Source organism: Ornithodoros turicata, unplaced genomic scaffold (genome assembly GCF_037126465.1).
Source record: "Ornithodoros turicata isolate Travis unplaced genomic scaffold, ASM3712646v1 Chromosome113, whole genome shotgun sequence".
Classification (NCBI taxonomy): Eukaryota; Metazoa; Arthropoda; class Arachnida; order Ixodida; family Argasidae; genus Ornithodoros; species Ornithodoros turicata.
In genome coordinates, this window is record NW_026999298.1 from 39,764 (window position 1) to 182,319 (window position 142,556).

A 142,556-nucleotide genomic window follows, 5' to 3' on the forward strand; every position below is an offset into this window, starting at 1 on the left:
GGAATACACTTTCTAAGCAAACGAGAAAGATTATCGGCGCAAACAATACCAAACGAGAAACGATGCATTTTAGCATGAAAGGTCTTTGTCTAGTGCGGACACGCGTCATTTGCCTATGCATGTTACCAAATGTAAGTGTACTCGGCTATTCAGTCAGATAGTCGTGCTATCTAGGAGCAGAGATAAGGGTGCGCAGGAGTTATCTGAAGCGTTTTTTATCGGGGATAGAGGCGGTAGGTGTGTGAGCCAAACTTCTGTGTCTTTGTTATCGGGGGAGAGGAGGATGTTGTCGAGGCGGTAGTGATTGTGTCTGTCTGAGCGTCTGCGCTTTTGGACCAAGGTGGGGTGACTGGGTTGGCGGCTGTGCGCCTGCGTACTGGTTTTTGTGTTATTAAACTGTTCGTTGGAGTCAGCGCCTGTCCTGTCCTCTCTTCTTCCGTCGTGTCTTCTCGCGCTGTGTTTTGGATCTTCATGGATGCATTTTAATGTATTTCAAATCTGACACGACTATTATATGGATACATTATTCTCAACTCACAAAATATCAATCGAGTGAAAGTCAAATTTATTCAATGACAGAAACAATACTGAATACTCACTCGAAAACGAAAATCAAATTTAATTACGTCGTTTTATGTTAACTTTGCAATACATGCAGAAGCCACAAACAACTCATCTGAAGTGCAAATTATGGTGTTTGCTATAGCGGAAATCAACGCACACAACATTCCCAAATAGTAGAATATTTTTTATTAATATCAATCGGGTGATCACCTGAAACAAAGTCAAAGCAGTAATTAATTAGGCAAACATTTTCCTAGCCACGCGCCCAAATACAACACAGAAACACGTATTTTTCATTCAGGACCCACTGGTGGATTCGAAGTGGTAGGGGGAAACGGCGGGGTTACTCTCTCCATCTATACAGCCCAAACTGAACGTCCTTTGTCAATCTGTGGGGTGGGGAAACCCTCTCTCTTTTTCAAATTCTTTCCTTCAAAAGGAAATATTCTTAGGACCGGTGTACAGAGGCGAAATTTTTTATTGATTGCAAATAGACATTGGAATTATTCGATTCTCAAGAACACAATAAGAATTCTATCAAAAAAACAATAGCACGCAAAAAAAAATCTAAGAATAGACTTTTATGTCAGTGCAAACTGGTTTTAGAGATGCATTATCTAAGCAAACGAGAAATATTATCGGCGCAAACAATACCAAAGCGAGAAACGTTGCATTTAATGTATTTCAGATCAGACACAACTATTATGCATTCATTATTCTCAACTCACAAAATATCAATCGAGTGAAAGTCAAGTTTATTCAGTGATAGAAACAATACTAATTCGAAAACGAGAAACAAATTTAATTACGTCATTTTATGTTAACTTTGCAATACAAACAGAAGCCACAAACAACTCATCTGAAATGTAAATTATTGTGTTTGCTACAGCGAAAATCAACGCACACAGCTGAAAAATACATTCCCAACTAGTAGAATATTTTTTATTAATATCAATCGAGTGATCATCTGAAACAAAGTCAAAAGCAGTAATTAATTTAGGCAAACATTTTTTCGTAATCACGCAGCGCAAATATACATCACAGAAACACATCTTTTTCATTCAGGGCCCACCAGTGGAAACGAGGTGAGAGAGGGAAGCTGAGTTCCCGTACACTTTCGTTAAGGTTACACCCACAGGGAGTAGGGGAATCCAACAACAGTCTTGGTATACAAAGCCATAAACTCCCTCCTACAAGTCAAGTTAGGGAAGGAGGGGCTCTAGCGCTGTCTTGTACGTAGAATTACTGAAAGCACACATTTTTTTTCATTACGCATCACATCTTTTTTTTTTGTAAATTGACTTCCATAATTCTAACGTCAGGTAGAAGATTATGAACCTGATAATAAAATTTTAATAAATAAAATTAGCACCAATATGATTTAATTAAATGTCGAGGCGCACTACAAAACAGAACAGACAACTGATATACATTGAAGAGATGGACAGATTTTGTACTCGTTACCATTCGTCATGGGAGGACCTGATAAAAAGTTGCTTCGAAAAGGAGGAGCCACGAAACGATTCATTTATCGCTGCATTTCAATACGTCCTAGACATGGTCGTATTCAGAGATATGGTGCAAATTATGGAATTCAACATGCGAGAACTTGTATGCCGAATCTACAATAGTTATAAAAATATTTGCACGTCAACATCGGAAGGACCATTTGGATTGATGGTGGAGTTTGTGAGATTTGCTAACGAAGAATTGAAATACACTAGACCAAACGTAATTGTAATCATTGCAATGGGCATCGCATTAATCAAGAAAGCAATCAGATCAAATTATCATATACAAGCAGTCTATATCGCACGATTCATTACGGATTTGTTGAAATTACACCTAACGGTTGAAATGGGAAGTACATAAAAAATCTTATCACGTGGTATATTCCACCCTAGAACCTCTACACATTTATTTTATTCTACAAGTCAAGGATGTCGAATGAACAGAAGTTAAATATTGTCGTGCAAGGTCTGATGTATCATCACTTATTGAAACTCAACGAACATATCAATTGCGGAGGGCCACCGGACGATTTTCATCTAATACTCTCTTGTACGCCATTCAAGAATCTTCATACAAAGAAAGGAAGCATCAATAAGAGACTGTGCAAGTTCGTCGCAACAAAGTGCAAGTTGTTGAAGCAATACAAACACTTCTCAGAATTCATACATTCTTCAGAATTCATCAATCAAGACAACAAACGAAAACTTCGGAGTTTGGAATAGAATTGTAATTTATCGAAATAAACAAGTGTATAATTGAAATAATAATTGTATTATTTGTCATCATTGTAATGTATTCTACACAGTGCAACGAAAACAGCTTATGAACAGGTTGAAGATTGCTAAGGAGACACTACATACAAGGATCTTCGTATGGAATCAGCGCTGGCAATCAAAAAGATTTTTTACACGACCACACTCTATACAGCACCAACACCCGAAGGAAAGAATTGTAGAAGAATCGATAATAGAAATTTAGAGGCATGTTACATCAATCTTTGTTTATAAAGAGGATCACTAATATTTTGCGAAAGCTTATTTTACGAATTAAATTGCACAGTGTATATATTTTCTCAAACTATTGGACAGTTGACAATACTATATTGAAAGGAATCTATTGTCAAACGACGCGAAGGTGGTGTCTACAATTCTAATCATCATAACATGCGGCACACAATTCCAATAAGATTTTGGGAGAATCAAATCACCCAACTGTCATCAGAAATGTTTAATTGCTATACAATCAAGATGAGCACTACGCATAAGATATGTAATTATAATAAGTAAATATTCCTTTTGTAAACTTAACCAAAGCAGCACACATAAACGTAGCTTCAATTCACAGAATGTACCCGAGGTTTTTAATTAGCCATACTGAAAAACTATGAGTCTATTCAGTATGTCACGGCATATAAGGCACTACAAATGGAAGGACATACATTAATTCTAGAAGATTTTAGCTCATAATGAATCAAAACGCAATCTCCAACACCAAAGGTTCGTGTTTAAATTACTTGATAAGAAATCGATTAATTGTGTAATGTTGGAATAATCTTCCCTATTGCGCTCGAAAATGTTCATAACTGTCAGGTGTACGCATCCCGTCTTCAACAAATCATGGCAGATATTATTAGATCTGATTGTTGGCTAGGAGCGTGCTATGTGTTGATGTTCATTTTTTAATATATTTTCTGTGTTGAATTCATAAAACAAAGTAAGGTTTGTAGTGTCTCTTAGAATGAAAAATGTATGGGGAAGTCACGAGGATGATTTTATGATAGTTAAAATGATAAATCATTCTCCTCCTCTGTTGTTTTGATTAACCAATGTATTGTTATAGATTTTATTTCCTCTCGTGTTCGTGTCTCATGGTCTTCCAGGTTCTCTGCTGTCCACATACATCTATCGGCACTTGTAATTAAAGCTTTACTATGGTGGTCATGTTAGACTTTTTATAATAAAACTTTTAATTTTGATTGTAATCATATTGATTAAAAATATATTCTTTGATTAAATGTATCATAATGGAATATTAGCTGTTGCACATGAACAACAACAACAACAATAAATGAAGAGGTGATGATGACATGGGATGTTTCCCCTTGGTAGCCACAGGACACTACCCCACTTCACAGTGGTTAATATGAGAGGATGAATTATGGTGAGATTGAAGCGACGACAGGTCGGAGTTCTGTTTAGAGCTCTTCGAGGAGTCCAGTGGCCTGCAGGAAAGCAAAAAGGGAGCGAAGAGCCCGGCACTGATGTGCAGGGGAGCTCCATGGGCCAAGTACTTTGGACAGGCTGAATGGTCTATGGTCGAGGAGTTCAAGTTGGCGTCGAAGTACCTGGCGTTCACACGTGTACCGCTCACAGTCCTCGATGATATGGGGGGTCGTAGCTGGGGTGCGGCAAGCTGCGCATGAAGTTACATATTAGAACTATGTAATTAAAACTCCGATATGGTGGTCATGTTAGACTTTTTATAATAAAACTTTAAATTTTGATTGTAATCGTATTGATTAAAAATATCTTCTTTTATTAAAAGTGTGCTACTCCTTGTGCTTAATTGAAAGCTTGCGTGATTGTCACTAAAATACCACATCAATGCTATTGCATCAGATTTTTGGCTGAGTCGGCTGAAAGTCGGCCCAGGCTGAAAAATGTGAGCAAGTAAGCCCTCAAGCAACCCTCCGGCCGCGCTCCGCCGCGTTTTTCTCCTTCACATGGAGTCATAATTCCTGACACTAATGACTTTAATGTATATATTTTCACTTGTATTTTTGTGTATGGCTATCCTTTGCATGTAAATCGCCTACTGCACACCTGCTGTAGCGGGGAAAAAGTCGCAAAAAAATTCGGCGCAGATTGAAAAATGACGAAAGAAGTTGGCCCAGGCTGAAAAATGTGAGGTAGTAAGCGCGCACGCAGCCCTCCCCCCGCCGATAAGCGCGCTGACAACCCTCTGCACACATGCCGTGCAGGGAATAATACGCGCAGGGCTCAGGGGGTCCATGTTTCTAACTGGACACCGGTCTCCCTCCCAACCCCTACTTACTACTGATGACCACTGCCTCAACTCAGTCCACACTCTGATGCTCCTGTGTCTGCACCAGCACTGTCAGCCACAGGCACATTTTGGAGTTCTGTGAGGCGCCTTGCAACTCCTGCCTGACATGCTGCTCTATTCTTACGCCTACTGTGTCTGCATGAAATCGCAATGACACAGTATGAGATATGCTTGAAGGCAAACACAATGAACAAGTATCAGGTTTCTGTCTAAGTTTAATTGTAAGAATACCACTACCTACCTAAACTGAGTCCACACTCTGATGCTCCTGTGTCTGTACCAGCACTGTCAGCCACAGGCGCATTTTGGAGTTCTGTGAGGCGCCTTGCAACTCCTGCCTGGCATGCTGCCCTATTCTTGCGCCTACTGTATCTACATGAAATTGCAATGACACAGTATGAGATATGCTTGAAGGCAGACACAATGAACAAGTATCAGGTTTCTGTCTAAATTGCAGTGCAGTCGCCTGTTGTGACCAAGCTGGACGCTTGGTGCCCAGTCCGGGATGTTAACATCGTACAGAAGTGATGGTTCACCTGAAATAACACTGGCCTTTTCAGTTATGTTCTTCTAAACTCTAGCTGTCGCTGCCGCTCATATCAGGTAAAGACTGAATATTTTTGCATGCAATGTCAAGCATACCAGATCAAAACATCAGCTCACCAGATATGAAGTGTTTGCTGCAAATTCTGTGATGGGTGGCACTTGCTTGCATGTCTTTTCGGTTAATCCGTGAGAGCCACTCGTCCATCCTCCTCTTCTGCAAAATGATCGTTTCTACGCAGTCCCTTTTGTTGATTGCCGGCAGCCGAAAGAATTGGACTTTCTCACTTTCATTTTCGTCGTCGACCACATGTGCATGACGTCATTATTGACGTACGTGAAAGCTCCCTATTGTCACAGTGCAGGCACCGTCCTTCCTCTGGCTGCAATGCGCATTCCTTACGCATTGGGCAGTGCACCAAAGAGTACAGCGATTCAGTGATTTCTTTCTCTTTGTTTGCAGCGGCTTCGGTTCACATTCACAACACACCGGCTTTCGTTGGGTAGCTTTGTGTCGTATCACGTTAGTACAGTGAGGTTTAGTTTTCCGAAGTAGTCATGAACAGAAGGCACACAAGAGGTAAACCAACATGTATATCGTGCAATACACATTTACAAAATATATGATAAGATAACACGCCACGACGCGGTGATTTAGTGAACGACGCGTTCACCATAGATGACGATGGGAAGTACCCCCTTGATATTACAATCTTGTTCTCGTTTCTTGGTTTCAATGTATTCCAAAATGTTGCTGGTTGCGCTGCTGTTTCACGCCACGGGTTTATGCGCGTCCTTCGAGGTCCGCATAAACCCGCCGTGGCCGAGATATTCGGTCGAACAGCCGACTCAACCTCTAGAATACAGGATGCTCCTTCTGGTGTTCCTAGCGGCAATCATTTTCTTGTGTAAGATCTGCTGCCTCTGTAAATGGCAGCGGGTCTTACGACCGGCACCAATGATTTGCGTGTAACTACCATCACACACGAAATTATTGGTGCCGTTGGTGGCGGTGGTGGGGGGTTGGGAGGGAGGGTAGAGGGGGTTCGCCCACCATCGCATGCACTATAGATTCTCTGTCTTCCTGTCACCAAATTCCAAGTGCGTTCAACTTCTACGGTGCCAACGACTGAGTAAAACTATGCTAAACTGCTTGGTGGACTTAAAGCACCCGCCTGTCTCACTGGAACATCTGCTCTGCCATTTGGGTCGTCATTTACCGACGTATATGATATTGATTTCCCACCAGTAGGCCGGTACCCCAGCATATCGTCCGCGCAGCTCAGTTGCATCGTCAGTGAGTTCATGTCTATGATCTTCCTCTGCGAGTTGTTGACTCCACTTCGTTCAAGCTCTTGGAACTGCTGTTCGTGAAAGACTTTCTATGCACTACCTCGAATACAAGCGCTTCACTATCCAACTACGTCGGGCATCCAGCACATGAAAGGCACCGAGAAGTTTCCAGAAGGCACACTCTGCAGAATCTCTACACTTTCTGAGTTCCTCCCAAAGACTCCCATAACATTGCGATCGGCAGTTGTGACGTGCAACGCTGTTGGACGTCTGCATCTGCTCTACGCCTTCAAGATGTCATCTCGCCAAAGAGCGAAGGAAGAGGAGTGTGAACTAGAGGCGCGCTCCATCTAGAAAATGCCCTCTCCTGCGACAGTTTCAGCTGAAGCCCACGACGGCACCACCTGCTCAGACAATAAACCTTTGCCACACGGCCACCACAAGGTCTGTCACGTCCTTTTATCTTCCTGTTTACCCCCTGCACTATCTTCGCCCGATACTCCAACACACGCAACGGTCTTCGATTGTACCGTTGGTGCTGCTTTCCATCGACAGTGTCTTGACGTCCATGGCCTTCCTCTACAAGTCGTTTACACCAGTTCGTTAAAGCGCTTGGAAATGCTACTACATGTTCGTAAATGAGTTTTCATGCACTGCCTCCAAAGCAAGAATTTTACTGTCCTTTCCTCCTCGGCCACCTCCTTATGGAAACCACGTCAGTCACCCAGCACATGGAAGTCACCGAGAAGTTTCCAGTAGGCAGCCTTTGCAGAATCTCTACGCTGTTCTGAGTCCCTCCCAAACATCCCCATACCATTTCCGATCGGCAGTTGTGACGTGCAACGCTGTATGACGTCTGCATCTGCTCTACGCCTTCAAGATGGCATCGTTCCGCTAGAGAGCGAAAGAAGACGAGTGTGGACTGGAGGCGCGCTCCATCATGAAGATGCCCTTTCCTGCGACAGTTTGAGTTGAAGTCCACGGCGGCACCACCTGGTCACACAATAAACCTCTGCCACATGGGCATCACAACCTTTGTAACGTGTGACACATTTTATCTTCCCAATATCCTCGTGCCAAACCAAGCCAACCTTCGCGAGCAAAGCAAGGGATCTTGCCATCAAGGAGAGAATGCACAAGCGTCTAGTATTTTGATTTCACACCAGCAGCCCCACTCTCCAACATATGCTAATGTCTTCAACCCCACCGTTGGTGACTAGACGATGCATCAGACGAGACAGCGCATTTGTCGCGAGTGCAGTAAGCATTTTATTGCGAAGGTACACGGTTTGTATATTCCAAAACACAGGAACGCCATCCACAGATTCGTTGAAATCACTCGGATGCGAGATTTTGCAAACAGCAGCGAGCACACGACACAGAGACGCGGAGAGAGAGAAAGGCCAACAGATGGCGCAGATCACTTCGCAGGCACGGAACTCGGACGTTACAAACTTTGACGGTTTAAACCGAATTTCTCAAGCACTGCTGTTGTTCTTAAATAAAAACAAAATAAAAAGTCCACTGGTAATTATTATGGCCTGGATTTTTCGCTCTTGCCTATAAATGCCTATAAACGCCTAAATGCAGCACCATCGCTGTTACCTGCATTATTGTCGACTCTGTTGGATTGTAGCCTTTTTTAAAGTTGTTAGATGCCATAACAGCCTTTTGAGAGGTGCGAGTGCACATTTCAGGCTGATGCTCAGTGCTGCGTTTTGCTCTTCGTTTTCGTGTGTTTGTGTCTTTCGTTTCGTTTCCTTCAGTGCAGTTTGGTTTCTTAGAAGGGGTTCATGCATATTTCACCAAAATATTCGACTTTTCAGTCGGAGTCAGCATTTCAATCGGAGTCAGTTTTTCGGAGTCAGCATTCGTGTTCCAGAAGTCAAAGCGTGTACCTTACCGTAGCCTTTAAACGAGCAAGCTTTCCCGGAAGGAGAATTCTGAAGCACCCAAAGCAAAAGAGAGTAAGAGATTAACACGCGTATTTTTGCGTTCTATTGCCTGTTAAGGGGTTTGGGGGCCTAAACGCCTGCCTATTACCGATTTTTCTAGTGCCAAATTTGGTAGGCCCGAGTAATTAGTAATTTCTCTCAAATGCGTTACGCAGTACTTCAATACCACGTGATGTCCGTCGCCAATCCGGGACCGACTCGAAGCTTGTTCTTTGCGAAAGTTAAAGGAGCAGTCTAGAGGCATACAAGTTTGTTTCTCTTTTTGGTCGGTATGGAATGTTTGGTGGCCGAACACAGTTTTTCCATAATTAGTGCAACCTTAGCGAAATTGGGACGCCTGCAATAGCCCCGTGATTCTCCCGTGCGTGAAACACCCTCTTTCGCCTTCAAGATAGACACGTGATGAGCGCCGCCACGCGCGTCACTATGTGACACAAGTGGTACGGACGCTCCCCAATGGACCTGAGATCACACGATCGAGGTGAGCAACATCGCTTCGGAGACGCCAGGCGTTCTCCGGCTGCGTGATGTCCGAAACGGAGGGTTTGAAGGCTGTCAACGACACGGCAATGATTTTTGGGACCGCTGATACCACGAGAGGAACGAGTGGTGCAGCTGGAAATTAACTGTCTTGTACAGCGAAACCCCAGCGCTTCCCGCAGTGTACAGCCGTGCAGCCTCTCCGACACTTGGCCTTCGGGAGAGGAAAATCAGTTGCGCTGCGCATGCGCTAGAAGTGATGTCACGTGTCTCTCTTTGCCGCCGCAGTGCCGTCTGCTCGCTTCGCGTGCGCACGCGCTAGCAGACAGCGGTTTGTTTGCCTGAGGATGGGATTTGTGGTTTGTGGTAGCGGTGAAGCAACTTTGCCAAGTATTCCGTTCAAGTTCCTCGCTGGATGTCCCGCTCGTCCGTCGATGTTCAGCAGGTGAGGGGACGTTTCAGCAACGCCTGCGAGTTTCATGGTCGGTTGAAAAGGTAAGGGCGTCTGTACAAAATTGTTCAATGGGCCGCTCTGTTACTACAGATGCAACAAGTGCCAGTCCACTTTTTCTCAGCTGCACCTTCTCAGTCCAGCAGCAGCACCAGGTGAATGTAGGTACACAACTTCCAAGTGAATTAAGACGCACGAGTGCAATTCTGGTAAGTACGTCTCATGCTCTGTTACACTATAGTACACACATACCATTCGCATTCAACGCCCTTATTTTGCATGTGTTGTAGCAAATGATTCAGTGGCATAAACCGGCAGGCTGGTGCGTAATGTACGCCCATAGTGTCGAGTTGGACTAATTCGGGTGGCGTGTTCGTACAGTCTGTGCAATCGGACTGTCTAATTACTACCTGTTCTATCTTAACACCGAAGTCGGTATATGGGTAAGAAATATCGTGGTTTCGACAATTATCAGTAATCTTTCGTTGTGCTTAGTGATTCCTATTATTTTATACTTGTGTTTTTACTCAGAATTCTAATATTGTATTCTTAACTGGAGCAACAAAATTAGGAAACACATGAGGATTGTGTTGAAACTGAGGACATTGCTTATTTTTACTGAGTTCAGATTTTCAGGCATGGGGAGAAGAAATGCAGGATGCAGCCAAGAGTCATTTTACTAAAGGCACAGGTGTAAAAAGATTGAAAGATGGAAGTTTAAAGTGTTCTTATATTTGTTACTGATCGGGTGCTTTTACAGAGAAGAACATCAAAGGAAAAAGGTCCAAATAAAATCATAAGGTTCCATTAGGCGTGGGGTAACCTGCATTGATGATTCGTCTGCAACGTTCCAGACTGGCAAAGTTCCAGGACATAACGGGACGGGGCCCCATCTCGCGCATGATCAGAGCCGACAGTTAAGGCATAATGGTTTCAAATTTCCAAAGACTGCAGTTGCTGACTGCCCCCTGACTGATTGTATTGTTTTCTTCAGCTGCAACAGATGCTTTTTACCATGAAAATACTAACATCAGTTGGCATTGCACGCATAAGGCCTTTGTGAGCTCAAAGCCGCTGTGTGTATTCTTGTGAATGATTTATCTAAGGAAATGTACACCCTTCCAACAACCACGAGCAAACTCTTCATGACTATATAACGCATAATTATTTAATTAGATTAAAGGACAAATATATAGCCATCACACCAGCTCAGTTGCAGTCTTTCGTTGTCATCAAAAGTATGGTGGCCGGGGTACATGACTCTCATCAACATTCTGATAATGTAATCCACATACAATGCTCAGTCATTTTAAAATTTTTCATGCACATCAGTACGCCTTGTATATTCAAGTTTGCTTCTATCTTGTCTCATGCTAGCGTTTGCTATCCGTGCGGTAGCCAGAAAATATTATGGGAGGTTCTATGGGGACCTCCCAGATGCACTACCAAAGGTACGATCTTGGGGGTTTGAACCCGCCTGGCTATGCCCCTGTTGGCTATGCTATGCTAAACATGCTGTGACACCACTGAACAAAAATTGCCAAACAACTCCGCTTTGTCTCAACAAAGATGCAAGGAGTTAAAACGGGTGCAGCTATATGAAAGCCAACCACTGCAGAAATGCAAATAAGAACAACAGTTCTGGAACCTGATGTTCGAACAGCTACTGGGAATTCAGAAGATCATACTATATGCGTGAAAATAACTAGCACAATCACATATGTTTGTATGTTCATGCATTTTGACTCAGCAGCTGAGTTCCAATGTATGCTTGATTGCATTTATTTAGCCAATCCCAAAATTCGCGGTCACCCCCCCGCCGGCGCACTCCGTCACTATACTCAGCCGCTATGCGGGAAGCTGCCTTACAGGATGTTAATTCAATGGAGGACAGCGTTTATGCCAATTAACAGCAAAACAGAATAAAATTTTTAAGATGTCATCGCCTAATAGAGAAGAACACCATGTAAAGAACCCCTGGAGACATGAAAGGCACCAGCAGAATATAAGCCTAGTGCACCCTGGCCAAATGAATTTTAATGCATTGCGCCTATGGGGATTCCGTCGATTTTTGCACATCGCCCATGTTTAGATACGATTTTTCGACAAAGCGCAGTCAAATTCTGCAAATGTCATCGCCTATTTTCGTTCAGTACGTCCTCCAGGCCACATACCAACCACGGCACGATGTGTGAGTGTTAATCCTGATGCACCCAGGGCCTTCAAAGTTGCGACTCAGACAGGGTTCCCCTCCTAGGCGCTCGACGGACTAAGTCCCAGTATTATCGTAATACGCATGCGCTGAGACTGTACGGCCGGTCTGAAGGAGTTCGAAACGAGAACTGTCATTTTTTCCAGAACTCGAAGTGGCTGACAGAACAGACAACATTTTCAGTGAGTAATATACAAATGATACCGTCTTGTATTTTATATCGCTTTTATATTAAACTATACAACTTGATAAAACTGTCCATTTCGAGTGCCGTTTTCGAAGTGATTTTGTCAAACGCGACCTTTCAGGGTGCAACAGGAGAACAAGGTACGGGGCTCAAACCCCGTGATCGTACTTTCACATATACATACACATATCCATTACGTTATATAATCAGCTTAGGATGATGAAATTCGCCATTTGGCCGTTTTGGAAGCGATTTTGTCAAACGCGACCTCTCAGGGAGCAACAGGGGAACATACGGGGTTCTAGCCCCGTGATCTTACTTTCACGTATACATATTATAATATCAGCTTAGGACATCTTTAATATTAATTTTATATCAAATGATAATAAGTCCCGACGTTTACGAAATTGGCCACTTGGCCATTTCGAGTGCCGCTTTGGAAACGATTTTGTCAAACGCGACCTCTCAGGGTGCAACAGGAGAACAACGTACGGGTTTAAGCACCGTGATCATACTTTCACGTATACATATTACAAAATTAGTTTAGGACATTTTTAATATTTTTATATCGAATGATATTGAGCCCCGAAGTTGACGAAATTAGCCATTTGGCCATTCCGAGTGCCGTTTTGGAAGCCATTTTGTCAAACCCGACCTCTCAGGGTGCAACAGGGGAACAAGATACGGGGTTCAAACCCCATGATCTTACTTTCACATATACATATTACAAAATTAGCTTAGGACATCTTTAATATTATTTCTATATCAAATGATATTAAGCCCCGAAGTTGACGAAATTCGCCACTTTGCCATTTCGAGTGCCGTTTTGGAAGCGATTTTGTCAAACCCGACCTCTCAGGGTGCAACAGGGGAACAAGATACGGGGTTCAAACCTCGTGATCTTACTTTCACATATACATATTACAAAATTAGCTTAGGACATCTTTAATATTATTGTTATATCGAATGATATTAAGCCCTGAAGTTGACGAAATTCGCCACTTTGCCATTTCGAGTGCCGTTTTGGAAGCGATTTTGTCAAACCCGACCTCTCAGGGTGCAACAGGGGAACAAGATACGGGGTTCAAACCTCGTGATCTTACTTTCACATATACATACTACAGAATCAGCTTAGGACATCTTTAATATTATTTTTATATCCAATGATATTAAGCCCTGAAGTTGACGAAATTCGCCACTTTGCCATTTCGAGTGCCGTTCTGGAAGCGATTTTGTCAAACGCGACCTCTCAGGGTGCAACAGGGGAACAAGATACGGGGTTCAAACCCCATGATCTTACTTTCACATATACATATTACAAAATTAGCTTAGGACATCTTTAATATTATTTCTATATCAAATGATATTAAGCCCCGAAGTTGACGAAATTCGCCACTTTGCCATTTCGAGTGCCGTTTTGGAAGCGATTTTGTCAAACCCGACCTCTCAGGGTGCAACAGGGGAACAAGATACGGGGTTCAAACCCCATGATCTTACTTTCACATATACATATTACAAAATTAGCTTAGGACATCTTTAATATTATTTCTATATCAAATGATATTAAGCCCCGAAGTTGACGAAATTCGCCACTTTGCCATTTCGAGTGCCGTTTTGGAAGCGATTTTGTCAAACCCGACCTCTCAGGGTGCAACAGGGGAACAAGATACGGGGTTCAAACCTCGTGATCTTACTTTCACATATACATATTACAAAATTAGCTTAGGACATCTTTAATATTATTTTTATATCCAATGATATTAAGCCCCGAAGTTGACGAAATTCGCCACTTTGCCATTTCGAGTGCCGTTCTGGAAGCGATTTTGTCAAACCCGACCTCTCAGGGTGCAACAGGGGAACAAGATACGGGGTTCAAACCTCGTGATCTTACTTTCACATATACATATTACAAAATTAGCTTAGGACATCTTTAATATTATTTCTATATCAAATGATATTAAGCCCCGAAGTTGACGAAATTCGCCACTTTGCCATTTCGAGTGCCGTTTTGGAAGCGATTTTGTCAAACCCGACCTCTCAGGGTGCAACAGGGGAACAAGATACGGGGTTCAAACCTCGTGATCTTACTTTCACATATACATACTACAGAATCAGCTTAGGACATCTTTAATATTATTTTTATATCCAATGATATTAAGCCCTGAAGTTGACGAAATTCGCCACTTTGCCATTTCGAGTGCCGTTCTGGAAGCGATTTTGTCAAACGCGACCTCTCAGGGTGCAACAGGGGAACAAGATACGGGGTTCAAACCCCATGATCTTACTTTCACATATACATATTACAAAATTAGCTTAGGACATCTTTAATATTATTTCTATATCAAATGATATTAAGCCCCGAAGTTGACGAAATTCGCCACTTTGCCATTTCGAGTGCCGTTTTGGAAGCCATTTTGTGAAACCCGACCTCTCAGGGTGCAACAGGGGAACAAGATACGGGGTTCAAACCCCGTGATCTTAATCTCACATACACATACTACAAAATCAGCTTAGGACATCTTTAATATTATTTTTATATCAAATAATATTAAGCCTCGAAGTTGACGAAATTTGCCACTTGGCCATTTCGAGTGCCGTTTTGGAAGCGATTTTGTCAAACGCGACCTCTCAGGGTGCAACAGGGGAACAAGGTACGGGGTTCAAACCCCGTGATCTTCCTTTCACATATACATATTACAAAATTAGCTTAGGACATCTTTAATATTATTGTTATATCGAATGATATTAAGTCCCGAAGTTGATGAAATATGCCAATGGCCATTTCGAGCGCCGGTTTGGAAGCGATTTTGTCAAACTCGACCTGTCATGGTGCAACAGGGGAACAAGGTACGTGGTTCAAACTCCATGATCTTAGTTTCAGATATACACATTAGAAAATCAGCTTTGGACATCTTTAATATTATTGTTATATAAAAATATATTAAGCCCCGAAGTTGATGAAATAGGCCATTTGGCCATTTCGAGTGCCATTTTGGAAGCGATTTTTAAAACGCGCCCTCTCAGGGTGCAACAGGGGAACAAGATACGGGGTTCAAACCCCGTGATCTTACTTTCTCATATACATACTACAAAATCAGCTTAGGACGCTTTTTGCTTAGGGAGTGTCGTTTCGGAAGCAGTTTCTTCAAACGCGACCTCTCCATGTACGGCCTGGCACCAGGATTAAAGGGGCTTCGCACGTTTTAAAGGGCTCGATCTGCTGCCGAGCGTTGCGGTATCCTCTGTTACAATCCCAGTACAAGCCGTTCGTAGTATCTTTTTGGCACAATGATACAAGTCATTTGAGTCATTGTAAAGGGCCCTGCTGCTGCCTTTTCCAAATTTTGCGGTGGTTTCCGATGCAATCACAGGAGAGGGGCATAACATAAGCCGTCGCGTCTTTATAGGTGTGTAAAATGTCGGCCACCATGATTAAAGGGGTTTTTGTCCGTTTTGCTGTAGCCTTTTATGGAGTTTGCGGCGTTATAATTCCAGTAGAACGGCAATAGCATGCATAACCCGTTGCGTATACTTATATGACTTTGGAACTATGATACAAGGGGTATCGACCGTTTTAAAGGGCTCTGCTGCCGTATTTTCTGTATTTTGCGGTTGTCTCTGTTACAATCCCAGTAGAACGGCATTGCACAAGCCATTGATGACATGTCATCGGCAGCATGATACAAGAAGTCTCGCCCGTTCTGAAGGGCTATGCTGCATCCTTTTCCCGATATTTGCGGTCGCCTGTGTTATGATCTCGGTAGAATGACATAGTATAAGTTGTTGATAATATGACTGTGATAGCATGACACAAGGGGTTTTGCTCGTTTAAGAGGGCTCTGCTGCCACGTTTGCCGAATTTGGCGATCGCCTGTGTTATAACTCCAGCAGAATAGGATTGCACAAGACACTGGTAACTTTCTTTCTTTCGCTCCATGATACAGGGAGTTTCGCCCGTTTTATAAGGCCTTGCTGCTGCCGTATCCAAATTATGCGGTCTCCTCTTGCGCAATTCCGGTAGAAAGGCACAGCGTAAGCCGTCATTAATATGCCTTTGGTACCATGATACAAGGGGTTTCGTACGTTTTAATGGACTCTGTTGCTGCCTTTTCCGCATTTGGTGGTCGCTTCTGTTGCGATCCCTGTAGAAGAGCATCATAAGCCGTTGATAGTATCTGTTTGGAACCATGATTAAAGAGGTTTTGCCCGTTCTAAAGGGCTCTGCTGCGATCTTTTACGGATTTTGCGGTCTCCTCCGTTACAATCCCAGTGGGAAGGGCAATAGCATAAGCCGTCTCGAATATACCTTTGACACCATGATACAAAGGGTTTTGCCCGTTTTAGAGGGCTCTGCCGGCGCCTCTTCCAAATTTTGCGGTCACCACTGTCAAAATCCCAGTACAAGGGCCTAGTATAAGTCGTTGATAATGGCTTCGCTATGCAGAATACACCAGTGACTCTTTGTGGTGTATTCCATGGGTGCCCCTGCCATCATCGGGGTTGCAGAAAGGTTACTTTTTACTTTTCTCAAAGAAGTTGGCAAGTGATGCAATGTTTCAGAAGGATACTGTGGTGGTGATGGTGAAAGGGCTTGCCGTTGTCGGCCTCGCGTATATGGGCAACGTCACGACTGGCGCCCTGGTGAAATGTGCGTCCTGGGCAGACTTCTAGGGTCACAGTGGGTCATTTCTTGCAGGTCGAGGTGTAAGCATACCATGGACTTGTTTATGCGTGCTGCACTTCGAGAAAAATTGGTTGATTACCATGAACAGTGAAATTCAAAGGGCTTCGTAACGGATATGTTCTCAAGCGGTGAACCACCCCAGGCCATAGTCATGAACTATTTGTTGTTGTTGTTGTAACGGATATGTATTTTCATCTATGATGTCTTTTCCTCAGACTTTAGCACCAGTGCTCGTAGGTGTCTGTTGCCGTGTAAATGTTCGGAATGCCGGCGATTTGCTGTGCAAGTTCACTTTTGTGCCCCGTATCTTGGCAAGTTTTTTTCCTTGCCGTCGCGGCTCTCTCATGCTGAATTCAAACGGAAGGTATCAGCCTTTGGTCCGTTGCGCAACTCGTATCAGCAGCGAAGAGGAACGACAATTTCTTCTTTGTCATTGTTGTTGCGGCTGGCACTATCATCAATGCGCATAGAAGCCAAGATGCGGTACCCGGCGTGATAAGATGTCTGCGTGATTTCGAGTGGAGAGAACCATAGGGTGGTATATCTATATGGATACATATCTATGCGTATGCATTGGTGGCCAAGGTGTATCGGGAAATCTCATGAATTACAGGGGAGTGGTTGGAAAAATTCAGGGGGAGCGTACACCTCCCTGGGGGGTGGGGGTAATCACCCTGGAAAGGACCGCAATTATCGCAAAGTACCTTAGCGTAAACAGCTGAGCGGTATAGTTATTAGGCATTCGCATATACAATTCGTCAATGAGAAACTTCACTTGACACACCAGCAGAGACAAATGAGCTTCTTTTCCAAATTAGACATTGAAAATTTGAAAGGCGTTGCAAGTTATTCGTACATAGTTCTTCGCGAACGATTATCCCAACGTCCAGGAGCACTGAAATTGTCGGTTTACACACTGTATTGCTGATTTTGCTTGCATTTTCAACGTGAAAAAGAAAAAGGAAATCAGGGAAAGAGAAATAATTAAGAATATTCACACAATGACCCTCGAACATAACTACTCCATCTATTTTTTTTTCTTTTTTCTCACTGCGCCTCTCTGTGCTCAGTATACAGTTTTTCGCGGATGATATCCGGAGAGGCTGCTGCTATGCTGTAAGCCCATAAACTTAGTGTAATAATTAAGATGATGTCATTCTCTGCACTTGTCTCCACTATAACTTCTCAATTATCATATTACTTACAGTGTAGCTTATCAAAATGCACGTTCAGACCAGATCGCTAATCGCTATAACTACTAGCTGAGGTTCATGAGTCACAAGAACTGCTCGAATGTGAATGTCCTTCCTAACGTCGACAGGAGCAACACTACATCGAGCAAGGGTAAAAACAATGACTGAAAACCTGGTTTCATTCCCACTTCTTCATTATTGGTGTGCGTGCGTGTGTGGGGGGCAGCTTTATTCTATTTAGTGGTCAAGAGCCCTCGGGACACAGAATAGCTGACTGCAAGCCATGCACATGCGGCCCGCGTGTGTGAGAGCCCTGATTGCCCTGATCTAAGCATTACTTCATCTTAAGCGAGAAATAAATAATGTACTCGAGGGCGCGTAGCACTTGTTTAGCGTTATCTCCAAATCTGGTATTTAGTTCTGCTCCAAAATATCTGGTCCAAAGAAGTCGCGTTTGATCAAACTATTGCCACTCGCATCGCCACAGCACTCGCAGACGCCAAACTGTCCGTATCTTCCATTTCATTTAGTAATAATTCTGGATATAAACGTGATATCGAAGATGTCATCACTTAATTACGTAGTCTGTGTATCCATGCTTAATAGCTATGAGTCCGCGGCCCATACCTGATTCCCTTGCCAGAGCCCGCGAAGTAGCGTTTGGTCAAATCATTCATTTTCAAGCGACCAAGCGACCAAGATCAGACACAAGTCGCTCTGTTGTTGTTTCGTGTTTGTTCTTTGGTCGCTTGTGGATTTACACCAACCAGCCCAATCTATATACTTCAGACATTTTGCCAAATCGTCGCCGAAGAGGCACTCACTGGCACCAATTTGTCAGTTTCCTCTATTTTAGCTCGTAATAACTCTTGATACCAATTTGATACTGATGGTATCATCATAAAATTACGTAGTCTGTGTATCGTCTGTGGATCATAGCTGCTGTCCTTGCTGCACTCTTAGAACTCGCATTTAGTGAATTTGTCGTCCAGAAGGCTATCACAGGCGCCAACCTGCCAATTTCATCCGGCAATCTCCCGATATCTGGAAAGTCTCATGCTCGTTCCCACAGTTATACATCAAGTCTTATTCTTTATCTTACGCGAATGCTCCCGGGCGTGTTATCGGTGTTGTTATCAGGTCGGGGCGCGGAAAGGGAATTGTTCGCCTCAGATATGTCCTCCTCTCCCTGCCCAGATCTGTTCCTCCTCACGTACTCACGCACCACCCTGTAAACTTAGCTTCCTTGCGTAGTCCTCTGCTATCAGGTCAAGCCGGGTTTCAGAGGGGGTGTCCCTGAATGCTGCTCTTGATTTGTTTCAAGAGAGGCAAAAGTCCTCAAGATATTGCAAATCTATATTGTAAATCTACTCAGTATTGGCAAGTTAGATCACACAACTTGGTTGATTCATTTTATCAAGCTTTGTTTCACACCTCAAGGAAACGCTCTTCGGTAACCTCAGTGAGCCAAACACGCAGTCCAGGTCCAGTTTTGGATATTTTTACTGGTCTCGTTAGCAATACATTGTTCCAAAATACCACAAACTCCAGCTGGACACCATATCAATGAGCCTGTTGCCTTGCACTTCATCGGCGCGGCCCCCTGCTGGCTAGCAGGAAGGTATCGAATAAGAAACAGGTGACTGGCTGTTCTGTGCACCTCTCAGTGTGTGTGGCCGCTTCTGTTTGCTGCTAGGGTGTCACTCCCATAAAGAAATGCAACACCCCGGTGCTCCATAAACTTTTGTCCCAATCTGTTCGAATATTGATGCACAGATGGCGTGAAGAAAGCCATAGCAGCAGGGCAGTTTTCAGAAGCAGCTTTTCAACCAGATTCCAAGAGTGTGCCAAGCAGCAGGAAATACACCCAGCCAGAGGATTTCTGTTGAATTCATGCTTAAGGACCTTCACATCTACATCATTTACTCATGAATGCAGCACTGTCATGTGACAACACATGACAGTCCATTAATGCTTTGAACATGAATTGAGCTTTACCCTCTGGTTGGGCGTGAAACAATGAATCTTTCAACAGCTCATGACCCATTTGGGGGTCATGACCCACAGTTTGAGAAACACTGCCCTACGCATTCATTCCAACAATAATCTGGCATCCTTCAAAAACACCATCAAACAGGACTTTTCTGCTGATACGTAGGGTGACATGCAATTACTTTTTGATTATGTGCATTTCTCTGCTGTGCAATATCTTTGCTATTTGTTTCTTATACTTGTCATGTGTTCTTGGTATTTCTGTTCCCCTCAAATTGTGTAGACATTTGCATTGACTGTGTCTTGGACTGTTCAACAGGGCTTCCCAGTATCAGTATCACAGTATACTGTCATGAAATAACAATAAAAACCTCAAAACTGAAAAAAAAATCATCTGAAACACATCTGTCTGACTGATTCCTCTAACGATCTCCTCACAAATGCTCGATGAATGATAGTTCATGTAACCACTCCTCTGGTTGCATGGCACAGAATATGCACCTTGAAGATGTGGACAGAAACAAGCTGTAACAGGCCGAGGAAGTTTAGATGATGTGGTGAACCTATGAGTTTGTTGTTGCCTTGAATGGGCCATCATCGCTCAGAGCTAAAACTTATTTATGTTGACTACTGCCTTCAAAATCTAACTATACTAAGGCATACTATAAATTACTATATAGTCTAACTATACTACTATAAATTTTTTGTTCTGCACTTTTCTTGGTACACCAGAGTTCACCCAAATGACTTTCTTAAGCATTTTTGCAAGAGCAGCCTTTTGGGAAGAAATAGGCAGCAAAATCTCAAATTGGAACACTGACCTTACCGAGCAGTGTTTGTTAGTTGTCGAGGTTGTACAATGTACAGTTTGGTACAAATGTTTACAGACCACCATGGTGTCACATTTCTCCATTGGAGTGACACCCTAGCATCAAACAAGAGCGGACGCACATACTGAGAGATAGACCCGTTTCTTATTCGATCTTTTGCTGGTAGCTGGCAGGGGACCACTCCGATGAAGAAAAGCGCAGTGCCGTGAACTTTTGTCTCGGGCTGTACACGCTGTTGTGTTGTACTCATACAAATTCTGAACTGCAATCTTTGGAAATTTGAAACCATTATGCCTTAACTGTCGGCTCTGATCATGAGCGAGATGGGGCCCCGTCCCGTTATGTCCTGGAACTTTGCCAGTCTGGAACGTTGCAGACGAATCATCAATGCAGGTTACCCCACGCCTAATGGAACCTTATGATTTTATTTGGACCTTTTTCCTTTGATGTTCTTCTCTGTAAAAGCACCCGATCAGTTACAAATATAACAACACTTTAAACTTCCATCTTTCAATCTTTTTACCCCTGTGCTTTTTAGTAAAATGACTCTTGGCTGCATCCTGCATTTCTTCTCCCCATGCCTGAAAATCTGAAATCAGTAAAAATAAGCAATGTCCTAGTTTCAACACAATCCTCATGTGTTTCCTAATTTTGTTGCTCCAGTTAAGAATACAGTATTTGAATTCTGAGTAAAAACACAAGTATAAAATAATAGGAATCACTAAGCACAACGAAAGATTACTGATAATTATCGAAACCACGATATTTCTTACTCATATACCGACTTCGGTGTTAAGATAGAACAGGTAGTAATTAGACAGTCCGATTGCACAGACTGTACGAACACGCCACCCGAATTAGTCCAACTCGACACTATGGGCGTACATTACGCACCAGTCTGCCGGTTTATGCCACTGAATCATTTGCTACAACACATGCAAAATAAGGGCGTTGAATGCGAGTGGTATGTGTGTACTAGTGTAACAGAGCATGAGACGTACTTACCAGAATTGCACTCGTGCGTCTTAATTCACTTGGAAGTTGCGTACCTACATTCACCTGGTGCTGCTGCTGGACCGAGAAGGTGCAGCTGAGAAAAAGTGGACTGGCACTTGTTGCATCTGTAGTAACAGAGCGGCCCATTTTACAATTTTGTACAGACGCCTTCACCTTTTGAACAGCGATCACGAAACAGCGTTGCTGAAACGTTCCCTCACCTGTTGAACATCGACGGACGAGCCGGACATCTACCCAGTAAACCATATATATCCCAGGTACATCCTGGAGATATCGCAAATTGGATGTTAGGATATCCATGGGAGCTTCACAGAGAGCCCGTTTACATAGAAAGTACATCCATGCGACTGCCAGATTCCTACTGTTTTCACATCCCAGAACCGTCGCATAGACTCTATTTTGGATATTTGGATGTTCCGGGGATATTTTAAAATTTATGCAATTTTTCGTTGAATCAATTTGAAATTGATAGTTATTGACTGCTGTAGCAAATAAATGCTGCACACAGTAATTAAACAAAAAGGCGTCTACTTTTGGCAGCACGCCCCGCTTGTGGAGGGGTGCACAGCGATCTTTCGGCCCTAATCCAAGACCAATGTGCTCCCTTTTTGGCCCCTGCACCGCGTACGCGGATTTCAAGAGATACGAGAGCGAGCATATACTGAAATACAAATTGTTGGAGTACGTTCGTCAAGTGTAGCGTGGCGTATCACATTTGCAACGGTGACAACGTCTTTACAGTTAATTTGTGAGTCTGCAACCTACGTCAGCTTATACCTGCGAACGTTCCTGACACCCCATCCTAGCAGCTATCGTGTTTTTAACTCAAGCTACCGCCTATAGTGTGATTACTTGGTAAATAACGTCCCAGGGAACACATGGTAGTCAACTAGACGTCCAGACCTGTTCTAGCCCTAGACTTTAGGGATAGTGCCCAAACTAGACGTTGACTAGACGTCTAAAAGTCTTACCATTATTTAGATGTCTAAAATTAGTGATTTACTAGACATCTTGTAGACATTTAGTAATTGACGTCTAATTGTAGACGTCTTGTAGCTGGCCTTGTATATAGCAGATATTAGAAATCATCAAGATTTTGTTTTATTAGCTTTTTAAGAGGTGTGAACACATTCACACATCAAATACAGTCACTATATTTTAAGAGGTGGTTCTAAGCTTAGCTTTCAGGCTTACAAAACTGAAGTTCAATTGCTACGAAACATATGCAGGAAACTGAATTACTTGATGGCAGAGTTAACATAATTGTGGTGTTCAAGTTGTCCGTGAACCGGCCCTGGTGACTGAGTCTGTTCGCCTTCTGATCCCGAGATCGCTGGTTCGAACCCGGCCAAAAACACCAGCAACTTAGTGCCAGGATACAGGTTGCTTGGACATGCCATCTTCCACAAGGGACATTAAATACGGTGTGTTGTGTGGTGAGCTTTCATTGCGTGGGCAATCCACAGACCGACTGCTGTGGCGTCGCTCATGATCTCAGTTGTCTCGCAATGTAAACCCCAATTGTTATTAAGTCTTCCATGCTGGTATCTGTCCACAAGAGTCGTCACAAGAAGTCTAAAAAATGTAGCCAAATGCAGAAAGGGAACTGGAATTAGGAGGGTCATCCAAAAATAAGTTTCCCCGATATTTGTTATTCAAAGGAAACACCACTAGGACAAACTGAATGGTGTAGTAGTTGGGTGTGACATCCCGGCACTGCAGATGTTGGTTAATGGAGTGCCGTTCACCTATGTGTCAGGCATTCAAGCATGGATGTAATATTTCCGAGTACGTCTGACTATCCTAGTAAGGAAGAGTTATCCTATTTTTCGTTAAAGAAAAAAAGAGTGCTTTAGAGAATATCCACTGACAGTTAACACCTGTTTATACAAAACACTTTACAGGCATTGAAATGGTGTGTCCTCTATATAGAGTCGTGAAAATCTGCACAATGAACAGTTCAGTGGGAGATCAGCTATAACACCACGAAACGACGTTTCTTTTCTGAAATTCCGAGAATTGTTAACGGAGACTGGCGGGTCACTGGTACTGCACTCTGATACTAATGGGAACAAATTTCCTTCAGCTTGGTCAACGAAAATTATGCGAGATGGGGGCCACATTTGCTCGGTAACGTTCGTAAAGAGCAACGAATGAATGCAGCTTGCATTTTCCTTCAATGGTATCAAGACGGTCAAGATGAATTTCTTGGAACAATTATTATTAATGAAATGTGGGTGCATTATGCAAGTGCTGAGACAAAATACCATAGGAAGCCATGATGGGTGCCCGGTGAAAGCATTCTGAAGGAGGTCAAACTCACGTTTTCGTCTGGAAAGGCTATGCCGACAGTGTTTTAGGACTATCATTGTCTGCAACTTGTAGATTACCTCACATGCAAAACCACAGTAAATGCAAAGATGTACTGCGAGATCCTGGGAAAGCGTCAAACTACAATGAAAGAAAAACGCACAGGACTTGGAAGGGTGTAGTACAACCACGTCAACGCTGTCTGCACTCGTCTTGAAAGACTCGGGATTTGTTCCAGAAATTCATCTGGAAATTTGCCAAAGAGAGAAAAAGTACACAAGCGAGCTGGTACAACGTTGAAGTAGGAAGCATCACCTTGAGCATGAGGAGAATGAAGTATACAGGAGACACACAAACGTGAGTTTCCTTTTCGTGAGCTTCCTGTATACTTCGTTCTCCTCGTGCTCAAGGTGATGATTCCTACTTAAATGAAAATTTGCCCAATCTACTGTTCCATCTTCCTCTCAAAGCACCCCTCGGCAGTCACCAATTCGCAAGTGATCATGAAACACAAATTGATCAGGTGAAATGCAAAGTGAATGCCTCACTTTGTAAACAGGGCATAGCATGGCACAGACAACGTATTGAATACTTGGTACCACAGTATCAAAAATGTTCAGCTAAATAAGGTGACTATATTAGGGAGTAACGTTGAGCTCTAATCTGTACATAAATTTTTTCAATGTTGTGCTATAGGTTTATTATTTTGTTCACGGCAGAGGAACTTTTGTTGGATGATCCTCATACATGAAGGAAGTTCCTTATTTTCTTACTTTCCATCACACGTGTGTGGAGCAGCAAGTACAATCTGTTTGCAAATGATCATACTGAGGTAATAAAACTGGACTCTGCAACAACCTTCAGAAACTATGCATGAATGGACCACATTAACTTTGTCCAATTATATTATGACCAAATGGATAGTATGTATGCTATGTGAGTTGTATGCCCATATATTGTAACAAAAGATCAGTCAGATGAAGGCAGTCTGACTGAGGTACGTAGATAATTTAAATAATGTCCATGCATATGATGATCCGAGTGTTTTTGGCTCACTGACATGCATATACACTGACAGCATCCACAACTAGAAGACATTACCAGAATCTAAGTGCTGTGAAGTAATATTTTATTTTTCTGAATGTATATCTTTTTTTCTTAACGAAAGCCCGCATTTGTTCGGGGCAATGTCTCTTGAACTAGCGTTCCTGATGGCGTTACCGTTGCTGGTAAATGTAAATTTTGTACGTTAGTGACTCCCCTGCACAATACTACGTTACACCAATTTAAAGAAATCAGCAACTAAATTATTGAATCACTGAAACGTCAATAAAAAAGTCGACGACTCCGACGAATCGTGCAGCGCAGCACTATAAACCATAGCTCCACAAACACAGAAGCACTTTGCACGTACTGTGGGCAGCAGATAGCAGATGTTTGTTTACTGCACATAACATTTTCCCACAAGCTACACAGCAGCAGTAAAATGGAATCTGACGTGACTCAGGGATTTCAGGACACTTCAAAAAATCTTGAAACTGCCCATGGTATCTCTTTGAAACCGCTGAACAGGCAATGCGCTACATATTAGGCACACCTGTAGCTCAGTAGCAAAGGCACTGATAAAATGTTTGCAAAAAGAACAGCGATTTTCAACACACACATCACAAAATACGACACTCGTCGCTGCAACAACGATGGCGAATGGCGATGGCATGATGATGATGATGTTGGTGTCACTTCCGCTGGATTGGCATATGTGTTATTTAACATTTAACCTCCACCACCCAATTATAATGAACGGCCACGGAAATTAAAGTATTACAAAAAATAAGTACTCAAAAAGCACGAGCTAAAGCAATGGCAATGACGTCTGCCCGTCTACCCAATCACCATCCATCATCCATCCATCTAACCAGTTCGAACCAGTTCAGTTTCAACGGTTGAAACTTCAAACTTTCCGGACGCGCAACGGGTAGCAGTTGGGGTCTTCGCGGCTGCATTCCACTGGTTGTTATACGAAAATCTTTCGAAGTTCTAATCTCCCGCGCGTTTTGTCTTGCAATTTTTGAGCATAGCGAGAACGTACGCCGTGCTGTCCAGTGATAAAAGCTGTTGAGCGCAGCAGAGCTCGCAGAGTACTGTGGTGGACAACGTTTCTTTGTTCTCTGGCTTTCAAGTTTAAGGGGTGAGTTCACTCTTCATTAAAGTATGTGCCTGTTTCTGTACACCAAATCGCATGTAGTAGATATGCGTGGCATAATATCGGAATATCGTTTCCTCTATTTCGGCTTCGTATCACCGATTGAAGCATATTGGAAGTGTGGGTTGACCTGACTGCACTTGCATTCAAAGTAGTGATTAACGTTGTATGTTCGGCAGTACAACGTTTCATTAAGTGCCTTGGTTCGTCTTGGTGCTAAAACAAATACGGTATCACTAATTAATCATCGAGATTCACGAGTTTTCGATGACTGTTGAAGTCTTGAGTAAACGAAAGTCGACAGTTACGGTTTGCAGGGCGGACATGCCGGAACATAAATGCTGGTTAGTTCATTGTCATGTCAACCCGACTTCGGTTGTTGCATTTTTCGCTGGTAGTGAAACTACACACTGAAAATTTTGCGCAAGTACTTTTGTTTGCATATCATGGTTTCATTGCAACTGAATTTTTCTCTTTATAGGTGCTTGGACTATCTTGCATCGGTGGATATGAAAATAGTGGTAACCTACCCTACGAAACAGCTATTTGCACATAAGCTTAACAGTTCCCTGTGAGGTGAGGGGAAGCAGTTGTCTCTGACGTGTGACTGGTGTTGTCCTCCAATGTTCCTGATGTTCGATGTGCCCCCGAATCTTACTCTGGAGGGAGCCTCTTTAAATTTTTTGCAAATACAGTTGGTGGAAGACTTTAACTGCTTTCCATTCACATGGTTTCGAACTTTTTTTCAGATGCTGTGAAGGTCAGCAGGGAAGTGCGATGTAGAAGAAACGACTGCCAGAAGCTTGCTAAAGAACCGCACAACATGTGTGAGCAGCAGACAAAATATTCATCAAACGGTACAAAACTAGTATTTTTGTGCTTTGTCGTTTTGAGACATCCTTGGTATTGTATGGAGAACAGCGTGACTATGTCATTCCGTCTTACTTCACCCTAACAGCTATCTGGTAGTAGTGCAAGATTTGAGTTCCTAAAAGGTTTATTCACTGAAGTCACCTCAGCGCCATACTATAGGTCCCTCAATGTTTAGTCCTTGCATTTGTTCGCTGCATTATGCTTTTTAGGTGACTATTAACACCAAAAAATATGGAAATTGCTTGGATATTCTACAAATCACAGAGCAACAAGTTTTAAACACCAGATATGCGGTGAGTATAATATGGGTAACAGCTTGACTGAAATCTACAATAGGGCCGATGGCAGCAAATCTGCCTGCTAGCGACAGTGGCGGTCTCCTGCGGATGACGTCATGTGAATAAACTTGTATACTACTTGTACGTACTTATAATATTTGACATGGTGATACAGGTTTTGCTTTGTATTGTCTTTTATAATATACACAGTGTTTATTTTTATCCTGTACAGAATTTTTGCACCAAAGTTATGAGAGCAGCAGAGATGTTGTTTTAGCGTAATGCAGTGATGGAAGTGCTTAGCAGTCGCCTGCTCGACCAGGTAAGGTTGTGTGTCACGAGAAAACGCCTGTCACATTGATGTACTTTAACAGCGACAGCTGTCACATCCTCATTTCCCTGAGATCCTGGCAGCGTCCGCTAGAGCCCTGCGCAGATAAGATTTTTAGCATCTGCGTGCACATTATCCGATCCGCACCGTTGCATACGCAACTGTTTAGATCCGCAAGTTTCGAAGGACGCGTAAACACAGCCGGAAGAATGTTGGTATAATTTCGGATGCCTCCATGCTCTCATGGAAGGACTCGCGCCAAAATGCCTTCTCTCCTGTCTTGGCCGTGCATGGTCAAAGGTGAACCCGGGCATGCGCTCGCTGTCGGTGCGCAATACAAATAAATTGCTAGTAGAAAAATTACAGCATGCGGTATATCCGCATCTGACCTCGAGCCATCCGATCCGCACACTGCAGAAAGTGATAAATTCTTGTCCGAATCCGCAAGTATCTTACGGATATCCGCTTCCATCTGCAGATGGTGCAGGGCTCTAGCGTCCACATCAGGTAGTGACGCGCAAACAGATTTTCAGCTGTTGCTGTAATTTGTGTTGTGTAGCTGTAACAGTTCTGTGATTTTTGTACGTGCAGCTTCTTTTCTTTGTGTCTCTCAGATCAGTGTTGATACAGGTTTTGCTCTTATGTGGCCAGACAAGCATCCCGTGAAAGAGTGTGCATAGCCACTAAACAAACTAGTTAGAACTAGCAGGCTACATGATGCTTTCTGACATGTTTTGTTCTATTTTCTAGCCACACTGAGTCATTGGAGGCAGTGCTGCAGCGCCAACAATCACTCATTGGAAGAAAGGAATGAGGTGGCCATCAACACCCTGCTGCCAGTTCAACACTCCTCAGTCAAAACACAAGACGCCTGCTTGGCGGCAAAGTCAATCCAGTTTTAGACAGAGTTTTGTACCGTAGACTTCGTGTGTGTGTGTTTACTGCGAATAAATGTTTATGCTGAGATCCGTGTTGCTATCAATTATATCACATATCTGCATGAATGCATGCCAAGACGGTAGCAGGACTAGTCATGGTCTAAAATAGGTCTAAAGGTGGCTAAAGTAAGGTACAGGAAATGTATAACCCTAGACCTGTCTCCTGAATGGAGGGATAAAATTGGTCTAGCTGTAGACTTCATGTCTAATACATGGTTAAGTGTCTGACCCTGTTCCAGACATCCAGGTCAAAAGAATGTCTAAATCACGGCTAGGTACATAGACATCGGATGTCTAGGGCTAGGTGGCGTAACGTTAGACGTGTTATTTGACGTCTAGTGGACGGATACTAGACATTTGGTCTAATTGCCTAGACATTCTATAGACATTCCTTATCTCTTTTTTTAGACGTCATTTAGACGTTTACTAGCCCACCATGTGCTCCCTGGGGTAGTAAACCCCAAAATTTTTCCCGTTTGGTTACGTCATGCCACTAACAGTCACGTGTCGTAGATGTCTCCGAAAAATAACGCACGATTGCTCCCTTCTTTTTACATCTGCCAGATGTCCCAGGGTAAGTAAGACACTTTTTGAAGTCACATTGTGGACTTACACGTAACGTCGCATAGACGTGGCGGATATGCGCGACGTGTGCGACCTTTGTGGGACGTACCTAGGATATTTCTCGTTTACTGGGCAGCGAGGAACTTGAACGGAATATTTGACAAAGCTGCTTCACCACTACCACAAATCTCATCCTCAAGCCATGCTCCAGCAGCTCAAGCAAACAAACCGCTGTCTGCTAGCGCATGCGTACGCGAAGCAAGCAGACGGCAAGGCGGCGGCAAAGAAAGGCATGTGACATCACTTCTAGCGCATGCGCAGCGGAACTCATTTTCCTCTCCCGAAGGCCAAGTGATGCTGCCGTTCCTCGGCATGTACATCCTGTGGACATCCACAATATGACGTTTTTCAAAGCATATGGTCGTATGGATATCTCATTGATATCCTGAAATGATATTGGACATTTGGACCATATGTGGACATCCTCTGGAGATTCATGGTTGTCTGGGGTACGACATCCGTGTGTCACTGGTGCTAAGGTTTTAGGAAACCTTAACAAAACGTCGCGCATTCTTTCTGCATTCTTTTCCAAGTGATTTGACGAGCTGATTCAAACGCAGGGTTACAAAACTGACTTGGTAAAGGTTTCCACGCTATCTCTTGCGTATTCAAGTTTGAAACACTTCTGTTTTGTCTAGGCAAGTTTTTGCTTCCCTTCCTGAAGCTGCACAGAAGTGTGCTTCAGAAAAAAAAAGACAAAAAGAAAGAACGTTCATCAGATATGTAGGCAGTATCGCTCCAAGAGCTCTGCCAGACATACGCATTGCTGTTATGACTGATTTTGAATCGCTCGATCACTCCATTTCTTCCGCGAGGATGCGTCGAACTAGGCGGTATTCTATGTGTGGAAAGAGGAAAATATACACAAATCCCAGTAAACCAGTAATATCCCTAGGACATCCTTACAAGGTCGTGAACGTCCTGAATATCTGGACATCCATGCAATATCTGTGGGATGTCCCAGAACGGCATTCGCGTTTCTATTTTATCGAGTAAATCACATATGTCCTAGGTACGTCTGCAGGATATCGCGCTTTGGACATTTGAATGGAGGAAAAGCCTGGAGATCCCTGGGATACCCATGAAAGATCCAGTACACGAGATTTTGGGCACTGGTTGAACGTCACAGGAACGTCGCCAGGACGTTGACTGAAGATATGTCAATAAACGTGAAGTTTATGACATCTTGTTCCGACAGCCACATTTTTGTTCTGCTGAGAGCAAGCAAAAACTTCTGTAAATGTTAACTGGCTGGGGGACAAGCAAAATCGTTATATATTCCTATCGTTCGCGTGCTGCTAGCCGTGAAAGTATTTATCTATATTCGTAACGATCGTCAAGCAACAGTGGAATTTGATCACTTTTATAGCTCCACTCAGCAGCTAATCCCATTATAGATAATAGCTTGAATTAAAAACACAGTATCGGGCATGAAGGAATGTGAGAAACGTTATTGGTTATACCATGTCTCTGCAGATTCACGGGTTAATTGCAGAGAAGCACCTCCTCACCGTTACAGGTGTATCACGGCCCAAATACGTAACAAACTTGTCCAAACGGCCTTTATTACAGTATAAGCTCTGGGCATTTTGTCAGCATAAACCGTTGTGTTTCACAAGCAGGAGTTGGCATTGCACTAGTTCTAGTTTTAGTCCTAGCTTGTTGAGATAGTTATATGGGAGCCAGTCCTTGTGACTGGTCTTCCGCCACGATGCCAATACACGTTGTGTTTTAGAACTTGTCTCAGTTGTTGACTCTAGGATGGAAATAGGCGAAATACGAATAATGGGGTAACAAGCGGGATAAATGGTTAGGGAAAGCTTAGGAAGATGAGTACACAATCTTCTGTGGCTCATCTCATAGAGTCAACAATACAACCGTTGTGAATGCTCCCTTCAAATTCGCATACGCGGTGGAGGGCACAAAAAGGGAGCCTGCTCTTTTTAGTGTGGAAGCACGTGTGGTAACATGGTCAGCCTTTGTTGACCGCGCGTAAGAGTTTGATCGAACGCTGGCGGGGCTTACTACATTCCCTGGATTTTTGACCTGTTATTGATGTTCGAGGCATTTATTTCTACACACACACGGTAAAAATTAACATAGTACATAATACGTATGCCAATACATATATATTTACATACATATCAGAGTGGTGTCAGATATGTCTCAACTAAAAGCAAGTGCATGTTTGAGCCTGCTTGCACGATGTCCCACGCACGTCCATATATCCTAAAAAGACGTTCCCGGGATATTCGCACGATCTACAAATGACAAAGAAGTGCCAGTCCACAGAACGTCTCGGGGATGTAAATGGGCTCTGTGGCAAAGTCCGTGGGATATCCCAACGTCCGAAATAGGATATCCTGTAGACGTTTTCTGGATATATATGGTTTGCTGGGATGCGACGCATGCCCACAAAAACGCGGATAAGACAAACTGCTATCCCCTCGCGCAGATCGAGTCGCAGACACAGAACAAAATTAGTTTGGTTTTAGTTCGCTGGTCGTTGTCTGCAATGTTTACTTGATCCATGATTTCAACAGCAAAATACGGGTGCAGCTCAGCGATTCATGCGAAATGTGTTCAAGAATATTCTCTTCGTGCTCCGCAGTGGCGTCCTTTCTGTGTTCCAGCATCAAAACATAAACTTTTATTGTGTTCCACTACACAGACTTCCACCCTTCCACATCGGCAATCAGTTGTCACTCTATGACGAGGATAACAGATATGCTTGAGTTCGATTAATTCGTGACAAGAACAATCAGTATACAGCTAGCACAATCCGGCCACCTGGCTCTGCTCTACGCTAATTTGGAGAAAGACGGCGCCTTTTAGAAGTGGAAGGTCCGTAGTGTCATTGGCATCACGGCATGTCCGCGCCCAGAGAACCCAGAATCAGAAATGCGGGAGTAGCACAATCACAGTTGCACGTTATGTATCGTTGGTCATGTTACCCAATAGAGCTGAAGTATAACAACATAGAGAGCCGTGGCATCACTTACGATCGGATCATCGATTTGGCATCGGAAACCACCATTCACCGTAGGAAGAAGGGCCCTTTGTATTTGAAGACTACTTCTTAGGTTCTATCTAGATACGGCGGCGACCCTCCACTGAGGTGAGAGAGCTTCGTGCATGCTAGCTTACAGTTTTTGTATCTTGGTTGTGGGTTGATTTGTACAATACCATCTTTGGTTGGCACTGTCATTTCTGGCAGTCAGTTTCACCTCACATCTTGATCATGCGGTGTAACTTGGACATGCTTTTTCATTTCACAAACATTTCAGCGCACGTGCCATGTCACTGTATGGCGTGGGCATCACCAAATTGTCCAAGTGGGTCCAGGCATCGCCACGGACGTGCTCCAGGGCCACACAGACACCAAGCTATCTCTGTATGTATGCCCAATGCCAGGCATTTACTTATCCTTGCGTGTGTTTGGTTCTATGATGGAGGGTCTATACAGGGTGTTCCATGAGAGGAGGATGTCACTAAATTCCTAAAACGTATCTCACTTGAGAAAATTATGAAACCACTTGGAAGATGCTCGCCACAGTTCGAGGTTGTTTCTGTTACATATTAATTAAAGTGGGACTCCGCAACAAAGTCACTACAAAGATTGTGACATAGCGGAAACCCTTGGGGTATCAGGCACATGCATACAGAGTCCTTCCCAAAGTGTGCAGGGTTTATTCGAAAATTATTAGGAAGTGAGCGCTTCGCATCTGGGAACCAAGAGGGTGCTGAAAGCAGCACTGCTGACGTCATCCGGCATGGAAGAATGCAAGCTTCGTAGCAGACGACAATTGTGGGTGACGTCCAGTGCTGGGAAACTTTGAAATTGTTTGCGCTGGGCTAGGTACGGAGGCAGCGGGCAGGTAATTCATAGGTCGGTCCAGTCTAAGAATGCAGCCCGCGCAGCGATCTCCCAGCTAGCTGCCATCATGGATGATATTGTTCCATGTTGTGATTTGTTTCAGAGGTTTGGCGTTTGCGAGTAGGAGTTGGGAAGTAAGATGCTGGTTTGCCTGCACCGCGTCTGCGGGTACAAATCTAGTAAAACATCCATTTGGGCTTGTTGGTACATTTCCTTCCTCACGATAAAAGCGCTAAAAGAGACAAACGCGGACGTATTAAATTGTTGCAAGTAGCGCTCTACGTTGTGTCATCTGTGTTTGTCTCTTTTAGTGCTTTTATCGTCAAGGTACGAATTACTTATACCAATGCCACCTAGATAGAGAAAGTATTGCCTCCTCTCCCTCCTTCACTACGTGTAGATATATAATCAAAGATAACAAAGACTGTTAAGTGTTTACTATATACACATTAGAAACGAGACTTTCGTGCAGTAGGCTGCACTTCTTCAGGTTTCAGGACCTGTTACAAGTGGTGAAGGACATATAAAAAAACAAGTCACACGGCACAAGAGAAAATGGTGAAGAGAAGCCTCACCCCTTTCTCTTCACCCTCACCCTTTTCTGTTGTACCGTGTGACTTGTTTTTTTTTATATCTATATCCTTATATATCCTCCTTATATATCCATCCTTATATATCCTCAAACCTGAAGAAGTGCAGCCTACTGCACGAAAATCTGGTTTTTAATGTGTATATAGTAAACACTTAACAGCCTTTGTTATCTTTGAATCTGCATTGCCAGAAACTTGCACATTGTTTTTCTTCACGTTCTACGATTGAAATGTATAGTCAGAATTTGTCTGCTACTGAGATTCACCGTTCTGTGCATCCAAGAACCTACAAATGGTTGCAGCTTACTTGGAACCTGCGGAACTAATTTTTTAGACAAAAAGTGCAATACGCCTTCCAGAAAATCACTTTGCAAGGAGGACCGTTTTGCAAGTTTTTTTTTTTTTTTCAAAGTTTTCCCATTTAGTACGCGGGGACGTTCAATCACCGCTCGCTCACGACGGCTGTTTGTCTTCGTGGCCGCCAACGGTGAAGACACGCGCGCGATTGGTTGCTGCCGTAGAAAACACGAACCTGATTGGACACTACTATTAGTCCTTACGTCACGTCGACGACTAAGCGGGCCTCCTCCGTCTAGGTGGCATTGCCCGTACCCGCTCTCGGCCGTAAATTGAAAGAAGGGTTTGGGCGTACGTACGAGTAAATAACTGCACCCTCGCAGGTAACAAGAGCAGCAGGACCCGTGTAATGCGTCGCAAGCGGAGTGACGCCTGCAGCAACACCATCTGCACCATGGCCGAGTGGAACATGGGGCAGAAACCCTTCGTCTGCCAACTGTGCCTCAAGTCATTCTTAACCAGGGCCACATTGTCCAGCCACTTGAAGTATGTGCACGACGGAGAGGGCAAGTATGTCTGTGCCGTGTGCGAGAGAGCGTTCGTCTACAAGGACAGCCTGCAGCGGCACGAGCAGTTGCATTCCAACGACAGTCGATACACGTGCGGACGGTGCGGCCGTACCTTCAGGGACCACACCAACCTGTGCGCGCACGTTCTGGTCGACGGTGGCGACAAACTGTACGTGTGTACCCGCTGCGGGAGTACCTTCTCGGGGCTCGTCTCCCTGAAGAGCCACACGGTGTCCGCTCACACCAAGGACTTTGAGTTCCCGTGTCACTTGTGCGGAGAGGGCTTTTCGTTTCCGCGTGCGCGGAAGAGACATCTGCAGAAAAAGCACGCGGGTGCCGTGTGCAAGCAGTGATCCCATGGGTGCTTTCGTGCAGAGCCGTAGTAATAAAAGGGAGTCTAAAAATTAATAGGTCACGCTTATACCCGAAGCTCCATCCACTTTTCCAGCTTTCCGACCAACGTGGTCTTGAAATGTCGGGCGCTATCAATCAACCTATCCTCACTATTTGCCCCCTTATCCAACATGGGCAGCGCCATTTTGGGTGGCAAGTGGATTGGACGGGATTGAAATGGATAAGTATCGCAATCCGCAAAATGAGTGGATTTTTGGTGCAAATTAGATGAACACCACCTAGGGAGCTTAAGGCACGTCGGGAATTGTCGTCTGCTTCCGTCGTACTGCTGCCAGGAGAGCCACCTGCTGGGACACGTTCTGTTATCGGTATGATTTGTAAACAAATCTACGTGAATAGTTGGAATATAAAAGGCAAGAATGTTTATATCCATGAAATCATGCAATTAAATATAAGACTGTACAGCACAGTGCCATTTTTGTTATAATTTTGTTGTGATCACCTTGTTCACTACGCCTAACACTGGCGACAAAACGTATTATTTTCAGTTAGATATTGACGGATGAGCATAAGTTGAAACTGATTTTTGAGAAACGTATATGAGGATGTACATTTCCAGCTTAAAATCAGAGTAGTCTCTGAAAATTTTTTGTTACAAAATTCCCGCTTCACTGCGTTTGTTTTCGGTGCCATTTTGGGTGGCAGTAAGGTGTCATGGCGGCCCCCTTCGTAACAAACAAACCAATCAGAGGACCGAGACTGTGATTGACAGGTCGAGCCTCTTTTTGTGACTCCTCCCAATGTGCAAGTTTCCGGCGATAACGATTCACAAGTAAAGAGAAAACAGTTAGAGAGCATTAAACAGTTTAATTTGCGAAAAACGAGACTTTCGTGCAGTAGGCTGCACTTCTTCAAGTTTGAGGACCTGCTCAGCAGGTTTTGGTCTCTTCACTCACTTCATCATCTTAAAGAAGTTTTGTACTTTTTCTTCCACTAGAATCTTCCGTGAGGACATTGCTCGTGTGAATACACACTGTGTAACACCGCCACACGTCTCAATTTCACTGCCGAGCGACACTTAAACAATTTCGAGGAAGTAGGTTCTGGCACACACAAAGCCACACAGTGAGAGAAGATGAGGGAGAGCTGTGTCATTTTTGCGTTGGTCCAACTATCTCCTGTGTCACAATAATGTCATTCTTAGTTTCCTCAGAGGTTGGGCAATCGAAAAAAAAACTAAACTATAGTTCATGCTCTGACCTTGCTAAACTCTGCAGGGCAGAGATAGCACTTCTGTCACTTCTCTCCCATGTACGAGGGGTGTTCAAGTCAAACCGGGACTTTCTGTCTCCTGGGTGTACAAATGGCTCGCGCTACTTCTTTTTTGGCATTTTCACACGCGACAGGCCTCCGCGTTCACCACGTGGTGGTCCAAAGTTTGTGCAAAACAGAAGACACGTGCTGGACAAGATGGCCGACAATGAGGTGAGCGCGCACATCAAACAGCGAATTGTCATGAAGTTTCTCGCGAATGAAGGCGTAAAGTCATCCGAAATTCACAGAAAACTTCAGGCTCAGTATGGCCACGATACACTTAGCCGCAGCAAAGCGTTTGAGTGGTGCAAACGGTTCAGAGACGGCCGTACATCAGTGCTGGGCGAGCCCGGCAGGGGCGGCTCACAGCCCAGTGTCAGAGTTCCTGAGAACATCCAACTTGTGGAGCGCCTGATCCTCAAAGACCGACGGATAACATGTCTCGATATCAATAGTACATATAGTGCTATCAATAGTGCATATTACTACCAGGTTCTCAGGGATGTGCATAAGGCGCTGAAGCAAAAGCGGCCGGGCCTCATCACCAAAGGGGTCCTCCTCCTACAGGACAATGCACGCCCGCATACCGCACATCTCACGACACGCACCTTACAGGAACTTGGCTGGGAGTTGCTGCCACATCACCCTTACAGTCCAGACCTCGCCCCAAGCGATTTCCATCTCTTCGGGCCACTGAAGGCGTTCCTTGGGAGCCGCCACTTCAGCTGCGACGACGAGGTCAAAAATGCGGTCCGATCAAGGCTGTAAGGCCGGTAAGGATTTCTACGCTGATGGCATCCAAGTCCTCGTGAAACGCTGGGACAAGTGCATTAGTGCAGCTGGAGATTACGTCAAAAAATAAAACTAATTTCTTGCCTCTAAGTTCATTTTACTTTTGCGAAAAATGAAATGTCCCGGTTTGACCTGAACGCCCCTCGTACATTAGCTTGTGACACTGTAAGTGTGTGCTTTGGCCGAAATGTGATCCTTGTGTGGCTTCTTGCCCGTGTGCATTCGCTTGTGACGCACCAGACTCGTTCGCTGGCTGAACACTGCAGCACAGAGATCGCACTTGTGTGGCTTCTCTCCTGTATGCGTTCGCTTGTGATTCTGCAGGGTTGTGCTGTGACTGAACTCTGCAGGACAGAGGTTGCACTTGTATGGCTTCTCTCCTGTGTGCTTCCTTTGGTGAACGCGCAGGCCCGTGCTGTGACTGAACTGTGCAGGACAGTGATTGCACTTGTAAGGATGCTCATTCATGTGTATGCGCTTGTGACGCTGCATGTTCGTGCTCCGGCTGAACTGTGCAGGACATAGATCGCACTTGTGTGGCTTCTCGCCTGTGTGCATTTGCTTGTGATACCGCATTGCGGTGTGGTCACTGAACTCTGCGGGACAGAGGTCGCACTTGTACGGTTTCTCACCCGTGTGTATTCTTTCGTGAACGCGCAGACCATTGCTGTAAGTGAACCGTGCAGGGCAGTGATTGCACTTGTATGGTTTCTCGCCCGTGTGCTTTCGCTGGTGATTCCGCAGGGTAGTTTGGTCGCTGAACTCTGCAGGACAGAGGTTGCACTTGTATGGTTTCTCACCCGTGTGCGTCCTTTTGTGAACACGCAGGCTCGTGCTGTGCTTGAACTGTGCAGGACACAGATCGCACTTATAGGGATGCTCATTGACATGTATCCGTCTGTGACGCTGCAGGTTTGTACTCCGGCTGAACACTGCAGGACATCGATCGCACTTGTGTGGCTTCTCACCCGCGTGCACTTGCTTATGATTCCACAGGGCAGCGTTCTCGCTGAACTCCTCAGGGCAAAGGTTGCACCTGCACGGCTTCTCACCCGTGTGCGTCGTCTTATGAGTATGCAAGTTTGTGCTGTGGCTGATCTGCGCGGGACAGGCATCGCACTTGTGTGGCTTCTCACCAGTGCGAGCCCGTGAGTAAGTCTTCAAGTGGCGATGGTTAAACTCCGTGGGACAAAAGTTGCACTTGTGTGCCTTCTCACTAGTGTGGTTCCACGTGGAATTCTCACACACCTGGGACTCGTGACTGTGTATGAACTTGTGGTGTCTCACTTGTGCCTGCAGCATTGACGTAGGACAGACTGTTGCGGAACATGTGTTGTAGGCAAATGTACAAGTGCACGTTGTCAGGCAAACGCAACACTTGTACAGCCCGTCTTTCTTGTGGCTGAAGGTCGATGACTTTCCTGCCTCTTGGGTGTCATTCTGGTCTGGAGCATAGTCTTTGTGGTTGGTATCCGTGAGTTGATTGTTCATAGTGACTAGTGCGGTGATCTCGAATCGCGGTTCAACTGTCGTTGTGCTGATCTCAAAGAGTGCATTCGAAGAAGTGCAACTTGAAGATACTCGATGACAAGTGCTTCTGGGCTGGTACTCAATATGAAGCATGCCAGTGCTTTCGCTTGCTCCTGTAATAGCAGAAATCAGACACTGAGAATGTGGACAGTCCGGTAGCCGACTAGCATTAAGTGTAATATTTGCATCTTTTTTGCATAACAATGTAGTGCCCTAAAGAGGCCACTTTATTTGTGGCTGACGGAAACCCAATAGTTGTCTGCCATTTTGTTCCGACGCAACCGGCACTGTAGTGCTTGTTAACACTGCAGTGGCTCCCACAGCTGCAGTGTACAGTAATAGGGAGAAGGAAAGTGGGGGAGGTTTGACTGCCAGAGACGAGGTGCAAAACGAGGTCGAAAGCATTTGCGATTGGATAGTTCCTGCATTGTCGTTCTTAAAGGAATTCTCTTCACAAAACAGAGGATGACCTCACTAAGATTGTGACCCGAGTAATGCTGAGAAAATGCAGGCTGATTACGGGGCACCAATTTAGATATTTTTTGTACAAACACTCCCGCAATTTTTCTCCTAGTGCACCCTCATCCGTGGTTCCGTGGTTTTGGGGAAAAAGGAGTACCGTACTTGGTCTATTTCGCTAGGATTATCACTTTCCACGCTGAGACAGGAAGGTGACGTGGGTTTTAATCCCCGTACCGGCCATGCTGCCCGGGGTTTTCCCGCAGACTTCTTGAACGAATATTGGTACAGTTCCCTGAAGTCTGCCCAGGATGCACAGTACTAACCCCTGTGTCCCTCCACTCCTTCCTGCTGTCCTCTATCCATCTGTCTAGGTGCGCACACCACTGTTGCTTCACTGTCACTAATACACCTGCACACAAAAGATTGAAGCCGCTTTTCTTCACCTATCTTCTTCACCTGTCCGTGTATTCACACGAGCGACATTCTCACGGAATATTCTAGTGGAAGAAAAAGCGAAAACACTGCTTACAGAGCCGAAGTTCCGTCCTGCGCTATGTTGAGCATTCGCACGGTGCAGAATATCGGGAGTGGCGTACTCCGCATTTAGCAGACGACACCGTCAGCATGTTTTCCTGTTGTCTGCTACGGAATATCTTGTGCCTGTGTAGCAGGATATTCCCCACGGCTAGTAGTATATGTGAAGACACGACATTGAGCACTCGCGCTCACGTGACAGCAGAAAGCTATGACATGTTTCGCATCTTCCGCTTCTGGGAGAATGTCACTCATGTGAATACACGGCATCTTTCCTAAGACTGGTTCCTCGTGCTGTCAGCTTCTAATTTTCTTTTTTAAGACCGGGAGTAAAAATCTGATTTTCTTTCAGGAAGCATAAACCAGGGCAAAATCAGGTGATAAAGCAGATTCCCGCCTGAAAAAAAAAAAAAGAAAAAGAAAGAAAGAAAGAAACAAAAAGAACTTGTTGCATTTGAGAACATAAAAAGTGGTATAGATTCATTATGGGATAAAGGCACTAAAAGAAGGGCGACCACAGGAACGTAAAGAAACCAACAGAACAGAGTGCTGTTGGTTTCTCTACCTTGTGTGATCGTCCTTCTTTTAGCTCTTTCATCCCATAATGAATCTGGACCAAGAAGCCCAAAGACAAGTGTGAATAGAAGTGAGGTTGCGAATCCAACCACAAATATTACACCATTTTGCATTACAATAGTTATATTCCACTTTAACCCTTTAGTCGTGTATGTGTCCACTTGGGCATTTGGTATATTATAAGTAGAACCTGGAGTGTCTGGGGAATATTTATTCTAAATTCTGAGAGTAAAAATTAGGTAAATAAACGCGCAAAAAATTCATGCACATTCGGGTGGAAAAACTTGCAGTACGTTAAATTCAGGGGGAACTTGGGCTCAGTTACTCAAACTAACCGAACTGGTTCAGTACAAACGGTGATGAGGAAACCTTACACACACTGGTTTGATGTAACAATGAAACAAAATGTAATATGACGTTTCGATGCCTGTTCGAGCATCTTCATCAGAATGAAACAAGAAACGGTACGCCATTTGAGTTCTAAGGAGAACTCAGATGGCGTACCATTTCTTGTTTCTTTCCAGTTGTTTTGTTGTTTCTTTCCAGTGTGTGTAAGTTTTCCTCACAATGTCCCCTGGGTTTTGGTCTATCTTCAAATGGTGATGTAACTGCATTTGCTGCCAAACAAGTTAATGTGCATCCCTACAGACGTCTCAATGAGCGCAATTTGCCGGGTAAAAATCTGGTTTCCCCCTAAAGAGACAAGCTTCAATTCGTGGAAGAATCGGGTTAAACACTAAAACTTCAGGCTCTAATTATAAGGTGGAAGCACTCGGTTGGAACTGTCAAATGTTCTCTCACTGGTTGAGTAGGTTGACCTATTTCATGTTATCTGGCTACTCCCTCAACCACAGCAGGGTGGCGACAGTGGTTCCCCTCTTGTGGGTGATTCATCTCTAGTCCTCCTGAACCACACGAGACTGTCATGGCTTACCAGTTTTCTCGGTTGGAAATGTGTATTGGCTAGGCCTCAGTTTACGTTTGCAATTAATGCTGCAAATGTTGAGATAAGACAAATTGTATGAAGCGCGTCTCACAGCAACTCTGTCTACTTTGAGACTCTTCCGCAGAAGAGAGTGTGACTGGAAAGGTCACATTTGGAGGACATTTCTATCGTGTCCCTTTCTCGGTGCACACCCTGCCACTCAGACTTTTCGCGAATAAATCGATAATAATAATAAATAATAATTGCGTGTTTATGTCGCGAGACAACTGAGATTATGAGCGGTTGGTCTGAGGATCGCTTTTGCCCACCTCGGGGGTTCTTTAATGTGCGATGAAAGCTAACCACATGGCACCCCGTATTTAATGTCCCTCGTGGACGACAACTTGTACCCTGCCACCAAGGTACTGGCATCCTCGGCCGGGTGGCAACCCTCCATCTCGGGATCAATTGACCATTTTGTATTTACCTTCTGATGCGGAGTCATGTCCGTGTCCCACTTGCTCCGGTGCTGCAAAAACTGCAGTGTTATAAGGCTCTGTCTTGACTTCTATGATTGGATGATCATCTGAAGAGTCGTCAAGAGGTTCTTCTTTAATGTTGCACATCCCAGCTGTCACTCCTGCAGTAAAACAAAAAAAAGGAAGAAGTAAACTTGTCACACTGTAAAACTTCGAGTCAAGTTATACGGTCATCCCCCATTTCAGCCAGTCCCTTTTCTGAATCCAGTTACATTCCACTGGCTCTTATTTGTACATACTGCATACGAAAATACCAGTCCAAGGGACTTGGAATCTTGCGTTCTAAAAATCATGTCCAATATATGGATGCACGACTTCTACGTTGGAGAGATTCCACGAAACATGCACTGTTTGTATGGTACATTGTTTACAGATCCGTACTATATGACTGTTCCTCGGGAATATTCCATAACGCGTTCCTGAGTACAGAGTTCATGGAAATGTTACTGAGACACATTACTTTTGAGCACTGCACAGCACATTTGCCATCTGAGAACGTAGATTACAGAATCTTAAAAAGACATGTTTCTCCTATGAACATTTATAGGGGGGAGGGGGAAGTATAGTGCAATCAACAGATGCTATTTACAAACCTGCGATTCCCACTGCGTTGAAATGGGGTAGTTTGTATCCGAGAGCCGTAGTGAACACACAGGCAGCCAAGGACGGACCTTTGATGCCCTCGAGAAACTTGGCAGTACGTTGTGGGGGCTCTGGATGCCAGCAATGGCCACTAACTACTTCTACAGTAATTTAACTATAACTACTAACTACTTTGCAATTGAGTAGTTTAACAAGTAGTTCAACTACTTTTCAGGGGAGTAGTCAAAGCGACTTCTTTAACTACTGCAATATAGTTTAACTACATCTATAACTACTTAACGTTGTCCATCAACACCAATCCCTTGTAGTAGTAATAATAATAATAATAATAATTGGGTGTTTACGTCGCGAGACAACTGAGATCATGAGCGACGCCACAGCGGTCGGTCTGTGGATTGCTTTTGCCCACCTGAGGGTTCTTTAACGTGCGATGAAAGCTCATCACACGGCACCCCGTATTTAACGTCCCTCGCGGAAGACGGCGTGTCTAAGCAACTTGTACCCTGCCACCAAGTTGCTGGCGTCCTCGGCCGGGTTCGAACCCGCGATCTCGGGATCAGAAGGCGAACACGCTACCGACTGAGCCACCGAGGCCGGTAATCCCTTGTAGTGTTCTTGGACACCTAAATATGAATCGCAAGCAATGACGAACTTTGGCTCGAGCCATTACTACGGTCGTCGAATACAAAGCTTGCGGCGAGATTCTTTCTGCGCCTACGTGATAAACAAAGTTGCAGAATTATTTCGCAGCAAATGAGGCTTCACTAGACAAGCATTAAAAGTGAAGACTTAGTACACGTGCACGATACAATTGCTCTGCACCTCCGTTCTCATCAAACAAGTAGCGCAAGATAAAAGTTGGAAGCACAATCGTGCCGTAAAGCTTGCGGCAAAATCGGAAGTAGTTGGTGTCTTCGGTAACCTAACTACTTAAAATAGCAGTTTAACTAGTAGTTGCCACTACATTTCTGCAAGTAGTTGATAACTACTTTTTAACTACGATCAGGTAGTTTAAAGGGACTATGAAACGATTTTTTTCTTCGTTTCATCCGAAAGAAGACATTTTTCTGAGTCTAGAACCGAAATTTTACTTTCGTCGCGCGAGCGGATTTCTCGGGAGCGAATTTAAACGGAGCGGCGAAGGGAGGACAGCTGGCGCCGCGCGGTGACGAGCTGCCGAGCGGAGACACAACGGGTAACTTGACGCGACCACGGCCGGCTCAGCAACACGTCGTCGTGACGTGTTGCTGAGCCGGCCACATCATCGTGACGTGTTGCCGAGCCGAGGCATCCCGCCAGGAGCATGCGCCGTAGGATCCCGCGTATGCGTTCATCGGGAGTGGAAATCTCCATGACAGCAGCTTTCGCGCAATCGGCAGATTTCGGCAGTGGCGGCAGCCACAGCGCGAGCTCGCGGCATTACTTGCCATTGTGCAACACCGGTGACGTAACGGGGAACCGAAGAGCGGTCCGTACAGTTACACCATCGGCAGGGAAATATGCGCGGGAGAGGAGGAACGCGGAAGAGACATTTCCAGCGCGCGCTCCTCGCAGAGTGGAGCGATTTCGTCCGGAAAAATTTGTGGCATATTAGTTTTTCTGCGGGAAGAACAGTTTCCATCGAAAAAAAGTATGGGCGTTCGGGAAATTTCATAGTCCCTTTAACTACATGTAGTTAACTACTGGCCATCACTGCTGGATGCTCCTTAAATTTCCAGAACATGGTGATCAGGGCTGCATTTAAACGACAAGCCGTTAGAGAAATCCGAGACGGATGCATGTGTTGGCAGCCCGCGGTTGGATTTGCTTCTGTATACATTATTGCAAAGGGGATGCACGGGCACACTCAGGGTGATACTAAGGCTGCCCGTGAAATGGAATGAAGCCTTATGAAAATTTGCCTGTCCACTGACATCTTTTGGACATTCTTCGGCTCCTTTGACTATTCTTTCGACTTTGATTTCCTACAGACAATTGCTCAAACAATTCCTGTAGACGGCCTTTCTTTTACCTGAAAGTCTAAAGGGGTTGCACCAAAGGAAATCTATTGACTGCCTTTGGACTTGGCTTTTCTTCATTGCCAAAAGACGAGTCAATAGGTAATCTGCCTACACTGAGTACACAATTTACTGAAATACTACTACAAGATATTCCGCAAGATCATTTCATAAACCTTAGCTGTCTCAGTAGGGCATGACATACTGAAGCCTCGCTATGACACTTTCCTCGGGGTCATGCCGTAAAACATTTACGATCCGATTATGTAATTTACGAAGAATTTTACCGCAACCATTTCCTCTCGATGGAGATCCACCACAGTACTGTTCCTGTATCCGTCCCTGTTCATGTGGGCATGCAGCATCAGGAGGTTCCAATTCTACTCTTGATATCTGACCACTGAACTTTGGGGATAGCTTCATCTGTTGCTGCTGTGAATCCATAGGGCTGCGACACGATGAGGCAAACACATAGGTGTCCCTTAGCTCTTCTTCAATGAGAGGGAAACAGTTACCACCCTGTGTCCCTGAAATTACACAAAGGAGACAAGCTGGTGACATTTCAAACAAATATATATATATATACAGGGTGTCCCAGCTAAATGCGAACAGATTTAAAAAAATATATAGATATATATCACTTTTTTCGTGATGAAGCCAGTTCCAATGTAGCATATGCTGAAGGGCACTCCTTAAAGGTGACTCCGCACCAAAAACGTGTTGGGATAACAGTGCGACATCAATCCGTACCGTATGATATATCAGTTAATACAATTTCACATCCCCAAGTGTCCCAGATGATTAAAAAATGAATATTTTCCTTCGAGTGATTAGGCGCTCCTCCACGGAAAAGCAGTGCAAGCAACACTGTGCTTCACCTCACTGGTATTCCTCATGTACGGCTTTCTGTAGGTTTTGCTGTTACCGCTGGCGAATATTTTAGAACGAAATCGAGGAAGCACACGACTGGTCATTCGCACGACACAAAGAACTACCAGTGACATCACGCATGGTACAGGAGGTAGTAGAAGGAACCTTCAGAAATTTTGGTTTCATTTTGAGCTGACCAGCTCTTTTGGCAACTAACGAGTCCCCGCTTGCCAAACCAACTGTATTTCTCATTTCGGAAGAATGTATCCAACTTATTTACACGGCCATTATAATAGTTTCGGATTGTCTCTGAGTCTCCCTTTAAGAGGGCGTCAGCAAACTCCTGATTAACTTTCAATTATTAACTTTTTAATTATAAAAGCTACGACGTTGTCCCAATGAGAACATCTGGTCCCTTTGGTCACCTGATGGCGTAGGCATTTTCCGAACAAGAATCCGTTGGATAGATCGATAGACAGATAAAATCGTGAAGGAATACTATGTGTTGCTTTATTTTCTTGTTTGGACATCTTCGGAGACGCGTCTTTCCTTCACCCTCAATTTGACAGGGTGAAAGAGCACAGCGCTGCCTCATGTGTCAAAGATGAGCTTTAACTTGCGGAAACAAAACAACAGCAGAGGTATCGGGTGACGCTATCAGAACTGTCCTTATCTTGGGTTGCATTTTCTGTGTTATCTTTCAATCTTTTTCCAGGACGCAAGAGGCGGCACTGCGCTCTTGTTGTAGAGCTATTATGGAACAGCAGAGTTCACAAGTGATAGAAGAATGGTGACTTTATGGTACACACTCTTTGATCCGAATAAATTTCTTTTTGTTCGTTTTTCTTTCTTTCTTTTTTTTAAGGAAATGAAGTTCTTATAATTCTCCTTTCAATGCATTCAGGCTTCACTGTAGTTTTGAAAACAGTGTAGTTAGAACCTACCTTCTGTGGCACATGTTATATTTAATTATATCCAATGTTAATTCTGCAGGCTATAATGTCAAACGGCTAGATTAAACTTACTGTTTTCTCAATTACTCGAGCATAGAGTCGGTGTCTTGCTCCTTGAGGATCCAAGACACCTAAGATAGCACGGAACAAAGAATGTTATCAATAATAGAATTTCCCTCGGCGAAGCCGACATGCAGAAACGCGACGCCTTACCATTTACGAGATACGTACACACCACATTTGGAAACTCCGAATAAAGAGTAATGACTACTTGTAGTCAAACCCTGAAACTACTTTGTACACATTACTAGAAGCTTAGGATGTCCACGACTGTCTCATGAAAGCCTCTGCCAAACGTTGTTTACATAATGCAATGAGCAACACAGCAACACACAGGCGCCCTAGTGAGAGCACGGAGACCATTTACGGAACGGGCACCCATTCAAGGTACGGAGGAGGTGAGGACGTAAGGGGGCGATGAGCAGAAAACACATGGGCCCGTTTCCTGCTTCTCGTTACCATGACAACAAGAGTTTCGGTTTCTCGACAAGTGTGTTCTCCGTCGCGTTTCACGGCTTTGGGGCTTTGGCATGTCGGAGATTGACTGAGGGAAGAAATCTTCGGAAGATTTCTTCCCTTTGAGCAAGATTTAATCTTGCTCAAAGCGTCATTCAAAGGACGGGCCACTGAGTGACGACTATAGCAAAACTTTTCAAACTGAAAAAGCGGGACACCCACGACCCAGCATCTATGCTACGGCAAAGTTCAACAGAAATATTGTTGACCTCGAGACATTTCGGAAACTAATTGTGTCGGAAACGACTTCTAACAAATTGTTCCTCAGTTATTGTATCTCCAACAACGCTTGTGCGCTAAAGTATAGCACGGAACAACAGAGGATGTTTTCAAGATAATGAAGATCCCCAAGAGCCCCTCCCAGCCTCCCAGCTCCTCCATTGACGGAGCACCACATTGAAATGCCTCCAAGTGAAAAGTAAACACGAAGCTACTTTGCCATTACTAGAACCGCGCCGGAGCTTGTTTCGGTTGCGTACACAAAAATTAACGCGAGTTCAGTGATATTGGAAATTAAACTCTGCCAGATAGGTGCCAGAAACAGCGGTTTTATTGTTCTTAGACGTATAATTATATTTTATCCCTTTTTACACTCGGCGCTATGTAACGACATCGGCATCATTATTTCCTTCTTTCCTCCATGGCGGTTGGTGGTAAGTAAACAAAAGTGTTCGGCACCACGAACTTTGTGTTTCCTAGTGATGCCAAAGTAGTTTCAAGTGTTACTTCGGAGCATACTGCGTAAGTGCTGCTGAAGAACATATGACGAGGGTCCCGAAAGGTGGCCATGTACAGTGTGCCGTTGTCACGTTCGCAGCTTTCCGCGAGTCTTCAGTTGCATAGTGACGTCCAGAACACACATTAATCTAGAGGTCATATTGCTCTAGGGTTGGCATCTACGTAGCCTTAGTTTAGTCCGTGTGAAACGTTAGAGGGAGCCAGTCTGTGTGGCTGGTCTTCCGAGGCCCACTTGCTCGTAGCAACACCCTCGTTTTCCATATTTTTTTCTCGCTCGTGAAGACCAGTTTTTTTTTTTATTGGGTGTTAGCGCCGCGACGCAACTGTGGCTATGAGCGACGTACAGATGTGGACAGACGGAGAGAGGATAGCAGGAAGGAGTGGGGGACAGTGGGGTTAGTATGCGTCCTGGGCCGACTTCAGGGGGAACTGTGCCGACATTCGTCTGGAAAGTCTTCGGAAAACCCAGGGAAAACCTCAGATAGCACAGCCGGCGGTAGGATTCGAACCCACCACCTCCCAGTCTTCAGCACGACCTTGGTTACCACCAACGAGCGGACGCCTTAGCCCACTCGGCCATGCCGCTGGTCGTGAAGACCTGTACACGATTTCTTCGTTTTTTTTTTAATTGCGCTTTTCTTCGAATGCCGTCCATGTCAGCGGTTAGGGATGTAAAACAGTTTGTCGAAGGTAAGAAAAAAAGAAAAACTGTCAAAAGACGCTGATCCGTCCTCAAGTCACCAGGCAACATGGGTACAATTTGTCTGCCTGTTGGAGGCTAATGGTCCACAGTGGGATTCCAAGTCCCCTGCTGACCGGAGAAGATGCACGTTTTGATGACATAGGCTACAATGTCTACACCGTTATGTGTTCCTAATCTGAACCCGCCCCAAGACCGCCGCTGTGCCGATGAGAGCCGACAAGCTCAAAGCCGCCGTCTCCCATCAGATCGGCGTTCCAATGACCGCCGTGGAGGGAGACAAAGTACTTCATGCCTGCACTTTGTCTAGCTGGGTGGGGGCAGTACTATTTTTGAAGCATGATACAGGCAAGCTTGTCTGTCCTGTAGGTGGCCATACAAAGACCACCTGAATCAAGTGTGCCGAAACATGCAACATTGTCATTGGTAATGTGTAGAGAAGTGTTAGGATATACGTTGCGGCGCATTCTAAAAATATGTATTTTGCTCAAACATCCTGGCTGTAGTCATCAGCCTTTATAACTTCCAAACGGCACGTGTTCAAACTGGGAAGTATTATTCTAATACAAATGTCGTATTTCTTTCTCGATGAGAAACAGCGTCTACGCAAGGTTTCGTCAAGAACCTCCCACTGGCACCTCTTCGGTCTCAACTTGAAACCCATTCAGACGTAGCTGACCTTCTGAGAAACAGTGAGTCGGTGTTTCCATCAATACCCCATTAAAGGTTTTCATGTTCTGCGAGTGTACGAAAACAGTCCCTGTATGCGTTTCACCTCCTGACCCAATTTTCTCTCGTAACTTATGTGGGACCAGGACAGCGCTGAGGAAAAAGCAAGAGATACTTGTGTCTGCGAGTCATCACGTGCAAGGCCCTTTGGGATCGCAACTGCAAGAAATGCAGCTCTCTCCAAAGATCAGTGGTCAGCCCGTGAGAGTGAAATCAGAACCACCTGATGTTGCATGCCTGCCAAAACAGGGCCAGGTACATCAACAACACAGTGGCGAGCATCCTTCAGGAGGTGATGCTTATGGTAAAATCCTTGTATAAACTGTACACTCATGTGATGAGTGTTCTATAGATATAGGTATGACCTTTTTGGGTTAAATGCCTGAAACGAATTCAGGACGGAAAAAAATCGTCCGCTGTCATTGTTCCCACTGGTCCTTGAAACACTCGAATACCCTAGAATTTCAAAATGGGATTTTCCACGGTCCTTGACAACCCTCGATTTTGCGTATTTTTTTTCTCATTGTCACATAGCTGATAGTGCAAATTCCACTTATCCTGAACTATCCATGGTCTTGAACTATAGTTTCAAAACCAAGGGGTTAGTACTCCTTGCAATAGGAATCTAACCTAACAATTTGAACCAAATTAATTTGTGCAACGCTACTAGTTAGAAGAAAAACACGCTGAGAACGGAGCTGTTTTCTTTCTAGTTTTTTTTTTACCTCGATACGCAGGCCTCAGAACAAGCCCTTCTTCTTTTTTTTTTTCTTTTTTTTTTTTTTTTTTTCTTTTTTTTTTTTTTTTACAGAAATATTTAGTCCTCCACAGAGACCCGAGACCAAACAAAATACAGTCGAGCCCGTTTATTACGATCTTCGATAGAACGATAACTCGGATATTGCGATCGAGCTGTTGGTTCCCGTTAGCTCTCCCATTGAACTACATGTAAACGAAACATCGATATAACGATCGCCGCGAAAGCGCTTGCTTATAGCGATCGGAATTCTCCCGGCGTCCGGTAAAACACGTTAAAATTAGACAGCAAGACTGCACCATTTCACTGAAAACAAATTACATCGGCATTTTCGAGAGCCTTCGCCTCTGTGCCCGCTAAAGTGGGAACGCAGTGCATTTATCCATGCATGACTTCCGGAGATTAGATGCGTGTGTTGCAAGGCACGCGACTTCAAAAGGGCGGAAGGAGCTCGCGAGAAGTAGAGGACGTATTAGTAAAAATTCGGCTTTAGCCCCTCCTGCTTGATTGTTGCGAAGAAGAGCCCACATAAGGTGCTGGGAGAGGAGGAAATGATGTTTTAATTTTTTCCCCCCCACTTTGACCTCGATGCTGATGACAACTGTCTTATCGCAAAGAAGGTGAAACAAATGAAGCTGGGGACACTTCCCACTCTAGACGCGCCTTTCCAGCAGGTGGGGCTAAAGCGTAATTCTTACTTTTTTTTTTAAAGTGTTTCTGTCGAGATACTGCGCATAGTTTATGTTGGGTCTGCGGTTCTCCGTGGAGGACTCGGTATTTCCGTAAAAAAAAAAGTCTGAGGTTCGCTTAGTAATTTTCAAAATTCAATTGAAAAAATAAATGTCCCGCAATTAAAAATTGTCCAAAGCCTTCCTCAATGGCGGCAAAAGTTCCCAGAAGGTAATTGCTGAAAGTCCCGCAGTCCTCCATCCAGTATGTTGCCAGTTATAATTTTTTATCACTTTAGGTGAAACACCCAGTATTATGTCCTTCTATTGTGCTCCACTATGTCCAGCTGTACATGTAGACGTCATACATCATTGTCTTTTGCGATAACACCATCAGGCGTGCAAAACAGCCATGACTGGTGCGCTGATATTACACACGTGCCACATCTCTGTGCTCTACAGTCGTAGTCGTTCTCAAACTGGATGATGGCACACTGCTCCACCTACCCCCCATAGCTTATTGCTTTTGTGTTCTGAATATCGAGGTGCTTACGGTAAACGTGATGCAGCAGGCCCCATACAGGCAACACCGCAAAGTGTGCTACGAGCCCCGGGAAAAGTGCCCACTCCACCCACTAGGGGATTCGCTTTTGGCGCCCCCTGTAGGCGCAGTACGAGGCGTATGCCCCTTCACCTTTCCGAGACGCAAATACTTTCATCCAACAACTCTTTCCCACGCTTCAACCCATGCAGCATTGGCTGTGGCGACGTCCCAACTTTTCGTTGGTGGCGACTGCACACACCTCTGGGTGCAATATAGTTAAACTAGGTTCAGATAAGGAACGGAGATGGTCATCACTCGAAGCCTCGCAATGTTGCTTACTTTCTTGTTTTACTTCAGGAGTGACGGCTGACATGCATCACATCAAAGGAGAACCTCGAGAGGAATCTTCAAATGAAGATCCAATTATGGAAGTCAAGACAGAGCCTTACAACATTGCAATCTCAACAGAACAGGACCAGGTGGGACACAGCTGTCAATCAACATCAGAAGGTAAATACAAAATGGTCGAGGAGGCTTAGTCAATGCCAAACTTAATAGCGTGACAAAAAGAGGGATACAACAGAAATGCATTTTAGTTTCCTGACAGACAGGTATCAGCTTTCATGCACACGTTCTGTTCAACGGAAGAGTCTCAAAGTTACGGAAAATAGACGCGGAGATTCTTTACCAAACTTTGCGTCACTGTTGCATCTCAATACAGTCGAACCTCGTTAATTCGAAATCTCTTAATTCGAAATTCCGGATAATTCAAACTTATACACAGGTCCCGTCCAACACCTATGTATTTCAATGGCAAAAAGTCCCGACAATTTGAACTGGTGAACGGACACAACGGCTAATTCGAACCGATATTTTCCCACGTGGCCGGCCCCATCTCCAACTCCCACTACCTCCTAAATGCTGACCCTGACCCGCAAGCGCTGCCCATGATGCATCAACCCTTCTCCACGTGTTCCAGAGGCATTGACCTCCTTACGGCAGCCGAACTGAAAGGCAGGGGACGTGCAATCAACATAATCTCCTTGGGCTCCCTCCTTCCCTCTTTCTTTGTTCTCTCCTCCTCCCCTTGCCACCACCGTCAACCCCGTGGATTCTGCCCACAGTGTGCGCCAGCGGCAGTCGCTTCCTTTCCTGTATGACATTGTGAACGTGAATATTTTTTTGCCATCGCATCTTTCCGTCACCGTCTCTGGCATCATGGCGAAAAGGGGGAAGTACTCATCGGCAAAAGACCTGGAGACCAAGGTACAAATTCTGCGAGATGTGGAATGCGGCGTGATATCTAAGACTGAAATCGCGAAGAAGTTCGACATCAAGAAAAGTACCGTATTTGTCCGCATATAATGCGAACCCGCGTATAATGCGAAGTCGCTTTTCAGTGATCACCCATAAGAAAAACACGATTGAGTGACAAATTTATTGAACACGAATTTATCCGCCCACAAGCGAACAGTGATGCCCGCTGCTGACGCCAAAGGCGAATGTTCGACTCGTTCACGTCGTACTTCCTCGACAGCGTCAATAGCGTCGTTCAACCAACGCACATGTCGGGAGAGCTAACACAACGCAGCACACGTGGAACGGAGTGACTCACGTTCCTTTGGTGCCTTCTCTCAGGCGTTTCGTTGTCACGTGACGCACTGCTTGCGCTGCCGTAGACCAATCACCGCGGGGCAGGGAAGAGCAGATAGGAGAAGAAGGAGCAGGGGAGTAGGTTCATGGTTACGGTGTTTATTTCGTATGAGATAACAGTCCTCATACGAAACAAACATCGTAGCCATGAACCTTCCCTCCTATTCCGGGGTTCCGTGTTTTTGGCGTTTATCGCTGTGCAGATACGATGCCCTCGTGTCTGCGTAGCGATAAACTCCGGAAACACGGAACCCTAGAATCACAAAGGTCTGCGATGGCCGTGGGGCTACGGCCCCAAAGTGCCGCGTATAATGCGAGCCCGCGTATAATGCGAATGCGTTTTTAGCAACTAAATTTAGAGGTAGAAAACCTCGCATTATATGCGGACAAATACGGTACGTTGTCCACGTATATCAAGAACAAAGACACTATCTTTGCTGCATATGAAAAGGAAAACATGGAGCCATCCAGAAAGACAACCGCCTGCTTGGTGAAGCTTGTTTCAACGTGCCGGAGGGAGTTACCTTCAAAAGTTATGTCAACGCGGACGAAGGCGAGGACACATACGGACCGTTGACTGACGCTGAAATCATCGAGTCTGTGCGCTCCGACCGGACTGAGCCTGAAGACCCTGCTACGCACAGTGATGATGAATTGGGTGAACAAACCAGTGAGCGGGTGCCAATACCAAGTGCATCGGAAGTAGCATTGGCACTAGATGTGACACGGCGCAACTTTTGCAGCGAGGACAACGCGGACGCCGCTCTCGAACTTTTACAGAAGCTGCAAACCATGTTGACTGAATCGCGTTTCAGGAAGCGCGTGCAGACGCAGAAAACAGATTACTTCGTGATGTGAAGGTATGTTATCTCTTCTGTGAATAAATGCCGATTTTATGGCTTTGGGGATTTAATGTGAACTGTGCTGCATGATAGAATATCAAGGAACGTAAGCGAAGAGCATACTCGCAAGGCTTAGCCTCACAGGCTGCAACGTGTCTGTCGTGATTTACGCTCACCCCGCACTTACTGCCGTTATTCAGTGGGCCTCCCGCTAGTTCGAACTCCGCTTTATTCGAACAAAAGTGCGGTTCCTGTGGAGTTCGAATTAACGAGGTTCGACTGGTATAAGGAGATAGATAATGACCAAGTTGCATTTTTTGTGCTCATGGAGCTCCACTGTAATAGATGTCTTCCATATGTTTTACCTCTCTTTTTTAGTTATGCAACTGTTAGGAATTCCTCTTATTATTTAGGTATTGTGTGTAAAAAAATCTGAGCTTCGAAAACTGCCGTCGACTCTGAAGCCATTCCAGAGGTGTTCGGCTGTGTTAGTCCCCCTTCACGATTTTGTGATGTGTTTGAAAAATTCGCATTTAAAAAGGGATTTCATTTGGTGTGCTGAAAATAAATCTGGATTTAAAGTGATTTGATTTACTCGAATAAATTTAAATCCGGACTCGATTCTGATTTGATTTAAATCCGTTTTGTCTCCCGAAATCCCTCACATTATACGGAGGTGGTCATTGCGTAACTCAAAGCCTCGCAATGTAGCTTAAGTGCCAACCGCATGAGGTGTTTCTCCAGCGTTTATCGAGCATCCTACCGCGACGTTTGGCGAGCGTCAAGCCAAGGCGTCGTGGAACAATAGGCGCGCGACGCTCCCCTCAAAGTCCGAGGCGAATAGATAATTCAGGGTTGGGCGACGCAAGAGGCGGGGACGATGCACGCAAGTTGCCAATCAGGGATTAACCTTGGGATAGGTTCATCCGATCGCGCCAATTTTCAGAAGCCCCCATAGATGGCGGCACCCAGATTTGCTCAGACTGCCGTTCGTCAGAAGAACAGTTTGTTGCTGATGTTAACAACGCAATTCTTTTGCGAGTGTCCACATACAAAACACAAGGAGAAGTGTGCAACAGCTTGATGAATATGTCAACCAGAATGCTGAGTTCACACATCTAAATACACGAAGCGGGTACCTTGTGAATATGGCTTCGTGAGCGCGCATTGCTGCATAATCTTCTTCGTTACCGTGTGTTATCATTCAAGAGCACCTGTGTTTGATACTCATAATAAAATGTTTATCAAGTTACGTAGAGTTGCTTTCCGTGAGAGATTACGGAAACGTTCGCGTGAGACACCGTTTATCCGCCGTTGTAGGAACGCTGCATGCAGTGAGCTCCGAGCGTTTTTTTGCCAGCGTCGTTTTGTCACTGAGAAAAGCGCGACGCCCTGCCACTCGCAAAACGTCTAATGCGGTTGGCGCTTTACTTCAGTTTTTTGCTTCAAAAATGTTTTACTTCAGGCATCACAGCTGGGATGTGTGACATTAAAGAAGAACCAAAAGAGGAATCTTCGAGTGAACATCCAATCATAGAAGTCAAGACAGAGCCTTATAACATTGCAGTCTTGACTGGACAGGACCAAATGGAAGACAACTGTCAATCAACATCAGAAGGCAAGTACAAAATGGTTGAGGAGATTTAGTCATTAGGCGCATTATGGCCATAGTTGTCGATGCGCCATAAAAATCCTAATCATCATCTTCATCAGATTTAGTCAGCGCCAAAATCAGTGGCATGATATGGACAAAAAGATGATATGGATGCAACAGAAATACACTTCAGTTTTCTGACAGACAGACACGTATCAGCATTACAAAGCACACGCTCTGTTCTATGGAAAGTTCTCAAAGTTGCGGAAAATAGACGTGGAGATTCTTTCTCAAATATCACATGATGCTTATTCTCGAATGTCGGTAAATCTTCATCGAGTACAAATGTCATTGCCGTACTTGCCATTGTGGAGCATGGAAAAAGAAAAATATTTGCGCAAAGCGTACATTCCGATGTGGCGAGAACTGGATGTTCGTAAGTTACGGATGGAAATGTCATTTTTCTTTTCGGACGCAGCAGTCATCATCGCAAATTTCTCATCAGTCGAAAAAAGGCTTCATTTTTTGGGCCACAGTAAGCACAAAACACCACGGGAAAACAAAATTGAGAACGAATGTAATTAAGGAGCAAATGCATGCCCGATCCAGCAATTCCATCATTTCACGCGACAGCACCAATAACCGATAACAACGTGAACATTATGGCGACGTGACTTCTCCCTCCCTCCCCTGGTGAGCAGGATTCCTCCCCTCTCACCCTCACATGGGAACTGCACATGGGATGCCGTAAAGAGATGCCAGCTGCCTGCGGGCTTCGTTAAATGGGACATGTCGAACGAACGCATTTCATTAAACCAGTTGCAGATATGTATCGCCGTTCATGCGGAATTGTATGTGCAACGGAAATAATACGGTAAAACGGAGGATTTCGTGAGACCTACGTTTGCATGAACAGGCACATATACAGATCCCGACAAAAGTTTACGGAACACCAGAACGACGTATTTCTTGATCTCAGCAACACCCTAGTGGCGAACGGGAGCAGACACACTTACTGAGAGGTGTATAGGGTATACCCAGTCACCTGTTTGTAAGTCTATCTGCTCCTGTTTGCGGCAAGCGTGTCGCTCAGGTGACTATATACATGGGGCCTGACTTTTTCGGGTTTTATTTTTGGCCAAATTCGGGGGGAGTAAATATCGGGTGATATTTTTCATTTGAAAATTCGGGGGTATTCGGGTTAAATCCCGCTACGGCATATTCTGTCGCCAGGAATTCTGGTGATTTTTTTTTTGTTTAATAAAAATTTGTCTTAAAATCGAACTAATGTTTAGCAATGTTATCAAACTTTATTTTAATGCACGCTTATGAGTGTGCCACGCGACCCGGATGTTTCCGAGTAGATTCGGGTTAAACCCAAGTTTTACAGGTTTCGTTTGTGGGGGTAAATATCGGGCGGATACGGGTTTAACCCTAAAAAGTCAGGCCCTATATATACACCAATCCAGTGTTCCGTAAACTTTTGAACGGGACATACACACGACCTACTAGATTATAACGACCGTGTCGTGGGCACCAGTGCCGTGTATGCCAAAGGGAGTCTGGCCATTAGGAGGAGCCTAAAAAAGAGGCTCGACCTGTCAATCAAACTTAGGCGCATTTCATTGGTTACTGTTTTCCATGGGGGCGGCCATGGCACCAAATTTTCTCCAAGATGGAGGATGGTGCTTGGAACGGCGAAGCGGAGATTTCGTGACAAAAAATTTTCACGGACTACTTTAATTTCATACTGTGAGTATATATCCTCATGTACGCATGTGCAAAATCAGCTTCAACTTTCGCTCCGCCATCATTATTTACGTGAAAATGGGATGTTTCGTCGCTAACGTTAGGCCTAGTTTAGATCGTGATACCAGGAAAATAGCAAGAAGGACGACCCTTATACGTAGGATTTTGCATTATATAATTGCATTTTATTTATACATACATCTTTGCTCCTTTTTGATTCAATGTACTTACATTACATGATATAAAACTTCATACTGGCTGTCGTCTGCTACGAAGACGCCATTCTGGCCAATCACTTCTACCAGCAACCATTTCTGCAATTCTGAGCCTTCCCAACATGCCTCGTTGATAAAAGTGGGCGCAAAATCCGTCGTTTTGGTCTGTCATCAGTGATATTTGTTTCAATCCAAATCCATCAATTTTCTCCAAAATGGTAGCGCCCAGTAAATAAGGGTGAGGTATAAGTACTGGATGGATGTTACAATAGACAACTGTATTTCGACCTGTGATTGGCTAGATACCTCAAAAAGTGGGTGGAGCCTCAGGTATAGGCAGGTCCCATTAATGGCCAGACTCCCTTTGACATACACGGCACTGGTAGGCACCCCTTCCCAGCGCCGCATTTTTGGAAGCTAGCGGTGGGGCTTCTCATCGTCCCAGTTATTGCTTCCTCAACTTCTACAATACTTTGCACTTCAGCTTACCTTAGTATTTCTGTACAAAAATAACAAAGACGGTTAAGAGCATCAGCTGTTTACTATATACATTAAAAACAAGACTTTCGTGCAGTAGGCTGCACTTCTTCAGGTTCTTCTTCAACCTGAAGAAGTGCAGCCTACTGCACGAAAGTCTTGTTTTTAATGTATATAGTAAACAGCTGATGCTCTTAACCGTCTTTGTTATTTTTGATTCTGCATCGCCGGAAACTTGCACATTGTTTTTCTTCACGTTCTACGATATTTCTGTACAAGCGGTGGACGTTCCACAGATGTTTCATTCTGAGGTGGATTATCATCATCATTCTACGCATTTTCATAGGAGCTGTCGCTGTCGGCTGCTATGGTAGTCGTACATACGCTTCTGCGCATTCAGAATTCAAATTTCCGTTGTCCAGTCGTGGCGTGCCGATGAATAGCGCCCCTAGTGGATCGTGCAGACGGACTCCTGGTAGGGGTTGCTGATTATGACGTGGTCGTTATAATCAAGTAGGTTGTGAGCGTGGTCAGGAAGACGCAGAACAGCAGAAGTGATTGGCTGGCAGAATCGATTGCTTGAACGGACTGCCGGTGTTATGTGTATTTTAACAACAAAACATAGCAAGGTTGAATGAAGAACGTACAAAGATGTGTATACAGGGTGTCCGGTGAGAAAGTGTCATTAAATTTCTAAACATAGGTTTAACTTCAGAAAATGATGAAACTACTGGAATACACACACACAGACTTTTGCCACAGATTCAGGCCGTTTGCATTCGCGTCACGCTTTAATTAAGCTAATTTTGCTGATTGAACTCGAAAATTAGCCAGGCAAACGAACGTTTTTCTTGATTAATTCGGTAGCCAATGGCCATAGCACACTATTCCAACCGAAATCACAGGTTTTTTCAGAAGATTTGTACGAAAATTTGACAGCCGCAAAACCGTCCCCATGCGAGGTGCACTTGCTGATATTGACATTTGCGGAACTTTTCGCTCCATCCAAATACCCTCCCTCCTATGCGAACAAGAACATAATCACGCCTTCCGCCTTTATCAACGTGCATACTGTCAGTCCCCAGCCACTGATAACGTCGGTTACCGTGGTAATGCCCTCGATCGGGTGTGGCTGTTTCCACTTTGTCTCGATAAAGGCAGAGCCAGAATTTACGCAAACGCAAATTTCATGAAACACGCCTTGTCAAGTGACGGTTTTGCGGCTGCCAAATTTTTTTACACATCTTCCGAAAAAACCTGTGATTTCGGTTGGAATAGTGTGCTATGGCCATTGGCTTCTGAATTCATCAAGAAAAACGTTCCTTTGCTTGGCTAATTTTGCGTTTTGAGTTCAATTAGCAAAATTAGTTTAATTAATGTGTGACGTGAATGCAAACGGCCTGAATCTGTGGCAAAAGTCCTTGTGTGTATATTCCAAGTAGTTTCATAATTTTCTGAAGTTAAACCTATTTTTAGAAATTTAATGACACTTTCTCACCGGACACCCTGTATGAGTAAAAGTATGTCATAAAATGCAAATTTTTGGTCATCCGCTGCGTTTTTCTCGCTAAATATTTGCAATCGCTATCGTTACTAGGCCTAACAAGGACGACAGAACGTATTATTTTCAGGTAGACACCGACACTGGAGTGCAATTTAAAGGTGATTTGCACAATAGTTGCCAATGAATGTACAACCACAGAATGAAATTGAAGTAATTTGTGAAAAAAATTTGTCGTGAAATCCGCGCTTCCCTGTTCCAAGCCATACCGTCATTTTCGGGAAAATTTTGATGTCATGCTGGCCCGCAGAGGAAAGAGCAGCCAATGAAAAACGCTCATTGAGATTGATAGGTGGAGCCTCTTTCATAGGCTCCTCCTAATGGCCAGACTCCCTTTGGCATACACGGCACTGTTCCGAGCCACAGCTATCACACCCGTAGATCGTCCGCTATAAAATGAGCATTGTGGCGTTCTGACTGCCATGGACGCACATTTACGTACCATTTGCACAGCTTTTGCCTGATCTCGTGTGCCTGAAGTGGACATTGGTGAGCGAGGATCGAATTGCAGGGGAAAGCGTTATGAAGCATTCTGTAAATTACACTGCATCTGTAAATTATATTATATAAATAATATAAAATATATATATATTCTGTAAATTATACTGCATTTGTGGATGCTGAACGAAAGAATTTCGGCTGTCATAAGCATTGCACGAGTACAGATCTGCAGGATTGGCACAGACTTCGTGTTGTTACAAAAGTCAAAGAAACAATTGTAGGCAGTGCTTTATTTGCGCACTGACTATAGTTACTCTTGCCATCAGTTGTCTAGTGTTCTCACTGTGATACTTCCCCTAAGTTTAACGTTTCGATTGTTTATTACATCATTCGAACACAGTCTGCTCTGAGGACCTTGCCTGAATGAGGCTCGTCACGAAGCACACACTGTGGTTCCCGTTTCTTTGCCGTTTTCTTTGCGTTCGCGTGAAATGCACTGTCTCTCGAATTTAGTAAGGATGAGTGTTGCCAGCATCTCAGAATGAAGGATCTCTTCAACATTGCAGAAGACTGTACACCTTCGGGAGGGCCCGTGGGAGGGCAAATCCAGCTGAAAAAAGATAACCTTTGTTATTCAAAATCTGCTGGCAAACCCACAGGTCACTCCTGGCCAGGGTGTTGAAGCAAAAGGTGTTTCATTTCAAAGAAAATTGCTCGGTTCCTGTTGTGCTCCCGAGTGAAAACAGATAACTGTTTGCTATAAACCGGCACAACACACTTCACTTTCACGTGGTGTAGGGTGAATTGATTGTAGCAAAAATAGTCCCCTATATCCTTCCCAACTAGAGATGCAAAATTTCCAGAAATTTTGGATCGCTCGAAGAAAAAAAACTGTTTCTTTTCGATTTTTTTCTGAAAAATTGCAAAGAATGGAAACAAGCATGGTTGGCTGCTGAGTCGAAGCATTGCCGGCCAAGCCACAGCATACAATGAGCTAGAAACCTTAGTAGTGTTCCCCTTCTAGGCACAAATGCAGAGCAGAGCATCCCATGAGACTGCTGTCTACTTAGCCATAGGTAATTGGAACAACCCGTCCACTCCGACGAGAACTCCAACATTATGTGAACGCGATGGCGATCGCTTGGAGCAGCCAGACTGAGCTCTAAGTTGGTGGTTGTTTGCGGATTATGTGGCCCTCCTTCGCTAAGATGTCTTGGACAGACAGAAATTTTGTGAGTTTGTATGGTAAATAGTGATGTCGGATTTTTAAACAGAGCATATCATCGTACGAAGCAATCGAGCATTGTTGTTGGTTTTCCTTGTTTCGAGAACGCGAATTTGGGTTCTGGAAAAGATGGTTGCTTAGCGGGGCGGACGCGATGGAACAGCATGTTGGTTAGTTTATTATTAAGTTACTTCAGTGTAGTAGTGTGTAAGTAGTTCGGTGTTTGCATTTCCCTGTTTAGGTTAGTCTAAGTGCGCTTTGGCAGTTTCCCGCGCACAAGTGTGCATTTTATAGCGAGATAACATTCATTTATAGTAGTTTATTTTTCAGCGGGGATTTCGATCACTTTATTTTGAGGTACGCCCAATTTTTCGATACCGGTTTCCTGGATTTTCCATCTTTCCACACTCCTTGCTGGCGTGGGATGACCCAGAACCTGTACCAGTCTGTTTTTGCAATTGTATTCGTGAACTCTTTCGTTGACTTTATTCCAGGTAGAATAGCCCTCCAAGTTAACATGCCATCGGGAACTCTGATGCACGGGACCTTTGTTTGCTCGAGGCACGGCTGTCAATCTTTGAAGCTGATAGCAAGACACGTGATACAAGTGACACAAAAATATTCGAGATATTAACGGGAGTCCTTCAGTTTCTTCTTCCGCTTCATCTGCTCCCACTTCACGAGGTGGCTCCCCTTTTACTGTCTCGAGTCGGTCGCTGGTTTCCTCAGTTTCGGTTTCGTTTTGCCACAGTATGGAAGTGACGATCGCCTCGGTGTCATTCACTTCCTCTTTACTATTCGGTGTCATCACTTTTGAGTCCTGGCATTCCACCAGGACGTGGTATATGGTCTCTGGAGCGCTGATACATAGTTCGCAGGTGGGGTCCACATTGCTGAACAGTTGGCTCCTTCTAACGTTGGTTAACAGTGAACCCGTTCGCGCCTGAAATAAGAGTCCGGTGCCCCTGTCGCCTGTGTATGCATGGGAGACCGACGGTTCGGGCCTGTGGACACTGTACAGCTTAAGGCTCTGTTTCTTTGCAACGTTCCTTCGCCAATCTTCAGTTTCTATTGCGTTGATTTCGGCTGTAGTTATTTTTGTCCATTGTTTTTCATTTGGGACAGTGGGCCTTCTAGTTCCAGGGCTGTATTTTCTATCATATTGACTCACTTTTTGGATCCACCTTGTCTTCAAACCGCAATATCTTATGTGTTAGAATACGTTTCTCGCGATAGATGTTTCTTTTAAGTGTATGAGACGTCCAAGGTAGTGAGTTTTGGATCTTGCATCTCTTACGGAGTACGTGGACCATCCCGTTTCTCCCTGGATGGCTGCATTTGCCGTGGCGAAGTTTCCGCCGAGGATCCATTTGCCCAACTCGCGTTGATGTCTGTCAAGAGTCTTCATTGTAGATGTTGATAAGGCGATTGCGTCGTTTGCGTAGGTTACGGCTGGGACAGCTGTAGTTTTCCAAAGGAGTCGGCCAACAGTATATTGGTTGTACGAGTGCCTGGCTAGGTTCCGTACGTGTCCTTTGAGGTTGGTTGATTTCTTTAGTACATTGGATTCGTGCTTCGCGAGATAATCTTCTTCGCTTGTCAGTGTTACGCTGAGGTATTTGTACTCATCGGTGTGGTCGATATGGTGTCCTTGCAGGTAGAAAGTATTGCTGCTTATTTCATTGCCATTGAAGTCCATGCCGAGAGTTTTTGATGTATTGAATTTTAGTCCATCCCTCACAGCTTGTTCGGTACAAATGTCTAGCATATGTTGTAGATCTTTTTGTGTTTGCGCCAGTAGTACATGTACCACATCATCCGCAAACGCTAGGCACGTAACCTTTGTTTCGGTCAGTCTTGGGTAGTAACTAAGTTACTTTTAACTTGTAACTGTAACTAGTTACTTTTGGGGGTAACTAGTTACAGTAACTAGTTACATTTCCAGAGAAGTAGCTTTTAACTGTAACTAGTTACTATTTCTGTGAAAGTAACTGCAAAATGTAACTAGTTACTCGAATAAATGTCGTTCCTTTTTTTTCTTTACTCTACCTTCCCCTACTTCCCCCTAACAGTGTCTTGCTTCCTGTTATCAGTAACTGGTACGTGCCCCGTGCCTTGGGCTCTTGACCAAGCAGGGAATTCCAGCTTTGCGAACAGAAATTTGTTGAAGTTAGTGACCCTCAACGGTCGGAGTGAGTCATATGTGAGTAACAGTGTCACTGCCCTAGCACGGGATCCTGCCTCCTGTGGATATGGACAGGGGAATGATTATGCACAACGAGAAACTTTCCGGTCGGCTCACTTGCGCTCCGACCAGTACAATGGCTAATTCTGCTCCGGTTGCTGCTACCATAAGCTTCCGAAGCCGCTCTATGAATCAACCTTTGAGTTTTTATCATGGAAGGACGAGAATAATTTAACTGTAAAGTGCAAGCTATGGAATAAGACGTACTTGGCAAGCAGGACGTCAACTTCAAACCTGAAAAAGCATCTTGAGGCGAGTTCCTTCTTCTTGCGTATGTCTCACTCTCTACACGCTACGAAACGTGCGTATCACCGTGCTCTCCTTTTCACCGCGATGCGCCAGGTCGCATGCACATGTCGTATTTTTCCGTGTGGGATAACCGCATATTAACTTATACTGCTTCTGGTTAAGTGCAAGACAACTTTTATTACACTTGAGTAAATAAATGTATGTTTATATAAATAATGTAAAGGATTGTAATGTAATGAATGCAATGAATGTAATGTAATGTATAAATAAATAATTATAAATGTATGTAAATAAATGTATGTTTTCAAAAATTGTATCACCCTCTCATAGACATTTTTATAAAAAGTAACTGTAATGTAACTAAGTTACTTTCTCTCAGTAACTGTAACTGTAACTAGTTACTCGACTAAGAAAGTAACTATAACTGTAACTTAGTTACTATTTTTCGCAGATAAACTGTAACTGTAACTCAGTTACTTTTTAGAAGTAACTTACCCAAGACTGGTTTCGGTTATCTCCCCAGTTGTCGATGCCGTGCTTAGCATGATTCCGTGGGGCTCATTTTCTAGCCGCATCAGGAGGCCGTTACGGTATACAGTAAACTCCCTTTAACACGAACTCAAAGGGACCAGGAAGATCTGTTCGTCTTATCAGAAGTTCAGCTTAAGAGAAGGGTAAAAAAATTCTGCATCAGAAAGACTTATGCTGTTGCTGTATGCTGAACACAGTGTAAAAACAACTCACAATGAAGATATGGAAAGGTAGAGTATTTATTTAACATTCACCGTGGCACACTGAACCAATCTGTGATTTTTTTCTGCTTCTGTTGCTTGAGCTGAGATGCAGTTATAAAGGATGACATCTGCCCAATGCTTCTGAGGAACCCCTCAGTGTGTTCATGACTTTCAAAAAATTGGGAAAGCACTTGAAGAGCAGCATCAGCTGCTTCACAGGTCACTTGTGGCACATCCACTTCAGTAGGCTCACAGTCTTCCTCTGTATCTGAAGCAGCCTCAGCATCCAGTACCTCACTGATGATGTCATCCATGGTGTCTGCTCTGCAGCTAGCTATGTTGTCATCAACTGCGGCATACGCTGCCAAGTCCAGAGGGGCACCAAGGGTTGCACTGAGTGTTGAGCAAAGATTGTTGTCCTCAGAGTCCTCGCATTCCTTCACAAAGACTTCTGGGGGGCAGCTATCCCTCACGAATCCCGCGTGCCGAAAGGAGTTCGCGATGGTGGCTTCGGTCACCTGTTCCCATGCGTGGGACAGAAGGTGCACAGCACTCAGGAGATTCACTTCGTATTGCTTCCCGTTTTCCATACAGAGCAGCATACGCTGTAGCAGCGAGCGTCTGTAGTGCCTTTTTAGACTACTGATGACCCCCTGGTCCATTGGCTGTAATTTCGCGGTTGTGTTGGGTGGCAGGAACTCGAGCCGGATAGCTGCCAGTCCGCTGACTTTCCCGTGCCCAGGGCAGTTGTCGACAAGAAACAACACATTCCTCTTCTGCCTTGCAAAGCAGCGGTCCATGTCGCGTAGCCACTGCTCAAAGAGTGCCTGCGTCATCCAGGCCTTGGAGTTTGCCGCGTACGTCGCAGGCAAGGTCCTGACATTCTTAAAACAACGCGGCGATTTCGACTTGCCGATGACGAGAAGCTTGAGCTTGTCAGTTCCGGTCATGTTGGCTCCAACCAGAACAGTCACACGTATCTTGCTGTGTTTGCCTCCGGTGCAGGCATCCCCAGAAAATGTCAATGTCTTCTGTGGGAGGAGCTGATAGTACAGCGCGGTTTCATCTACGTTGTAGATGTCTACCGCATCATATTCCTCCATGAGGTCCTTTAATCTGGATGACCTCCAGTCAGTGCAGGCAGCGTCATTTACGTCGGCAGACTCCCCGACGATAGAACGGAACACAAGTCCATGACGCTTTCTAAACCGATCCAACCAACCGTCGCTGCACGAAAATCCCTCCACGTGCAGTCGGAGGGCTATTTCTTCGGCTTTCGCACGTAAAACAACACCACTTACTGGCAAGTTCGAGCTTCTTGCTTGACGAATCCACGCAAGAAGCACGTCTTCAAGATCCTTATGCGCGGCTGTTCGCATTCTTTTTCTCTTTGGTGCGAACTCACTGCCGCTAAAAGCGTCCATTATTTTCTGGCGATTTTTCACTATCCCACACACTGTGCTTTTCGCTATACCAAATTTCCTTGCAATTTCCGTCTTCAACAACTTTCCATCTTCCACTTCTTGCAAGATTTCCACCTTCTTCGCGAGTGAAAGCGCCTGGGACGTCCGCTTTGACATGGCAGTTACGTTTCACGTCAATGGCAGAAGTGGAATCCAACTGTAACACTGCGAAAAATGACGAACGAGAATGGCACCCAGCAGTCACGATGGTAAATGAAAATGGCGAAGTCACATTTCTCGGTGTCAGTGACAGGCAAGAGGGACGTCAAGCGCTGCCCGGCATTGGTCGGTTGGCCCACAGCTGTAGCCAATAGTGGACGCATGACGTCATTTTCGTGTTTTCGACGTCTTGCACGCGACACGTGCGTGCCTGCCCGTCGGCATTTGCGGGAGTTCGGAGGAACGCGGTGATCGAAAAGTTCGCGCTATCCGAAGTCGCCCACGGTACTAGTTCATGCTAAACGTATATTTTTTACATTGAGTTTATGGGAAACCAGCCAAACACCCATACCTTGTTCATCATAACCGAGAATTCATCTTAAGAGAGTTCATCTTAACGGGAGTATACTGTATATTAAAGAGTGTGGGGGAGAGGGGGCACCCTTGCCATAGTCCAACCTTGACGTGTACCTCTCCCGACTTATGTTTCCCAATTGTGTATACCGTCTTGCATTCTCCGTACAGCTTTTCTACGAGCGTGATCTCGTTTTGTGTCAGCCCTATGTCGTCCATTTTGTCGAGCATGATCTTATGGTCTACCGCGTCGTACGCCTTTTCCAGGTCGAGAAAGGCAGCTAGCAGTGGTTCGTTTTTCCTCCTACTCAGCTCTGTCAACTGGGTTAGGATTTAGATGTTGTCACTGGCTCTGCGGTTTCTTCTGAAACCTTGTTGGGCCTGGCAGTATGTCTTGTGATGTTCACAGTAGTTCTTGAGGCGAGAATTTGGGATCGAAGCGAAGAGTTTGTAAATGTTACTCTGCACCGCGATTGGGCGGTAAGAGGATAAGGCTGTTTTTTCTTTTCCAGGTTTGCAGATTAGCCCAGATTGACGTTGTCCAGTCCGTAGGGATTTCTTTTGAGGCCATGATGGTGGTTGTAGCATTGTTGAAGTGTTTCCATTGTTGTATCCTTTAAAGTCTTTAGGAATTTGTTTGGGACGTTGTCAGGTCCTGATGCTTTCTTCGATTGTAGTTTCTTTACGTGTGATTTTAATTCGTAGAGGGTTATTGGGTCGTCCAGCTGCTTCATATAGATGATGTCTCTCTCGGGGTGTACGCGTTTGTCTATTTGCCGTTTCTCATGAAGGCTTGTCTTTGTTCTGTTATTAAGTGTAAGCTGCTGTGAGGTAAAGTACTGGGTGAGGTATTCCTTGAGGTTGCTGATTTTTTTCTGTAGTACGATGGCGTCCCTGTTTGTTTGCCCTTCGGTCTCTTGTAGAGATTCAATGTACCGCCAGAAGTGCTCTCCAGACTTCTTTCCCGCTCTCGCTATATCGCCTTCGATGCTCTGGTTGTATGCTTTGATCTTTTTCTGAACAAGGGTCTTAACTGCTTTCTTTTGTTCGGTGTATTGTCTCCATGCTGTCTCTCGCGCTTCCTCGCTGGCTTCGTCCGTTATTGTTTTTCGGTGTTCTCGATTTAGGAGTCTTCTCTGGTGTATTGCTTGTTCGATTTCTCCATCGAACCATGGATGTCTTATCCGGTGTGAGTCTAGCCACACGTGTCCTATGACAGCTTTGGCTGTTTTCTGCATATGCTCTACAAGGCGTCCGTAGTCAGTCTTGCCTCATCGTCCAGGATTTTATCCAACACCGTACCAAACGTCTCAATGGCAGAGATGGAATCAAGGTTCCACTTCTTCTGTCGAGCCTGTTTTGGGGGTCTTTTACCCTGTCGTTGTTTTCTGGTCTCACATTGAACTACCAGTTTCAGCCTGTTGTGGTCGCTGGTGCAACTATAGTATTTCGATTCGTCCACGTGCAGGTGTCTGATTTCGTATTTGAATTAGCTGCACGCTTTGTTCACTAATACGTAGTTGATGGTCATCTGTTGATTCCCTCTGCTCCATGTGTGCTTCCCGATGGAGATGTCCATTAAGTTTACAATCTGAAGGTTATTTCTGCTACAAATCTTTTTTACATAACACGTTTTTTCTTATTTTCCATCCAATTCGAGTATGTGCTGGTTGAAGTCGCCTGCCAGTATGACTGGACACGACGGTTCGACATCCGCAAGATCTCTGTTGATACATTCGTAAAGTTCTTTGTTCCAAGCCGCTTCCTCGTTTCTGGTTGCCATGTACACGACGTCGATTTGGAATTTTTCTCCGTCAACCTCCGCCATCACCCACAGGTGTTCCTTACACTCATGTCCAACCTTCGCTAAGCGTACGCGGTTCTTATTGAACATGAGTCCGATGCCCCCTCCTTTCTTTGTCCCATGGCGTCTGTTTGTACCAATCCAGTCCCACGTGTCTTCTAGTAGCGGTCATTCTTAGTCCCTGAGGTGCGTCTGTGTAACCAGGTATACAGGGTGTTTCAAAAAACGTGTCATTCGGACTTTATAAAAAAACGGGGCGACGGAAAAATACGGGGTAAAGGGCACTTGTGTGGCAACTGAATTTGGCATCTTGCAAAAATATTTTCATTTGATTTTAATTAAAATAAATTGAATTTCTTTAATTGAACTTCAAAATTTTCCAAGTCAACCTGACGTTTTTTTTACAGAATTTGAGAGCCCGTAGCGAACTTAGTCAGATCCACCAAGAAATCCGCTCGATATTGCAAATGGAACTGGCCAAAAAAAGTCCCCAAGTTGAGGCCTCAGAAGTTTCGGGTATTCAACGGCGCACCAAATCAGTCGGAAAAATGCGCGGAGGGAGGACATGCTCCTGCCCCCATGAAGCTAGAACAGTTTATCGACAAACCGGCGTGCAGCACAAGACGCGCAGATAACAAGGCAGGTGACATTCCACCATACGTTGATAAGCGGCAAACAAAAATGATACCGCCTCTTTTTTTCCGCCCTGTGTTTTTTCGACCTTCTATCTTTCATGGGGGCAGGAGCATGTCCTCCTCTCCACGATTCTTTGCGTCTGGTTTGGTGCGCCGTTGAATACCCGAAACTTTGAAGCCTCAATTTCGGGACTTTTTTTGGGCAGTTCCATTTGCAATATCGAGCGGATTTCTTAGTGGATCTGACTAAGTTCGCTACGGGCTCTCTAATTCTGTAAAAAAAACGTTAGGTTGACTTGGGAAATTTTGGAGTTCAATTAAAGAAATTCAATTTATTTTAATTAAAATCAAATGAAAATATTTTTGCAAGATGGCAAATTCAGTTGCCACACAAATGCCGTTTACCCCGTATTTTTCCGTCGCCCCGTTTTTTTTATAAAGTCCGAATGACACGTTTTTTGAAACACCCTGTATATCGACGGACTCCTCCTTTGCATTCGCTTGCAGCTCTTTCCACTTTAAAGCGCTTGCTCCTTGTAAGTTAAGTAGACCTATTACCACGGTGGTGTTGTTTTTCCTTCTCTTGTTTCCTTCTTTGTTTTCTTGGGGCGCTGTGCGTCATTTATGCCTGTTACAGTATCCAAGGGGGTGGCGGGTAGTCCCACCGATATGCGTCTGTTTGGTAGTAGTTCCCCGCTGGCACTCGTCGTCGGGGGGGTCCCCATAGAGGCGGCGGTGGTAGGGGCTGGGGCCGATATCTCCTTCTCATTCCCATCGGTGGTCGCCTCGCGTTCTGGGCATCCCTTCCGTAAGCTTCGGTCTGTTGTTGGCGTTTTCCCGATAGATTCTTCTGTCTCCGTCCTTTGTCTAAAAAAGCTCTTATTCGTTTCGCGAGCTGCGTCGCTGCGGCATCACTTGCTGGTTTCGTGTAATGAACGACGTTGAAGGGGTACATAACTCATACCTGCCAACTCTCCCGATTCATCCGGGAGACTCCCGGACTCGCACTGGTTTGTGCGATTGTACGACCGAGAAGCAAATCTCCCGGAAAATGCAGTTTCCACCTCTATATCTCAAACACCTGCTTTTTCTCTGGGCACACAGACGAAAACGTCAATCCAATACCAGCCAAATTGCCGTCAGCATCGCTGCCGCTTCCCGGAGCCTCTGTGTTACGGAGTTCAGGGGTTCTGGTCATGGTTCTAGTACTTCTAGTTTTCGGGCACTTCCTCCATGTTTTCGGGCGGCAAAGGTGCCATTGCACGCTTTCGACCTTGCATAGTGCACATCACGGCTCAGTGTAAGCGCAACAAGTAACACGTGTTTCTAAAGCAATACACGGATGAATTGGGACGCGTGGTCGCGTCCAGGAAGGGCACCATGCGTTCTGCACAGTTCACGGTTGCGACACCAGCATTCCGCGTAGAGGGTGGACCGACCGGCACTGCAAAGCGCACCGCTTTGCAGCGTCGGGAGTTGGAAACACGGAGGAGGATTGTGCTTTGAACTAAGTCGACTGCAGTTGTCGGTGAAATGGGAAACCGCGCACAAGAGCTCATGATATGCGCGCTGAACTGACCACAGCGATGTACAACTGTGAGTGATGGTATTATGCAAGCTACTTTTTTAATGACTCGTTAACGAACTTGTTCAACAACTATTATGTTTAAGCTCTCCTGGGAAGACCAGATGGGCTTTCGAATTTCAGACACATTACCAAGGCAGTGCTGAACGAGTAGTGTTGAATGTGAGGGCAGTTCAGCATCGCAAAGAGAACAGAGACATGGTTTTGTGTCCTAGCCTTGTCACAGCTTGACACCCAGAGAGTTTCTTGGAGAGGGCAAAGTCTGTTGCTGCAAAACTTGTGCCCGATAAGCCTGCTGGGGGAAGTGTGCTCCTGTTACATATGCAAATAAAAGCCACCCAATATCGGCTTTCTCCTACCCCCCCCCCCCCCCGCCCCCAAACCCCGCTTTTGAAATCTCCCTCATTTGGACGTCCTCAAGTTGGCAGGTATGATTAATCTTGTCAGGGATCCACCTCATGTCTACCAGTTCCACGTTTTCATTCCTAGCCACTATCTTGTCCAACGTTTCGTTCAGGTCCCTGATATCCTTGTATATCGCTTCTCCCAGCTACGGTGTCTCTGGCTGTGTGCATAGTTGTATGGCTGTGTTGGGGTACGCTTTGGCGAGGCCTTCGATTTCTTCCGCAATCCCAGTTCGCAGTTCCTTGTTCAGGCAATCGTTCAGCGTGGTATGTATGATAACCATTGTGTTGTTGTCCAGGTGTTCCTTTCTAATCGACGCCGCTGCATCTTTGATTCCTTTTCCTGGCCGTGGTATGACTTTTATTCTTGGGTCCTTCCTTGTCGACTGTAGGAATGTAGCTTTTATACGGTTCACATTCGAGTCACCTACAAGTATCACTTTTCTGGTGCAGGAGGAAAGTCCGTCGCCTCTTTCGTTGAGGTCAAAAGGACCGTCTATCTCTAGTGTCTTGGTGGGGAATCCCCTTCCGTCTTGTCTTTGTCGCAGTTTCTTTCCAGTGTGTGACCCACTTCGGCTCGTTGGGTCATGGTCGCATGGGGATCGTCATCCTTTCTATGCCCGGCTTCCTGGCCTACTTGTGCTGCTTTCACGTACGATGCTTGCCTTCCGCTATTTTCTGCCGTGTCGCTCGAAGAACGCTTGGTTTGCAAGTATGCTCTCCATGACTTCTTCGGTCACCCGAATGGCTCCGAGTAAAGTGGCATTTTTCATTTCCAGTGAGGTGACCCTTGCGGTTAGTGTTTGGATAACCTGAAGCTGAGATTTGTTTTCGTCCGAGACATCTTGAACTTTCCTCGCAAAAAGCTCGAGTTCTCCTCGTGTCTTTTTTTCGACTTCCTTCATCGCGTCTGTGAAGGATTCTAAACTTCTTCTTCTAAACTAAACGTCACTGCCTGCTCTCCGCAAGGTGGCAGCACCAAAACCTCGAAGGGAATACCTCCGCGAGCGAAGAATGTAGCCTGTCCATGGGCATTGGTTTTCGATAATGTAGTGCATAGTCGGATACATTGAAGCCAAATCATGCGTTTTCTTTCGGGGAGTATTTAATGCGGTTTTTAAATAAACACTCACTCCTTCTCCATGTATGTCGTGAGCGACACATCATTTCGAAACATGATCAGTGTGCAACGAGGAGTGTAATGAAAGCGCAGTAATATGTTTTTGGTAATGCTACCACATGCGCACCGATGCCGGGGTGACTATCCTTGTGTTTGCTGACCAAGAGCGAGGGAGGCTCCGCCTCCTGGATGCGAGCCCATAGAAGGACGCGGAGGGCAAGCTTCTGCTCTCGCCTAAGAGATGGCGCAGCGTTACCATTATTTCGCGTGTCACAAGGCTTCTACCAGGCAGGGGCGGATCCAGACCCTCGGTTTGGGGGGGGGCGGTTTCTTTGTCCCAGCGCGTAGTGGCGGTGAGAGGAGAGGGAAGTCCAATGTCTAAAGTGACGTTTTGAGAGGGCGATCGCTACCCCCCGAACCCACTTCTGTCAGCCACTGCTGCCAGGTCGCACCAATCTAACCAACTGCATCGCAGCCCGTTAACCAGCAGCTGCCACTGTTTTGCCTGCCGCAAGGCTTCTGCCGTAGCGCACCAATCTAACCCACGGCTTCGCGGTCCGTTAACTAGCGTACGCCAGTCGCGCCACGATTGATGCGCCATGGCAGAAGCCTTGCGGCAGGAGGAATAACGGTAGCTACACTCCTGTGCAACACTCATTCAGCCGTTGGTTAGATTGGTGCGCAATGGCAGAAGCCTTGCGGCAGGAGGAATAACGGTAGCTACACTCCTGTACAACACTCGTTCAGCCGTTGGTTAGATTGGTGCGCAATGGCAGAAGCCTTGCGGCAGGAGGAATAACGGTAGCTACACTCCTGTGCAACACTCGTTCAGCCGTTGGTTAGATTGGTGCGCAATGGCAGAAGCCTTGCGGCAGGAGGAATAACGGTAGCTACACTCCTGTGCAACACTCCTTCAGCCGTTGGTTAGATTGGTGCGCCATAGCAGAAGCCTTGCGGCAGGAGGAATAACGGTAGCTACACTCCTGTGCAACACTCCTTCAGCCGTTGGATAGATTGGTGCGCCATAGCAGAAGCCTTGCGGCAGGAGGAATAACGGTAGCTACACTCCTGTGCAACACTCGTTCAGCCGTTGGTTAGATTGGTGCGCCATGGCAGAAGCCTTGCGGCAGGAGGAATAACGGTAGCTACACTCCTGTGCAACACTCGTTCAGCCGTTGGTTAGTTTGGTGCGCCATGGCAGAAGCCTTGCGGCAGCTGGAATAACGGTAGCTACACTCCTGTGCAACACTCGTTCAGCCGTTGGTTAGTTTGGTGCGCCATGGCAGAAGCCTTGCGGCAGGAGGAATAACGGTAGCTACACTCCTGTGCAACACTCGTTCAGCCGTTGGTTAGATTGGTGCGCCATGGCAGAAGCCTTGCGGCAGGAGGAATAACGGTAGCTACACTCCTGTGCAACACTCGTTCAGCCGTTGGTTAGATTGGTGCGCAATGGCAGAAGCCTTGCGGCAGGAGGAATAACGGTAGCTACACTCCTGTGCAACACTCGTTCAGCCGTTGGTTAGATTGGTGCGCAATGGCAGAAGCCTTGCGGCAGGAGGAATAACGGTAGCTACACTCCTGTGCAACACTCGTTCAGCCGTTGGTTAGATTGGTGCGCAATGGCAGAAGCCTTGCGGCAGGAGGAATAACGGTAGCTACACTCCTGTGCAACACTCGTTCAGCCGTTGGTTAGATTGGTGCGCAATGGCGGAAGCCTTGCGGCAGGAGGAATAACGGTAGCTACACTCCTGTGCAACACTCGTTCAGCCGTTGGTTAGATTGGTGCGCAATGGCGGAAGCCTTGCGGCAGGAGGAATAACGGTAGCTACACTCCTGTGCAACACTCGTTCAGCCGTTGGTTAGATTGGTGCGCAATGGCAGAAGCCTTGCGGCAGGAGGAATAACGGTAGCTACACTCCTGTGCAACACTCGTTCAGCCGTTGGTTAGATTGGTGCGCCGTGGGAGAAGCCTTGCGGCAGGAGGAATAACGGTAGCTACACTCCTGTGCAACACTCGTTCAGCCGTTGGTTAGATTGGTGCGCCGTGGGAGAAGCCTTGCGGCAGGAGGAATAACGGTAGCTACTCTCCTGTGCAACACTCGTTCAGCCGCTGGTTAGATTGGTGCGCCGTGGGAGAAGCCTTGCGGCAGGAGGAATAACGGTAGCTACTCTCCTGTGCAACAGTCGTTCAGCCGTTGGTTAGATTGGTGCGCCGTGGGAGAAGCCTTGCGGCAGGAGGAATAACGGTAGCTACTCTCCTGTGCAACACTCGTTCAGCCGTTGGTTAGATTGGTGCGCCGTGGGAGAAGCCTTGCGGCAGGAGGAATAACGGTAGCTACACTCCTGTGCAACACTAGTTCAGCCGTTGGTTAGATTGGTGCGCCGTGGGAGAAGCCTTGCGGCAGGAGGAATAACGGTAGCTACACTCCTGTGCAACACTAGTTCAGCCGTTGGTTAGATTGGTGCGCCGTGGGAGAAGCCTTGCGGCAGGGGGAATAACGGTAGCCACACTCCTGTGCAACACTCGTTCAGCCGTTGGTTAGATTGGTGCGCCGTGGGAGAAGCCTTGCGGCAGGGGGAATAACGGTAGCCACACTCCTGTGCAACACTCGTTCAGCCGTTGGTAAGATTGGTGCGCCGTGGCAGAAGCCTTGCGGCAGGGGGAATAACGGTAGCCACACTCCTGTGCAACACTCATTCAGCCGTTGGTAAGATTGGTGCGCCGTGGCAGAAGCCTTGCGGCAGGAGGAATAACGGTAGCTACACTCCTGTGCAACACTCGTTCAGCCGTTGGTTAGATTGGTGCGCCGTGGCAGAAGCCTTGCGGCAGGCGAAATAACGGTAGCTACACTCCTGTGCAAGCCTCGTTCAGCCGTTGGTTAGATTGGTGCGCCGTGGCAGAAGCCTTGTGGCAGGCGAAATAACGGTAGCTACACTCCTGTGCAAGCCTCGTTCAGCCGTTGGTTAGATTGGTGCGCCATGGCAGAAGCCTTGCGGCAGGCGAAATAACGGTAGCTACACTCCTGTGCAAGCCTTGTTCAGCCGTTGGTTAAATTACTGCGCCATGGCTGAAGCCTAGCAGCAGGCAAAACAGCGACAGCTGCTGGTTAGCGGGCGGCGAAGCAGTTGATTAGATTGGTGTGCCATGGCAGAAGCCTTGCGACTAACGAAACAAAGGTAACGCTGCGCCATCTCTTAGGCGAGAGCAGAGGCTTGGGAAGTGCCTGCTCTTGGCGTCCTTCTATTGGCCGGCATCCGGGCGACTTCTAACTTGTCTCTGAGGATTTATATGGTTCTTCTAAACTACCATGTCGGCCATTTCTTCGAACGTTTTCCGCATGAAAGCTGAGTGAAAATGTACAAGAATTGCTGCGGTTCCTAGCCATTTCTGAAAGTCATCTGTTCACGTTGGTGCACTAGCACCGATGTGTATCTGTTTCTGTAACGGTTTCTGTATCCTATCACAGACTTTCCCGCAGGGTGACGTAGCTATTCTCATTGTTGCCAATACAGGTTGTGACATCCTCTGCAATCGTTATCACTTCAATTCGGTTGTTGAACCGAACATGCTTATTAACTGTAACATGCTTTGTCGGGTAAATTTGCAGTGCTCAATTTTAAACAAAGGGCAATCCAATAATACACTTTATAAGAAGGGCTACAAGACAGTCCCTTTATGTATACATTCTGTTGCAATTTTCTTGCAAATCACGTTTAAATTGCGCTGCGGTGTCGAAGTTTACACCAAAAGAATGTGTCGTCGTCGTCCTTGTTAGGCCTAGTAAAGACAGCGATTGTGAGCAAATAGCAAGAAAAGAAGCAATGGATGGCCAAAAATTTGCATTTGATAACAGAATTTTATTCACGTACACGCTCTTGCCTGTTCTTCATTCAGTCTAGTTATGTCTCGTAGTTACATATAATACCGGGCATAAAAATCTTAGGGACTATGCTAGAAGGAAACCTCCGAAACTCGGACGTGCGGGCGAGGGGAGGGGCCTGTTGAATCGGTTACCCCGTAATTTCATGCCTATAAGCCGCACCGCAGATAAGCTGCAGGACGCGTCTTTAGGAACGTTTTGAAAATTTTCTGGCAGATAAGCCACAGTCAATATTATACGACTCATTGTGTGCGACAAAAGAGACAATAGACAAGGCCATAAACCCTGTGGTCCATACTCCGGGATCGGCAGCGTGTACAACAAAGCAGGTCAGTTCTAGAGTTCTACCAAGATGGATTGTGCCCTCATTGGGCGTTTTTCCTGGACCAATGGGTCAGTGGTCCTCCAGAAGACGTGTATCACTGTCACCACTTTCGTTAAAGCTGCTTAGAGGAATGCACCAGGAAAATCAAGCTGCTCAAATGTGGACCCGTCCCTGTTATGCACTCTTCGTGCCTCGGCAGGGCAGTCCTGTTTCAGAGACAATGTGGGCCCCTCGTTAAGACCGGTGTATGGGAAAAATATCAGGAAAAAATTGTCATCAGATAAGCCACAGAGCGTGCGTGAGAAAAAAAATCGGGCAAAAGCCGCGGCTAATACGCGTGAAATTACTGTACTGTTACCGTCGAAAGAAAAAAAAGAATCCGGTAAGCATACGCCACACATAATGGCAAAAAAAAAAAAAATTGTAACAGTAACACACAGCCCTAATTCCATAGAATCCTAAGATTCGAAAGAACAAAAAACAGACACGACACGGACGCCACATGGGGACGCCGTCTCCACCGCTGCCTCGACCAGCCCGACTAGCCAAGTCTGTATAGGGGTGGCCGTTCTGCATCTTCCCGACATGCCCATTTACATCCAGATATTGCCAAAAAAAGGGGACACAAAATCTGCTATGTTGGCACGTCGTCTGGGAATATCCTATTCAGTGGAATCCAATCCAGTTTCTCCAAAATGTCGGCACCAAGTGAACACAGGCAGAGGAGGGCAAATGCCCTCACGATCTTTGCCTTCACCTCAGTTTTCGTCCCAGATGTTTTCCACACCTCACTTTACCTCACAGAAAATACCGCAGGGAGTCACAAGGATTATTTGCCGAGGCGGACGTGCATAGCGTGTCCGCAAACGTGACACCATAAGGTTTTTCCAATAATCGTCTTTTAGAGACACACCTGTACTGGTAAGGCCTCTGAATGTCCCATTTCCGAAATTTCAGGAGCAAGAGAAAGCGCTGCTTTGCTCCATGTAAAGGACCAGCCGGTTTTCAGCCGGAGAGGGGACCTCCAGCGTCACAAGCGGGCACACACAGGAGAAAAGCCATACAAGTGTAATGTCTGCACTGCGGAGTTCAGAAAGAGAGGGCACTTACAAAATCACGAGCGGACACACACTGGAGAGAAGCCATACAAGTGTGACGTTTGCCCTGCAGAGTTCAGCCAGGGAGGGCACTTACAAAGTCACAAGCGGACACACACTGGAGAGAAGCCATACAAGTGTGACGTTTGCCCTGCGGAGTTCAGCTGGAGTCGGTGCCTCCAGGAGCACAAGCGGATACACACGGGCGAGAAGCCATACAAGTGCGATGTCTGCCCTGCTGAGTTCAGCCAGAGTGGGCACTTACAGCATCACAGACGGACACACACTGGAGAGAAGCCATACAAATGTGATCTTTGCCCTGCGGAGTTCAGCCGGAGGGGGTCCCTACAGGAGCACAAGCGGACACACACGGGCGAGAAGCCATACAAGTGCAATGTCTGCCCTGCGGAGTTCAGCCAGAGAGGGCACTTACAGCATCACAAGCAGACACACACTGGAGAGAAGCCATACAAGTGCAATCTCTGCCCTGCAGTTTTCAGCCGGAGAGGGGTCCTTGAGCGTCACAAGCGGGCACACACAGGAGAAAAGCCATACAAGTGTAATGTCTGCACTGCGGAGTTCAGCCAGGGAGCGCACTTACAGCATCACAAGCGGACACACACTGGAGAGAAGCCATATAAGTGTGATGTTTGCCCTTCGAAGTTCAGCCGGAGTGGGTACTTACAGCATCACAAGCGGACACACACTGGAGAGAAGCCATACAAGTGCGATGTCTGCCCTGCGGAGTTCAGCCAGAGTGGGAACTTACAGCGTCACAGACAGACACACACTGGAGAGAAGCCATAGAAATGTGATCTTTGCCCTGCGGAGTTCAGCCGGAGCGGGTACCTACAGGAGCACAAGCGGACACACGGGCGAGAAGCCATACAAGTGCAATGTCTGCCCTGCGGAGTTCAGCCAGAGAGGGCACTTACCGCATCACAAGCAGACACACACTGGAGAGAAGCCACACAAGTGCAATCTCTGCCCTGCGGTTTTCAGCCGGAGAGGGGACGTCGAGCGTCACAAGCGGGCACACACAGGAGAAAAGCCATACAAGTGTAATGTCTGCACTGCGGAGTTCAGCCAGGGAGCGCACTTACAGCATCACAAGCGGACACACACTGGAGAGAAGCCATACAAGTGCAATCTCTGCCCTGCGGTTTTCAGCCGGAGAGGGGTCGTCGAGCGTCACAAGCGGGCACACACAGGAGAAAAGCCATACAAGTGTAATGTCTGCACTGCGGAGTTCAGCCAGGGAGCGGCACTTACAGCATCACAAGCGGACACACACTGGAGAGAAGCCATACAAGTGCGATGTCTGCCTTGCGGGGTTCAGCCAGAGTGGGCACTTACAGCGTCACAGACAGACACACACTGGAGAGAAGCCATAGAAATGTGATCTTTGCCCTGCAGAGTTCAGCCGGAGGGGGTACCTACTGGAGCACAAGCGGACTCACGGGCGAGAAGCCATACAAGTGCAATGTCTGCCCTGCGGAGTTCAGCCAGAGAGGGCACTTACCGCATCACAAGCAGACACACACTGGAGAGAAGCCATACAAGTGCAATCTCTGCCCTGCGGTTTTCAGCCGGAGAGGGGACGTCGAGCGTCACAAGCCAGCACACACAGGAGAAAAGCCATACAAGTGTAATGTCTGCACTGCGGAGTTCAGCCAGGGAGCGCACTTACAGCATCACAAGCGGACACACACTGGAGAGAAGCCATACAAGTGCAATCTCTGCCCTGCGGTTTTCAGCCGGAGAGGGGTCGTCGAGCGTCACAAGCGGGCACACACAGGAGAAAAGCCATACAAGTGTAATGTCTGCACTGCGGAGTTCAGCCAGGGAGCGCACTTACAGCATCACAAGCGGACACACACTGGAGAGAAGCCATACAAGTGCGATGTCTGCCTTGCGGGGTTCAGCCAGAGTGGGCACTTACAGCGTCACAGACAGACACACACTGGAGAGAAGCCATAGAAATGTGATCTTTGCCCTGCGGAGTTCAGCCGGAGGGGGTACCTACTGGAGCACAAGCGGACTCACGGGCGAGAAGCCATACAAGTGCAATGTCTGCCCTGCGGAGTTCAGCCAGAGAGGGCACTTACCGCATCACAAGCAGACACACACTGGAGAGAAGCCATACAAGTGCAATCTCTGCCCTGCGGTTTTCAGCCGGAGAGGGGACGTCGAGCGTCACAAGCCAGCACACACAGGAGAAAAGCCATACAAGTGTAATGTCTGCACTGCGGAGTTCAGCCAGGGAGCGCACTTACAGCATCACAAGTGGACACACACTGGAGAGAAGCCATATAAGTGTGATGTTTGTCCTGCGGAGTGCAGCCGGAGTGCGTACCATCAGGAGCACAAGCGGACACACACGGGCGAGAAGCCATGCTAGTGCTATGTCTGCCCTGCGGAGTTCAGCCAGAGAGGGCACTTACAGCATCACAGACAGACACACACTGGAGAGAAGCCATACAACTGTGATCTTTGCCCTGCGGAGTTCAGCCGGAGCGGGTACCTACAGGAGCACAAGCGGACACACACGGGCCAGAAGCCATGCTAGTGCTATGTGTGCCCTGCGGAGTTCAGCCAGAGTAGGAGCTTAGAACAGCACAGGGGTGATGCACACGGGGGAGAAGCCTTACAAGTGCGATGTCTGCCCTGCAGAGTTCAGCCAGAGGACGAACCTACAGCAACACAAGCGGACACATCCGGGCAAAATTCCATACAAGTGTGATGTCTGCCCTGCGGAGTTCAGCCAGAGAGGGCACTTACAGCATCACAAGCACCTAAGGTATCACAAGCTGACACGCACGGACGAGAAGCCATACAAGTGTGATGTTCGCCCCTGCGGAGTTCATCCACAGCAGGAGCCTACCGCTACACAGGTGACACGGCCGAGAAGCCATACAAGTGTGATAATCTGCCCTGTGGAGTTCAGCCAGAGCGAGCACCTAAGGTATCACAAGCCGACATGCAGGGACGAGAAGCCATACATGTGTGATGTTTGCCCCTGCAAAGTTCATCCACAGCAGGAGCCTACCGCTACACAGGTGACACGGGCGAGAAGCCATACAAGTGTGATATCTGCCCTGTGGAGTTCAGCCAGAGCGAGCACCTAAGGTATCACAAGCCGACACGCACGGACGAGAAGCCATACATGTGTGATGTTCGCCCCTGCAAAGTTCATCCACAGCAGGAGCCTACCGCTACAGAGGTGACACGGGCGAGAAGCCATACTAGTGCGATGTCTGCCCTGTGGAGTTCAGCCAGAGCGAGCACCTAAGGTATCACAAGCCGACACGCACGGACGAGAAGCCATACAAGTGTGATGTTTGCCCCTGCGGAGTTCATCCACAGCAGGAGCCTACCGCTACACAGGTGACACGGGCGAGAAGCCATACAAGTGTGATATCTGCCCTGTGGTGTTCAGCCAGAGCGAGCACCTAAGGTATCACAAGCCGACACGCACGGACGAGAAGCCATACAAGTGTGATATCTGCCCTGTGGAGTTCAGCCAGAGCGAGCACCTAAGGTATCACAAGCCGACACGCACGGACGAGAAGCCATATATGTGTGATGTTCGCCCCTGCAAAGTTCATCCACAGCAGGAGCCTACCGCTACACAGGTGACACGGGCGAGAAGCCATACTAGTGCGATGTCTGCCCTGTGGACTTCAGCCAGGGCGAGCATCTAAGGTATCACAAGCCCACACACATGGACGAGAAGCCATACATGTGTGATGTTCGCCCCTGCAAAGTTCATCCACAGCAGGAGCCTACCGCTACACAGGTGACACGGGCGAGAAGCCGTACTAGTGCGATGTCTGCCCTGTGGAGTTCAGCCAGAGCGAGTACCTAAGGTATCACAAGCCGACACGCACGGACGAGAAGCCATACAAGTGTGATATTCGCCCCTGCAAAGTTCATCCACAGCAGGAGCCTACCGCTACACAGGTGACACGGGCGAGAAGCCGTACTAGTGCGATGTCTGCCCTGTGGAGTTCAGCCAGAGCGAGCACCTAAGGTATCACAAACGGACACACACTGGAGAGAAGCCATACAAGTGTGATCTTTGCCCTGCGGAGTTTAGCCGGAGTAGGAGCTTAGAACAGCACAGGGGTGACGCACACGGGGGAGAAGCCTTACAAGTGCGATGTCTGCCCTGCAGAGTTCAGCGAGAGGAGGAACCTACAGCAACACAAGCGGACACATCCGTGCAAAACTCCATACAAGTGCGATGTCTGCCCTGCGGAGTTCAGCCAGAGCGAGCACCTAAGGTATCACAAGCCGACACGCACGGGTGAGAAGCCATACAAGTGTGATGTTCGCCCCTGCGGAGTTCATCCACAACAGGAGCCTACCGCTACACAGGTGACACGGGCGAGAAGCAATACAAGTGTGATGTCTGCCCTGCAGAGTTCCGCCAGAGAGGGCACTTACAGCATCACAGACAGACACACACTGGAGAGAAGCCATACAACTGTGATCTTTGCCCTGCAGAGTTCAGCCGGAGCGGGTACCTACAGTAGCACAAGCGGACACACACGGGCCAGAAGCCATGCTAGTGCTATGTCTGCCCTGCGCAGTTCAGCCAGAGTAGGAGCTTAGAACAGCACAGGGGTGATGCACACGGGGGAGAAGTCTGCCCTGCAGAGTTCAGCCAGAGGACGAACCTACAGCAACACAAGCAGACACATCCGTGCAAAACTCCATACAAGTGTGATAATCTGCCCTGTGGAGTTCAGCCAGAGCGAGCACCTAAGGTATCACAAGCCGACATGCAGGGACGAGAAGCCATACATGTGTGATGTTTGCCCCTGCAAAGTTCATCCACAGCAGGAGCCTACCGCTACACAGGTGACACGGGCGAGAAGCCATACAAGTGGGATATCTGCCCTGTGGAGTTCAGCCAGACCCTGTGGAGTTCAGCCAGAGCGAGCACCTAAGGTATCCACAAGCCGACACGCACAGACGAGAAGCCATACATGTGTGATGTTCGCCCCTGCAAAGTTCATCGACAACAAGAGCCTACTGCTACACAGGTGACACGAGCGAGAAGCAATACAAGTGCGATGTCTGCCCTGTGGAGTTTAGCCAGAGCGGGCACCTAAGGTATCACAAGCCGACACGCAGGGACGAGAAGCCATGCAAGTGTGATGTTCTCCCCTGCGGAGTTCATCCACAGCAGGAGCCTACCGCTACACAGGTGACACGAGTGAGAAGCAATACAAGCGCGATGTCTGCCCTGTGGAGCTTAGCCAGAGCGGGCACCTAAGGTATCACAAGCCGACACGCACGGACGAGATGCAAGTGTGATGTTTGCCCCTGCGGAGTTCATCCACAGCAGGAGCCTACAGCTACACAGGTGACACGGGCGAGAAGCCATATAAGTGCGATGTCTGCCCTGTGGAGTTCAGCCAGAGAGGGCACTTACAGCATCACAAGCAGACACACACTGGAGAGAAGCCATACAAGTGCAATCTCTACCCTGTGGTTTTCAGCCGGAGAGGGGACCTCAAGCGTCACAAGCGGGCACAACAGGACAAAAGCCATACAAGTGTAATGTCTGCACTGCAGTGTTCAGTAGGGGAGCGTACTTACAGCATCACAAGCGGACACACACTGGAGAGAAGCCATACAAGAGTGATGTTCGCCCCTGCGGAGTTCATCCACAGCAGGAGCCTACCGCTACACAGGTGACACGGTCGAGAAGCCATACAAGTGTGATAATCTGCCCTGTGGAGTTCAGCCAGAGCGAGCACCTAAGGTATCACAAGCCGACATGCAGGGACGAGAAGCCATACATGTGTTATGTTTGCCCCTGCAAAGTTCATCCACAGCAGGAGCCTACCGCTACACAAGTGACACGGGCGAGAAGCCATACAAGTGGGATATCTGCCCTGTGGAGTTCAGCCAGAGCGAGCACCTAAGGTATCACAAGCCGACACGCACGGACGAGAAGCCATACATGTGTGATGTTCGCCCCTGCAAAGTTCATCCACAGCAGGAGCCTACCGCTACACAGGTGACATGGGCAAGAAGCCATACAAGTGTGATATCTGCCCTGTGGACTTCAGCCAGAGCGAGCACCTAAGGTATCACAAGCTGACACGCACGGACGAGAAGCCATACACGTGTGATGTTCGCCCCTGCGGAGTTCATCCACAGCAGGAGCCTACCGCTACACAGGTGGCACGGGCGAGAAGCCATACTAGTGCGATGTCTGCCCTGTGGAGTTCAGCCAGAGCGAGCACCTAAGGTATCACAAGCCGACACGCAGGGACGAGAAGCCATACATGTGTGATGTTTGCCCCTGCAAAGTTCATCCACAGCAGGAGCCTACCGCTACACAGGTGACACGGGCGAGAAGCCATACAAGTGTGATATCTGCCCTGTGGAGTTCAGCCAGAGCAGGCACCTAAGGTATCACAAGCCGACACGCAGGGACGAGAAGCCATACATGTGTGATGTTTGCCCCTGCAAAGTTCATCCACAGCAGGAGCCTACCGCTACACAAGTGACACGGGCGAGAAGCCATACAAGTGTGATATCTGCCCTGTGGAGTTCAGCCAGAGCGAGCACCTAAGGTATCACAAGCCGACACGCACGGACGAGAAGCCATACATGTGTGATGTTCGCCCCTGCGGAGTTCATCCACAGCAGGAGCCTACCGCTACACAGGTGACACGGGCGAGAAGCCATACAAGTGTGATGTCTGCCCTGTGGAGTTCAGCCAGAGCGAGCACCTAAGGTATCACAAGCCGACACGCACGGACGAGAAGCCATACATGTGTGATGTTCGCCCCTGCAAAGTTCATCCACAGCAGGAGCCTACCGCTACACAGGTGACACGGGCGAGAAGCCATACAAGTGTGATGTCTGCCCTGTGGAGTTCAGCCAGAGCGAGCACCTAAGGTATCACAAGCCGACACGCACGGACGAGAAGCCATACAAGTGTGATGTTCGCCCCTGCGAAGTTCATCCACAGCAGGAGCCTACCGCTACACAGGTGACACGGGCGAGAAGCCATACAAGTGTGATGTCTGCCCTGTGGAGTTCAGCCAGAGCGAGCACCTAAGGTATCACAAGCCGACACGCATGGACGAGAAGCCATACAAGTGTGATGTTCGCCCCTGCGAAGTTCATCCACAGCAGGAGCCTACCGCTACACAGGTGACACGGGCGAGAAGCCATACAAGTGTGATGTCTGCCCTGTGGAGTTCAGCCAGAGCGAGCACCTAAGGTATCACAAGCCGACACGCACGGACGAGAAGCCATACAAGTGTGATGTTCGCCCCTGCGAAGTTCATCCACAGCAGGAGCCTACCGCTACACAGGTGACACGGGCGAGAAGCCATACAAGTGTGATGTCTGCCCTGTGGAGTTCAGCCAGAGCGAGCACCTGAGGTATCACAAGCCGACACGCACGGACGAGAAGCCATACAAGTGTGATGTTCGCCCCTGCAAAGTTCATCCACAGCAGGAGCCTACCGCTACACAGGTGACACGGGCGAGAAGCCGTACTAGTGCGATGTCTGCCCTGTGGAGTTCAGCCAGAGCGAGCACTTAAGGTATCACAAGCCGACACGCAGGGACGAGAAGCCATACATGTGTGATGTTCGCCCCTGCGAAGTTCATCCACAGCAGGAGCCTACCGCTACACAGGTGACACGGGCGAGAAGCCATACAAGTGTGATGTCTGCCCTGTGGAGTTCAGCCAGAGCGAGCACCTGAGGTATCACAAGCCGACACGCACGGACGAGAAGCCATACAAGTGTGATGTTCGCCCCTGCAAAGTTCATCCACAGCAGGAGCCTACCGCTACACAGGTGACACGGGCGAGAAGCCGTACTAGTGCGATGTCTGCCCTGTGGAGTTCAGCCAGAGCGAGCACTTAAGGTATCACAAGCCGACACGCACGGACGAGAAGCCATACAAGTGTGATGTTTGCCCCTGCAAAGTTCATCCACAGCAGGAGCCTACCGCTACACAGGTGACACGGGCGAGAAGCCATACAAGTGTGATATCTGCCCTGTGGAGTTCAGCCAGAGCAGGCACCTAAGGTATCACAAGCCGACACGCAGGGACGAGAAGCCATACATGTGTGATGTTCGCCCCTGCGAAGTTCATCCACAGCAGGAGCCTACCGCTACACAGGTGACACGGGCGAGAAGCCATACAAGTGTGATGTCTGCCCTGTGGAGTTCAGCCAGAGCGAGCACCTGAGGTATCACAAGCCGACACGCACGGACGAGAAGCCATACAAGTGTGATGTTCGCCCCTGCAAAGTTCATCCACAGCAGGAGCCTACCGCTACACAGGTGACACGGGCGAGAAGCCGTACTAGTGCGATGTCTGCCCTGTGGAGTTCAGCCAGAGCGAGCACTTAAGGTATCACAAGCCGACACGCACGGACGAGAAGCCATACAAGTGTGATGTTCGCCCCTGCAAAGTTCATCCACAGCAGGAGCCTACCGCTACACAGGTGACACGGGCGAGAAGCCGTACTAGTGCGATGTCTGCCCTGTGGAGTTCAGCCAGAGCGAGCACTTAAGGTATCACAAGCCGACACGCACGGACGAGAAGCCATACAAGTGTGATGTTCGCCCCTGCAAAGTTCATCCACAGCAGGAGCCTACCGCTACACAGGTGACACGGGCGAGAAGCCATACAAGTGTGATGTCTGCCCTGTGGAGTTCAGCCAGAGCGAGCACCTAAGGTATCACAAGCCGACACGCACGGACGAGAAGCCATACAAGTGTGATGTTCGCCCCTGCGAAGTTCATCCACAGCAGGAGCCTACCGCTACACAGGTGACACGGGCGAGAAGCCATACAAGTGTGATGTCTGCCCTGTGGAGTTCAGCCAGAGCGAGCACCTAAGGTATCAGACGCCGACACGCACGGACGAGAAGCCATACAAGTGTGATGTTCGCCCCTGCAAAGTTCATCCACAGCAGGAGCCTACCGCTACACAGGTGATACGGGCGAGAAGCCATACAAGTGTGATGTCTGCCCTGTGGAGTTCAGCCAGAGCGAGCACCTAAGGTATCACAAGCCGACACGCAGGGACGAGAAGCCATACATGTGTGATGTTCGCCCCTGCAAAGTTCATCCACAGCAGGAGCCTCCCGCTACACAGGTGACACGGGCGAGAAGCCATACAAGTGTGATATCTGCCCTGTGGAGTTCAGCCAGAGCGAGCACCTAAGGTATCACAAGCCGACACGCAGGGACGAGAAGCCATACATGTGTGATGTTCGCCCCTGCAAAGTTCATCCACAGCAGGAGCCTCCCGCTACACAGGTGACACGGGCGAGAAGCCATACAAGTGTGATATCTGCCCTGTGGAGTTCAGCCAGAGCGAGCACCTAAGGTATCACAAGCCGACACGCAGGGACGAGAAGCCATACATGTGTGATGTTCGCCCCTGCAAAGTTCATCCACAGCAGGAGCCTTCCGCTACACAGGTGACACGGGCGAGAAGCCATACAAGTGTGATATCTGCCCTGTGGAGTTCAGCCAGAGCGAGCACCTAAGGTATCACTAGCCGACACGCAGGGACGAGAAGCCATACATGTGTGATGTTCGCCCCTGCAAAGTTCATCCACAGCAGGAGCCTCCCGCTACACAGGTGACACGGGCGAGAAGCCATACAAGTGTGATATCTGCCCTGTGGAGTTCAGCCAGAGCGAGCACCTAAGGTATCACAAGCCGACACGCAGGGACGAGAAGCCATACATGTGTGATGTTCGCCCCTGCAAAGTTCATCCACAGCAGGAGCCTCCCGCTACACAAGTGACACGGGCGAGAAGCCATACAAGTGTGATATCTGCCCTGTGGAGTTCAGCCAGAGCGAGCACCTAAGGTATCACAAGCCGACACGCAGGGACGAGAAGCCATACATGTGTGATGTTCGCCCCTGCAAAGTTCATCCACAGTAGGAGCCTCCCGCTACACAGGTGACACGGGCGAGAAGCCATACAAGTGTGATATCTGCCCTGTGGAGTTCAGCCAGAGCGAGCACCTAAGGTATCACAAGCCGACACGCAGGGACGAGAAGCCATACATGTGTGATGTTCGCCCATGCAAAGTTCATCCACAGCAGGAGCCTTCCGCTACACAGGTGACACGGGCGAGAAGCCATACAAGTGTGATATCTGCCCTGTGGAGTTCAGCCAGAGCGAGCACCTAAGGTATCACTAGCCGACACGCAGGGACGAGAAGCCATACATGTGTGATGTTCGCCCCTGCAAAGTTCATCCACAGCAGGAGCCTCCCGCTACACAGGTGACACGGGCGAGAAGCCATACAAGTGTGATATCTGCCCTGTGGAGTTCAGCCAGAGCGAGCACCTAAGGTATCACAAGCCGACACGCAGGGACGAGAAGCCATACATGTGTGATGTTCGCCCCTGCAAAGTTCATCCACAGCAGGAGCCTCCCGCTACACAGGTGACACGGGCGAGAAGCCATACAAGTGTGATATCTGCCCTGTGGAGTTCAGCCAGAGCGAGCACCTAAGGTATCACAAGCCGACACGCAGGGACGAGAAGCCATACATGTGTGATGTTCGCCCCTGCAAAGTTCATCCACAGCAGGAGCCTCCCGCTACACAGGTGACACGGGCGAGAAGCCATACAAGTGTGATATCTGCCCTGTGGAGTTCAGCCAGAGCGAGCACCTAAGGTATCACAAGCCGACACGCAGGGACGAGAAGCCATACATGTGTGATGTTCGCCCCTGCAAAGTTCATCCACAGCAGGAGCCTCCCGCTACACAGGTGACACGGGCGAGAAGCCATACAAGTGTGATATCTGCCCTGTGGAGTTCAGCCAGAGCGAGCACCTAAGGTATCACAAGCCGACACGCAGGGACGAGAAGCCATACATGTGTGATGTTCGCCCCTGCAAAGTTCATCCACAGCAGGAGATTACCGCTACACAGGTGACACGGGCGAGAAGCCATACAAGTGTGATATCTGCCCTGTGGAGTTCAGCCAGAGGAGGAACCTACAGCGGCACATGTGGACACATCCGTGCGAAATCCATGCAAGTGTGATGTCTCCCTTGTGCCATTCAGCCAGAGCGGGCAGTTGAGGCTAGAGCATAGGTTATTTTTTTGGATGTCTGGTCATAAGCGTGATGTTATCAGCTGAGTGCACTAATATGTGCCATGATTGAGCTCAGTAGTGTGCCATGTGTACCTTAAAGTCAGTCGCACGTGCCTGAGCTCGTGGCTTATTAAATTATTGTGATTGTGAGTTGAGGTGCCTGAAATGCCGAGCTTTGCCGAGGGTTTTATCACAAGCGGGCGTGAAGCCACAGAAATATGATCCCTGTCCTTCAGCGTCCAGGCAGAGGACAAAGAGATACCAGCTGCAGAACAAAATAGGTGCCGGCAGAGGATGATCTAGTTCAACCTGTACAGGAACCTGTGGCTTCACATGTAACCCCAAGACACTTTGGATTGAAACCGTGGAAGAACACAGGCTGCATACCTGTACACATGAAAGAGCCCGTCCACGTGTCATATCTGTTCTGTCGCTTGTCCTCAACCCGGAGACTTGAAGAAGCACATGGTAATGCAGAGAGAGCAATGCCTGTACAGATGCTGTCTGTATCCTATCGCATTTAATTTATGTTGGCTGTGTTGAAACTCACTCACATTAACAGACTGAGGTTCAAAAAGAGTTGCATTGGAGTTGGATCGGGTGGTGATGCATGTGAAGTGTACAGGAAGCCCAGTGTCGGGGAAACAAACAAACATGAAAACGGCATCCTCACACAGGCTCCGAACTACCAAATGGATAACCATGTGGGTAACTACATGGTAACCCACTTCATTAACCACGCATTCACATGCACGAGCTCTAATGTCATATACTGCATTGAATGCGGCGACTGCTCTATGCAGTACCCTGGGGAAACCGGCCAACAAATTCACAACCCGCCTTACCGGACACGGAGCCGACACCTCCAACAAACTCCCCAAAGCAGTCGTCGAACACTTTTACGTAAGTGGTCACAGTTTTGACCGCATTAAACTATACAGGGTGTCTTTTTTTTAGGTGATACAGATTTTTCTTCAAAAAACTATAAAGGCTATAGACATGGTGTTTTCACTTCTATCATCTCTGGGCTGGCAGACGGCCTTGGCCATATGTTGCTCGACCCTCAGATGACTAATTACCTAAAAATCGTCAATTAACTTTTTAATTATAAAAGCTACCAAGTTGTCCCAATGATCTACCTAACGGATTTTTGTTCTGAAAACAGCTACGATATCAGGTCACCGAAAGGAACAGATGTTCTCATTGGGACAACTTAGTAGATTTTACAATTAAAAAGTTAATTAACGATTTTTAGATAATTTGACGGTCGAGCAACATGTGGCCAAGAAGGCCCAGAGATGATAAAAGTGAAAACAGCATGTCCATAGCCCTTATAGTTTTTTTTAATGAAAAATCTGTAAAAGAGCTCTGAAAGCCATCTAAAATATTTTTCGTTCCGGACGCGTTGTGGAAGCAGGTAACTTAACTTGATGACTAACACGAAAATTTTCTCTGTACATGATGTTTTTCGTAGAAAAAAAGACACTTGAACATCGTCGCGCGTGTTCCCACTCGACTCACTCCTCCGGGTCAAACGAGGAGGAGAATGAAAAAACGTCATTGGTGACGTAATAAAAGTTGAAAGCGGGGACCGCGCTTCTATCCGGGTCAGTGTTGACTGGTTTTCTTTTCTTTCTTTCCGTTTTCTTTCCCCCTGCTTTCTCCCTGTCTCGATGTTCCTGGTCGTGAAACCCCCGTTCTCGAAATTCGTGTTCTGGAAACAAGAAAAACCAGGGGAAATGCTGCTTCGTTAGATGATATGCCGCGATTAAGAACATAACATCACTATTTAGCCACTGAAATTCAGGGGTTTTCCATATGTGTCCAAGTCGTCTTAGCGAACGAAAGACACATTTAGCAGCCATTTGGCTTAGCAGGGCGGCATGTTGTATCTGATAAACCAAAGGAAAAGCAAAAAGAAACTTCTTCCATCATTGCAGCGGGGTTCCGAGTGAAAAAATAGCAGACGACGTTCTTCGAAGCCAATCAGCGGCTCCACTTTTACGACGTCAAAATGACGCAAGCGGCTCGACGGCTCGTTCCGGGTATTGCCACCAGTGTTGGGGATTTGAATCCACGGATTTGATTTGCGCAAAAAAATATGGGCAGGATTTGGATTGAATCGCATTTTCCACGAATGATTTGGATTGAATCGCCCCTTTTTCAACGGATTTGCGCGTGGATTTCGCCAAGCTCCCTCACAAGATGCATGGATTTGAAATTGAGCGAAGCGCTGTTTCACATTCTACGCGAATTAATGTGGCCTTGTCTGAAATCCGCACACGCACTAGCGGCGTCCTCTACCCAGAGCGACGGTAGTAGCCGTTTTGTTTCAATCACTTCCCCTCACCGCACCGAGGGAACACCAGGTGCAGTTCTTTGAACGCAGTTAACGTTATTCTGTCGATTGGACGGCACCTTCCTCGTGGACCTCTAGCTGAGTCTTCAAGCTTGCCAAATCATGTCGCGAAATTCTTGGTCTTCGCCGTCATATTGGACGCATATAGGTGCACGCATTCACGTGAAAACAAAGTAAAAACGAACAATAAATATATCACATCCTATCATTTCGTGATTTCGGGAAGGCAAGCCTTTCCTACTCCCACGGACAATCATAGTGCCACGAATCATCATCGCGAAACTTCCAGGGCAGGCACGAAACGGTACATCTCATCCCGGCGCATGCTGAAGAAGAAGCAAGACACATCGCCTGCTCTCTGGCAAACGCACGTGCTGTTTCTAGACTTTTCGGCGCGACGCTTAAATGCTTGTGCGCTCCAAGCTGGGACATTCTTTCTTTGGACTCAGTTGTGTTCAGAGAGCTATCACTCTTGTGTTTTGCTACCAAGTAGTCTAATAAACCGTTCGCTGTTTATTCGACGACTCGCCGACCCATTTCGCTTCGTGACATTTCTGGTGGAGGTGCGGGGCATTCCTTGTCCAACGGCCTGGAAGACCAACTGCGACAAAGCAGAAGACAGCTTGGTCTGTCTGCAGAATTCGGTCCATTAGAACCCCCTAAACGCAAGAAGAAGATGGCTGCGGAGACCAGTACCCAAGTGGCGCAACCTGTTGCCACGCCCATAGCCCCTGCACGGTCGCCGAAGACATTCAGCGGGGAGTATTACGACGACGTGGACGATTGGGTCGACCACTATGAGCGGATCGCCAAGTTCAACAACTGGAGTGACGACCAGAATCTCGTCAACGTCTATTTCTCCCTGGAAGGCACCGCGAAGACATGGTTCGAGAACCGGGAGACTTCGCTCACGTCCTGGGACGTCTTCGAAAGCAAACTCCGCGAGGCGTTCGCTTTTCAACAACGAGCTGAACGCGCTGAACATCTGCTCCAGAGACGGATCCAGCTGCCAAACGAAAGCGTTACAGGATTCGTCGAAGATGTGTTGCGGCTCTTCCGGCGAGCTGACCCCAAAGCACCCGAGGAGAAGAAGGTTCAGCGACTCATGAGGGGCATAAAAGAAGAAATTTTTCGCGCCCTGTCCCGGGATCCACCCGCCACGACCGACGCTTTTCTGAACGAAGCCGTCCGCATTGAGAGGACCCTGCTCTCTCGCGCTACCGTCAACGAACGACACCAGGGCTACGAGGCTTTCTCCACGACCGCTAGCCTCGACGTCGGATCGCTCAGACAGCTGATTCGAGAGGTGGTACGCGAAGAAGTACGAGCTCTCCTCTGTCCTGAGAAGGCTCAAGACCCTTTGTCTTCGATCGGTGCGATCATCAAGGACGAGGTTCATCAATCAATCCAGACATCGTCAACCGCCAACCCCGACGCCGAAGTACCGAGACCAACCTACGCCGCCGCTGTGAGACAGGTGCCACCTACTCGTCCGTCGTACTACGGAAACCGTTGGACGCCTCCTCGGCCTGTCCAACCTACTCCGAGCGTCCCGCCACACTCTCAGCCGTTTCGCAAAACGGACGTTTGGCGGACTCCCGACTTCAGACCGCTCTGCTACCACTGCGGAGAGGCCAACCACGTCTATCGCCGATGTCCCTACCGACGACTTGGCCTTCCCGGTTTTTCACCCGACGCCCTCCGCCCCCAGCGCGGTAGTCGCCCCGCCGCAATTGAAGACTATCTACGGCAGCAGAATGCTTCTGCTGGCTCGCGACGCGACCTGTCCCCGAGTGTCCCCCACCGCAGCAGGTCGCCAGGAAGAGCACGTTCACCGTCACTGGCAAGACGACCTGTGTGGCGCAGCCCTAACCGGGAAAACTGAAGACTGCAGCTCCGGGAGGTGAAGCTGTGGACCGACGACAAGTTACAATTCCTCCAACTCGACGAACAGCAATGGAGCACCAACACGACGCTCGAAAATTTACCAATAACCTGAAAATACTCATCGACGGCCATGAGATGATTGCGTTAATCGATACCGGAGCCGACGACTCTGTTATAAGTGGTACATTGGCTAAGAAGCTTCGCAACGTGCAAACGAAGTGGGATGAGCCTAACATCGGCACTGTTGGTGGACACGTCGTAACACCGACTGGCCGATGCACGGCATCGAGGGGCATCGAGACGATGCCCCGTCTACGGAGGGGGCAATGCCACGAATCATCATCGCGAAACTTCCAGGGCAGGCACGAAACGGTACATCTCATCCCGGCGCATGCTGAAGAAGAAGCAAGACACATCGCCTGCTCTCTGGCAAACGCACGTGCTGTTTCTAGACTTTTCGGCGCGACGCTTAAATGCTTGTGCGCTCCAAGCTGGGACATTCTTTCTTTGGACTCAGTTGTGTTCAGAGAGCTATCACTCTTGTGTTTTGCTACCAAGTAGTCTAATAAACCGTTCGCTGTTTATTCGACGACTCGCCGACCCATTTCGCTTCGTGACAATAGCAAGATGTGCCACTCTTCCTCGCATACCTTTTTTTTTCTCTCTCTTGATTACAACAGTCTGTACTGCGCGAGGAAAATTTTTACAAAGCCCCGCAACGTAATGGGCTACATGGGCTACATGTTTAGTATAAGTATTCGTAACATGTCCCGCGATTTATTAACGGTACATTTAATTGTGACCCCCAGGGTAACCAACGACCTGTGGTCTTTTGAGTACTGATGGCAGAAATCGACGCAGGCGTGTGTTTTTGGGTGTAGCTGAGCCTAGGCCCGCGATAGGAATTTCTTCACTCAGTCGTGTTCGCCCAGTGCTAAATGACGAGGAGGTTCCTTACCCAAAATCCGCTTTTGGGAAGGTGTACCATACCTACCAACTCCACACTGTTCATGCCCCGTGAAGCCCGAGTCAACACCAACACGATACGTGATGATGGAGATGGGGGTTGTGCACCGCCCCTCTCAGAGTGAGCCAGTCATCTACGATTCAATACACTTTTATCAGTATCACTTTTTCTATTTTGGTGTAACACAAAAATTTAAGGACACTTAACGAATTACGTGTTGGCAATGCAACAGAAAGTGCGGCTGATTTTCGATAAAGTTTTACTATTTTCTTTCGAATGCCTTCTCAACTCCCATCATTCATTCATTACATGTATTTTCGTTGGGCTTCCCTTTGCGCCCCTCTTCCACTGGCATTGCGCAATTCCGCGCAGAGGAGTGGCTAGCTGTCGGCTACGCGCCGGCGAGGAGAGCCGTCTGAGCCAACGGGGAATTAAATGACGGAGGACGAGTTCTTTTCGTGAGGAGGAATCTGATGCTATCACACTGCAGGGCCGACGCAGCTCTGGGCTCGGGAAATGCTCGGGACTGTCTAGCTCTGGGGGAAGTACTCACGGCCTCCAAAACGCGGCCGGTGTTAGCTTCCAGTTAATCGTACGGTGGCTGGTCGCGTGTGAAATATAACATCCACATTCAACGATCCGAAATGGCTGCGCGTCTTCAACCTTTAAAGGGACAGTCCGGGAAAACCGGAAGTTGATTTTTTCCAACTGTCACGGAAGCTTACATGCTGGGTGGAAAGTTTCAGCTCACAAAACGGCGTGGTTTTCGAGATATCGAATAAAAAATGCTCCTCTGAAGACGTCCGGTTTCGTTTTTCTCCCTCGCATACTCCTTGCCCTAAGGATCCTCTATGTACGTCAGCCGTCACGTGAGCATGACGTCCCCAATGGACAAAGTGAAGCGGAGGACTGCGCCGTTGCTGGGAATGCAGAGAGGTGTTTTTGTCTATGAGTGTACTGAACAGAAGGCTGCGTCGTGATACCTGTGTTTACATTGACGCTACTCTGCATTTTAGTCTACATAACGCGTGATTGCTACTCAAAAACACCATAATGGACAAATGCTAGCACGCAACAATCAACTACCGCGCAAACAGGCATGCGCAAGTCACGTGCGGCATTGCTCTTATGCACGTCACGCGAGAGCTCGCTGCGGCCTTTACTCGGGACCAACTGCGGCATAGAAAAATGTCGATTATAAATCGTGCGATACGATTTCTTCTGATATATTTTGCACAGTTGTTGTGAGGACTATTAGAAATCATAAGGCGGTGTTTCCCAGACCTATGTTTTCGACCGGACTGTCACTTTAAGAGGGAGCACGCTCGGCATGCCCGTTGCCCGCACGGGGCGTGCCAACGCTAGAGGTGACACAGTGAAGTCGCCTCTGTCCACTCTTGGGTAGTTCCATTTTAAATCGACAAGGGTGGGAAATTGACAATTTTTAATTTCCATGAAAAAATATATGTTAGATAGCATCTCGATTGATGACAAATGCAACAATTTCGAGCTCCATCAGATGAACCTTTCCGATATGGAGAGGCGGAAGGTTGCGGCGGCGAATGTTGGTTCGAATTTTTTTCCCAACTTTGACCTCATAGCAACGCGCTTCTTGTTTTACCACATCCTTCAAATTTGGCTGATAAAAACTATGGGTTCAAGACAGCACGTGGAAAAAGTTCCGTGACTCCTACTTGAAAGGGGCGCTACGAAAAAATTCCCGAACACAGCACTTCCGGCAAAAAATGTACGATTTCGAACTTTTATTGTTCATGAGCGGGTACACGCATTCCCTTGAAGGTAGATTCATTAGAACCGCTAGCTCATTCTCTATCGAATGGTATAGATATCATTTATATTGCTCCTGTGGTAGAGCGAGCAGACGGCTGTAAGTAGAAGCAACTCGCCAAATTGCTCCCCCCCAATCGCACCCCTCAAAACGTCAGTTTATATATTAAATTTCCTTCTCCCCCACTACGCGCTCCGACAAAGAAACTGCCCCCCTCCCCAAACCGAGCGTCTGGATCCGCCCCTGACACAGGCTGATACATGGTGACTGATAGTCTGGAGCACGCCGAGCAGGCGTAACCGGAAATGTCTTTCTAAACTCAAAAATTTGTCCTAAAATACGAATAAAATTTCGGCCAGAGGATTGATAGGTTGGCCCTTTATATCCTCGTCAATCAGACGAAATTTATTGCTCTTTGTGCCACGCCACGCTGTTATTTAAGTGCTGTTAGTGAATGCGTGCAGTATTAGTAATTTGTAGACACGGTTATAGGTCTAGTAACGCTACTGCACGAATTTTGGCTCCCGGATTTGTCAAAAGATTCGATAAATCCGGATTTAAAAGCGGATATGATTTAGGTCCGGAAAAACAAATCCGGATTAGAAAGGATTTGATTTAACGTGTCAAAATTAAATCCGGACTTGATTTGGATTTGATTTACTACCTTCAGAAAAAAATGCGGATTTGATTTAAATCCGATTTGAGCGGCCAAATCCGCAACACTGATTGCCACCGTTGCGCACGGTCGCGATTTTCAAAATCGAATTCTGCGATATTTGTGCATCTGTTGTGAGAATTACTTCGCATCGTGCATTTTAATAAGCTCACGAACCGCTTGGTTCAAAAAATGGTAGTGACTAAAGTGCTTTCCGAGCTCCTTTAATAGAAATACCCAGTAGAAGCCGGGTTCAGATCCACACATGACAGATAGGGAGTCTTGTCTCATATATAAGTTCAACGCCCTTCAACCGTTCGGTATCAACAAATCACAAGGCACCCTAGAAACACTTCACAAATAAAATATACTCCCACACGTTTTCCCTTCTATCCCCTTATGTGTTATATCCTGCATGGCCACTACCTTTTGCTTTCCTTATTGCATGCCACAACTTTCTATTACGAATCTATCTTTAAAAAAAAAAACGCTCTAGTCGCTATTAAACCTTCCCCATGTAACCACTAACCTCCTTACCTTTCGCAATGCTCGCCAATTCCTGCCTGTTGTCCCGCTTCGTCCCCTTGATCGTGAGGTAGTAGCTCATAAGCACCAAATGCTCAAAACCTCCAAACGCTCATATGCACCGAAAAAAAGTTGGTGGTTTTGAGCGTTTGGTGGAAATGAGCAGGAGGGGAGAAGCTGCTCATAAGCACCAAACGTCCAGAACATCCGAATGCTCATATGCACCGAAAGGCGGGAGACCATAAAGGCGAGGAGGAGGAGTGTCGTTGGGAGGAACCCGAGAGGTCTGCCTGCCTGATTAGGCGGCATGTTTCTCGGGAAGGGAAAGGTGGTGGAGAGGAGGAGAGGAAAGGGTGAAGTGGAAGACCGAGCGGAATCCGCTCGGGGGGAGGATAGCTGCGTCCATGGGCCGACTTCAGGGGAACTGTGCCGGCATACGCCTATTACACATCTGAGGGAAACCCAGGAAAAACCCCAGACGGCACATTCGAACCGCGGACCTCCCAGTCTCCAAGCGCACGCGTTACCGCTGCGCCACCGGAGCTGGTACCATAAAGGCCGGGTCTTCCTCTCCCGCATTTGGAACAAGGTCATAGGGTGAGAAAGGTGGAATGAATGGCGACTACCAAGGCCGCTTAATGTGTCAGTTTGAAGTTTATGTAACAGCTTGGTCCTGCTTGTATGTAGTCAGAACGAATTTTTATGGAAGTTTATTTTTATCTATCGTGAGTCAGTGGGTGTTTGAACGCCGTAGTGTCCGCCCATTTGGTCGAACGCCGTTTGGTCTAATGACGTTTGATCGAAGGCGTTTGATCGAACGCCGCTTGGTCGAAAACCGTTTGGTCGAAAGCCGGTTGATCGACGCCGTTTGTTCGAAGGGAGTTCAAAACTGCATGCACTGTGTCATCCGCACCTCTTTTTCTGTAACTTTTGACTCGAGCATACGGAGCTGGCAATCAGGGTACTCTGCTTTTTTTTTTCGTTCTTATTACTATTATTTCTTTTTTTTTTTTATGCAGGGAGACCGCTGGTTACTTGCAGACGTTTGTAATTTACGAACCAGTCGGACACATCTTGAAGAAAGTTGCCCCAGGTTGGGAGCAGCCGATAGTCTGTGTTTCTTCTGAGCACCATCGCTGGTGACATATTTAAAGGGAACGGTCTGAAACGGGTTAGCCATATGTGCGTGATAGCCACTCGAAGTCTGTGGATGCTAAGAAGGAAATTTCGCCCTGGCACAACGAAAGATATTAAATTAACAGCATATAAAACCTTAGTTCAACCTCGTTTAGTGTATGCATCTGCAATCTGGGTCACTACACACGCTGTAAACTGAAAAACACCCTTATGGGTGTAAATGGCTTGTCCTATAACTTACACCACTTTTTACATGTTATGGTCTGGAACACCCTTTTTAGAGGGTGTATTCTGTGTAAAACACCCTCTGAAGGGGTGCTTTTCCTTGAAAATGCCTCGTTTTGCACCCTTTAAACACCCTTTTAGGAGGGTGTTTAACACTCTTACACCCCTTCAAAAGGGTGTAAGCTCCCGCGGCAGCATGCCGAGCCATGCAGTCCGACGTTTTTGCTTGTATGGCAACAACCACCCTAGAGACGGCACAGTTACAGCCGTGGTTCCACCGCAGAACCTGCCTAAACTGGAGCGCAGCGCGTCACTGGCAACCCTCATCGTCCTAGCAACACTGTGAGTCAGTAAAAAAAAATATATAGAATGAAAGCAAAATAGTTGGACATGCGTAAGGGAAGAGGTGAAGATCGCAACATCGTAACGCCGTCCGTGCTCGCGAAATGAGCCGCGTTACGATGCTGCCATCTTCAGACGATGCCAGTAATGAGCCCGGGCACCCTCGGTAGCCTAAATTGGCGTACCAGATTGATCATATACTGAAATACAGTTCGTTGAAGTATGTTCGCTAAGCTTAGTGCGGAAAAACTCGTCTGTAACGGTGACGAACATGTGTCTTTGCAATTAAAACGTACGCCTCTAACGAGTCAAAGATATCAGTGAGCTTCCTGACATCCCTCCCTGTCAAATATTGTGTTTTCAACTCAAGCTATCGTCTATAATGTGATTACCTAATGAGCGGAGCTGTCAAGCCAATGTAATTTTTCTCTCACGAATGAAAACACTATTTTCAACACCAGTGTAGAAAGGGTGTATATAAGGTAAACACCTTTTTTGACACCAGTGTTACTTGAAGGGTGTAAAGACAGGTGTAAACGCATAACAACACCCTTTTTGATACAGCACTTGGTGTAATAAAGAGTGTATTTTCTCATACACCTTTTTAGCACCCTTTTCGCGGCCTTTGGTTAACTTTGTGGAATTAAAAAAGGTGTATTTGCTTAAAAACACATTTTTTTTTACCCAGAAAGGGTGTTTTTGAATTTACTGTGCATGCACGATATCCGAAAAAATAGGGAAAGTACAAAGATCTGCTGCCCTGCTTATCTTGTCTAGGTTTCGAAGGACTTCTTCGGTTACATGTCTGTTCCAAGAACTAAATTTAGATTCACCTGCACATAGGCGAAAAGTAAATAAACTAAAACTGTTCTTTCTCCTATACAATGGTCAGTTGATTATCAGAAACAATAACACATTGTTAAAATTTATCCACATTCATCAGGAATAAATAATCGAAAAATGTAATTAATTTATTTGTTATTTATTTGCCAAGACTTGAAATCAATTATTATTTGACAAAGTGGGTTAGCATGAGGAATGTGTTTACGAGCAAACGGGTTACACGCAGTTAAATGTTGCTTAGGATAACGACATTTAGAACTCCGGCGTTCAACACTCCAAGTGAACCAATAAGAAATCGATCAAACGACCGCTGCCGTTTCGATCTTCGATGAAATGTCTTTCGACCAAATCATATGTCGGCACAGTTCCTATAGGAGTCGACCAGGATGCACATTCCCCCAGGCCGTCAGTCGTGACGTTGCCCACCTCTGTGAGGCCAACAACGGCGAGACCTTTCATCGTCACCACAGTGAATTAAATTCGCCTACCTGAGGTAGAGTGTGGTTGACAAAACGTGTATAAGAGAAAATGTGGTCGATGAACGGATATCAACATGGAACGCCGTCTACTCCATAGCGCCTTAAGCTACATAAACGAGTAAACACAAGAGAAAACGATTAGTAAAAATAAACTGAAGAGATAACATTAAACTGAATATATGTTAGAGGTTCAACGATAACACCCAGTGAGCTTGAACTAGCGGTGCAGGAAGGAGGATTGACGCTGCACAGCGTCGCAGTCAGGCACTGGCGTCATCGAATGGTTCTGTAGCATTCGCTACAGTTCCACAGTATAAAGTCTGCGTCGTGAAGCATACACTAGAAGTAGTTTTGGCATGTGCTACAACGTGTCTGTTTTTGCATGTACTTGCCTGTTTATGTATTTTTTTGGGTCTAAATATCTGTCTATTTTCATGGTTTCGTTTTGGCACGTAAATTTCCGTAATGTTGTTCTTGAAAGTGAACATATTCGACACAAGTGTGTCTGGTTGGGTGAGAACTATGATAGTAACGAAAATCTCCAACCAAGTTACAGGACGGGGATACCCGACGTTTCGGAGCCAGTTCGGCTCCTTCCTCAGGGGTGACTGTAGTGGCCGTTGGCAGCAGCGTTCTTGCCGTGGTTCGAATTTCGTGATTCGCCGGATTGTTTTTCAGTCACGTGACGGAGGCCGCTGACGTATACGCTGGGTAACGCTCCAACAGATCGGTTAAGGTTTCCAGGTGTGGATTGTATATGCCAGGACTCTACAAACATTCTTTTGATCTGATTACCCTCAAGGTCGACGATGCAGACGTTTTGAAAGTCGACAGGATGGTCTCGAACTTGACAGTGTTCAGCGAGAGCGCTTCGTTCGATGTCCGACTTCCGTACATCATTCTTATGTTGCCGTAGCCTTTCGGGGAAGTTCTTTGTCTCGCCGATATATGATGCGCTGCATTTGGTGCATGGAATTTTATAGACTACACCTTGTGCTTTCTCTTTCGGTGGGCGATCTTTCGGCCGCGATATATAGTGTCCGATTGTTGAGACGGGTTTGTGAGACACACGTATTCCTTCCTTCGCTAGTATAAGTGTCAGAGACTCGCTGATTCCCTTCACATATGGCATGGTGATTCGTCTAGTCTGACAGGACTGGTCGTCAGTTGGACGTGGTCGGTTTCGGAGACCGCGAGCTTGACGACGGGCGACTCTCTGAACAAAGCTACTTGTGTATCCGTTCTTTTTTTAAATCGGAAGTGATTGCTGCTTCTTCTTTTTTCCTGTCTTTCTCCGACAAACAAATCTTCTTAGCTCTCGAAAAAAGGGACGAAACCACCGAAGCCTTGTGACACGTAGGGTGATTGGAATCAAACCTTAGATATCGTCCCGTTTTAGTGGGCTTCCTGTACACGGTGAACTTTAGGTCACTTCCTTCTCTCTTTACGAGTACATCGAGAAAAGGCAAAACGTTGTCCCTCTCGAGTTCCACGGTAAACTGGATGGATGGCTCGATGCGGTTTAGGCGTGCCAAAAACTCGTCAACATCGGAATTCTTCAAAATACAGAAGCAATCGTCTACGTACCGTAAGAATGTTTTCGGTTTAATATCGGGGGATTGCAGGGCCCTTTCTTCAATTGATTCCATCACCAAGTTCGCTGCGGTTACCGATATTGACGCACCCATTGCTGTTCCGGTAGTCTGCTTGTAGTACTCTCCGTTGAATGAGAAGTACGTTCCGCTGAGGCAGAAATCTAGGAGGCGGCACACTTCGTGAACGCTGGGGTGGGTTCTAGTCGCCAGGTCGTTGTCCCTCTCAAGTGCCATCCTGGCAGCGTCCACTGCCAGTGGGACCGACGCGTTCGTGAAGAGAGACACAACGTCAAACGAAACGAGGCACTCGTCAGCGCTGATGGTGAGACGCGCTCCACGAAGTGGGCAGAGTTTCGTACATGAGTTGGGGTGTTTCCGATGAGCGGGGATAAAACCTTGTGTAGGTAGCAGGATAACGCCCGAAGAGGGGACGATCTGAAGTCTACAATGGGGCGGAGGGGGATACCGGGCTTGTGGATCTTAGGGAGACCATAGAAACCAGGCGCGTTACCGTTCCTGCAGATAAGTCGTAAGTAGAGGGCTCTTGCATCTGGGTATTTCTTGAATATATCAGCAAGTATCTTATTAAGCTTAGTCTGAATCTGCGATGCCGGGTCTTTTTTGAGATTTTCATACGTACTGTTGTCAAGGAGGTCTCGGATTTTGCCATCGTAGTCCTGCCGGTCTAGGACGACCGTGAGAGTTTCCCTTGTCAGCAGGCAGAATGACAATCTTCGAGTCTTCCTGGAGGCTTCGAAGTGCTTTATGCCCTTCCCTGGTTATGTTGTCACATTGCTGTTTTTGGATTTTTGACATAATTCCAATCGCTTTCAGTCTTACTTGTTCTTGAATGCTGGAATCCAGGTGTCTTATACCGTCTTCGACAGCTGCGACCATCTTTGCCAGAGGTGGTCGTGCCGTTGTAAGGTTGAAGCCGTGACCTTTCGCCAGCACACTTGTCTCGAGGGGTCAGAGCAAATCCGGCGACGTCGGCGCTGGGCTGTGTCCTGTCTACCTTCGTTAGCGACGTAAGTTTTCGGTCCTGAGATATCCGCTGTTTTTCTGCCACAGTGGAGGCACAAGTCCTGGCAAACGAGTCCAGCGATTGAAATAAGTCTGGGATGCGATGTTCGAGTTGCCGACGAATGAAAAAGAGATCAAGATATTTTCTTCTCAATGTTGACCTGCACTCGTGGATCCGGGCAATTACTAAACGGCGTTCGGCTTGTGCCAAGATATTCTGTCCCTCCGCAGTGTGGACGAGACGTTTGATGCGTAGGCTTTGGGGGATCAAGTCCATGTCTCGGCAGGTGGTCGTAAATTGGAGGTGGGTTTTGAAGATTGAAATGCTGCGAATCACATTGACGTAACGCTTCGCCAACTTTGCTGTTTCTTGGCCGTAGTCAAGGCGTAAAGACTTGAAAGTGAGTGTGTCTGGTTGGGTGAGAACTATGATAGTAACGAAAATCTCCAACCAAGTTACAGGACGGGGATACCCGACGTTTCGGAGCCAGTTCGGCTCCTTCCCGAAAGGCTATGGCAACATAAGAATGATGTACGGAGGTCGGACATCGAGCGAAGCGCTCTCGCTGAACACTGTGAAGTTCGAGACCATCCTATCGACTTTCAAAACGTCTGCATCGTCGACCTTGAGGGTAATCAGATCAAAAGAATGTTTGTAGAGTCCTGGCATATACAATCCACACCTGGAAACCTTAACCGATCTGTTGGAGCGTTACCCAGCGTATACGTCAGCGGCCTCCGTCACGTGACTGAAAAACAATCCGGCGAATCACGAAATTCGAACCACGGCAAGAACGCTGCTGCCAACGGCCACTACAGTCACCCCTGAGGAAGGAGCCGAACTGGCTCCGAAACGTCGGGTGTCCCCGTCCTGTAACTTGGTTGGAGATTTTCGTTACTATCAATGTTGTTCTTGAATGCCTAAAACGGTGGGCAAACAGAAATGAGTTGAAAACCAATCATCCAAAGAACCAAGCCAGTCATCTTCCAGACCGAAGGTAGAATAACTATAGGAGCGAGAATGTGTAGAGAATGTTGGATGGAGTTTCGGAGAAAAATAGTCACGGAAAAGTTCGTCCCGGAAAAATTGGTCCCTGGTTGCGTGGCGGAAGGAATGGTCCCGCGCGGTTCTGTGCGCCCAAAAATACAGGAGCGTCGTTGTGGACATCTGATAAACCGAATCATAGCCAATCAAGTGCTATCATTCGCACTCCTCATTTGTTCGAAATTGGAAGACATGCTTTTTTAAATTAACATTAATCTTAATGAACAATAAATGCTGCACGCCATTTAATGAGGAACATAAAAGCGGTTCCATTTGCTGCACCGCTTGTATTGTACAAATTGCGTCTGTTCTTTCTGTTCCTCTCTTTATTTTGCGGAGTACAGACAACGCGACAAGATCATAAAGCAGTTCTGCAATGTCTGCTACCTTCTCCTAAAAGGGGAAAAAAATAAAAATAAATAAAAAAAATAAATAAAAAGGAAGAGTCGTCTTGCTGCAGAACGAAAATTCAAATCTCAGTTCTTTCTTATTCTCACTGATCAGGCCATATCTTCTGTTTTGTCGACCAATTCGTGAAGTGGTAAAAGTTGTTTGGATTTCTGTAAAACGCTAACAACTTGGGGCAGCGTCAATGGGAACTTGAACTGGAGAATCGCAGCAAAAATTTTGAAGTAAAAATGGTAGACATCGATGCCAGCGAACTTATAATGGAATATCCTTTTGTGTCATTGAGAAAAAGAGAGGACGCCAAACAGAGAGACGCCAAACATTTTTTAACGTACACATACAAGAAAGCCTCCGGGAGATATATCTGAATCCTTGCATTTGCGTCAGCATTCTATTTTCTGACCACACCAGCTACTGTCGCTGATGCTGAAAGAAGCCTCAGCACAATGAAACTGACCGATCAAGAATATCCTGCGCTCAGTTAACCATAAGAGATGTCAGGTTTTCTGAGTTCGTAGTCAACCGAAAACATGATTATTATATCTCTGGACTATGACGCATTGATTAACCAACTTGCGAAGAACAAGGCTCGAAAGAAGGGTTTTGCGCAAATGTTCACTGCAGGCCTATGTATGCATAATATAAACCCTATATAAATATCGTATTCCAGCTTCTGCACTGTAAGTGAACCCGGACATATGTTCGGAGGGGACCACGCTCTTTGTTGCTACAGCCCTGGGAGCCGAGTGCCTTTCGAGCTAGAATCAAGTCTTTTGTCCTAGGCTGCCTCCATGTCTATGAAAATAAAGCTCAAATTGAAATCCATAAACGAGAAGGCGCTATTCGTTCTGGCTACATACAAGCAGGACCAAGCTGTTACATAAACTTCAAACTGACACATTAAGCGGCCTTGGTAATCGCCATTCATTCCACCTTTCTCACTCTATGACCTTGTTCCAAATGCGGGAGAGGAAGACCCGACCTTTGTGGTCGCCCGCCTTTCGGTGCATATGAGCATTCGGATGTTCTGGAGGTTTGGTGCTTATGAGCAGGTTCTCCCCTCCTGCTCATTTCCACCTCCAAACGCTCAAACCACGCTCAAAACCTCCAAACGCTCATATGAACTGAAAAAAGGTTGGTGGTTTTGAGCGTTTGGAGGTTATGAGCATTTGGTGCATATGAGGCACAACCTGATCGTGAACCTCCCATTTGTGTAACCGGTCTGGAGCCAAGATCGTTTCATTCACATAATCCCCTCCACACTCTAACAAAGCGGCCATTCACTCAGGCCGTAGTAAAAGTCCGTATGGATGTTTTCTTCATAGAAAGGACAATCACAAACAAGGCCTCAAGTTGCCTAAGAAATTAACGATGAAAGATGAAAGTCACTGAAAAGGTTAGCCAGCTGTAGGACTCGAACCCACATCTTCTGGATTACCGGTCCAGGGCTCTACCAATTGCGCTAAGCTAACACGCCTTCTGAGCGACTTCCAGGGTGTGTCATCTGAAGGGACAAACCAGTCACTCTCTCTCACTCATCCTCCTTTTCACTCTTACATTTTTGCACACGCATACGTCTGTCGATCCACAATTCGCATGAACCTTTAACACGTCATACCTAACCCTTTAAATACCATGCCAATGATGAGGATAGGTACGTTCGCCTGGAGTTTGGCCAGCGCGACACTAGCGCCTCCTTTCTCTCCTGGTGGTACAGGGAGGAAAAATTTGAGTAGACTCGTTAGGCGAATAATGCGATTACATGCGCTGTGCACGGTGCACCAGAGGCCTGCGCGGATGAGATTTTTGGCATCCGACCCGCATCCGCGCACACGTTATCCGCGTCCGATCCGCAACATACACAACAGTTTACATCCGCATCCGGTCCGCGGAGCAAGACGCACCATCGCCATCCTATCCGCAAAATCCGCACGTTTCGAAGGACGCGTAAAGACCGCAGGAAGCATATGTTGGTATAATTTCGGATGCCTCCATGCTGTCACGGAAGTACTCACGACGACAAGCAAAGGTAAACCTTTCAACAAACGCGATATGGAGAGACTTCTGGAACGCGTGGAACGCTACCTCGCCGGTGCTCGCGTGGTTCGAGACGCCAGAATGCCTCCTCTCCCGTCTTGGCCGTGCATGGTCAAAGGTGAACCCGAGCATGCGCTCGCTGTCGGCGCGCAATACAAATAAATTGCAGGTCGAAAAATTGCAGCACGCCGTTTTTTCCGCATCCGATCCGCTACCGATCCAGTGCTTTCACATCCGCATCCGACCTCGAGCCAGCCGCACCCGATCCGCACACCACAGGAAGTGCTAAATTTTCATTCGAATCCGCAAGTATCTTGCGGATATCCGCTTCCATCCGCGGATGGTGCAGGGCTCTACTGTGCACGACCTTCCACCTGTTTCCGAGAATGTACAGTACGGGGAACGGGAAAAATAAAAGCCTGGACCACGTTACTGTTATGAAACGCGCTGATAGCTGTGTGATTCTGCAAGCTTATAAACTTGAGCTGTTTGGCCTTTATATGTTCTTCGTACCCCACGCTCAGGCATTTTTCATAACGAAGCTCGCCTGCGTCTACTCTTTATCCGTCGTCATGACAACGACGGACGCTGCGTTTGGTGTGCTGTCAGGCGCGCCGGGTCTCTTGTGCGATGCAGTGATTTCGTCTTCAATTGAACAAAAATGGAATGAGTGAGGGAATGGAATGTCTCGAGCGGGAAGCATGTATGTATCCTTTGCCAGTTCTCATGGAATATCTTGCTTAATTTTCAGAGCCAACAGAGTCTCAAATGATGAAATTTGACTGAACCCCGAGAAAAGGAAAACACAGACGATCACAACCAAAATAATATTGTAACGCTCCGCCCGTTTTTTATTCCGCAATTCCGACTTAACTTATTGTTAAACGAAAGTCTACTGGCATTAATAGATTTCACTTTTCCGAGGGAACCATGCATTGAGAACGGATTATATAAGTGAGAAAGTACGTCTCACTTGCGCTTGAAGTATATATAGGCACTTCTTTTACTCTTCTTTTGGTTCATAGTACATCTATACTGGTACAGCAGAAACCACGCTGATACGAAGATATATAGCTAAGATATCTTCTCATACAAAACAAGGTGGTAGCAAATATCAGGTGATGGGAATAGGTACGTTTGTCGCATTGCGTCAGCCTTAGCGCCAACACGGCCACGTGAAATCCAGTGCTCACGTCTTAGTTGATAACGTTTGAGCATTTTTGCCCAAAACGTTTTCCGCACAGTTTCCTTTTGTTTCTGCTGGTTCGAGCAGCCTTTTGTTGGGGAGCCCCTGATGGCCAAGCCCTGGGACTTTGAAGTGCCCTGTTGCAGTTGACATTCGCCCAGGAGGTCCAGTACTTTCTTGATTTTCTCAATATCTCCACAGTAATAGGCTGCGCTTTTGCAGCGTTCCAGCGCGCACATAATATTGTTCCTGGCTTGCCTCTCCCTTCTCCAGGTCCTGTAGTGGGGGCTTTTGCTTTGTGGTGTTGTGCACAGTGTGTCAGCACATAATCTCCACTTGATAGGTGTCTCTTGCCTGGGGGCCAACCTGAGGGCTGGGCCTTTCCTGTACCTTTCTGGCACGAATCCCCACGACTCTATCAACAAAAATATCGCACAAAAGTGCTTGTATGGAAGACCAGTTGTACTAAAAGCTATGCATGTACATGATGGTATATTAAAATTGACGACATGGCGGCCACTTTCAGACAATGACTGCACCCTGAATACCCCCTGGTCACCACCATTATCATCTGCAGTTATATAGTCTGTTGTAAAGTCAGCAGCATTCGTCATTCGTGTCATGATGTGTTTCACCACCTTTGGTGGCCTGTTGTGGAGAAACACGGGGATGTCAGGGTTGCACAACCGGTACTCGGAGGAGAACTTCATGTTCCGTTCACCAAAGATTCGTCTTGTGTCCGAAAGAAATTGACTAACAGGTGCACTGATTAACCCTGCAAGGCTTCTACGTCCGCTGTGTTGCTTCAGGTAACACTCTTTGAGCAACTTCTGCGACTCGATCCCATTGTTGGTGGCTATAGGAAGATGGAGCCTGTAGAGCTTCACCCACATCCCCTCAACGGTCAACTACACATTGTTCAGGTAGTGTTGCAACTTAGAATTGCAAAATTGTGCAAAGTCTCTTTTGCAAGTCTGTATTGCTCATCAGTAGAAGCTTTGGCAATCTTCCTTAACAAGGTGAGGGCTTCTTGTGGGTCCCTAACACCATTCTCCTTTTTTCTCAACCACTGATCCCAGGCTCGTTCACGGTGAACATCACAGATAGCCACCTGGGCATCTGGAAAGACCGTGGATATTGCATTTATCTCTGCTAGTGAATAATCCACCATCCAAAATACAGTGCTGAATGAAGGGCACCACTGTTCGAAGATGCTCAAGGCCTCTGAAATACTGTCAGCAGTCTCAAACTGTGTTATGAATGTCCCAACATTCATATAACCAACCAATGTCTCCACAGCCAAGAGAAACAAGGGCAAGGCATAAAGGTGGTCTTGTGGGTGGCATCTAAACACACCACACTGTCAGCATATTTTTGCATTAGGGACTTCATGAATGCAGATTGGTAGAAGAGCAGCTTTTCATCACACTCTTGTGGGATGACTTCTAAAACATCATCACATGAAGCTCTTGCAGAATCACCCTGCTGTGTGTGCTGTCTTGAATGGTATGACCGGAAAAAGAAGTGCGACGTTGGTTCTCTCTCCTGGAAGTTCTGTATAACAGCTGCTGTATTCTCCTGGTCTACTTCACTGAAGCGGTCCTTCCTCAACCCATTTTGTATACGGTTCACTCTGTCTTGCTTTGTAGAATAAAATGCTCTGCAGGAATCTTCAGGTTTTTCTTTTCCAGCAAACATAATCTTGTCTACAAAATATACAAGGCACTGCTGTACTTCCTTCACAGATGTGACACCCGTATGCACTAATCTTTCGACTTCTTCTGTGATCTTCCTGTCAACCGGCTGTACATAGTAAATAGCTTCTCTAAAGCTGTGATTTGTGTGTCCATCTTTCCCTGAAATACTTACATATTCTTCGGGGGACTATCATTTTCTCTGATGGCATCAGTTAGGTTAGCAAGTGCTTTGGTCTTGACCTCTTTTCGTGCTCGTGTGCTGAGGGAAGGGCTCACCTGCAGCAAGGGTAACAAGTGTAGGTAGGAGTGCGTATATACGTAAATATATGTATAGATGTGTACATATTACATGTATCGTATGCATTTATAAATATGTGTAGTTTACAAAATAAACATTACCATATACTCTGGGTGGGCCTCTATTTTCTTTACATGCATGTAGGCATTGCATCCTTTCTTCTTAGTCGTTCGCAGTTTCATTTTGATGCCGACAAAGGAGAGCCCTTTCGACATCCACCACTACCGAGTACGGTGCCTCAAAGACAATGCTGTTCTCTTCTACAAATCTAGACAAAGTTCTCTTCTACTGTTGGCATTATGAGGCGTTCCCTGAGGGTTTGTTTGTTCAACTCCCCGTAGTCGACGCATATTCTTAGCTGGGAATCTCTCTTCTTCACGACTACCATTGGAGCGCACCATTCGGTAGCGGAATCGACCTTCACGATGACACCAAGACCTTCCATGCGACGTAGCTCCTCTTGAACCCTCGGTAATAGAGGCAAAGGGACGCGTCTTGGGCATGCTAGTGCGTACGGCGTTACACCCGGTGCTAACTTGATCGTGTACGAAGTCTTCATCTGTCCCAAAGGGCTGAAGAGTGATGGAAATTTCACTGCAATTCTATCGAGAGTACACTCTGTTTGGATTTCTTCCAAGTGTGCGAGCACGCCCAATGCCCGTATAGCTGGTCGTCCGAGGAGCGGCACCAGCTCCGGTGGCGCAGCGGTAACGCGTGCGCTTGGAGACTGGGAGGTCCGCGGTTCGAATCCGCGGGCCGGCTGTGCCGTCTGGGGTTTTTCCTGGGTTTCCCTCAGATGTGTAATAGGCGTATGCCGGCACAGTTCCCCTCAAGTCGGCCCATGGACGCAGCTATCCTCCCACCGAGCGGATTCCGCTCGGTCTTCCACTTCACCCTTTCCTCCTCTCCACCATCTTTCCCTTCCCGAGAAACATGCCGCCTAATCAGGCAGGCAGACCTCTCGGGTTCCTCCCAACGACACTCCTCCTCCTCCTCCTCCGAGCGGCTTCTGAAGGCCGTCGACCAGAAACACCCTTTGCACTGACGCCGCTTCGTTCCAGGTGATGACTGTTTCGATCTCCCCCGTAGTGTTGATGGGCGTTCGCCCAAGTCGCACAGGTTCGCACAGGCGTTGAGACGTTTTCTTTGCTGGCCCCATTGTTCTCCTGTCGTAGGCTGCGCTGGGTATCGCTGTGACATCAGCTCCAGTGTCCACTTTGAAGTTGATGAGCTCTTCATTCACCCTGGCTGCTATCATCCAGGGTGCATTCTTGGGTGTCGCAGAGACTTTGCCCAGGTACAGCTCCATTGTGTAACGTGCTGCGTCTGAAGCCTTCCGGGTCGTCTTAAGCCGTCCTTTGTCCGCAGGCATGCAGACAACGGAGAAGTGGCCTATCTTACAGGTGCCACACAGTCTTATCAGAGTTCTATTCTAAAACAGAGTTCTGTTTTGTGCAAGAACTCTGATAAGACTGTACGCGAGATAATTGAAGCCTTCTGTATTCACAGAAAAGGGACACATTGTATCAGTGCCCCGTCTCTTGCGCTGACTGACCTAGAAAAGAGTTTCTAAACGTGGAGTGTGGGGTTGACCTTGCGGGCCCACGTGGACCACACTAGGGGCATAGAATTTTGTGTAGCTAGCGCGCCACCTATTTTCCTTCTTGATTGTTTAAATTTGTCTGCGCAAATAAATTCCTGTCAGTTGAGAGTTTGCAGATACGTTTGTCTCCTTGTTTTAACAGCCCTTCGTCCCGTCTCAGTGCTGCATTGTAGCGACATGAACTATCACCAACTCCCCCTCTTCCTCCCTTTGATCAACTATATTTCCTGTACTAGGGGTACTCCTTTTGTCACTAACAACCTCATTCCAATACATCAAAGGATTGCGTCATGCATCTTCTTCGCGGCAATGAGCTTCACAAGAGCCCGAGCTCTTACCTTTGCGCTGGACCGCAACATTGTCCCGCAAGAACTTCGGACATCGTTTGGCTTCATCACACCTACGCCCCAACATGTAAGGAGGATAGCCAAAATCTTGAGAGGTGAGTGCTGGAAGCACTATAGACTACAACAGGACCAACTGAGAACGTTGTGTTATGTCGAAGGCGAATCGGCAGAAGACTATGCAGGTAGATATAGTTGGTATCGAAACCTGAGTGAACAACTCAAGGAGGTGTTTTGGAATCGCAGACTCCGACAACTGTTGTATGAAAATAAGACCATCAAGCGACATACAACTCCACAAAGGGTTGTTTGTGTGGGAGATGCGCAGGTCCCAAAAGACATCAGCGATGCTTTGGAACTCGGCCCAAAATTTTGTGTGCAACCAAAACTGAAGAGACCCGAGCTTTTAGGTCTTATTAGAAGAGTGGCGATCGGCGTTCCAGATGAAGCAAAATCCAAGTGCATCGACCAAATGTTAGGAGCTGTCAAAGATTTCTCGCTTCGTTGTACCACTCCTATAAGGATGAAAAAGATTGTTGACTATTTTAAAGAGTCACATTATAATCTGGTGACTTCCGATAAAGAAGGGGGTTTTGTGATCCTCCCCAGACAAGAATATGATCAAAAGGCGTCAAATGCGTTGGAAAAGAACTTCATATCCATTGGAGCTGAAGAGGCCGTGAATGCTCGCACTTCCATTATCAAATTGTGCAAAACGACCAATCTCGACAAACTGGCCAAGGCGGTTACAGATCAGAAGGATCCATACCTTTCAGCCTTTTTTTACGGCGAAGACGCACAAGCCTGACATGCCCTTTCGGACAATTATCACTGAGCGTAAGTCATGGCAAAGAAGTGTTTCGCGGTTTCTGCAACGTCACCTACAAGGGCTCTACATACCTGATCCCTATCTCGTCAAGAACTCCGAGGAGGTCATTCAGTTTCTGCAACAACAGCAAACTCCGGACTTGTGTTTTGTTTCTTTAGACGTGGTTGACCTTTTTTATTCTATACCTTTATCTGGGCTTCTTCTGGCTGTCCAGGATCTCATCGAAGGGACCTCGCCAGTTTCGTTCCAAAGTAGTGTTGGAATCAGTGTTGCATCGTTCATGGAACTTCTAGCCAGCTACCTAAAGGCCACGGTGATCAACAGTGGAAGCAAGTATTATATCCAAAAATCAGGGACACCCATAGGTTCATGTGTTTCTCCACTTCTCTGTGAAATTTTCCTGGGCAAGTGTGACAAGTTAATGGAGGAGACACTAAAAGGTATGCCTCGCCACCATGTGTGTAGATATGTAGATGACTTTCTACTGTTCTATGAAAAAGATCTGGTCGCTTTCATTGAGGTATTCAGGGAGTGCATGGGGGGTTTGGAACTCACCTTAGAACAACCCGAGAACGAAACGTTACAGTTTTTGGACCTTCTTATCCACAAGACCCAACAGCATATCTGCTATAAGTACAACCCTAGGTCCAAAAAAGGCCTCCTGCCATATGCTTCGGCTCACTCCAAGTTAGTAAAGAGGGGTTTGCCAAATCAGTAATGCGTGCAGCTCTGGTAAAATCGTGCCAGCACATGTTGAACAGTAGCTTCGAGACCCAAATAACCAGACTGAGATGTGCAGGATTTCCTGAGAATGTGCTAGTAGATGTGGCTGAGGTTTTACTGAAGCAGCTTAGGGGATCTACTCCGAAAAGGACATTTGTCATGCCCCTTGCCAGGCCAGTGGTCATACCCTATGTACATAGGGTATCTCACAATATAAAAAGGATTGCGGGCAGGTTTGATATTCCTCTTATATTCTCTGCTCCACGCAAGTTGCAAAGTCTTTGCTCTCACATTAATAAAGAGCGTAATGTTCGGGGGTGTGGCATTCGCCACAAGAAGCCTTTTGTTGCCTGCGACTTAGGCACCATATATTCTATTCCTCTAGATTGTGGTGCGTGTCATATTGGTCAGTCGGGGCGGTGCTTGAACGTCCGACTTATGGAACATGCATCGACTATACGCCGCACCCCATCAGGCCACCTTGGCCTGCACTGTAGGGACTGCGAGTGCATACCATGCTTCGATAAAACATCTGTTTTGTGCAAGAACTCTGATCAGACTGTACGCGACATAATTGAAGCCTTCTGTATTCACAGAAAAGGGACACATTGTATCAGTGCCCCGTCTCTTGCGCTGACTGACCTAGAAAAAGAGTTTCTAAACGTGGAGTGTGGGGTTGACCTTGCGGGCCCACGTGGACCACACTAGGGGCATAGAATTTTGTGTAGCTAGTGCGCCACCTATTTTCCTTCTTGATTGTTTAAATTTGTCTGCGCAAATAAATTCCTGTCAGTTGAGAGTTTGCAGATACGTTTGCCTCCTTGTTTTAACAGCCCCTCGTCCCGTCTCAGTGCTGCATTGTAGCGACATGAACTATCACCAACTCCCCCTCTTCCTCCCTTTGATCTGAAAGGCGGCGTATTTAACCACGATACATGGCTCGCTGCATGGCTGTGCGGACCGTGCGGACCAGTCCACTCAGGATCAGATCAGGGTCGCATCCCTTTTGGATCAGGACAGAGCTCGTGTAAGAGCTTCACAGGCGTAGAGACAGGAAAAGTCTCTGAAAAAAAAAAGAAAGAAACACTACAATATCGTCAACTGTTTTTGCCAGGCTTCCAGGTGGCGCTTTGTCTGCTCTATGCTCGGTGTCGAATAGTCGCTGCCGAAGCCCAATAGCGAGTATCGGTTCCGGTCTCGGTCTTGTTTGTTCCAGTGTCAGACAAGAGAATAGTATGCGTTGGAGGTCATCGCCTTCCCCGGTGTTACAGGTAGTGCATTCCGCGCTGTCAGTGTGGAACAGTTGTTGTATTCGTCATTTCGTTAATAGGGATCTAGTCCGGGCTTGAAAAAGGAGTCCGCTGGTGTGGTCGCCCCTGTAGAACGTTTCTGGTGCTCGCTGATCGTTGTTTTCACTGTAGAAGTCCATGCTCTCCTCTTTACCTGTTGCGGTTCGCCACCTTTCTTCTTCTATCTTGTTCATTTCTTTGGTGATTATCCTCGCCCACTCTGTTTCGCTTTTGGCTTTCTGTCTTGTCGTTCCCCTGCTGCACATCTGGTCTATTTCGTTGATTCTTTTGATCCATGAGGTACCGGATGTGGCGGAACATTCGTCCTATGTAGCTATCGTCGGGACTGTGTATGAGCCGGCCGAGATACCTGAGTTTTGACCGGGCGTCCCGTAAAGCGAAGGTCGACCTTCGATGGCTGGATTTGGAGTTGCAAAGTTTCCTCTCAGCAACCCCATCTCTCGCTGCTCCTGATCGAGGAGCTCTATAGTTCTTTTCTTACATACAACAACTGGCTGCTGGTGTATAAGCCGCGAGAGCGGGGGGAACAGTCTGCTTCAACTCGCTTCAAAAGTAATTTATTCGCCTCACTTGTTGCACATTTCTTACGGCTCCTTTAACTTTCAGTGCCTAGGTGTGTATTCTGCTTTTCTGACCCTCACGATATCGAGGATGAATCGGAAGACGATTCTCGGGACGGCGCACCTCCTACACTGTGTGCTCATGTGATGCGATCCCCACCCCGACGTGGATATATCGTTCCTGCCCTTCTTCCAGACTGACACAGCATGTAGAGGTATCGCTAAAACATATGGTCGCTATATTCAGAGCGCAACGAATACCCTTTAGGTTTTGCAACTTGGGGGGAGATAATCGCCCACTTTATGGCGTTTGCTCGCCAAGTCCGCAGCGACGGAGCCATCGCGAATATCCTAATGGACGTGATTCAGGAGTCCACAGGGCGCGTCGAAAATTATCAGCGGGAAGGGAGTGGGTTCGTGTCCACCGACGTCTAAAAACGTTCAAATGTGCATTTCTGCTGTGAAAACTAAAACATTCGGATGCAATGCGGGCACTTCCCGCTCATTTGGCTAAACGCCGGAACGTGCTAACGAATATTCATTTACCGGCACGTAAGGAGGGTGAGTGTTTTAAATACAATACGCTCGCCCTCCTGCATCCACAGAGTCAAAAAAATATGAAACTTATGCGTCGGAGTATTGGTAGCGTTTACGTCCGCACACAGGCGACGATGTTTCGCCATGCTCTTTTCCTCCTTAAGAGAGCGCGTGCAACGCTCGCATACGAAACGCTAGTAGTAGGAGGGGGTGTCCAGGCTACATCGGGTCCACTCAGCAACCTGGACCCCTGCCGTGAGCCCTGCGCGTATTTTTCCCCGCGCGGCGCGTGTGCGGAGGGTTGTCCGCGCGCTTATCGGCGGGGGAGGGCTGCGCGTGCGCTCATCGTAGCGTATTTTTCAGCCTGGGCAGACTTCTTTGGCCGTACGTGGGCCGACTTCACATATTTTTCCGATACAACAGGTGAGCGGTTTACATGCAGAGACATGCAAAGAAGGGTCATACACAAAAAGTACAAGTGAAAATATATTTATTAATGCCAATTGTAATGCCAATCAAGTTGCGATATATTTATTAAAGCCAATAGTGATGGGAATTGTGCCAATTGTGATGCCAATCAGGTGAAGGAGAAAAACCCAGCTGAAAAACCTTCACCACCTGTAACAGGGCGGCGCTCGGGTGGAGGGCTGCTGTGGTGGGCGGAGCGTGACCGGAGGGCTGCGTGCGCGCTTACCCTTCAGCGTGGGCTGACTTCTTTCACCATTTTCCTACTTGGGCCGACTTCCTTCCCGCGACCGGCGGGCTGCGCTCGAGTGGAGGGCTGCTGTGGTGGGCGGAGCGTGACCGGAGGGCTGCGTGCGCGCTTACCCTTCAGCCTGGGCCGCCGACTTTCGTCATTTTTCAGCCTGAGCCGACTTGAATCGTAATTTTTTTTTCAGCTACAACAGGTGTGCAGTAGGCTGTTTACATGCAAAGGATAGCCATACACAAAAGTACAAGTGAAAATATATTTATTAAAGTCATTAGTGTCAGAAATTATGTTATGACTCTGCGTGAATGGGAAAAACTTAGCCAAAAATCTGAAGCAGAAGAAACACAATACAATACACGTAACAAAGAATATACTTATTACAGGTATGATACAATAGCATTGAATAGGTATCACAAATCAAACACAATATTTTTTATTAACAGTAATCATACACACGTTTTCAATGAATCAGAACGGACACCACATTTAATCAAAGAAGATATTCTTAATTAATATGATTACAAACAAAATTACAAGTTTTATTATAAAAAGTCTGAGATGTGAGAATCTGATAGGTGTAAGTAATTTCGACCACAATATGCTAAGTTTAATATTCCAACATGACACAAATTTAATTAATCAGTTTCTTATGAAGTGAATAGCGCAGACATAAGGCAATAATTCGAATCAACACGATCAACACATAGCATTAATATAGAACCAATCATCCAACATGTGTCCTGGCTTTGTCGCAGCGATGTCTTTCCCAGAGCCCCAAGCCTCCACGTCATATCACGTTCCTTTTCCGAACATACCTCCTACCTTTATTCACGATGACAATGTGTCTTACATTGAAACGTTTTCCCAAAGAAGAAGAAAAACCCCGTTCTTGTGCTGCCCTCTGAGAGTTCTGCAACATACTCCCCCCCGAAAAAGCACAATGAGACCCTTACACCATTTCGAGAGGATACAGAAGCTGCACCGGTCGTCGCAGTACTGTTTTGTCTGGCAGCTTCACTGCGCAGGCCCGCACCACCTTGTCCCGCCCCCAAAACACAGTAGCAACTCTTCCCATCTTCCACATGTGTCGAGGAACCTTTTCTTCGCTGATCAACACCACATCGCCCTCCTTCACTGGCAAAGACTTATGTACACTCCAACTATGAGCTGAACGAAGTTGTAGCAAGTACTCTTTCAGCCACCTCTTCCAGAAGCTGTCAATAGCTCTTTCGTCCTTTATCCAGTTAGCTTTAACTTGTGCACTCGTTGATCGCGGCGTTGGTATAGGAGCCATTGGCAAACACGTGAGTCTCTTTCCCGTCAGGAAATGTGCGGGAGTTAGAGGGGAAAGGTCTTCTGGGCAGTCACCAAGATAGGTAAGTGGCCTTGAATTTACAACTGCTTCAACTTGCTGTAAGATCGTAGTCAGTTCTTCAAACCCATATCTGTTACGGCCCAGTGTCTTCCGGAGGGTCCCTTTCACTGTTTTTACCAAACGTTCCCAGAACCCTCCCCACCATGGAGCATATGTCATGATAAACTTCCATGTTATCATTTTCTCCGTACAATAGTCGTGAAAACGCTGTCTTTGCAAAGTGTCGCAGAAAATACTTATGTCTTTCGACGCCTTCTTGAAGGTTAGTGCATTGTCAGTGTATATCACTTTAGGTATGCCTCGCCGAGCAATGAACCTGGAGAAGGCTAGCAGGAAGCATTCTGTGGACATTTTAGATACGAGCTCTAAATGAATGGCTCGAGTTGTCGCACATGTGATGAGCAAAATGTAGGACTTTTCGTCGCGTACTGCTCCTTTGAAGAAAACAGGACCGGCCAAATCAATCCCGATGACTTCAAATGGCGTACCGGCTTCTACTCGATCCTGTGGTAATGGAGCCATTCTTGCTGTCGCTGCTTTGGCGCGGTACCTGGTACAACCCCTGCAGTGAAAGATTACTTTTTTCACAATCTGTCGTCCTTTTGGAATCCAAAATCGCTCCCGAAGTTCAGTTAGGGTATCTTGCACTCCTCCGTGCAGAACCCTCAGGTGCACTGATTCCACAGTCAGTACCGTAAATCGATGGTCGGGTGGAAGCAGAATCGGGTGCTTTACTGTTCCTGAAATTTCCAAGAAATGAAGACGTCCGGAGATCCGCATGATTCCTTCGTTGTCAAGAAAAGGTGCTAGCTTCACTACAGCCGAGTTCTTCTCTAACGCCTTTCCCAGACTCAGGGTTTGCTTCTCGAGTCCATACCATTCCTCTTGAGCTCGTTTCATCCAATAGTTCTCTGCCCAACTAATGTCTTCTGTTGAGAGTGCCCCAAAGACCCGTGGGTTACCTGGTCGGCTATTGTCGACGAACCGTTTGATCCACGCTGTCACTCTGAGAGCTCTACGCAAACTGCTGAATCGGTCGAGGTCCAGTACAGCGGGAACTCCCATATTGACAGAACTTTGCAACGTAGTGGCGTCATTGTGCACATCCTCTTGATCAGTAAGGTCCTTTATTTCCGGAAGCACCGTTTGAGCAGGCCATTCGTCTTCGTCCCGTTCGAGCCACTTTGGTCCGTTCCACCATGTGTCACACTTCTCAAGCGTTTCAAGTGACTCCCCCCTGGTCAATAGGTCAGCTGGGTTTTCTTTCCCAGGACAAAATCGCCAAGCTGATACGTCGCTTTTTTCCTGGATCTCAATAACTCTATTTCTTACAAATTGTTTCCAACGTAACGGAGAACCTCGTACCCAACAAAGGGTGATTGACGAATCTGTCCAGTATACGCAGGTCACTTCTTTCAGTCGCGTCAAAGTTTCAGTTATTTTCTTTGATAGCCTCACTCCCAACAGGGCGCCCATAAGCTCTAGTCGTGGTAAAGTTAGGGCCTTCAAAGGCGCCACCCGAGCCTTTGCAAACACAAACCCGACCTTCGCTGTTCTTCCATTTGCAATGGCTCTTAAATACAAACAAGCTCCGTATGCATAAGGACTAGCGTCGCTGAAGATGTGAAGCTCATACTTGAAGTTGTAATTTCCGTCTGGAACGAGACACCTATTTAGTGCGATGTTGTCCAACTTTGGCAGCTCCGACCACCAGGTATGCCACAGCTCTTGTATATTTCCGGTCAAAGGCGTGTCCCAATCAAGCTTCTCCTCCCACAAACGTTGAAACAGCATTTTGATTCGAATGCTGAACGGAGAGAGCATGCCCAGAGGGTCAAACAGCTTCGCTGCTGCGCTCAGAATTCCGCGTTTACTGCTAATGAGCGCTACGCCATCCTCTAGCATGCGTTTGCCTGATACCTTGAGAGTATCACCGTACGTGTCCCACAGTATACCGAGAACTTTCCGATCCTCCCTGCAACTCAGGGTCCTCTCTTGTCTACTGTTGGTGTCTTGCTCACCAAACTGTTTTCGTACCTCTTCTGCGTTTGAAATCCATTTTCGTAAATTCATACCAGCTTCCTGAAGGATAGATGAAGCGTCGTTGTATATCGTTATTGCTCCATCCACCGTTGATGAACCCGTCAATAGGTCGTCCACGTAGAAACTATTGACAATGTGCCGTGCCGTCCGTTGGAAATGCCCTTTGACGTTGTCTAGGTGATGTCTCAGTGTGGCCGCCAAAAGAAAGGGGCTCGCTGTCGTTCCGAAGGGTACACGTTTCATTCTCCATACTTCCACCGGATTCTGAGAAATATCTTCCGTAGGACCATCTTGACACCACAGAAATCTCAAAGCGTCCCTGTCCCTTTCTTGGACCTCAACCTGAAGAAAGGCTTTCTCAATGTCTGCTGCCAGACCGATACGGTACATTCGGAAACGTATCAAGACCGGCAGAAGATCCGTATTCAGACTGGGTCCTTTTTCCAGGCAATCGTTCAGTGAAGCTACGGTAGGTGCATGCGAGGATCCATCGAAGACAACACGAAGCTTTGTGGTTTCTGATTCCTGTTTGACCACAGCTTGATGCGGCATGTAATAGACTTGCTGAGGTTGTTTGCCGTTCTCTGACTCGACGAGTACCTTCTCCGCATGTCCGTCACTTGCGTACTTCCTCATCGCAGCGTCGTACTCTGCCATCAAACCATTTTTCTTTAGCTTTTTTAGGAGTCCGTTGAGCCGACTTTCGGCTACTTCCAAATTATCGTTAAGGACGAAATCGTTCTTCCAAGGTAGAGTGACGGCATATCTTCCGCCAACCTTCTGTACGGTTTCCTTAAATTGACAAAGAACTTTGTCGTCGCCTTCATCATTACTATTTCCGTCCGTAATACCCAGATGCTCAATTTCCCAGAACATCTGTAATGACGCCTCGTGAGTGGCATCAGTGCGAAGCACACAAACTAGAGTGCTGTCTTTGTTCTCGAGTGAAGATCTAACTGATACCGGTCCTTGAAAAGTCCAACCCAGAGCAGTGTTGATGGCAACAAGATTATTCTGGGCATTGCTTTGCCGCACCTGCCTCGTCATGATCTTCCACATTTGATCAGAGCCTAAAAGCACGCCAATTCCATCTTCTGTCCGTACCCCTGAGAAGCGACACTCATCGGCTAGTTTCTCTTCACTTAGAAGAAAAGTACGCACGTCCTCGTTATCCAATGGGCATGTCACAAGATCTTCACAAATGAATGGTACCTCGATTGCTTCAAAGACATGTACTTCCCCTCCGTATTGACTGCGTAAGCACAGTTTGACCAAACGCCGACGCTGCTTCTCCCTTCTGGAAGTCCTGTTCCCGAAAGTATTTATCGTGACGTCTATTTCTCCGGCAGAAGGAAGATTCAGTTCTCTGGCAATATCTTGGCGCACGAAGGTTCGTTGACTACCGCCGTCAATGACTCCCCTGAGATATAGACTGCGACCTTCAGCTACGGCCCATGCCCTGAACGTTTGAAGTAAGACGACAGTACCTGTCTTCACATCTTCGCCAGTCCCACTCGTGTGCATGCTAGTACTGACGACTTCTTTCACTTTTGTCTGTTCACTTGGTTTCCACAAAGGATCGCACATCGTCCTTACGTGCCTTCCTCCGCATGCAGAGCAGGTTATTTTCTTCCTACACATTCTTGCATGATGTCCATGTTTCGTACAACGGAAGCATCGCTTTTGAGCTGCAAGAGTAGTTTTCTTCTCTGCCAGCGGGATGTCTGCGTCGCACAGCTCCGTTATGTGTCGCGAGGTGTTGCAAAATATGCAATCGTTGGTCATTTCCCGAGCAGTGGTGTGGAGAACTGACGCTGCCGGTCGTGTCTTGAATCCACCATTGTTTGAATTCTGTCGATCACCTTGCCTCTGATGTCCTCTCATCTCGTTGTCGTCATAGGCACATCCATTGAACTTGAGGTGCTCAAAGCTTTCGATTTCAATTAGGAGAAACTTTAGAATTCGATCTAACTCCGTAGTTCCAACAATCTCTCTTCCAGCGGTACTCACTCCGGCATTGGTCTCGTCTCCATTGCCTTCCAAACTTGCTGTGCCAAGCTGCTGGCCTCTCTTCTCAGTACGATAATATTCCATGGCCATTTCAGTAGGCAACGCTGAAAGGATAGTATCTGTCAGCATTGTTGCAAAGGAGCTGCTTTCCACACCCAGTGCTTTGAGACCTCGCACGTTTGCTTGGACTTGATCATATAGCTTCCTAAGCCCTCGAAAATCTTTGTGAGTTTTAATTGGAGGCAATGTCCTCAGTTTGGTAAGGTACTGCCTTTCAATGCGACGCTTGTCTCCAAATCTTTCCATCAAGATTTCAATGGCATCGTTGTAGCACACCTCCGAAGCTTGTAGACCTGATATGGCGGCTGCAGCTGCTCCATCCAACAGTGACCTTAAGTAGAAGAACTTCTCTGGTTGTGAAAGGTTACTATTGTTATGTACGGTTCCTTTGAATTGTTCCCAAAAGGGAAGCCACTCCGATAGGTCACCTCGGAAACGCATCAGTTGAAGTTTTGGCAGACGGGTCCCAGCGTGATTGCCATGAAGCGACGGCGTGTGAGCGGCAGACTGAGTCCCAAGTAGTGCCACATTCGTTGGAGCGGCCACCTGAGTGGCAGGCGTCGACACTGAGGTGAGCTCTTGCAAGGCGACACGTAGGTTAGACATTTCCTTTATAGAATTTTCTTCGTATTCCAGAGCCATTTCATATTCCACCTCTAATTCATCATCCTTGAGATGACCTTCAAACTCGGAATTGATCTCTTTCAGCTCTTCAAGGTTCACGCGTAGACGTTCCAACAAGCTTTCGACGGTCTTCCGATCATTAGGAGTGCTGCTCAGTGCAGTCTTGGCTTCTCCCACAAGCCTCGTAGCTTGTCTCCTTCGCGACGTCCTCTTCACCTTGAGACGTTCCATAGTCGATCGTAGGGCTCTCTTATCCAACAACCAGTAGATCACTACAGACAAAGACTCCGTTCGTGAAGCGTTCCCGGGTTTCGGCACCAATTTTTTATGTCCTGGCTTTGTCGCAGCGATGTCTTTCCCAGAGCCCCAAGCCTCCACGTCATATCACGTTCCTTTTCCGAACATACCTCCTACCTTTATTCACGATGACAATGTGTCTTACATTGAAACGTTTTCCCAAAGAAGAAGAAAAACCCCGTTCTTGTGCTGCCCTCTGAGAGTTCTGCAACAACATGTAGGGAAATAATAGCTAAACCATATCAAAACGATCACCACATTTAATCAAAGAAGATATTCTTGATCAATATGATTATAAACGAAATTATAAGTTGTGTTATAAAAAGTCTAATATTCCTATACGTGAGAACCATCAGTGCAATAGCGGGAAGTTCTGATAGTTGTATGTAATTAACTGTGAACAGCAGAGACCCTGGAAGACTATGGGACACGAACACAGGAGGAAATAAAATCTATACCACTACAAAGAAGATATTCTTAATCAATATGATGACAATCAAATTACAAATTGTATTATAAAAAGTCTAATATTCCTATACGTGAGAACCATCATTGCAATAGCGTGAATATCTGTCATAACATTTCGAGCGCAATAGGGAATCTCAATTTCATATTCCAACATTACTCAACTTTTAATTTCTTATTAAGTGAACAGCATAGACGTAAGGAAATAACGAGAAACAACACAATCAACAGCTACAACTAATAGAGAGCCAAACCTGCGCACCATCCGACAGATAATAATAGCTAATAATAGAGATATAATAGCTAATCAATCTATCAAAAGGCGAACTATTACAATACAGCACAGACTTAACACTGAAGAACAGTGGAATACGCGGCGACATGTAAACAACAACAGAGGAAAATAATCTATCATTGAACCATCATAAAATCGACCAATATACAATTTTCATTCTAACAAACACTACGAACCTTGATTGAGGTATCCAAGACGTAGGAAATATGCACTGTTTTCACTCTTTTCCTCAAAAACCGGGAGACTTTATGTCTCTATCTATGTGACCATAGCACCGCGCATGCTTTATCACTCAAAGGGTTGGGGGCTATATTCTTTCGTCCAGCAAACGGGGCGCTCTAGAGGTCAGATAAGAGAGTTCAAAGGCGATATATTTTATTGTGCAGCGCAAATAGATGTCGATATCACTCGCGGGGATCACTATCTTTTCGCATCCTTTCCTTGAGACGGAAATCTTTCCTCAAAGTGGTTGTCAAGTCGTCTAAGTTTGTAGAGATGCGATATTGTTATTGAACATGTAGAGGAAGTCCAAATTATTAATTGGTAGCAACGATACTCAATCAAAAACGAGAAACAAATTTAATTACATCAATTTTTGTAATATCTTGCAACAGAAATTTCTAATGAACCACACAGAAATATCAAATGCAACTCAGAGTTATGAGGCATTCCCAACTCAGAGATTATTTTTACTTATGTCAATCGAGTGAACAATTGAAACAAATACAAGACAATAATTATTTCAGGCAGTAAGTTCACAACTCACAGAATATCAGTCGAGTCAATACTTGAAACAAAATCAAAACAATAATTCTCACGACAGGTGGATATTATAGCATTCTAAACCAGATAATAAAATTTTAATCAATAAAATAAACATAGACATGCTTTTAATTAAGTGTAGACGTGCACTTGAAAACAGAAGAGACAAATGCTCTACATTGAAAAGATGGACAGATTTTGTACTTGATACCATAAGTCATGGGAAGATGTGATAAAAAACTGCTTCGAAAAGGAGGAGCCACGAAACGATTTCATTATCGCTGCATTTCAATACGTCCTAGACATGGTCCTATTCGGAGATATGGTACAAACTACAGAACTGAAGGTGCAAGAATTTATATGCCGAATCTACAGTACTTATAAAAATATCTGCACATCAACGTCGGAAGGGCCACTGGGATTGATGGCGGAGTTTTTGAGGTCTGCTAACGAAGAATTGAAATACACTAGACCAGATGTAATTGTAATCATTGCAATGGGCATTGCATTCATCAAGAAAGCAGTCGGATCAAATTATCATATACAAGCCGTCTATATCGCACGATTCATTACGGATTTGTTGAAATTACACATATCTGAGATGGAAAATTTGTTTCTCGTTTTTGATTGAGTATCGTTGCTACCAATTAATAATTTGGACTTGCTCTACATGTTCAATAACAATATCGCATCTCTACAAACCTAGACGACTTGACAACCACTTTGACGAAAGATTTCCGTCTCAAGGAAAGGATGCGAAAAGATAGTGATCCCCGCGAGTGATATCGACATCTATTTGCGCTGCACAATAAAATATATTGCCTTTGAACTCTCTTATCTGACCTCTAGAGCGCCCCGATTGCTTGATGAAGTAATATAGCCCCCAACCCTTTGAGTGATAAAGCATGCGCAGTGCTATGGTCACATAGATAGAGACATAAAGTCTCCCGGCTTTGAGGAAAAGAGTGAAAACAGTGCATATTTTCTACGTCTTGGATACCTCCATCAAGGTTCGTAGTGTTTGTTAGAATGAAAATTGTATATTGGTCGATTTTATGATGGTTCAATGTTAGATTATTTTCCTCTGTTGTTGTTTACATGTCGCCGCGTGTTCCTCTGTTCTTCAGCGTTAAGTCTGTGCACAGTTAATTACATACAACTATCAGAACTTCCCGCTATTGCACTGATGGTTCTCACGTATAGGAATATTAGACTTTTTATTACACAACTCATAATTTTGTTTATAATCATATTGATCAAGAATATCTTCTTTGATTAAATGTGGTGATCGTTTTGATATGGTGTAGCTATTATTTCCCTACATGTTGGATGATTGGTTCTATATTAATGCTATGTGTTGATCGTGTTGATTTGAATTATTGCCTTATGTCTGCGCTATTCACTTCATAAGAAACTGATTAATTAAATTTGTGTCATGTTGGAATATTAAACTTAGCATATTGTGGTCGAAATTACTTACACCTATCAGATTCTCACATCTCAGACTTTTTATAATAAAACTTGTAATTTTGTTTGTAATCATATTGATTAAGAATATCTTCTTTGATTAAATGTGGTGTCCGTCCTGATTCATTGAAAACTTGTGTGTATGATTACTGTTAATAAAAAATATTGTGTTTGATTTGTGATACCTATTCAATGCTATTGTATCATACCTGTAATAAGTATATTCTTTGTTACGTGTATTGTATTGTGTTTCTTCTGCTTCAGATTTTTGGCTAAGTTTTTCCCATTCACGCAGAGTCATAACATAATTTCTGACACTAATGACTTTAATAAATATATTTTCACTTGTACTTTTGTGTATGGCTATCCTTTGCATATAAACAGCCTACTGCACACCTGTTGTAGCTGAAAAAAAAATTACGATTCAAGTCGGCTCAGGCTGAAAAATGACGAAAGTCGGCGGCCCAGGCTGAAGGGTAAGCGCGCACGCAGCCCTCCGGTCACGCTCCGCCCACCACAGCAGCCCTCCACTCGAGCGCAGCCCGCCGGTCGCGGGAAGGAAGTCGGCCCAAGTAGGAAAATGGTGAAAGAAGTCAACCCACGCTGAAGGGTAAGCGCGCACGCAGCCCTCCGGTCACGCTCCGCCCACCACAGCAGCCCTCCACCCGAGCGCCGCCCTGTTACAGGTGGTGAAGGTTTTTCGGCTGGGTTTTTCTCCTTCACCTGATTGGCATCACAATTGGCACAATTCCCAGCACTATTGGCTTTAATAAATATATCGCAACTTGATTGGCATTACAATTGGCATTAATAAATATATTTTCACTTGTACTTTTTGTGTATGACCCTTCTTTGCATGTCTCTGCATGTAAACCGCTCACCTGTTGTATCGGAAAAATATGTGAAGTCGGCCCACGTACGGTCCAAAGAAGTCTGCCCAGGCTGAAAAATACGCTACGATGAGCGCACGCGCAGCCCTCCCCCGCCGATAAGCGCGTGGACAACCCTCCGCACACGCGCCGCGCGGGGAAAAATACGCGCAGGGCTCAGGACAGGGGTCAGGGGTCCAGGTTGCTGAGTGGACCCGATGTAGCCTAGACATGAGAGAGAAACTGATGTTCTGAGGCTGGAACACATAGAAGGGGCAGATACAAACAAAGCCTCAAATTGCCTAAGGAATCAACGATGAAAGATGAAAGTCACTGAAAAGGTTAGCGAGCTGTAGGGATGGAACCCACATCTTCTGGATTACCGGTCCAGGGCTCTACCAATTGAGCTAAGCTAACACGCCTCTCCAGCGACTTTCGGGGTGCGTCATCTGAAGGGACGACAAACCAGCCACTCACTCTCACATTTTTTGCTCACTCATACACACATTCATACGACGGAAATCGACGCAAGCGGCACCTGCTGAACAAGAGAGAAACTGATGTTCTGAGGCTGGAACACATAGAAGGGACAGATACAAACAAAGCCTCAAATTGCCTAAGAAATCAACGATGAAAGATGAAAGTCACTGAAAAGGTTAGCCAGCTGTAGGGATCGAACCCACATCTTCTGGATTACCGGTCCAGGGCTCTACCAATTGAGCTAACCTAACACGCCTCTCCAGCGACTCTTCGACTTTTCAGTGACCATCATCTTTCATAGCCTAGACACCCCCTACTACTACTAGCGTTTCGTATGCGAGCGTTGCACGCGCTCTTTTAATGAGGAAAAGAGCATGGCGAAACATCGTCGCCTGTGCGCGGACGTAAACGAAATCATATTGGAATTTTGGGAACCGGGCAAAAACTTGTAGAATTTACTAAAATACAGTACAAGCAGCAGTATAACTATGTCGTCGCGTTAGACACGGAGAGCGTTCTCACGACCAGTGGTGTTGGCATGCAGCGTCACTTCACCTCGAGTTTCTGTGCCGTGCTCGTGCGCACTGACGACTCGAAGGACCCACCACGGCGAAGATTCCGCGACGTGAAAGCTTTGATGGAAATGCGGGACGAGATGATCGCCCTGAACGCCTGCCCTGCAGAAATGGCCCAGTACAGAGCTGCCACCCACTGCGCGTACTGTAGGCGGGAGTTGACGCAACATCTACCCCGCATTACGACCATTCCAAGCGTTGTACTGTTGGCGAGACAAATTACATCGCCACGCTGTGCAACCCCTGTAACGTGGCGTGCACGACGAGGGAAAAACTGCCCATCACGGTGCACAATCTGGCTTACGATTTGGCCGGACTGCTGCGGGAATTTCACCTTCTCGGGTGGAAGCGAGCCCCCTTCATCGTTGCCAGTTCCATGGAAAAAATTCGATCGTTCGAAATTGGCGCCTTCCTATTCAGAGATACCATGCAGTACCTAAATTCGTCGCTGGGAGAGCTCGTGGAAACCGTCAAATTCATGGGGGGCGCTGAGGCGTTCCAATGCCTGAAGGAGGTATTTGGGGACGACTACGAAATTTTGCTTCGTAAAGGTGTATTCCTGTACAGCCACGTTAGCTCGTCCGCAGTCTACGACGAATTGGCTCTGCCGGCAAAATCCGCCTTCCGAAATGATCTGACGGGGGAGGATATAAGCGACGAAGACTATCAGTACGCGCTGCACGTATTTGAACGTTTTGGATGCTCGAACCTGAGGGATTATAATGCATTGTACCTGAAAACAGATGCCCTGTTACATGCTGATGTAATGCAGCACTTCCGGTGCCTGTGCTACGATGCACGCGGATTCGAATTGCTTCATTGCGTTTCTCTGGCATCCTATTCGTGGCAATGCTCTCTAAATAACACGCGGGCAAAATTGGAGCTATTCGTCGACGAGGGCATGTACCGGACCATCGAATCGGGTGTTAGAGGCGGAATCTGTCAGGCGAGCAGGCGTCATTTGCGGGCTAACAACCCGCTGTGCAGTGGCTATGATTCCGATAAAGAGGAGGTGTACATATCGTACATAGATTGCAACAATCTTTACGGATTCAGTATGATAAAGCACCTCCCCGTCGGCGATTTCGAATGGGTCGAGGACTTTAGCTCCGTGGATTTTATGCGTCACCCAGCGGATTCGGATGTGGGATACGTGTACGTGTGCGACTTGGAGTATCCAAAAACTATCCAAGCGCTGACGCGGTACTTCCCCCTGGCTCCCGCGGTCGTCGCGAAGGAATGGCTCTCATCATTCCAGCGGGGCCTCCTCGAAGAATTGATGCCGGTGAACAGCAAAAAGCTGCAGCTCACGTGCAAGGACAAGGTCGAGTACGTCGTTCATTACGCGCTGCTCGCGCTCTATTGTACATTGGGCATGAGGGTGACGAAAATTCACCCAATTCTAAAATTTCGACAGGCACCATTCCTGCGTCCCTACATCGAGGACAATCTTGCCAGACGTGGTGCCTCGGGCACGACGTTCGAGAAAAATTTCTATCAAATCTTAAATAATGCGGTCTTCGGGCGAACGCTACTAAATAAATTTAATAGGCGCGATATTCGAGTAGCCTTTGATGAGGAGACGGCGAGTCGCCTCGGGAGTCGTGCGGAATGCGTGCGAATGGAACTTTTGTCCCCCGATTGCGTCATGTACGAAATGCGCAAAAGAAAAGTGCGATGCGATTTCCCCTGCGGATTGGCTTCACGATTTTAGAACTGAGTAGTTAACCATGTACTCGTTCTACTATGAAACCCTGCTGAGTAAGCTCACTTGTCCGGTGATTACCTGCTACTTTGACACGGATTCTCTGATCCTCGCCCTATTCTGCAAGGACTACGAAGATCAGTTACGTGCGATCGCCGACGACCATTTAGACTTGTCTACCTTCGATCGGGATCATCCGCTGTACATCGAGAGGAATCGCGGTAGGCTTGGCGCGTTCAAAAATGAAACGGGTAGCATACTCATCGAGGAAGTAATATGCTTGAAAGTCCAAATGTATTCCATCAAATTTGCCGAGGGAAAACAAATTGCACCAGTTAAAGGGGTCAAAAAGAACATTGTGCGCAAACACCTCCTCCATGATACGTCCCAAGATACCCTATTCAAGCACGCTAGCGTATCGCACGAACAGGTGTCAATAGTGGGAAAGAATCAGTGCATGTACACCATCACAAATGTGAAAAGAAGTCTGATGGCGTACGACGACAAACGGTACCTCTATAATGACGCGGACTCCTACCCGTACGGAAGCTGCGAATATGGTAAGCTCGAGTGGATGACGTAGATAGCGGGATTTCACCTGGCGTTCTTTCCCTCCCTCAGATAATGCAGAGGATGAGAAGGAGTAGCGTCATTTGGCCTGCGTCACTGGAAGGATGTGGTACAGCTTGGGACAAAAGTTTACGGAATATCGGGGTATTGCATTTCTCCAATGGAGCGCCAACCTAGCAGCAAACAGGGATGGCCACGCATACTGAGAGATGGATAGAATTGCCGACCACCAGTTTCTTATTCGATCTCTTCCTCATAAGTGGCCGGGGCCCGCTCTGATTAAGAAATACGCAGGTACCGTGTTCCGTAAACTTTTGTCCCAAGCTGTACCTCGTTCTCTTCTCACTCATCGCATGCGCGCTGGCGCTGGACGCTGGCAACTGTACGGCGAGCATCAAGCTGAAGAAGGATAAGCATGTGGTGCCTATGCGATTCGGCATTAACCTGAGACAGGAACGCTACTGCATGTGCCTTCACTTGCTATACGTTAGCGACAGCTACGATGGTATCCAGTGCACGTGGAAGTGCCAACTCACGGAGGACGAAATTTTTCTTAGCCGATGTCCCGGAGACGTCTACGTGATCCGTCACTTCCGCGGAACCACGCCCGGCATCAAGGAATCAACCTCTCCAAGACTGCCATGCTTTTCCTCAAACATGTACTCAATAAACGTTGAAGTGTATTTTTCCTATCTGTCTGAGATAAAGCCGCAGCGGGGTCGCTGCCATCTCGCGGGCGCTAATGAAGGCTATGTTCAGCGATCCAATCGGTGGGCTTAGAACGGACCAGTCGGAGGCGGCGGCCAATCAGAGCGCGTGGAAAGTCTGGGAGAGTGATCAGTAGGCTTAGAATGGACCAATCAGCGGAGCTCAGCGATCGACGTGCACTAATCAGCGTGAAGTGGGCGGAGCCAAGTAATTAGCATAAAGGGGCGGAGCTACGGTCGACCAATCAGCGATCAGTGGGTTTAGCACGGGCCAATCAACGTGAAGTGGGCGAAGCCAAGCCAACTAATTAGCATTAAGGAGCGGAGCTACGGTCAACCAATCAACGATCAGTAGGCCTAGCATGAGCCAATCAACGTGAAGTGGGCGGAGCTAATGGCGGCAAATCAGATGGGTTTGGAATTAGCTTGTGTTGGCTTAGAACTGGTTTTTGGCTTAGAATTGGATTGAAATTGGATTAGAGAAAACTCTTGGATATAGGACTCCAGGAAAATTTCTGCATAAGTCTCGTAGTTTTTTTAGAAGAGTGTGTCAAAGCTTGAGTTTCCAATTTTGGTAATTTTTTTGTACTTCAGTAACGTGTTTAGAAAAACGGCTTGAGAAAACCAATAATTTTTTTCTGAAGCGACAAAGCGCATTTTCGAACGCTATCCAACAAGACCAGTCTCGTGAAAATCGGTTCTTTATTTACCGAAAGAAACTGCAAAGTTTGTCCCATAGAAAATACATGGGGCCGCCAGACGTGGTAACCCCTCTTAATGGTTTACGTTGGTAAAGGGCCGAATTAAAGAGTACACGAGATGTTGATGCGTCGACGCTAGCCGATGAAATCACTCTCGCGCCCATCGCTTTTGTGGATGGGCGATGCCACGATGAAGACGATGATTGGACAGCGGCAGTGATGACGATGCTGCTGCTGCTCGCAGGTGCTTCGTTGAAATCCGTAATTCTGGGTGAAATCAGGTATTACAGATACAAATGTTATTGGGTGATTATGTTTTGCGTTATCGGGTGTATTATGTGTTATTAGGTGTTGTGCTTTAAATACGTGCAGCTCGCTGGATATGTATTGGTCAAACATATGTGTAAAGTACAATGGTGGACAAAAGTTTACGGAACAAGCTCCGATGCATTCCTTCCTCGGGATGCGCTAGCGTAGAATGGGACCGTACGGACTTCCAGATATATACCTAGGTAATCCAGTCACCTGTTTGCAAGTGTGTATGGTCCCCTGCTGGAGTGTGCCGTTTTGTCCAGCACATGTACTTTACAATATATAGTGACAAGCATCACATGTTGTGACAGCAAGTGCGCTATGCATACTCACTGTTGCACCTGAGTAATATCTACGTCACACATTCACGTAAATTGCTAGAAAATAGTGCAGGTAGTACGACCTCATACTGAAAATGGTCCTAAACTGATCCAAAAGGAACTAACCAAGGGGAATCTCGTTAACCCGAAAAAGACAGAACCTGTTTATAGAGTGTCCTTGAGGACCATGTCATCTTGTAGACGTGCCACTCGGACCACTTGCTCGTAAAAACGGGTCCTGCGGCTTATCTGCGGTGCAGCTTATACGCATGAAATTACGGCATCTTTTGACGACATAACCTGACTTGGGTTTGAATAACTGCACTTGTTGATAAAGCACCTTAAGTTGGATTCGAACCGACACCGTCCAACTGCTGTAAGGTTGCTCATGGGTGGAGCTACCGAGTAGGGACGTGTAGACTCGGGAATTGTACCGTCTCAAAGATGGCCATGAGGGGTTGGTTGGAGTTGGTGGCGAAAGTTTGCACGTCTGAATTCGGACTAAGGAAGAAGATGTCGTATGTCTGCTTATCTCACGCCATATAGCCACAAAGTATTCCTAGCTTTGTCAACTTACTCCTGTATGAAATGTGCATGGATAAGTTATAGTAGAGTGTGACTAGGTTCTAAAAGAGTACGGAGACCAACTGTCTCATGAGCTCTGCAGTGTGGCTTACGTGATTGATTGATTGGGCCTTCTTTGCTGCAAAAGCTGTGGCTTACTTCTCTCTCTGTTTTTTCTTTCTTTTTTAACTTCAGAGGTGACAGCTCGGACGTGTCACATTGACGAAGAACCTCAAGAGGAGTCTTCAAATGAACGTCCAATGACAGTTGTGAAAACAGAGGTTTACAATGTTGAAATCTTCGCAGAGCGGGACCAGATGGGATGCAGCTGTCGCTCAACATCGGAAGGTGATACAAATTGGTCAAGGGGGTCTATGTACCCGGGCTGTAGGGATTTCCCTACACCTACACCTCCCTGCATTTTTTGCAACTCCCCCCTGAAATTTCTCGGTGACCCCAACCAGCTCGGCCACCAACACGTTCTGATAGTGAGTCCGGCGCAGCAAATTACATCTTGTACTGTCAAGCTTGGGCTGTAGGATCACAGACATGCATATGATCGTATCATGCATTTGTCCAAAATCCTTTGAAAGTGACTGTTCACTGCATATACTATTGCGCGCATATACGAGCAACAATGCGTGCGGACACGCAAACTTTTTATTTATTTTATTTTATTTATTTATTCATTTAATCCGTCATTAAATGCAAAAATACATGTAACGGGCAGCCAAAAAGCAGCACGAAGCTGCTTGGCTAGGGCACCACCCTGCTACCACTCGTCAGTGACAGCTTTTAGAGGACGTTACTACAAGAGAAAGGAAAGAATGCATGCACGCATACAAAATGCACAACGACAAAATAAATTGAAATTGATGATCAATCGACATCAACGCGACATCAAGTTCAGCGCGACTAATTGGCCAGGAGTACGTGAATTAGCGTAACGGTTACAACTAGTAACTAAATTCTCACAACAAGCATTATGCTAATTACTTACGAATTAGGAGCATAAACCTTGTACAAATAATGTTCTTAACGAAGACAGTGATAAGTCATTCACATTCACCTCTTCAGCGGCAAGCCTATTCATTATGTGCGGGAGCGCATAGGTTAGTGAGCGGCGACCGTAGCCAGTTCTAAATTTCGGAAGCTTCCATCTTGCACTGTGTCGTGTACGATCAGCAAACAGATTAAGTGAAAAAAACGAAAGAAAGAAAAGATTGTTATGCTTAACGGCTACGCTGTAAGCTTTCAGCAGAAAGTAATTGTACAGACTTGTTGCTTTAATGATATTGAACGTAAAAAACAAGTCTTTGGTGTGATGGTCAAAAGGAACCCCGGCAATAATTCTAACTGCACGTTTCTGCGCTATAAGTAAACTGTTGATATCACCAAAAGTTCCGGTGCCCCAAACCAACAGGCCGTAACGTACTACCGAAAGTATTAGAGAGTTGTAAATGAGTAATTTAACATTTTTCGGCAGGGCAGAGCGGAGCCGGTTCATAAGTCCAATAGGTTTGGATATTTTCGACCTCATAAAAGATATATGCCTGTCCCATGACAAGTTTTCTGAGAAATGTACTCCTCGCACCTTGATTGTCTTTACAACTTCAACACGGTTTTGTCCAAGAAATATGGGGAAGGACACGGGCTTGTTTTTTTATCTATAGAGATCAGCTTTAGTCTTACTAACATTAACTACTAAGCCATTTGCAAGAGTCCAGAGTCTTATTTCTTCAAGAGCTCTATTTGCTTTATCTACGACTTGCTTAGCATCAGCGCCGGAAACAAACAGGGTAGTATCATCAGCATATATGAAGAATTTGTTATCCAACGATACGTTTACAATGTCATTAATGTAAATGGAGAACAGCAAGGGGGGGGGATATATTTATTAGACGAAAATGAAAAAACCGGGGAAAGGTCAGCCAAACGGGACGTCGGCTTGCATTCCAGAAATAAGAAATAATAATAAATAAATAAAAAGAAAAGATAAGAATTAAAGAAAGAAAGAAAGAATAATAAATAAATAAAAAGAAATAAAGAAAATTAAGAAATAAGAAATAAAGAAAAAGAATTAGGAAATACCGAAAAACTAACAAATGATGAAAGAAGGATGAGGTAGATTAAAGACAAAGATGATAAAAAAAAAGATGACTAACAAACGGTGAAAGAATGATGAGATGAATCACAGAAGATGACTTTAAAAGGAAAGCATGAGGTTAATGCGTTGAGGGTGAGAGTGGGGCACAGAAGAATGAGTTGCACGTCTGAGTTCACAGGCTGTTCATCAGACCTGAATCTCTCAAGAAAGTCAGAATTGCTTTGGTCACAGACCGCTGTGTGTGATCTCGTACTGGGCCAAGCAGAGTGGCCAGAGAAAAGTCCGTGCACCGCAGCTCGAGTAGGCGTCGTCTCAGCGTGGCTCGAGGGGTGTCGAATCTGTGACAGTCGAGGAGAAGGTGTGGCACATCAGCTTCAACAGCGCAAGTGGGGCATTTGGGCGACTGGAGAAGACCCATTTTACAGAGAAGTAGAGGTGTCCTGGCGGCATTAAGGCGTAGTTGGTGTAGAATGGACGTTTCTTGACGCGATCAGTGGTGTGTGGCAGCGAAATCCATCGACGCGTCGATAGACCGGAGATGGTCGTTCAGTCGGACAGCGTCCTCTTGAAACTGCCGAGTGCCGTTATGACGGAGTCGCTGTGTCTGTAACCGACACGATGAGGCTGAAAGTGGTAGGAGACAGTTATTGGAGGTGCCGTCCCCATGTGCCCGACGTGCTAAGGCGTCTGCGCGGGTGTTTCCGTGCAGGCCGGTGTGACTGGGTACCCATTGGAAACACAGGCTATGACCAAAGGATAGAAGTCGGTTGTATATTGCGACTATCATGGTGTCTAGGCCGCCGATTGTTCTGGAACAATAATTTGCTAGAACTTCTAGCGCCACCTTACTGTCCGTGAACACAACCCAAGCGCCAGGCGGTGATACCGCTATGTGGTTCAACGCGGTCAGTATGGCGAAGAGCTCGGACTCTGTAGATGACGTTTCGTAGGGGAGCTTGTGCGCCACTTCAAGGGACCGAAACAACAGCAAGGGACCTAAAATGCTGCCCTGCGGAACGCCAGCCACCACCTCGAGCCTACCCGAACAATTAGCATCAATTGAAACGTATTGTTGACGCGCGGATAAATAAGAGCTGAAAAACGACAGACCTACTCTACGAATCCCGCACTTTTCCAATTTACTCAAAAGCACTAAATGATTGAGAACGTCAAAGGCCTTAGTGAAATCTATATAAATTCCTAACGCGAGTAACTTCTTTTCCAGATTGTGAATGATCTCCTCTTTTTCACCCGGCGTCGGGAACTTGGCGCCCCCATCGCCCGGCAGCAGCCGCAGTAGCCCCCTCCTGCACCCACGGTTGGGTTGCCGCAGGAGGGAGACCCCCACGTATAGCTGTGCGTGGCTGTCCCGTGGCTGGGGAAAGGGGGATCCTGGCGGTTGAGTGGACCCGGAGGTTGTTTACGACCCTTTGGGGCCCCTCCGGGAAAGCAACACACCGCTTTGGCCCCTGCTTCCCATAGTCGGGTGGTCCTGGAAGGCCCGGCCAGGATTATTCAGCTAGTCGCCATCTCTCTTCTCATCACCTTCCCTTTCTCTCCTTCTCGCTCTCTATTTCCTCCCTTGACCTTCTTTGGCGGCTAGGGTCAACCTTATGCAGTTCTTTCTATCTCCTAGTAACTGCACTTGGGTATCGTGCAGCGGCAAGTGCTAGCATGCGTAGCATGTTCCCATGTTGGGGTCGATGGTGGCTGGCACACCATCTGCACTGAATGTACAACCATCTTTCATGGATTCTAATCAATTCCCCCCCTTAAGACATGATCGGCCTCGAAAGAGGGGCCGCAACGAGGTTCAAGCCATGCATCTCTTTGAGAAAAAGAGAGAACCATGGTATCCAAAAATCCTGATAATGAAGTCTGATGATGAAACAAAGTCACTTGATAAGGTATCCCCCTTCATCGTCGCTAAATCCCTTGAACACGTGGTTGGAAAAACATACAAGGCCAAAAAGTTGAGGAGTGGAGAGATCCAGATCGAGGTTGAGACCAGTCAGCAGAGTTCGGGTTTGTTGTCGATGAGACTGGTTGGTGAGATCCCGATCTCAGTGACAGCACACCGCACTTTGAATACGGTAAAGGGGGTAATCTCGTGTGATGAGCTACTTTTGTGCTCCGAATCAGAGATCGAAGAGGGACTGAGAGATCAGGGTGTCGTGAGCACAGAGCGGATTGTTATTCGTAGGGACAACAAAGAGATCCCCACCAGACATCTTGTTCTTTCATTCCAACTTCACAGTCTTCCCTCCGAGTTGAAAGCAGGCTATGTAAACTGCCCTGTGCGCCACTACATACCCAACCCGCGCAGATGTTTCAAGTGCCAGCGTTTTGGGCACCATTCGCAAGTATGTCGTGGGCACCTAGTCTGCCCAAAGTGTGCCGGCGACGGGAAGGAACACACACCAGAATCTTGCAAAAATAGTTTTTGTTGTTCTAACTGCCATGGCAATCACCCTGCCTACTCAAGAAGTTGCCCGAAATTCCAGGACGAAAAGGAAATCTTGAAAATTAAGACAGAACAAAATGTGAGCTATAAGGCAGCTAGGGCACAGTTAAACTTCCGAAAAAAAGGAAAAAGTTTCGCTGAGTCGGTGCAAAGGGGAGTGGCACCGCTCAGTGTATCCGTGGGGACCCAGACTCTGGGGCCTCAACCCCACACTCCCCCCAAAAAAACATGAGGATGCGCAAGTGTCGCGTTCCTCCTCCCTGACCAACGTGCCAACTGGTCAGGAAGAGGTGGCCACGGCCTCCACTGATGCCGATGGCACACCTTCAATATGGGATGGGTGCACAAAAAGCCCATCCCAGCCTGCCACGCAAAACATGGATCTCGACGATGACGACTGCGCGTCGCAGAAGTCATCGCCGAACCTTCCGTGCACTCCTTCCCAGGGGAAGGAACAACGAAGTACAGGAGGCCGAGGCAGGGGAAAGCGTAAGCATCCCCTACCTAGGGTACAACCCCCATAAATACACGAAATGTCTTTGATCTTTTTGCTTTTATTCACCACTACATTCATTATGGGACAGGTAATCCTCCAGTGGAATTATCGAGGCCTCTTTTCAAATAGAAATGATATTCACGACCTTTTTGAAAAATACAATGCAGTCTGTTTTTGCTTACAAGAGACATATCTGAATGAACAAAGTGGAAACCCATTTCGCAGACACAATGTTTTCAGAAAGGATCGTATTAACACCACACGTACATCTGGAGGTGTGGCTGTGGTCCTTCCACTATCCACACCTGCAAAACAGATCCCACTTGTTACACATTTGGAAGCAGTAGCTGTCCAGGTATGCCTGGACAGGGTCCTTACGATATGTTCACTGTACCTGCCCCCTTCAGTGGTAATACAACAGAGAGATTTGGAACAGCTCTGTGACCAACTTCCTCAGCCATACCTAATTCTAGGTGACCTGAATGCCCACAACCCCTTGTGGGGCAGTTCAAAGGTAGATAGCCGGGGAAAAATGGTAGAAAGGTTATTCCTTTCACGACCAGTTTGTCTACTAAACACAGGATTACATACATATATAAGCTCCTCAACACAAAGTTTTTCATCCTTAGACATCTCTTAGTAGTCCTTCCATTTATAATTGTATTGACTGGACCGTTGAACAGAACCCTCGTGGGAGTGACCACTTCCCCGTAGTCCTGACAATTCGTGGTTCCACAAATACGTTTCTTACACGACCACCACGATGGAAACTTTCCAAGGCTGACTGGAACTTGTTTCAAAAAGAAGCCAGTCTTGTGGCATCATCCTTATCTGGTAGGTCTGTTGAAGATGCAAACCGTTTTGTCACCGGAATAATTATAAATGCTGCTGAGCGATCTATCCCGCAGACATCTGGCCGTCTCCCCAAGCATCCCAAACCTTGGTGGACAGATGAATGCGGGAAAACGCGGAAAGATCAAAATCGAGCGTGGGGTATCTTTCGTAGGTACCCGACCCCAGACAGCCTGATCCAATTTAAGAGAGCTCGAGCGAAAGCGAAGTGGACAAGCAAAGAAGCTAAACGTGCATCGTGGAAGAGCTTCTTGTCATCTTTAAACAGCAACACTTCTTCTAAAGTTGTTTGGGACAGAGTTAGAAAAATTAAGGGCGACTACACAGGATTCACAATACCACTCTTAGAAGTTAACAGAGTACCTTGCAAAAACATGAGTGAACAGGCCGATGTTCTTGGCGAACACTTCCAAAACGTCTCCAGTTCGTCACATTACAATAGAGACTTCATAAAAATTAAGCAAAGTGCTGAAAAAGCTACAATTCAAAGCAGTGGAGGTGATAGGTGCCTCTACAACATGCCTTTCACAATGATTGAACTCTTGAAAGCTCTGTCCATAACAAAGCAAACATCACCTGGACCAGATCGCATAACATATTTGATGCTCCAGCATTTGTCTAAAACTTTCCAAGAAGCACTACTATATATATTTCTTCAATTTGATTTGGCAAGAAGGGCACCTTCCTTCCAATTGGAAGATTGCAACAATCATACCGCTTTTGAAGCCAGGGAAAGAAGCTTCAAACCCAACAAGCTACAGGCCTGTAGCACTCACGAGTTGCTTAGGAAAGACATTCGAACGAATGGTCAACAGCCGCCTTGTTTATTACCTAGAACAACATAACCTGCTTGACAGATACCAGTGTGGATTCCGGGCTGGCTGTTCTACCACTGATCATCTTGTTCGTCTGGAAACCACTATTCGCGAAGCCTTCGTTAAAAAACAACTCTGTGTATCAATCTTTTTTGACCTAGAAAAGGCATATGACACAACTTGGCGATACGGTATATTGCTTGATCTCAAATCGTGCGGAATACGCGGCCGCCTCTTCCAGCGCATTTCAGACTTCCTCAGTGGAAGAATGTTAAGGGTGCGACTCGGTACAACCCTTTCCCGCCCGTTTGTGCAAGAAAATGGCGTTCCGCAGGGATGTGTGCTGAGTGTCACCCTGTATCACATACTCACTCTATGTCGACGATTTACAGATTCCATGTTCATCCACGAACTTGGCCACATGCGAAAGACAGTTGCAACTTGCCATTAACAAACTGAGTAAATGGTCCACTGAGAACGGCTTAAAGTTTTCAGCAGACAAAACTGTGTGTGTGCCTTTTTCAAGGCGGAGAGCGGTGCTTCCAGACCCATCTCTTTATATGAACGGGATATCTCTTGCCATCAGGCCGGAACATAAATTCTTGGGCATGATTTTTGATAGGAAACTCACGTTCTTGCCACATATAAGTAGCCTGAAAGTGAAATGTACAAAATCTTTGGCTCTGTTAAAAGTCCTCTCACACAGATCTTGGGGAGCAGACCAACACACTCTTCACCGTATTTTCACCTCTCTTGTCCGATCAAGGCTAGACTATGGAAGCATCATCTACGGATCGGCACGGCCCTCCACATTGAAACGTCTGGACCCCATACACCACCAAGGGCTACGACTAGTCCTCGGGGCCTTCCGGACCTCACCAGTACAAAGCCTATATGTTGAATGTGATGAGATGTCCCTCGAGAGGCGACGTACTTATCTCGCTATCCATTATGCGTTGAGGACGAAAAGTTACCCTCAACATGCGGCGCTTCCATGTGTCAAAAGTACACGTCTTAGACAGCTGTTTCTTAACAGACCCTCTGCTACATGTCCCTTGTCCATGCGTATTGCACACCAGGTTCAATGTTATGATTTCACTGAATACAATTCCTTGGTATCCGAATCTGGCAAAGATCTTCCTCCATGGTCAGCACCAACACAGTCCAACTGCTCATTAACCAAGTACAGGAAAACCGATACTTCCTCAGTTGTGCTGCGACAAGAATTTCAACACCTCAGGAACAGTTTTGGTGATGATGTGGACCTTTACACAGACGGATCAAAAACAAGCACAGGTGTATCGTGCGCAATGGTAACGACGACATCGACAAGGGCACATCGTCTAAATCTGGGGATGTCGATATTCAGCGCTGAAGTTTATGCTATTATTTTGGAGCTTAACTTTATCTTGCAGAACCATATCACATCATCAGTCATCTGCACTGACTCTCTTAGTGCCTTGCAAGCGATATGTAGCTTCCACAAAACAAAAAACTTCCTTATTCAACGTGCGAGACACTTAGCATCATTGATCACTAGCAAAGGGTACAAGCTAACCATTTGCTGGGTGCCCAGCCATGTGGGCATTGCAGGAAATGAATGTGCTGACCGGGCTGCAGCTGCCATCCTGCAGTCCGAGGACGTTACTCCTTTTGATGTGCCGTTTGAGGATTTAGTTCGCGTGCTAAAATACAAAATGAAGGCAAAGTGGCAGCAATTTTGGGGAACTCAAGCCAATAATAAACTCCGTCTCATAAAAGGTAAAGTTGGGAGGTGTACTTATTCTCTTGAAAACCGGCTTCAAGAGAGAACACGCTGCCGGCTAAGGATAGGACACACACATATTACACATGGGTTCCTACTTGAGGGAGAGGAGCCACCACATTGTATGAACTGCGACACACAACTTTCCATCATACACATTCTCATGGAATGCCCATTGTACAACATTCATCGCCAACGGTACTTTCAACACTTCTATAAGAACTTTATTCCTTTTCACCCAGCTCTTTTACTGGGTGATGAACCTCTTGTTCAATTTGAGAACGTTTTTAAGTTTTTTAGAGACGTAGGTATTCTCGACAAGTTGTAAATTTTTAATCCCGTTTGTTCTGATTCTAATTCCGTTATTTTATCTATGTTACCTTGTGGTTTTAAGTATATCATTACAGTTTTAACTTAAGTTACATTACATCACGAAGCTTGGCGCATTATGACCTTCGTTGTCACTGCGCCAAAAAAATCCCAATCATCATCATCATCATCCTCTTTTTGACGGAGAAGTGCCGTTTCTGTGGACCGTGACTTTCGGAATCCAAATTGCAAATCGCTGATAATCCCATGCTTGAGAAAAAAGTCGGTTAACCTTTTATGAACAATACTCTCGAGCCCCTTGGAAAAAACAGGGAGCATGGATATAGGCCTGTAGTTTCCAAACACGTTAGGATCACCACCTTTGCTCGGGACAATTACTTTTGCGACTTTCATTTTAGAAGGAAATACACCAGTGGTAAAAAACAAGTTATAAATATAAGCTAGGAAAGGGGCAAGAAATTCAATAACATGCTTAATTGGTTTAATTTGAATATCATCGCAATCCTGCGCCTTACTATTATTTAGTTTGAGAAAAGAAGAACACACCTCTTCTACTGTGGTGGGGCCCATGAAAAAGGAGTCAGTGACTGTTTTCGTAATATAACTGCAAGCATCAGCTGGACTACAAGTGGACACACAGGGATAGCGCTGACGTAAGTTTGTTAGGTACTCATTAAAGCGGTCACACAAAGAGTTGCCGCTGAGCGTCTCTCCATCGATACTCATACTACTTAGTCTAGGTATATTAGGACGGATCATATTTTTCAACGTGTTCTTATGTTTCCAGCGTTATTGCCGTCAGTTTCGAAGAGGTTGCGATAATAGGCTGCCTTGGCTTGTTTCAATGTACGGTTTACCTCACTTAATGTGGATCATCAAGAACCATTTGCGCCCAACTCAATCAAGCGAGGTATTCTGTTTTTTTTTTTTTTTCGTCTAAGGTTTTACCGTTGGTTGGTTCATGGAGCTTCGTGAGACAAGGCGATAGTCTTTTTTCTTTGTCGGTCGTGTGATTATCCATCTTAATGTTGAAATGCACTTCATAATGAATCTGTATTCTAATGTACTGGTTCTAACGTAATAACATGTGCAAATAAAACGGGAAAGCTGTGCAGAGATGTCACCATTGTGCCTCGATTCTTTCCGTGTCTAAGAAAAATTCCGTAACTGGAACCTTCACCAAGCAGTGAACCCCCCCCCCCCCCCCCCCACCCGCAGTGAATTTCTGGGGAAATCATTGCCGGGCTGCCACATGGGCAGTCTTCACTGTTGAAGGTTCATGATCGGTGGAAGTTCATGGAATACTGTTTAGTCATAAACCTAACAGCCGTCAACTGAATCATTTCCGAATCGTTTCCAAGGCACTTTGTACAAGGGTTTTGTATGCCAGCAGCGTAGTGTCTGCGAAAGGTAGCTTTCGTGTGCACTTCAAGAAGACAGTTTTTTTAAGAACCTTAGAAGACACGTAACTAATGTGTGATTTCCACTAAAGATCGGAAGAGAGGTGCACACCTAAATACCAGAAACCCTAAACTCAATTATTAGTAGGACCAAAATTACGAGGGAATATATTGAGGCTTGTCTTGTTCACAAAAGAAATCATTGCACACTCTGCAAAGTTCATCTGTAGTTGCCACGGCCTACATCAATCACAAACAATGCAAACGACTCATTCAGCATAGTCGGTCCGCGGTACGGAAAGTGAAACGCGTCATTGCCCACTGTGAACATGGCCATGCAACAGTTGCAGCTTTGCATTTCTCACTAGTTTCTTTCATCACTTTGTTATGAGATTACTAATGCTTTGCCAATTCAACACAAACATAATTATACTTTAGAACAACTTGCTTGCAAAGCATATGTACTCGTATGCACTTCCTTTAATCGCTCCGGAAGTCTTTTTCTCCCGTAACATATCTCAGCAGATGCAGCATGTCATACAGGTAACACAATTTTGGTACAGTATTTGCTCGATCCAACAAGCAGAAGTACCGAATCTTTGTGCCAAAATGGTGTGCCACGTGTCCGCGTAAAGACGAGTCGCTTAGATGGAATAGGTATAGCACCTTCATGTTGAGTGCAAGAAGTTACAATGTTTGCGATGAAAGTCGCTGAAAAGGTTAGCCACCTGTAGGACTCTGTTGCAGGACAGCTGTAGCTCGACAACATACGAGGGGCGTTCAAGTCAAACCAGGACTTTTCATTTTTCGCAAAAGTAAAATGAACTTAGAGGCGAGAAATTAGTTTCATTTTTCAACGTAATCTCCGGCTGCACTAATGCACTTGTCCCAGCGTTTCACGAGGGCTTCGATACCAGCAGCGTAGAAATCCTTACTGACGCGTAGCAGCCATGATCGGACCGCATTCTTGACCTCGTCGTCGCCAGCCGGAGTGGCAGCCCCCAAAGAATGCCTTCAGTGGACCGAAGAGATGGAAATGGCTGGGGGTG

General features: G+C 46.5%; 9 protein-coding genes and 1 long non-coding RNA gene across 13 annotated transcripts; 6 read left to right on the plus strand and 4 right to left on the minus strand.

Moving 5' to 3' along the window:
- Window positions 1–26,189: 26,189 nt before the first annotated feature.
- Window positions 26,190–28,938, plus strand: LOC135371586 (uncharacterized). 2 transcript variants are annotated; one of them, XR_010415649.1, is made up of 5 exons: window positions 26,191–26,477; window positions 26,974–27,068; window positions 27,242–27,349; window positions 27,876–27,965; window positions 28,725–28,938. It is a non-coding gene; the product is annotated as an uncharacterized LOC135371586 (long non-coding RNA). The 2 variants fall into 2 exon arrangements; XR_010415648.1 differs by having other exon boundaries at window positions 26,190–26,477; window positions 27,242–27,965.
- A 3,460-nt stretch (window positions 28,939–32,398) lies between these two features.
- On the plus strand, window positions 32,399–35,277 carry LOC135371573 (oocyte zinc finger protein XlCOF15-like). Its single transcript, XM_064605564.1, has 3 exons — window positions 32,399–32,654; window positions 32,824–32,930; window positions 34,684–35,277. Exons 2-3 carry the CDS (start codon window positions 32,834–32,836, stop codon window positions 35,220–35,222), a joined length of 636 nt encoding a protein of 211 aa, XP_064461634.1. The 5' UTR covers window positions 32,399–32,654; window positions 32,824–32,833; the 3' UTR covers window positions 35,223–35,277.
- LOC135371572 (zinc finger protein ZFP2-like) lies at window positions 33,836–47,041 on the minus strand. Of its 3 annotated transcripts, none has more exons than XM_064605562.1 (5): window positions 46,550–47,041; window positions 46,391–46,449; window positions 44,783–45,022; window positions 41,844–41,996; window positions 33,836–38,972 (listed from the first exon to the last, which is right to left on the minus strand). In XM_064605562.1, the coding sequence occupies exons 3-5, from the start codon at window positions 44,937–44,939 to the stop codon at window positions 37,480–37,482; spliced, it is 1,803 nt and encodes a 600-aa protein (XP_064461632.1). In that variant the 5' UTR covers window positions 44,940–45,022; window positions 46,391–46,449; window positions 46,550–47,041; the 3' UTR covers window positions 33,836–37,479. The 3 variants fall into 3 exon arrangements, with proteins under 3 accessions (XP_064461632.1, XP_064461631.1, XP_064461633.1); XM_064605561.1 differs by having other exon boundaries at window positions 46,532–47,041; XM_064605563.1 differs by lacking the exons at window positions 44,783–45,022; window positions 46,391–46,449; window positions 46,550–47,041 and adding an exon at window positions 42,489–44,774.
- A 546-nt stretch (window positions 47,042–47,587) lies between these two features.
- Window positions 47,588–83,621, plus strand: LOC135371575 (zinc finger protein 271-like). Its single transcript, XM_064605566.1, has 7 exons — window positions 47,588–49,024; window positions 49,148–49,365; window positions 51,388–51,540; window positions 54,991–55,143; window positions 76,703–77,642; window positions 77,698–78,043; window positions 78,097–83,621. The coding sequence occupies exons 2-7, from the start codon at window positions 49,230–49,232 to the stop codon at window positions 78,820–78,822; spliced, it is 2,454 nt and encodes an 817-aa protein (XP_064461636.1). The 5' UTR covers window positions 47,588–49,024; window positions 49,148–49,229; the 3' UTR covers window positions 78,823–83,621.
- LOC135371570 (tigger transposable element-derived protein 4-like) lies at window positions 64,063–65,595 on the minus strand. Its single transcript, XM_064605560.1, has one exon. It carries the CDS (start codon window positions 65,593–65,595, stop codon window positions 64,063–64,065), a length of 1,533 nt encoding a protein of 510 aa, XP_064461630.1.
- On the plus strand, window positions 79,470–81,380 carry LOC135371576 (zinc finger protein 431-like). Its single transcript, XM_064605567.1, has 6 exons — window positions 79,470–79,807; window positions 79,870–80,090; window positions 80,209–80,383; window positions 80,530–80,702; window positions 81,020–81,151; window positions 81,205–81,380. Exons 1-6 carry the CDS (start codon window positions 79,470–79,472, stop codon window positions 81,378–81,380), a joined length of 1,215 nt encoding a protein of 404 aa, XP_064461637.1.
- Window positions 81,475–83,601, plus strand: LOC135371578 (zinc finger protein 45-like). The gene is made up of 7 exons (XM_064605568.1): window positions 81,475–81,733; window positions 81,894–82,066; window positions 82,353–82,618; window positions 82,681–82,782; window positions 82,845–83,065; window positions 83,184–83,274; window positions 83,337–83,601. Exons 1-7 carry the CDS (start codon window positions 81,475–81,477, stop codon window positions 83,599–83,601), a joined length of 1,377 nt encoding a protein of 458 aa, XP_064461638.1.
- A 3,315-nt stretch (window positions 83,622–86,936) lies between the features above and the next one.
- On the plus strand, window positions 86,937–87,948 carry LOC135371579 (zinc finger protein 233-like). Its single transcript, XM_064605569.1, has 6 exons — window positions 86,937–87,046; window positions 87,109–87,210; window positions 87,273–87,374; window positions 87,437–87,538; window positions 87,601–87,702; window positions 87,765–87,948. The coding sequence occupies exons 1-6, from the start codon at window positions 86,937–86,939 to the stop codon at window positions 87,946–87,948; spliced, it is 702 nt and encodes a 233-aa protein (XP_064461639.1).
- Window positions 87,949–100,396: 12,448 nt separating this feature from the next.
- LOC135371580 (uncharacterized) lies at window positions 100,397–100,999 on the minus strand. Its single transcript, XM_064605570.1, has one exon. It carries the CDS (start codon window positions 100,997–100,999, stop codon window positions 100,397–100,399), a length of 603 nt encoding a protein of 200 aa, XP_064461640.1.
- Window positions 101,000–116,026: 15,027 nt separating this feature from the next.
- Window positions 116,027–121,420, minus strand: LOC135371581 (uncharacterized). The gene has a single exon (XM_064605571.1). The coding sequence runs from the start codon at window positions 121,418–121,420 to the stop codon at window positions 116,027–116,029; it is 5,394 nt and encodes a 1,797-aa protein (XP_064461641.1).
- Window positions 121,421–142,556: the final 21,136 nt, after the last annotated feature.

Excerpts from the sequence above, each read along its gene's own strand:
- LOC135371573 (XM_064605564.1), top strand. The coding sequence starts at position 32,834 with ATGTCACTGTATGGCGTGGGCATCACCAAATTGTCCAAGTGGGTCCAG. Across the intron at positions 32,931-34,683 it reads ACAGACACCAAGCTATCTCT|GTAACAAGAGCAGCAGGACC; the intron begins GTATGTATGCCC and ends GCACCCTCGCAG.
- LOC135371572 (XM_064605562.1), bottom strand. The coding sequence starts at position 44,939 with ATGGATTCACAGCAGCAACAGATGAAGCTATCCCCAAAGTTCAGTGGT. Across the intron at positions 41,997-44,782 it reads ATCGAGAGGAAATGGTTGCG|GAGTGACAGCTGGGATGTGC; the intron begins GTAAAATTCTTC and ends GTTTTACTGCAG. Across the intron at positions 38,973-41,843 it reads ACATGACTCCGCATCAGAAG|GAGCAAGCGAAAGCACTGGC; the intron begins GTAAATACAAAA and ends CTGCTATTACAG.
- LOC135371575 (XM_064605566.1), top strand. The coding sequence starts at position 49,230 with ATGCAGCTCTCTCCAAAGATCAGTGGTCAGCCCGTGAGAGTGAAATCA. Across the intron at positions 49,366-51,387 it reads TTCAGGAGGTGATGCTTATG|GAGTGACGGCTGACATGCAT; the intron begins GTAAAATCCTTG and ends GTTTTACTTCAG. Across the intron at positions 55,144-76,702 it reads CTGTCAATCAACATCAGAAG|GAGCAAGAGAAAGCGCTGCT; the intron begins GCAAGTACAAAA and ends CCGAAATTTCAG.
- LOC135371570 (XM_064605560.1), bottom strand. The coding sequence starts at position 65,595 with ATGTCAAAGCGGACGTCCCAGGCGCTTTCACTCGCGAAGAAGGTGGAA.
- LOC135371576 (XM_064605567.1), top strand. The coding sequence starts at position 79,470 with ATGCACACGGGGGAGAAGCCTTACAAGTGCGATGTCTGCCCTGCAGAG. Across the intron at positions 80,091-80,208 it reads ACGGGCGAGAAGCCATACTA|CAGGAGCCTACCGCTACACA; the intron begins GTGCGATGTCTG and ends GTTCATCCACAG. Across the intron at positions 80,384-80,529 it reads AGCCAGAGCGAGCACCTAAG|CCAGGGCGAGCATCTAAGGT; the intron begins GTATCACAAGCC and ends TGTGGACTTCAG.
- LOC135371578 (XM_064605568.1), top strand. The coding sequence starts at position 81,475 with ATGCACACGGGGGAGAAGTCTGCCCTGCAGAGTTCAGCCAGAGGACGA. Across the intron at positions 81,734-81,893 it reads ACGGGCGAGAAGCCATACAA|GTGACACGAGCGAGAAGCAA; the intron begins GTGGGATATCTG and ends ACTGCTACACAG. Across the intron at positions 83,275-83,336 it reads AGCCAGAGCAGGCACCTAAG|TTCATCCACAGCAGGAGCCT; the intron begins GTATCACAAGCC and ends GCCCCTGCAAAG.
- LOC135371579 (XM_064605569.1), top strand. The coding sequence starts at position 86,937 with ATGCAAAGTTCATCCACAGCAGGAGCCTTCCGCTACACAGGTGACACG. Across the intron at positions 87,047-87,108 it reads AGCCAGAGCGAGCACCTAAG|TTCATCCACAGCAGGAGCCT; the intron begins GTATCACTAGCC and ends GCCCCTGCAAAG. Across the intron at positions 87,211-87,272 it reads AGCCAGAGCGAGCACCTAAG|TTCATCCACAGCAGGAGCCT; the intron begins GTATCACAAGCC and ends GCCCCTGCAAAG.
- LOC135371580 (XM_064605570.1), bottom strand. The coding sequence starts at position 100,999 with ATGGCACTTGAGAGGGACAACGACCTGGCGACTAGAACCCACCCCAGC.
- LOC135371581 (XM_064605571.1), bottom strand. The coding sequence starts at position 121,420 with ATGGAACGTCTCAAGGTGAAGAGGACGTCGCGAAGGAGACAAGCTACG.